This window comes from Ipomoea nil, unplaced genomic scaffold, assembly GCF_001879475.1.
Source record: "Ipomoea nil cultivar Tokyo-kokei standard unplaced genomic scaffold, Asagao_1.1 scaffold2279, whole genome shotgun sequence".
Lineage (NCBI taxonomy): Eukaryota > Viridiplantae > Streptophyta > Magnoliopsida > Solanales > Convolvulaceae > Ipomoea > Ipomoea nil.
The window spans coordinates 1,578,594-1,689,387 of record NW_017618707.1 but is presented as its reverse complement, the minus strand read 5'-3'; the positions used below and the strand labels follow the sequence as shown (position 1 = coordinate 1,689,387).

At 35.0% G+C, this 110,794-nt stretch overlaps 11 protein-coding genes across 13 annotated transcripts; 4 read left to right on the top strand and 7 right to left on the bottom strand.

The window, feature by feature from the left end:
- Positions 1 to 5,790: 5,790 nt before the first annotated feature.
- LOC109150630 (protein DETOXIFICATION 18-like) lies at positions 5,791 to 19,324 on the top strand. The gene is made up of 8 exons (XM_019298607.1): positions 5,791 to 5,948; positions 12,475 to 12,732; positions 14,212 to 14,756; positions 14,885 to 14,971; positions 17,746 to 17,802; positions 17,990 to 18,228; positions 18,311 to 18,429; positions 19,095 to 19,324. Exons 2-8 carry the CDS (start codon positions 12,475 to 12,477, stop codon positions 19,230 to 19,232), a joined length of 1,443 nt encoding a protein of 480 aa, XP_019154152.1. The 5' UTR covers positions 5,791 to 5,948; the 3' UTR covers positions 19,233 to 19,324.
- On the top strand, positions 5,869 to 9,410 carry LOC109150629 (protein DETOXIFICATION 19-like). Its single transcript, XM_019298605.1, has 7 exons — positions 5,869 to 6,219; positions 7,529 to 8,073; positions 8,202 to 8,288; positions 8,365 to 8,421; positions 8,523 to 8,761; positions 8,849 to 8,967; positions 9,073 to 9,410. The coding sequence occupies exons 1-7, from the start codon at positions 5,953 to 5,955 to the stop codon at positions 9,208 to 9,210; spliced, it is 1,452 nt and encodes a 483-aa protein (XP_019154150.1). The 5' UTR covers positions 5,869 to 5,952; the 3' UTR covers positions 9,211 to 9,410.
- A 9,304-nt stretch (positions 19,325 to 28,628) lies between the features above and the next one.
- LOC109150408 lies at positions 28,629 to 29,222 on the bottom strand. Its single transcript, XM_019298318.1, has one exon. The coding sequence runs from the start codon at positions 29,220 to 29,222 to the stop codon at positions 28,629 to 28,631; it is 594 nt and encodes a 197-aa protein (XP_019153863.1).
- Positions 29,223 to 30,158: 936 nt separating this feature from the next.
- LOC109150407 (early nodulin-like protein 2) lies at positions 30,159 to 31,511 on the top strand. The gene is made up of 2 exons (XM_019298317.1): positions 30,159 to 30,339; positions 30,775 to 31,511. Exons 1-2 carry the CDS (start codon positions 30,159 to 30,161, stop codon positions 31,509 to 31,511), a joined length of 918 nt encoding a protein of 305 aa, XP_019153862.1.
- Positions 31,512 to 33,168: 1,657 nt separating this feature from the next.
- LOC109150342 lies at positions 33,169 to 37,940 on the bottom strand. Its single transcript, XM_019298241.1, has 12 exons — positions 37,651 to 37,940; positions 37,402 to 37,466; positions 37,200 to 37,298; positions 36,736 to 36,868; positions 36,563 to 36,622; positions 36,411 to 36,470; positions 35,774 to 35,896; positions 34,481 to 34,552; positions 34,272 to 34,409; positions 33,919 to 34,074; positions 33,527 to 33,631; positions 33,169 to 33,398 (listed from the first exon to the last, which is right to left on the bottom strand). The coding sequence occupies exons 1-12, from the start codon at positions 37,873 to 37,875 to the stop codon at positions 33,375 to 33,377; spliced, it is 1,260 nt and encodes a 419-aa protein (XP_019153786.1). The 5' UTR covers positions 37,876 to 37,940; the 3' UTR covers positions 33,169 to 33,374.
- Positions 37,941 to 47,211: 9,271 nt separating this feature from the next.
- On the bottom strand, positions 47,212 to 48,087 carry LOC109150363 (VQ motif-containing protein 4-like). The gene has a single exon (XM_019298269.1). It carries the CDS (start codon positions 47,960 to 47,962, stop codon positions 47,333 to 47,335), a length of 630 nt encoding a protein of 209 aa, XP_019153814.1. The 5' UTR covers positions 47,963 to 48,087; the 3' UTR covers positions 47,212 to 47,332.
- Positions 48,088 to 52,436: 4,349 nt separating this feature from the next.
- On the bottom strand, positions 52,437 to 57,110 carry LOC109150360 (dynamin-related protein 5A). The gene is made up of 8 exons (XM_019298266.1): positions 56,655 to 57,110; positions 56,031 to 56,222; positions 55,713 to 55,919; positions 54,966 to 55,394; positions 54,472 to 54,699; positions 54,188 to 54,383; positions 53,161 to 53,851; positions 52,437 to 52,915 (listed from the first exon to the last, which is right to left on the bottom strand). The coding sequence occupies exons 1-8, from the start codon at positions 57,018 to 57,020 to the stop codon at positions 52,729 to 52,731; spliced, it is 2,496 nt and encodes an 831-aa protein (XP_019153811.1). The 5' UTR covers positions 57,021 to 57,110; the 3' UTR covers positions 52,437 to 52,728.
- Positions 57,111 to 61,623: 4,513 nt separating this feature from the next.
- Positions 61,624 to 64,536, bottom strand: LOC109150406. The gene is made up of 2 exons (XM_019298316.1): positions 62,154 to 64,536; positions 61,624 to 61,646 (listed from the first exon to the last, which is right to left on the bottom strand). The coding sequence occupies exons 1-2, from the start codon at positions 64,534 to 64,536 to the stop codon at positions 61,624 to 61,626; spliced, it is 2,406 nt and encodes an 801-aa protein (XP_019153861.1).
- Positions 64,537 to 74,942: 10,406 nt separating this feature from the next.
- Positions 74,943 to 75,515, top strand: LOC109150554 (protein GRIM REAPER). The gene has a single exon (XM_019298491.1). The coding sequence runs from the start codon at positions 74,988 to 74,990 to the stop codon at positions 75,459 to 75,461; it is 474 nt and encodes a 157-aa protein (XP_019154036.1). The 5' UTR covers positions 74,943 to 74,987; the 3' UTR covers positions 75,462 to 75,515.
- Positions 75,516 to 77,248: 1,733 nt separating this feature from the next.
- On the bottom strand, positions 77,249 to 81,497 carry LOC109150553 (putative RNA-binding protein YlmH). The gene is made up of 10 exons (XM_019298490.1): positions 81,260 to 81,497; positions 80,086 to 80,195; positions 79,801 to 79,932; positions 79,658 to 79,731; positions 79,455 to 79,560; positions 78,809 to 78,877; positions 78,316 to 78,380; positions 78,073 to 78,171; positions 77,689 to 77,788; positions 77,249 to 77,540 (listed from the first exon to the last, which is right to left on the bottom strand). The coding sequence occupies exons 1-10, from the start codon at positions 81,414 to 81,416 to the stop codon at positions 77,478 to 77,480; spliced, it is 975 nt and encodes a 324-aa protein (XP_019154035.1). The 5' UTR covers positions 81,417 to 81,497; the 3' UTR covers positions 77,249 to 77,477.
- Positions 81,498 to 82,980: 1,483 nt separating this feature from the next.
- On the bottom strand, positions 82,981 to 88,202 carry LOC109150552 (proton pump-interactor 1-like). Of its 3 annotated transcripts, none has more exons than XM_019298486.1 (8): positions 88,020 to 88,202; positions 86,658 to 87,062; positions 85,594 to 85,788; positions 85,315 to 85,494; positions 85,018 to 85,212; positions 84,417 to 84,515; positions 83,788 to 84,336; positions 82,981 to 83,697 (listed from the first exon to the last, which is right to left on the bottom strand). In XM_019298486.1, exons 2-8 carry the CDS (start codon positions 87,009 to 87,011, stop codon positions 83,371 to 83,373), a joined length of 1,899 nt encoding a protein of 632 aa, XP_019154031.1. In that variant the 5' UTR covers positions 87,012 to 87,062; positions 88,020 to 88,202; the 3' UTR covers positions 82,981 to 83,370. The 3 variants fall into 3 exon arrangements, with proteins under 3 accessions (XP_019154031.1, XP_019154034.1, XP_019154033.1); XM_019298489.1 differs by having other exon boundaries at positions 88,014 to 88,167; XM_019298488.1 differs by having other exon boundaries at positions 86,658 to 87,065; positions 88,020 to 88,167.
- Positions 88,203 to 110,794: the final 22,592 nt, after the last annotated feature.

Genomic DNA, 110,794 nt, shown 5'->3' with positions numbered 1-110,794 from the left:
TCCAATCGTAATGCTATGGACCCGTGTCCAACATGCATTGTGGACACGGATAACGGTGCCGTTTGTGGCACCGTTATCTTCCATTTTTTTTAATTTCAGACCACTTCGTTATAGGAGTATATGTTCATAATTTTATCACTATATGTTCATAATTGTAAATTCATAATGTCAGAGCTATGTGTTCATAATTTCATAACTGTACATTCATACTTCCATAACTGTACATTCATAATTCCGTAACGGTACATTCATAATTCAGTAACTGTAAATTCATAATTTTCGAATCTCTATGTTCACAATTTTAGAGCTTTATGTTCATAATTTTATCACTATATGTTCATATTGTAAGTTCATAATGTCATAGCTCTGTGTTCATAATTCCATAACTGTACATTCATAATTCCATAACTGTACATTCATAATTCCCTAATTGTACATTCATAATTTCATAACTGTACATTCATAATTTGCAAAGCTCTATGTTCACAATTTTAAAGCTCTATGTTCATAATTTTATCACTATATGTTCATAATTATAAGTTCATAATGTCAGAGCTCTGTGTTCATAATTCCATAACTTACATTCACAATTTCATAACTGTACATTCATAATTCCATAACTGTACATTCATAATGCCACAAACGAATGACGCCGTTAACGGCGAGACAAAATTAATTTTTTTTTAAACTGAAATGTCGCGTTTTTCCTGAAAATGACGTCGTTTTGGACTCGTGTCTACAATGAATTGTGGACACAAGTCCACAGCATAATTTGTGCATCCCTATCTAATATTGGACAAAAGGGCCTTCCTAAACTCTATTTTTCCCATCTCAAATGAGTACACTTTCATAATCAATTTCTCATTCATCCATTATACATTTTGTATACAATATATCAAATTAAAACTCTCACTAAGGATAACTCGAATCCATATTGATACAACTAAAATCAAAAGTGAACCTCACTTAAAATTACACATCAAAATCACCAATATAATGTACTTTATATCCCATTTTAGCTATAAAAAAAATAAAAATAAAAAAATTCAACAATATAATTTACCACATGAATGAAAGTTGAGTTTTTTACACTGAAAAATGACACAATAGTGTGCAACGGACAATCCTGCATAAGATAGTTAGGTGTTACCCTTTGAATCCTTCCTCGTAAAGATATATTTATATTTACTTTATCGACTATCTGGTAGAACGCAATGTCTTTGGACTATACTGTTATTAAGATAAATATGATACGTCTTATGTAGGAACCTCTAAACTTTTGTTTAGTTGTCATGGGTGTGCTCGTTTTGACTATGGAACACTTGCCCTTGTTTTGTAAAAGTTTCTAAGGAATTGAACTCTTATATATGATTCTCCTTTGAACCAGTATCTTGCATATTCTACTCATGTCAACTAACCTTTCAGAACCATTAAAGCATTCATACATGCTAATATTGTGCATGGGTCACTATTTCAACGAGTTGTTAGGAGTTCGAGACCCCCACAGTGACTCTACTTCGTCCTATAATTTTGTTGCCCCATTTGAACCTAGGTTCTAACTAGGTCAGATATTCACTATAGAATTTTTATTCTAAGGTTATAGTCTCATTCCTCGTGACAACTTCTCTACAAATTAAATTTTCTACTTAACCCTTTGGTTAACAGATCCAATATAGTATACTTTGACTTCATGTAGCCAAGCAAGATTTACCGACAAAAAATGGCGTGCAGTGACTGGTGGTGGCGATGGGGTCAGCGGTGGCTGAGCATGGTAGTAGAGGTGGCGTCGTCGGTGTTGGCTGAAAGTGGCAGTGGCAGTGGTGTCAGCGTGTGGAGAGGAGAGGAGTGTGGCTTGGCGTTGCAATCTATATAGATCTAGATTTGTACAAATTGACTTTTGGTATAGCAAATATTTGGTAATAATAAAGGTTAAGGGTTCGAATCCTTTGGCATCAACATAGTTTTACATTTTTTTTGACTCATTTCCCTATGGTTTCAAAACACAGTAACGTTTTTAATAGATTTTTTAATATTTAATACACACATATATATACATTATTTTTATATTAATAGTGAGATGTGTAATTTATAATTTTTTTAATTAATTTTTGGTCATTTTTATTATTATATCTTGATATGTAAAAGAAAATACGAATTTTGGTGATTATATATATTAATTTAAGGTAATTTTGTGTGCTTGTGCATGTTAATGACTTCCGATTTTTTTTTTTTTATTTTATTTTGAAATTTGGTGATTTTAAGATGGGTTATTGTGATTAAATATTAACGTGTGAATACCTATGTGGCAAGAATTATTATTATTATTATTATTAGGAATAAGGGTCAAATAGGCCATCCAACTGCACACAATAATTCAATTAGGCCACTGAACTTAAAAAAACCAACAATTGGGTCCCTAAACTAACCAATTTCAAACAAAATTTTCAATTTGAAGGTTTCCAACAGGTCATCCTTCCAAATAAATTATTTTTTTAAAAAATAAAATTTTAAAATTAATTATTAAAAAAAAAAACAGGACGAAGAAACTCTTCGTCTCGGGCCATGGAGACGAAGAAACTGGCCGGAGACGGTTTTTTTTTTTAAATTAAAAAATAATTATGTTTTAAAATTTATTTTTTAAAAAATAATTAATTTGAGAGGATGACATGTTGGAAACCTTGAAATTGGAATAATTGTTTGAAATTGGTTAGTTTAGGGACCTAATTGTTGGTTTTTTCAGTTCAGTGGCCTAATTGCATTATCGTGTGCAGTTCAATGGCCTATTTGACCCTTATTCCTTATTATTATTTTGAATTTTGGCATTTTAAATGTTAAATTATGAATTTTAATAATCTTTTTTCTGAAATATGTATTTTGATGAAATAAGTATTTAGATTATTTAGATATGGTAAGTTTTTAATTATTCTCAAACTATCGAGGCCATGTTTAGATTTTGAGCCGTGCAAGATGAGCGACAACATACGGGGCCTCAATTAATTTTTAGATGATCCAATATTTATATTTGACCTAGGTCCTTAAGAAATTAAAAAAAAAAAAATCTACAATCAATCCTAAAACTCAACAGTTTTTTTTTTTCAAATTACTTCTCTCTCCTAATAATTAGGGGCAAATTATGCTTTGCATCCGTGTGCACCATGCATGGTGCACACGGATGCAAAAACGACGTCGTTTTAACTAAAAACGCGTGTCCCACTTAAAAAAAAAATCAATTTTGATTCCCAACAACATAATTTCCACACTGTCGCCGCCAAGGTTCAAACCTTGATTTCTTACCCCAAATACTGTCCACTAAACCATTGAACTAATCCCATGCGGGTATAATTATGCAATTCTAGATGTATAGTTATGAAGTTATAGATGTGTAGTTATGCATGTAATTCTAGATTTATACTTATGAAGTTATAGATGTGTAGTTATGCATGCAATTCTGGATTTATACTTATGAAGTTATTGATGTATAGTTATGCAACTCTGGATGTACAGTTATGAAGTTATAGATGTGTAGTTATGCATGCAATTCTGGATTTATACTTAAGAAGTTATAGATGTATAGTTATGCATGCAATTCTGGATTTATACTTATGAAGTTATGGATGTATAGTTATGCAATTCTGGATGTATAGTTATGAAGTTATGGATGTGTAGTTATGCAATTCTGGATATATAGTTATGAAGTTATGATTTTTTTTTTAAGTCGACGTCAAAACGATGTCGTTTTTGCATCCGTGTGCACAATTCATGGTGCACACAAATGCATAGCATAACGCTCCATAATTAGGAATTACTTATACTTTTAGTAGGACATCATTTATTTATAAGAATGAGGTCACAAACATCCAAAACCGGCCTTAATCGAGACAGCACACTCACACTCAATTTTGAACTACCTCGGTGGGCCATAGTTCCATTTTGGGTTGAATGTTTGTGGGGATAAATTTTTTTGGCCATAACCCTTAAATGAGGCAAATTATAGGTGCATGATCAACAGGGTCGTTCCAATAAAAATTGGGATTCTGTGTAATATTTTGATTTGGACCTCCTTTTTTAACTAATTTTTATATATAAATAATAGTTGTTCAAAAAATTGTGTTAAAAATTTAAAATATAAATATTGTATAAAAAATACATCTAACATTTCATTTAAAAAGTGACATACGTTGTGCACACTTAGATGCAAAATCATCCACCAAACTTTTGATATCAACTTCTTCCAATTGTAAAATGTCATTTTCAATAGAGATTAAAGCTAATCCATTGTTACAATGGGAGCGTTATGCCCTGGACCCGTGTCCACCATATGCATGGTGGACACGCTATATATTCATAATTTTTATACTGTAAATTCATAATTTTTATACTATAGATTCATAAAATTTATAATGTAGATTCATAATTTCTATAATGCACATTCATAATTTCTGTAATGTAGATTCATAATTTCTATACTGCACATTCATAATTTCTGTACTGTAGATTCATAATTTTTATACTGTAGATTCATAATTTTTATACTGTAGATTCATAAAATTTATAATGTAGATTTATAATTTCTATACTGCACATTCATAATTTTTGTACTGTAGATTCATAATTTGATAACTATGTGTTCATAATTTGATAATTATACAGTTAAGAAATGATGAATCTACATTACATAAATTATGAATCTATAGTACAGAAATTATGAATGTGCAGTATAGAAATTATGAATCTACATTATAAATTTTATGAATCTACAATTTAAAAATTATGAATCTACAGTATAGAAATTATGAATGTACAGTATATAAATTATGAATGTACAGCGTGTCCACCATGCACATGGTGGACACAGGTCCATAGCATAATTTGCTGATACGGTGTATGTTTTTTTTTTTTTTTTTTTTTTTTTTTTTAAAGAAAGGTTTATGAGCTTTGGGCTTTTTTTGAAGAAAGGTTTATGAGCTTTAAGTTTTTTTTTGAAGAAAGGTTTATGAGCTTTGGGCTTTATTTGTAGTCTTTCGCATTGAAGCGTAAACTGCCTATATATACTATGTTTTTTTTTTTAATTAAGGGGCCCCCAAAATTTGGGGGCTTGTGCGCCGGCGCTTGCCCAAGGACGGCCCTGATGATCAATCATGCACCGCGCGTCAGACACTGCAATGTGTATAAACCGACACTGTCAAAACGACGTCGTTTTATTTAATGAAAAGAAACAGAATCTTCGCAAAAAATAACTCTGTTCTTCAGTTTCATTTTGTATACACTGCAGTTTCAGTTCAACACAACTACAGTTTCATTTCAATATAACTACAGTTTCATTCAGTATTTATACACTCAAATATGTGAAAATATTATTTAATTTTATTTTATATACACTATAATTTCATTAAAACACAACTACATGATCATTTCAATATAATTACAGCTTTATTGTACAATATAATATGTAAAATGTTATTCAGTTTCATTTTATATATACTATAATTTCATTTCACCACAACTACAATATCATTTTGATATAACTGTAGTTTCATTTGATAATACTGTAGTGTCTGACGCGTGGTGCATGATTGATCATACACCATGATATAACAACCCCTTAAATGATTGAAGTATCTAGTTCTAACAGAATAACAGCACAATAACCTCATTGTCCCTGCATTAATGGCACCTTACCTGTCTCGACCAATTGAGGGTATTGTAATCTGACGGCAACATGACATAAAATGTCACTTTTTTGTTTTTAATTTCTTTATTTTATTTTAATTTTTTAAAACTGAGCTAACTTGCAAGCTAGCATTTTGTTTTCGTATACAACAAAAGCTGCCTTTGTCAGTCAAATCATATTTTTTGTTTTGTTTTTTTGTTAATATTATTACTTTATTATATTATCATTCTTAAAAGTGGGTGAGAGTTCAAAATTTAGAAACGAGAGAGAGAGAGAGAGATATGGAGAGTTCATCATCGGCGTCAGAAGTTAGAAGTCCTCTTCTAGTGTTAGAGACGTCAAGTAGAGAGAGATGGTGGAAAAGGGCAATGGATTTGGAAGAAGCGAAGCATCAGATACTGTTCGCCTTACCAATGATTCTCACCAACGCCTCTTTCTATTTCATCCCTCTCGTCTCCGTCATGTTTTCCGGCCACCTCGGAGACCTTCCCCTCGCCGCCTCTAACCTCGCCAATTCTTGGGCCTTCGTCACCGGCCTCTCTTTCATGGTACGTACAATTCAATACTCTCATCTCATATATAACATATATATATTCCTTCTATCTTGGGATTCAAGCTAGATTAAAGATTCCGTGTTCCATTTGTGTTCCTTTTTCTTTATTTTTATTCTTTTTTGAAAAAAAAAAATTGTTTTCAGTTATTGGTAGGAGATAACTTGGGAAAAGAAGATAGGATTTTGATGATCATATATATTACGTATTTACGTTGGACTCTCTGATCTTTTTTTTTTATTATTATTTTAAGTTACTGGCTCTATTACATTTTAGTATCTGTTCATATACTTTCTCAATCTACTGAAACATAAAGAATCAATAACACCTCCACTTAAGCTTGAACTCATAATCTTCAAAATGAAAGTCCAACCCGGGTACCATTAGACCATATAGTCCTGGTTGGACTCTCTGATCTGATCTCACTAATTATTCATTAACAGGGACATCTCATAAGTGATAACATTATTTTATTGGTGGTCAGAGTTGAAATTGTTGGAAAATAAAAATAAAAAATAAAAGTATACTTACTATTTTTTTCAAGGTACCTAATATTTTACGGAGTACCTAATATTACTTTTATATATAGCTAAATCCATTAAATTACAATTTAATCACTTACTATTTATAATAGGCATCATTTTTACTTATAATACCAATAAGCTTTTAAATTTTACCTGAAAAGTTAATTAGCCCCTAAATTTTTAAAAATTACAATTGCACCATTTAACATGTTATATTGAGGTAATGAAGTCTAAAAATCGTTACAGGTCATTAAGGTTCTGATATCAATTTTATCATCTCCGATGATTGCCATCTACCAGATCGAGAAGGCGACCACTTGGTCGCTCTGCCAGAGAAGGCGACCGGCAACGACAACCGTTGCCAATCGCCTGATTGTCGCCGGAGATGGATAAAATTGATGTCAGAATCCTAATGACCTATAATAGTATGTCATTTATCAATTTTTGGACTTCGTTCCCTCAATATAACATGTTAAATGGTGTAATTGCATTTTTTAATAGCTTATGAGACTAATTGACTTTTCAGGTAAAGTTTAGGGCTTATTTGATCATTTTTTTAAAAGTATATTATTGTTATTATTTGCAAGTATAAAATACAATATATTTAATTAATTATATCATACCATGGTGTCTTTTATTGTAGAATATAAAAATGATGAATGGTTTATTATATTTTTATTGAAATTTAAACCATCTAAATTATCATGTCTACTTTAGTTCTTTTTGCTAAAACTAATGGGGTTGAAAAAACATGTTTGTTGATGACAATGATGGTAATATAGATTGGCCTAAGTGGTGCACTTGAGACACTATGCGGACAAGGATATGGCGCCAAGTTGTACAAGATGATGGGGATATACCTCCAGACATCATGCATCATAACGTTTGTTTTCTGCGTAATTGTTGCTATTATTTGGTACTTTTCTGATTCCATTTTGATTTTACTCCACCAACAACCTCAAATAGCACACATGGCTGGCCAGTACCTTAAGCTTCTAATACCGGGATTGTTCGCCTACGGTTTTGTGCAAAACTTGCTTAGATTTTTACAAACGCAAACGCTCGTTTTACCATTGGTCGTGTGTTCAGTGGTGCCGTTACTAATCCACATCGCCATCACATATGTTCTGGTTCGGTTAACAAGTTTAGGTTTCAAAGGGGCACCAATTGCTGCTTCCATTTCTTTGTGGATTGCGTTCCTTATGTTAAGCGCCTACGTAATGTTTTCGGAGAAATTCAAGTATACTTGGACGGGATTTTCATTCGAGTCATTTAATCATATCTATAAAACCTTGAAGTTGGCCCTACCCTCTGCTGCTATGGTGTGGTAAGTATATATATATATATCTCTCTCTAATTAATTATCATTACAATTATTTTGAGTATAAATAAATTGACTTAGGATCGGATGTTTGATGTCTGATAATGTTTCAATTTCTATCCCTCTTTGAACAGCTTGGAATATTGCGCTTTCGAGATTCTTGTGTTGTTGGCAGGCACTATGCCAAATTCGGAAATAACAACTTCACTTGTTGCCATGTGGTAAGCATAAGAAAACAAATAGCATAAGAAATAAGAATATATGCTCCTAAAAAATTAACATTTTAATTTTCATCAGTGTGAATACTGAAGCCATAGCCTACATGATCGCATATGGTCTTAGCGCAGCTGCCAGGTATATATTATATGTATTTCAATTCTCACAAATCTCTCATCCATTTTCACTTTTCTTTAATTTCTCGTTTCAATTTAATCAAAATTAATATATGGCCGCAGCACCAGAGTCTCCAACGAGTTAGGAGCCGGAAATCCTAACCAAGCCAAGCATTCCATGTTTGTTGCTCTCAGCTTGTGCATTCTTTTGGCTATTGCAACCGCCCTCTCTCTCATTTTCGGTCACGATGCGTGGGCCAGTCTCTTTAGCAATAGCTCGGTTGTAATATCAAATTTCGGTTCAATGACGTACCTTCTTGTTGCATCCATTATATTCGATTTTGTCCAAGGAATCTTATCAGGTAAAATATGATATTTTTGAATGAAACCTTGTCGTTTACTAAATGATTTGATGTTTTTTTTTTTTTTGGGCAAATTTTGTGTAACAGGGGTGGCTAGGGGGTGCGGTTGGCAGCACTTGGCTATGTGCATAAACTTGGCAACATTTTATTTCATTGGAATGCCAATTGCTGCACTCTTTGCTTTCAAGTTCAAACTCTATGTCAAGGTAAGTGGTAACTATCATATATATAGATCCAGTTTAATTAGTTATCACAAGATTTTGTATTGAATGTGAAAAATTTATATATTTTATTGTGGCACATATATATAGGGGTTGTGGATTGGATTGATCTGTGGTCTGGTTTGTCAATCTTGCGGTTTGTTGTTGCTCTCCATCTTCACCAACTGGAACAGACTGCTACTCTCAACTACCAACAATAATAAAAAACCATTATTATTATCAGCTTAGCTTCTTCAATTCATACCTAATATTACTCTATTTGTTTTAATTTGGAGAATTATTCCAAGTAGGTATGTAGTTTAATGCATCATTGTCTATCGGAATAAGTAGGTTGAGAGCGTTACTATATAGTAAGCTATACTTTAATTTTTATTTTAATGATTCCTGATGATAAGATCAGAGCATCCTCATCAGCGGTTCTTGGTGTATGTGGTTTTGAGGAGCCCAGCCATGTTAAAGTGGAGAGAGAAGAACCTTGATCTTTGATGAAGGACCAAGGTTTTTGTCAGCTTTGTGGGTCTTACAAAGAATGAAGACAAGGAAGTTTGCCTCGCATGAGGCGCAACTCTCATACTCATGCATTAAAATCTTTTTTTTTTTCTAGATTTTGATTGTTTTCTCATACTCATGCATTAAAATCTTTTTTTTTTCTAGATTTTGATTGTTTTTTCCTTCTTTTTCCTTCTATCTCATCTTTTCTTTTCTAATCATACCGGTTAAAACTCCTCAAAAACTACAACTGTTGGTGATGATCAAGGACTAGTAAAACATCAATCACATGACCAACCTAGGCCATTTGAGTTATTCAAGTCGAGTTGTTTTAAAATACTCTTTTAATAAAGTATTTTTTAGATGCATGGTTCTAGAGCAAAGACCAAAAGATGAGAATGCAATTTCTCTATTTTTAGATTTTTTTCCTAATATTTAATTAATACATAAAATTTTTATTAATTTTGCGATGAAGTAGACTGGTTCAACTAATAAAAAAATAATGATTTTTATAAAAAAAAATAATAATAAAAGCATCTAAATTCAATTCATGCAAGATTTGGTTTTCATAATTTACAACACATATAATTAACATGTATTGTATTGATTATTGTCACGTTCATATTTTTTTAGAATTTATATATTATGCAAAAGGAGAAAGGTTTAACTAACTGATTGGTTAATGTTCTATTATATTATACTTGTGAGTATAGTTAAACTTTAATTAGGTGAAACCATCGACGGGTCGGGTCAATATAAAAATATACTCCGTAATAATTATGTTGGAAATTGTAATACGTACTAATTAATCATCATGTATAAATTGTCAATTACTTATAAAGTATACTTATCTTGAAATGTTGTATACACCTTCGTATAATCCTTGTCTAAGAATGTGTTCTTCAAGTTGTCTGCAGAATTTCAAAACCATTCATCAATATATAAGAATATGTTAATAAATGTATAAATCGATTAAAAAAACACTATTGATACTAAGATTGGTAATAGTATTTCATTGATAAATATACCCAAATAAAAAAAAAATAAACGATAATTGGATTTTCGTGAGGATTGCTATGTGCGATTGGCTTATCCCGTGGCACGGGTGGTTGTGTTGATTGAATGTTGGATTACAAGTCAAAAGGAATGCACTAGTGCGTAGCCATTCAGGACTTATACGCCTCCCTTAACGGAATGTGGCACGCTAGTGCTCTTATTCTCTATGGGGAATTTTCACAAACATCTTGCCTACATTTCTTCCCGGGTCTTGTCCTCTCGGATCTAGGCAGGGAATGTAGAAAAGTCAAGAGGCCTTCTTAGATTTAGCAATCTCTTGGCTAAATCTAGGGATCCAAATCATCCAAGGAGTTGGGCCCCACTCCAAAGAAGCTACCATAGATCATGATCATCCTCCACAACAAGACGTTCATAATCTCAATCAAACAATCATCACAATATAGCAAATCAATACAAGCCAATCATCACATAGTCAATCTACACTACCATCCTAATCTCTAGAATTTTAGCCACTCATGATCAAGCTCAACAATCTAAACATTTGCAAGATAAACATCCAAATAAAGCAATAAAATAGATTGGATAAAGTGTTTACCCAATATTGCAAGCTAGATTGTCAAACCAACGGATTAGAAGTGAAGATCTTGAAAGGGAATGCTTCAATCTCCTCTTCTTCCTTACAAAATGTACTGTGCTAAAATCTAGTGAGAGAAAGTGTAAAAATCTAATCTAGATATGAAAATTATAGAAAACCTCTCTCTAAAATGTGTATCTTTTCTCTAAAAATGGTAGAACCCCTTCCTTTAAATCATTTGGCCTCCTAATTACGCCGTGACGCCGGCGTAAATGGGATTTTAATCCCTTTTGCGCACGCGTTGCATCCGGCTCCATTAGTTTAGGATTACACCTCCTTCACTCTGTGAGCCTCTGCGTAATTTGAAAATAACTCTTCTTCCGCGCTTGCTTTGCCTTGTCCTTCTTATGCCACCATCATGCCGTGAGCTAGCCGGGCTTAAATGGGAAATAATTCCCCTTTTTCTCCTCCTCCCATGCGCGGTTGTGGCGTGTTTGGTCCTTGGATGTGCTCCTTTCTTAGCTTTGATATTTTTAACATCTTTTGTCACTTTTCCATCCAAAAATACCTAAAAACATTAAAAATATAATTCGGAAGGTATTTCCATGTTAAATCATGTTTCTAGAATAAATTACTCTCAAACATAAGATTTTAAGGTTAAAACACACACAAAACTCCTTTAAAATGCTATTAAAAACTAACATCTTTTGAGGCTTATCACCTACACCGGGCTTCCTTAAGTTAAATACTGATGCAGCTGTTCTCCCCTCTCAGCGCCGCATAGGACTAGGTTCGGTTCTTAGGGACGAAGACGGGTAGATGGTTGCAGCAGCATGCATACCGGGATCAAAGAAGCTGAAGCTTTGGCAATCCAGGAAGCTCTTAGTTGGGTTAAGAATCACGGCCTTAATCACATCAAAGTGGAATCAGATGCGCTACAGATTATTCAAAGCTTGAAGCAGAATTTTGAAGATTCCTCTTGTGATCTTGTTCTTATGGATGTTAAAGATTTGCGACTTTCAATTCTTCATGTAGTTATCTCTCATGTTAGTCGCACTGCGAATAGAGTTGCTCATAGTTTATCTAGGGAAACTTGTTCTACTATGTCTGTGCGTCAGGAGTGGACCTTTTTCCCTCCTTCTTTTATCATCAATGACTTGTACTACATTTGAATTAATGAAATTTATGGTTTTCAAAAAAAAAAAAACCGCACAAGAACCTCATTGTCGATCAATGCATTAATGGCACCTTACCTGTCTCAACCACAACTGAGGGTACTGTAATCTGAGGGCAACATGCCATGTCAGTTTATGTTTAAAAACTGAGCTAACTTGCAAGCTAGCATTTTATTTTTGCATACAACAAAGGCTGCATTTCTCAGTCAAATCAGATTTTTTGAAACGAGAGAGAGAATGGAGAGTTCAGCATCAGAAGTTAGAAGTCCTCTAGTGTTAGAGTCGTCAAGTAGAGAAAGATGGTGGAAAAGGGCAATGGATTTGGAAGAAGCGAAGCATCAGATACTGTTCGCCTTACCAATGATTCTCACCAACGCCTCTTTCGAATTCATCCTTCTCGTCTCCGTCATGTTTTCCGGCCACCTCGGAGACCTTCCGCTCGCCGCCTCTAACCTCGCCAATTCTTGGGCCTTCGTCACCGGCCTCTCTTTTATGGTACGTACAATTCAATACTCTCATCTCATATATAACATATGTTCGTTCTATCTTGGGATTCAAGCTAGATTAAAGATTCCCTGTTCCATTTGTGTTCCATATTTTTTTTGTTCGGTTGGTAGGAGACAACTTGGGAAAAGAAGATATGGTCAAATAGGGCTCCTAAATTTTTACACCAAAACTTCAAAGCCAATTAGACACCTCAACTTTAAAATACTGTAATTAAACTCTCAAACATGTTATTTTTGGTCAAATAAGTTAAATTTATCGGTAACTAACCGGTTACCTGTGTACCGTTCACTATATTTTTTACCGTTGACCAGAGAAATCTTACCGAAAAACATTACCATCGACCAAATGATCGTCTTCTCCGGGGAAGGCAACTAGTAAAGGGTCGCCTTCGCCGAAGAAGGCAACCTGAAGGGGCAAGGCCATCTCCGAATTTTCGTCGGATATGACGCCTGAACTGAAATGATATGCAATAAATAATAACAGGTCATTTATCAGTTTTTGGACTTCATTGTCTCAATTTAACATGTTAACTTTTTAAAAGTTTAGAGACCTAATTGACTTTTCAGGTAAAATTTATAAACTTTTATCATCTCCGGTGACGATCGAACCGTTGCCGATCGCTGTCTACCAGATAAGGCGATCAATCGCCTTCTCCGGTGGAAGGCGACCAGTTGGTCGCCTTCATATCTCAGAGAAGGCGACTAGTGGTTGCCTTCCGCCAGAGAAGGCAACCACCTATCCTAGTCGCTCTGCCAGAGAAAGCGGCTAGTTAGTCGCCTTCTCTGGCGGAAGGCAACCAACTGGTCTCCTTCCGCCGGAGAAGGCAACCAACTGGTTGCCTTCTCTGGTAGAAGATGACCAGCGACAGCCGGTCGCCGGAGATGGATAAAATTGATGTCAGAATCCAAATGACCTGTAATAGCTGGTCATTTATCAATTTTTGGACTTAATTGCCTCAATATAACATGTATGCACTTTTTAAAAGTTTAGAGGACTAATTGACTGGTAAAATTTAAGCACTTTAAAGGTCAATAGCGATCCGAGATTGCAAGGCCAATGTAAATATCTATTTTATCCCTGCTTGAAATGTGGAATTTTTTTCCCTGGTGAAAAATTGACGAAAAATTGGCCGAAATGACCATTTTTTGCAACAAAAATAATAATCGTGGATCGAGATTGCAAAGTTTGAAAGTCACGTGTCAATCCTGATAGTGCAACTATAGTTGTGGGACCATAAGTGCAAAAAACTCTTATTGTTATTATTTGCAAGTATATAATAAAATATATTTAATTAATTATATGATACCATGATGTATTTTATTGTATAATATAAAAATGAATGGTTATTCTTATTGAAATTTAAACCATCTAAATTATCGTGTCTACTTTAATTTAGTCGGTCCTTTTTGCTAAAACTAATGGGGTTGATAAAACATGTTTGTTGATGACGATGATGGTATGTAATAGATTGGCCTAAGTGGTGCACTTGAGACACTATGCGGACAAGGACATGGCGCCAAGTTGTACAAGATGATGGGGATATACCTCCAGACATCATGCATCATAACGTTTGTTTTCTGCGTAATTGTTGCTATTATTTGGTACTTTTCTGATTCCATTTTGATTTTACTCCACCAACAACCTCAAATAGCACACATGGCTGGCTTGTACCTCAAGTTTCTAATACCTGGATTGTTCGCCTACGGTTTTGCGCAAAACTTGCTTAGATTTTTACAAACGCAAACACTCGTTTTACCATTGGTCGTTTGTTCAGTGGTGCCGTTACTAATCCACATCGGCATCACATATGTTTTGGTTCGATTAACGAGTTTAGGTTTCAAAGGGGCACCAATTGCTGCTTCCATTTCTTTGTGGATTGCGTTCCTTATGTTAAGCGCCTACGTAATGTTTTCGAAGAAATTCAAGTATACTTGGACGGGATTTTCATTCGAGTCATTTAATCATATCTATAAAACCTTGAAGTTGGCCCTACCCTCTGCTGCTATGGTGTGGTTAGTATATATATCTCTAATTAAGTATCATTACAATTATTTTGAGTATAAATTAACTTAATTAGGATCGGATGTGTGATGTCTGATAATCTTTCAATTTCTATCCCTCTTTGGTCATTGTTGAACAGCTTGGAATATTGCGTTTTTGAGATTCTGGTGTTGTTGGCAGGCATTATGCCAAACTCGGAAATAACAACTTCACTTGTTGCCATGTGGTAAGCATATATGTATTGCTTTGTTATTTAATCTCGAGTAGTGTTTTAGTACATCTACCCTTATTTTAGTTTCTAATAACATCCGTAATAAGTATTCAATTTTGGTATTAACAGGTGAGTTTTTGTCATCTTTTCCCTCCCCATCTCTCAAATTAATAATAAAAAAATATAAATGTCAGCACGCGCTTAGTTCACTGCTGGTTTAATAGATAATATTTGAAAAAAAAAAAAAAAGATCAGACCAAGATTTAAAACTCACCAGCGGTAGTGTACGGATTATGGGATTATGCCATGACATTTGGCCCTACCTGTTGAGCTATTGAGTTACCATGATTTATATCTCCTCTCACATGCTTTGTTGGATCGAGGCGTAGGGACCCTTGAAATTATGAATTCAACCTTTTGGGAGAGAATAAAAGAAAATAAATAGCAGAAGAAATAAAAGAAAACGATCCTCCCTATAATTACCAATTTCTATTAAATATCTACGTTTTTTTTAAAAAAAAAATATTCTCTTTGGTCATAGTATTGATGTGACATGACATTTTTGTTCTCCGTCAACAAAATCGTTTAAATAACGTTAAATACAATAACACTTTCTAATACTAATAATTTGGTTGACCCTATCATGAGTAAATAAGGAATCTACATATCTTCGATAGAGAAGGAATCTACATATCTAATTAAAAAATCGGTTGGCATATTACTGAAATTCGTATGTATTTAATTTACTAGTTTTTCTACTCGCTTTGCGCGAATAGGATAATGCCCAATAATTACTTTTAAATAAGTATTTCAAAGTATATCAATGCAATATTATATAGAAGATGTTCATGCATAGGTAAATAAATGTTGAATTTGTTTATTTAAATTGGTAATTTAAAGTATATAAATGCAAGATAATATATGAGAGATTGATTATATATAACTGTCACAAAAATAAATGTTTGCAACGTTGTAATAACGTTAATCTAAGTACTAAGTCTAAAAGCGATAGTCTAAATAAATACTATTTTTGGTTTAAATGTTTCTAATTCTCTTTTAGGTAGCATTGTTATTGTTTTCAGTACATGTCTTTTTTTTTTCTTTTTTCTTTTTTGTTATTGGTAGTGTGTCATGTGCAATTGGTTTATTGGTAGTATCATAGAGGGATTCATCATGCAATGAAATTATGGTGTATGAAGTTTTAGATTTATCTTGTTGTGTATATGACTGAGATCTTAGTTGTGCTATGAACTCTTTATCTTACAAGCACATGTTGATATTTGATAGTGGTAGTTTTCCTTACATGTTTCATGTGTTGTGAGACATCTAATTCTAAATTAATTAAATATATATATATATATATATATATATATATATATATATATATATTATTTTTTGTTGTAGCTACTAATTTATTTTTTTAATTTTAAGTAATAAGAGCAAAAAGTGGGAAAATTATGATGTGGAACCGTGTCCACCTTGCAAGGTGGACACGGTTCCAAAATTGTTCATAATTATGAATGTATAGTTCAAAAATTATGAACATATAGTTCTATAATTATGAACATAAAGTTGTGAACATAATTATGAACATATAGTTCTGTAATTATGAATATAGAGATTCAATAATTGTGAATATGAAGTTAAAAAATTATGAATATATATCTTAATAATTATGAACATATAGTTCAACAATTATGAACATTGAGTTCTGTAATTGTGAATATAGAGTTCAATAATTATGAATATGAAGTTAAAAAGTTATGAATATATAGCTTTATAATTATGAACATATAGTTCAGTAATTATGAACATAGAACTGTTTCCATATTGCAAGGTGGACACAGTTCCATGGCATAACGATTGAATAAAGTGCCGTACATACTTTTCATCCACAATAATGAAATCATTGATTTTTTTTTTTTAAATTTTCATTCGTTGCTGAGACAAATTGTTTTGAGAGTTTGTCAATGACAATTGCTGTCAATAGATGATGATAATAAATAATTCAAAATATAAGGTTACAATAAATATTGTTATAATAATATAGTAAAAATTAACTTACAAATTTCTTTAGAAGTTTTTGATAAAAGCATAATTGAAATATTAAGTTTTGTTCTCAATAATCAAAAGAAGATTAATTAAACGAGAAAAAAAAAAATCTGAACTTAAATTTATTATTTTTTTAATGAAAGAAAATTAAATGATTATGAAAGTTCCTCATTTATAATCATCGAATGCTATGTATTTAGTCGGGCTAATTATTTGATCAAAGTTTATGTTAAATTTTATATTTTATTTTTAATACATTTTAACATATTCATAGTACATGTTTAATAATTATGCTAACTCTAATTAGAATGAGGTTCGAACCTAAGACCTTTTCTTATAGAAATTAATGAGTAAGTTAAGAATAATAAATAGTTAACGGAATATTCCGTTAATAAAGTTTATACTAACGGAATTTAAGGTTATCTAAGGAAAGAAAATAATATAATAAAGGGTAAATAAGGAAAATCATTAAAAATATTAAAATCAAAATACTATGAACCAATCATTTTAAGAAACAAGTAGTACCGACATTTTTTTTATTCCAGTTATAAGGGCCTAACATTATTGGCTTTTATTATAATTGTAGATTGTAGATAAACGGGTTTTTGAGTGTAAAACCTTGAAAGTCCTAATATTTAAATGGTAATATTTTATCTTATTGCTAAATATGTTGGTATTTTGTTACTTTCCTGTAGTGAATATATGCTCCTAAAAATTAACATTTTAATTTTCATCAGTGTGAATACTGAAGCCATAGCCTACATGATCGCATGTGGTCTTAGCGCAGCTGCCAGGTATGTATGTATTTCAATTCACAAATCTCTAATCCATTTTCACTCTTCTTTTCTCGTTTAAATTTTTGTTAATGTTGCCCGTCAATTGAGAGGCAATATATGTACTGTTTTGAAAATTGAGAGACAACATTTACACCACTAATAATTCAATAATAACATTAATAATTGGCATATTATGTGGCCACAGCACCAGAGTCTCCAACGAATTAGGAGCCGGAAATCCTAACCAAGCTAAGCACGCCATGTTTGTTTCTCTCCAGTTGTGCATTCTTTTGGCTATTGCAACCGCCCTTTCTCTAATTTTCGGTCATGATGTGTGGGTCAGTCTGTTTAGCAATAGTTCGGTTGTAATATCAAATTTCGGTTCAATGACCTACCTTCTTGTTACATCCATCATATTCGATTTTGTCCAAGGAATCTTATCAGGTAAAATATGATATTTTTGAATGAAACTTTATCGTTTACTAAATGATCTGAGGTTTTTTTTTGGGGCAAATTTTGTGAACAGGGGTGGCTAGGGGGTCCGGTTGGCAGCACTTGGCTATGTGCATAAACTTGGCAACATTTTATTTCATTGGAATACCAATTGCTGCACTCTTTGCTTTCAAGTTGAAACTCTATGTCAAGGTAAGTGGTAACTATCATATATATATACTAGCCAATGTGAAGTTTATTTAAAATGTGACTAGATAATATCATTAAGGCGATGCATGCATGATTAAATTGGATGAAAGTGATGGGTTAGAGCCTAGAGGGCTATATATATATATATATATATATATATATATATATATATATATATATATAGTAAGGTTCAAGTGCGGCAATGTCCTTAGGTGCAGCGGTGCAGCGTCACCAAAAGTTCAACAAATATACACCATCAACGTTAAGAAAATGCACCACAGAAACACATATAAATTAGGTACGCATCTCTAAAAACACACCATTAGGTGTGAGTAAAAACACCATACAGTATTCGGAAATACACCATTGGTGCATGTTGTTAACTGTGGGTGTATATATTCTGAAATTTCGCCGCACCGCCATACCTAAGGACATTGTCGCATTTGAACTTTTTCCTATATATATATATATATATATATATATATATATATATATATATATATATATATATATATATATATATATATATATATATATATATATATATATATATATATAATCAACATCTTTTATGTCAAAATTGTGATAGATCCAGTTTAATTAATTATGACAAGATTTTGTATTGAATGTGAAAATTTTATATATTTTATTGTGGCACATATATATAGGGATTGTGGATTGGATTGATCTGTGGTCTGGCTTGTCAATCTTGCGGTTTGTTGTTGCTCTCCATCTTCACAAACTGGAACAGACTGCTACCCTCAACTACCAACAATAATGAAAAACCATTATTATTATCAGCTTAGCTTCTTCAATCATCCTAGCTAATATTACTCTATTTGTTTTGGAGAATTATTCCGACTAGCTAGGTAGTTTAATGCATTCTCTATCGGACCAACCTAGACCAGTTGGGTTATTCAAGTCGAGTTGTTTTAAAATACTCTTTTAATAAAGTATTTTTTGTTAGATGGTTATCGATCAAAGACCAAATATAGAGTTTATAGAACTGAATGAATTATCACTGCAAACTTAGGCAACTATAAATAGTGTACAGAGAAGAGGAAAGATAGAAGGAAGTTACAACAACTAATCTAACATACAGTTATTCAACAGATTGAAGCTAAAATAGAACAAATACATAGATGACTAATGTGAGCCTCATATATATCCTTAATAGAGAATGTATGTCATTTCTCTGTTTTTAGGTTTTTCTTTTTCTTTTTTTGTAATATTTAATTAATACATAAAGTTTTTAAGGAGAAGGTACAAATATGGCATCAATTATTTGAGAAATAACAATTAAGCCACTAAATTTGAAAAAATTCACCGCCGACATGCATCACCGAAACTTTTTTACTCCCCAATGAAATTATAAATTACGAAGAGAACTTTGTCACTTTATTGTTATGATTATATATAGCAGTTACAAATTGCAATGCAAATTCACACTCACACTCACCTTCTTGCTTTCCTCAATTACCGAAATCCTCCATCGTTGGTAACGACTCTCCTGGCCAGATTCTTTAGGGATTAGGGATTTAAAATGTGACTTTTAATTGGATCAAATATTTACATGTATTTCAAGTAGGATAATAAAAAAAAAATTATATAATTACACATGTAATCCAATCGAAACGTGGTGTAATCTGCTAAAAATGTTAATTGTAACATTTTTCTAAGTTCGTAGATTAATTTGCAACTTTTTTGAGTTTAGTGGTTTAATTATTATTTCTCAAATAGTTCGATGACCTATTTGTATCTTTTTCTAAATTTTTTTATTAGTTTTGCGATTAAGTAGACTGATTCAAATAATAAAAATAAAGATTTTAAAAAAATAATAATAAAAGCATCTAAATTCAATTCATGCAAGATTTGGTTTTCATAATTTACAACACAAATAATTAACATGTATTTTATTGATTATTGTCACGTTCAAATGTTTTTTAGAATTTATTATGCAAAAGGAGAAAGGTTTAACTAACTGATTGTGAATATATATAAATTGTGTTTCTAAGCTAAGACAAAACACATAAGGAATTTGTGAATATAATATAGGAGTTTTCAAATCTTAATATGTTAATATTGTGTGATTGTAATATTTGAAATGAACTTGTAAATACTGATGGATATATTGGACTCGAAACGAACCGACCAGGAGAGACGGACCCGAGACGCCTCGGCCCAATCCCTTGGGCGTGGCCGGGTCGGCCCAAAGCGACTCGGCCATGGGCCGAGCTCGGTGCACCCGAGCTCATCACCATGGACCCGGCTGCTGCCGAGCCGGTCCATGGTGGACTCGGCTAGGCCGAGCTCGGCACATGCCCAGCTCGACCATGCCGAGTCGCCCCACTTTGGACCCGGTCCCGGAGGGGACGCGGTCAAAGCGGGCCGATCTAACCACCCCCGGTTTTAGGGGTGCGGTTGGGGGTTGAGCTGATATAAAAGCCTCCATCTTGTCCTAAACAAGGACACAACATGTTCACTATTTTACACCTACTATTGTCCTAATCAAGCCTTGTAATAGCTTATTAGCGATATTTAATACAATATACGGTCCCCGCGACCTACGGTCCCTGCGACCTTGCGATATCCTTGCGTTACATTTATTTATTTCATATTACGTTCTTATCCGGGTTCATTGATTCGGGTCTACCCCGGGTCAATTAAATCCATCATTGGTGCTCCCGTTGAGAGCTGTTGTACCAGCTCAAGCGTGTTCTTTACTCATTGGTCTACCACGACCAGCTACCATGGCAAGATCGAGATCCAACTCTCGCCACACCAACGGTTCCCGCAGCACCCAGCTCGTCGCAACCGGGAACGGCCCTAACAGGGCCCCCAACCTCCAGCCGACCGCCTCCATCAGGTCGGGGGGAGACCTGAGGGGCCAGCTCACCAACCACCGTAGCAGTGGTGCACCGCCCCCCGCTCCGACTCGCGCTCTCCTCCATCAGGTCGGGGGGAGACCTGAGGGGCCAGCTCACCAACCACCGTAGTGGAGGTGCACCAACCACTGTCGTCCCCGCTCCAGCTCGCGCTCTCCTCCAGGAGGGGGTGGTGGTCTTCAAACAAGCCTCCACGGCGCTGACTCGCTCGCGGCGTGCCTACGGGCAAAGGAGCAAGCTGACCTGGGCGACACCCGAGGGGCGCCAGCACCACCTCCACCTCTACCTCTCTCCAGGGGGCGCAGCGGGCCGAGCACCCGGGCACTCAACACTCAAATCGAAGAGGAGGTCAACCCGCCCCGGCCATCGGACACGCGGGGAGGGGGTGACATCCGCCAAGATCGCCATCGAGAGGGCGATAGAGGGAGGTCGACCCATGTTAGGCCCACCTTGGAGAGGCTGGGCAAGTGCGTGTCAGCCCGAGAGAGGTTGGGCCCAAGGCCAACCCCCAACGCACCACAAGCGGAGGAATCATGTTCCCGAATGTCGCCAAGCCATGGCTTTCGAGCCTCACCGCGGGAGGAATTTTTTTCACGTAGGTCGCCAAGCCACGGGCCCCGAGCTCCGCCGCGACGCGAGTAGGCCTCCCGAGATTAGAGGTCGGGAGAAATGAATGGTCGAGCTCCAAGCACCCATCGTGACGAGGTCGAGCAGCTCTGTAAGCGAATGAACGAGCTCTCGGAGGGGATGGTCCGAGCCCTCCTACTTAGCCCCGACGTTTCTCGAGGGGTGCCTACATTTACCCCACCCTTCCCAAGGGGGCGTGATAGGTCAACCACCGGACTTCCCCAAACCCCAGGAGCTCAAATATTGACATATGTTCTTATTAACCCATGGTCGATGTCGTGCACGCCGACCCCGACCTTGGCATTTCCCTAACTGTAGTACAGGGGGGACGCCCTCGATCACTACCTAACGGAAGAACCTGTTATGGGTTGCTTACCCCTTGACAAGGCCGCAGCCAAGCCGGTGGGGAGAACCTACATGGTCTCCCGTGATATACTTTACAAGGGGTCCTCCCATGAAACCCTGCTACATTGCTTGTACCCCAACGAGGCGAGGTCAGTAATAGAGGAGATCCACAAAGGGACCTGCTCGGCCCATCGCGTGGTCCTCTCCAAGGATGTTTCAAGAGGTGGAATATCTCCTCCAACGATGTTTTAAGAGGTGAATCGTCCCCTCCAAAGATATTGCAAGAGGTGGTCCGTCCTCTCCAATGATGTTTCAAGAGGTGGAACGTCTCCTCCAACGATGTTTTAAGAGGTGGAGCGTCCCCTCCAAAGATGTTGCAGAAGGTGGCCTGTCTCCTCCTTTGCAATAAATGGAATAAAACTTCTCGTGTCGAAGTGATTTTCATTCCTTTTTTAAAGAGGGGAGACGAGTATTCACCCGACCTTCCCGAACGCACCCTAAGGGGCACGAGGTCCGACTTCGCGTACCAACCCCGACGGAAGAGCTCGATGGCTTAGTCCAGCAGGGCTCGACCCAAGCAGCTTGCGCATCCTAAGGGGGCACGAGGTCCGACCTTGCGTACCAACCCCGACGGGAGAGTCCAATAGCTTAGTCCGGCAGGACTTGGCTCATGCTGGTAGCGCACCCTAAGGGGCACGAGGTCCGACCTCGCGTACCAACCCCGACGGAAGAACCCGATGGCTTAGTCCGGAAGGACTAGGCTCAAGCGGCTAACGTAACCTAAGGGGGCACGGGGTCCAACCTCGCGTACCAACCCCGACGGAAGAGCTCGGTGGCTTAGTCCAGCAGGACTCGGCCCAAGCGGCTTGCGCACCCTAAGGGGGCACGAGGTCCGACCTCGCGTACCAACCCCGACGGAAGAGCCCGGTGGCTTAGTCCGGCAGGACTAGGCTCAAGCAGCTAACGTACCCTAAGGGGGCACGGGGTCCGACCTCGCGTACCAACCCCGACAGAAGAGCTCGGTGGCTTAGTCCAGCAGGACTAGGCTCAAGCGGCTAACATAAGGCATTGTGTAAAAAAAAAAAGTTCTAGCACCTCGGTAAATCGGTAATACTACCTCCCGGAGGGGAGACATAAAATGTGCCCACCTCTCGATGGGAGACATAAAATGTGTCCACCTCCCGGAGGGGAGACATAAAATGTGCCCACCTCTCGAGGGGAGACATAAAATGTGCCCACCTCCCGAACGGGAGACATAAAATGTGCCCACACCCCTGAGGGGAGACATAAAATGTGCCCACCTCCCGGAGAGGAGACATAAAATATGCCCACCTCCCGGAGGGAAGACATAAAATGTGCCCACCTCCCGAAGGGGAGACATAAAATGTGCCCACCTCCCGGATGTGAGACATAAGATTTGCCCACCTCCCGGAGGGGAGACATGAAATGTGCCCACCTCCGGGAGGGGAGACACAAAATGTGCCCACCTCCGAGGGGAGTGGCATGTTAAGGAAAATACAAAGGGGTGAAACGGAACCCATATGATAAAGAAAGGAGGACGGCAAACAAGCTACAACCAAGTCGCTACAATCAAATCTAATCCTTGAGGATGGGGTCGGCCATGTTGGGGTCGGACCCATGGAGTGCAACTCGTGTTTACTCTCCTTCATTAACGAATATTCGGCCCAACTCACCTCGGCCCAAGGCGCCCAGGTCCATAGCGAGCTCGGCCTAGGACGCCTCGGCACAAAGCTCCTCAGCCTAGGACACCTCGGCTACAATGGGCTCGGTCGTGGTGAGCTCGGCCACGTTACGCATAGAGGTCGGGTCGGGACATTTACTCTCTTTCGTTGTCGACTTCTCCAACGAAGAGAGTGGGGGACTCATGATGGATATATTATGATCGGAGCAAACCGACCCGAAGGAGCGGAGCAAGAAGTTGGAGCGGCCCAAGACGTCTCACCTCGGCCTCAGACGTCTCACCTCAGCTTAAGGCGTCTCACCTCCGTCTCAGACGTCTCACCTCAGCCCAAGACGTCTCACCTCAGCCCAAGACGTCTCACCTCGGTCCAAGGCGCCCAAGTCCATAGCAAGCTCGACCTAGGACTCCTCGGCACAAGGCACCTCGGCCTAGGACACCTCGGCTACAATGGGCTCGGTCGTGGTGAGCTCGGCCACGTTACGCATAGAGGTCGGGTCGGGACATTTACTCTCTTTCGTTGTCGACTTCTCCAACAAAGAGAGTGGGGGACACATGATGGATATATTGGGATCGGAGAAAACCGACCCGGGAAAGCGGAGCAAGGAAGTATGGAATAGACCCGGGGCCTAGTGGTTGGGCCCTGTGCTCGGCCCAAGGTGCCTCGGTCATGGTGAGCTCGGTCACAGGAGGTCGGTTAATTATCAACTTGGGGTGACCGCGTAGGAGTCGGCTCGCAATGTGTCTACTCTCTATCGTTGTCGACTCATCACAACGAAGAGAGTGGGGGACTCGTGATGGATATATTGGACCCGGAACGAACCGACCCGGAGAGACGGACCCGAGACGCCTCGGCCCAATCCCTTGGGCCGTGACCGGGTCGGCCCAAAGCGACTCGGCCATCGGCCGAGCCCGGCCACGGACGAGCTCGGTGCACCCAAGCTTGTCACCATGGACCCGGCTGCTGCCGAGCCGGTCCATGGTGGACTCCGCTAGGCCGAGCTCGGCACATGCCCAGCTCGGCCATGCCGAGTCGCCCCACTTTGGACCCGGTCCCGAAGGGGACGCGGTCAAAGCGGACCGATCTAACCACCCCCGGTTTTAGGGGTGCGGTTGGGGGTTGAGCTGATATAAAAGCCTCCATCTTGTCCTAAACAAGGACACAACATGTTCACTATTTTACACCTACTATTGTCCTGATCAAGCCTTGTAATAGCTTATTAGCGATATTTAATACAATATACGGTCCCCGCGACCTACGGTCCCTGCGACCTTGCGATATCCTTGCGTTACATTTTTTTTTTTTTTGAAAGTCCTTGCGTTACATTTATTTATTCCATATTACGTTCTTATCCGAATTCATTGATTCGGGTTTATCCCGGGTCAATTAAATCCATCAAATACAAAACAAAGTAATAAATTACATATATGTTAATATTGTGTAATTATGAATTTTTTAAAAATAAATTGTAAACATACATTTATCATATAAATTGTGAATATTTGAACCCAAATCTACAAAATAATTTGCGAACATGGGAACCAGGAGTTTTGGGTTAAGAATTGAGAGAATATGACAAGACATTTCGGATTCCGGTCCATGGAAGAAAAGATAATTGAAAAGATCGTCCTAGGTCAGTAGTGTTTTTTTTTTTTTCCTAATACATAAGTTTTTAAATTTAAGTAAGAGTATTCCTAACTTCTAATTTTTGACTTCAAGAGTTACTAGATGATGTAAATTCAAGTCATATTTTTCGTCTCAAAAGTTATTAGATTATATAAATTCAAGTCATATTAGCTTCTAGTTTTTTGTCTCAAGAATTACTAGATGATATAAACTTGAGTTGCATTAACACTCTTTCTCTCAACTTGGAGAGCCCAACTCCAACAATGTTTGAGATAGCGTTCGAACCTCTACCATATCGCTTCGAGTTGTGATATCACGTGATCAATCACTATGCAAGTCCTTAGACTCCTATGTTAATTAATAGTTATACCAATATACCATAGACAAAGAGTACATATAATAACATGAACTCCAGTTATTATCCCTAACCTTTTTTCAATTTACATTATTCCTCTTTATTTTTCTTTTTGTACAAATAAAATTAATGTATAAAAATGCATCATTAAAAACTCTAATTCAGAACTTTTAAATCACTCATATTGATATTTTTCAATATTTTAAGAGAAAATGATCAAATAGACCCTCAAACATTTGCTAAAAAGTCAATTAGCCCTTCAACTTTTTAAAGGTACAATTACACCCATAAACAATGTATTTTGATGCAATGAAGTCCAAATTAGGGATGGCAACGGGGCGGGGCGGGGCGGGGGCGGGGAGTATACTCCCCGTCCCCGTCCCCGAATCCCCAACCCCATCCCCGTCCCCGTCCCCATCCCCGGCGGGAAATTGAAAATAATTCCCATCCCCGTCCCCGCGGGGAATTAGGCGGGGACGGGGATTCCCCATCCCCATTAACTATTAATTAAAATTTTAAATTTTAAAAATAAATCGTAAGTTTTAATATATATATATATATATATATATATATATATATATATCTTATTTTTTTATTATCTATTTAATTATAAAAATTAATCGGGGACGGGGCGGGGCGGGGAGGGGTATCCCCGTCCCCGTCGGGGAATTGTTTACATTCCCCGTCCCCGTCCCCATTTCCCGAAAACTTTCTTTATCCCCGTCCCCGTTGGGGCGGGGATTGGAGATCCCCGCCGGGGACGGGGCAAATTGTCATCCCTAGTCCAAATACGGATAAATGACCTGCTATCATAGGTCATTGAAGATCCGGCGACTTTTTCGACGTGTTTTCAGGAAAAAAAAAAAAAAAAAGTGACCGGCGAACGATCGCCGGTCACGGAGAAGGCAACCCAGATCTGGGTTACCTTCTCCGGCGAGAAGGTGACCACAATGGTCGCCTTATCATCTAGAGAAGGCAACCCAGATCTAGGCTACCTTCAATTTTAAAATAGTCTAAATTCAACAATTGTTTTATTTTTTTTTCAAGTTCTAAATCGTAACAAGAAAACCATACATACTATTTCAATTGGATTGCTATAGTGTCCGGTTTGGTTCAAATCGAACCTTAGTCATCCCTACATATAAACAATAATTTTTTTTTCTCAAAAAAAAATAAATGAAATAATTATTTTAAGAAAAAATATCCATTTAACATCAAAGGAGAAAAACTGACACTTTTAAAATAATTGAGGAGACAAATGTGGATGCATGAATAACATGGGGTGGGTGGTGTGTGGGGGGAGGGGGGAATGCTATAAACCCATAATTCAATGAGAAAAAAAGTGTCATTTTCCCTTCATAAAATCAATAATTCAGGTCCATGAAGTCACTAGTGCATATTTTATGCTTGCAAAATCACTACTGTAAATTTATGTATGTATATAAGGGAGACTAATCAATAGTTGGGGGTTGTGGGGAAAAATGTGGGGTTATCTATATAAATATTAAAAACTTAAAAGTTTTTAATAATTGATAAAATTGACGTAATTTTTTAAAAACTAAAACCCAGTTGCCCTCAATAAGGCTAATGAGTCACTCGCCGAGAGTTAAACTTGTAACTTTATAATTACTAAATATCTCTTAAAATTATACAATAATCATGATTACATGTCAAATACTCAGTTTATGAACATTTAACTTTAAGTTTATTTGCGTACATATTCATAACTTATATAAACGGTGTTTTAGTAACACTATTTTTTTGCGCAACCAAAAATAACATTGGTACTATAAATAGGTATATAACTAGTATTTGCACTCGTGCGATGCACGCCCATATATATAATTAATAGAATATATAGTATTATATAAAAAAAAAAAAATAGCACAACATTTGAAATTTATTAGACATTATTGAATACTTCTTTCTATACGACATTCGCAGTTGTATTTTTAGATCGTACATTTTCTTCACAAATAAGTATTTTTAACATTAGACCGCCCCAATCGCACGCACCCGACCGCTGGAGAGGCACCCGCCATGAACGCTGCCCACGCCCAAGGGGCTGCTGCCGCGCCCACGGAACCTACTACTGTAACAGCTGTGCCTCCAATGCATCCGCCTACTGTTGTGCTAGATCAGAACGAAACAGCTGCACCAACGGCCATACCCCAGGTTGGTCTTACTGCTATACGAAACCAATGCTTCTTCAACGCTGCTTATTCTCATCACACGAACAAGGTAGCTGTAGGGGCAGTCCTCCTCGATAGACAAGGAATGTACATCTCAGCTCTACAGGCACCCATGGTAGACTGCTTCTCCCCTCTTATGGCAGAAGCGTTCGCATGCAAAGAAGTTTTGTCCTGGCTATGGGATCGTGGGGAACGATCTGTCGAGCTCTTAACAGATTGTTTAACACTTCAACAGTATTTATCACTTGCAATTAGTTCGCCTCGCTCATATCTTGGATATGCTATTGATAGCTGCAGAAACCGTATGGTTTCTTTTAACTACTGTTCGCTTCGTTTTATTCCTAGATCAGATAATTACTTAGCTCATACTTTAGCATCTACTGCTTTTCTTCAGTTAGCTACTATGTATTCGGACTCTGGTCCGTCAGACTCTATTGCAGCTTACTTTCAATAAATGTCGTACAGGCTCCTTTCAAAAAAAAGTATTTTTAACATTAGAATCAAATTTACATATATACCGAATCACTTCTGAGATACGTCTTTCCTTCAGCATTATATTATATTCATTCATGTATTCATTGACTGTATCTACCACATCCAAAGTTGGGGCCAAAATTGCACGATCTTTTAGATATTTAAGATCTCTGTTGCCCCTACGAAACCTCGGGAATATGCTATCAACAATTGTAGAAATAGGATCCTCAACACACGTTAGTAAAAAATTTTCAGGAATATTTATCTCACATTCTCCATCCATTGAATCACCAATTGTTCCATCACCTATATTAGCAATCCACTTTGCAACTTCACTATCTGATTGCAAGGCCCTAAGCCTTAGATTCTTTGTTAGCCTAAATACTTTACACCTTCTCCAAAGATAGGATGAATTTATACTTGCTTCCACAATATCTTGTCTCGTTGGAATTACTGGTAGAATCTGTCTGAAATCTCCACCTAACTCCACGATTTTTCCACCAAAAGTCATATCAAAGCTGTTTGGATTTTTAACACGCATTATATCTCTCATAGTTCGGTCCAAAGCTTCAAAGCAGAATTTATGCATCATTGGTGCTTCATCCCAAATTAAATAATAGTGCTTCAAAGTGAATTCTTCAATTAGTAGAAGTCTATTTATTTTACTTAGTAACCGAACATAGTAGCCGGATAATGCACATTGGAAATCCAAAGGTCATGTGAACACAATCAATTCGACACATATAACTAATCACTTAAAAAGACGCAGTATAGTCTAGGCGGAAAGCTGTTTTAAGGAGAAAGTTACTGCTTTATTATAATGATAGATAGATGATAGATGATAGATTGTAATTATAAGTACATAATATGTTAAGTATATAATTATAAAATCAATACGTTAAGTGTACATAATAAAAACTTGATAATTTTTAACCAAATATATTTTAAAATCACATCATAATCATGATTACATGTACAACACTCAATTTATAAAAATTTAGCATGTTTCTTTACCTACAGTAATCACATATTTTGAATTTAGAACAATAATTACTTAACATGATACATTTAACAGAGTATGTATCCATACTTAATTATGTACCTATTGCAAATGTGAATGACGTTATTTTGAACCAGAAATAATTACAATGCAAAGTGAACCTGATCCACGGTATAATTTACCTTAAACCTTAATGAAGAATTGAAGATTCAACAATATATATAATTCGAAATTTTAAAATTTTATTTTTAATCTTCCAACAGTAACCTCCATATTTTTCAGTTTCTATTATAACCTTTGGCTTCGGTTTCCATTTCTTCCTCTTTATTGTTTCCCTCCCTCTGTCCCTCAATTTCTTGTACATTTCACTCTCCCCATTAATTACAGTAATTTTTTTTTCCTTTCATTATTTCTTTTCCCAAGTTAATTTAAACAAAAAAATATATATTTTTATCGTATTTTATTTGTTAATAAAAAATAAAATACATTTATATACCCCTTCTCATTCCTGATAGCGTAGAAATAATTATGGCTCTACAAAAAATACATTATTTCTCAACAGTTGTGGTTTTCTTTGCATCTTTGTTCTTTCCTTCCTACGACGCTTCGGAGTTCGACGTCGGTGGCAACGACGGCTGGGTTTTAAACCCTTCTGAAAGTTATAGCCATTGGGCTGCCCGTATAAGATTTCAAGTTAACGACACTCTATGTAAGTTTGTTTTTCTTTGAGTAATGTTTTTCGGGGAATCCTATGAAGTTTTCTTGCATGTTTCTTTGTTGAATATAAAAGCAATATGATATTTATAGACATTTTATAACTTTCTTTTATTTGTCAACTCGATTTAATGTTGTTTTCAATCATATTTGTAAATTTAATGGTAGAAAATAAGATTTGTGGAGTAATGTTTAAAAAAAAAAAAAAAAAGCAAAATTATTCCAACTTTTTTAGTTTTCAATTATGTTTATGATTTGAATGTGAAATTACTACTTATTCTTTATTTTTTTTAATAAAATATATGAATATTATTTGTTAAATTAATACAAAAAGATAGAATTGAAGCAGTATTTGTTTCGAAAATCAAATTTAATTTTCAAAACTGTGAAAAGAAGTAGTCGTTAAAAATAGGTTTATTTGTTTGAATAGTGTTTAGGTACGAGAAAGGATGCGAATCGGTGTTGGAGGTTGGCGAGGAAGATTATGAAAAATGTAACGGCGAAAATCCGATGAAGAAAATGGACGATGGATATTCTGTTTTGGAGTTGGATAGATCTGGACCGTTCTATTTCATTTCTGGAATTCAAGAAAACTGTGAAAATGGACAAAAAATTGTTGTTGTTGTTCTTGCTCCCAAACACCATAATGCTCCTCCTCTTGATCCGCCGCCGCCGAAAGGCTGTTCCTCAACGGCTTCGCCGCCCGGCGTGGGGGGCGTGGCTCCCTGGGCTAGTCCTCAGAATGGGTCTTCGGTGACTTCACCATCTAGCCACCGTCCCAGCGCCGCTCCGCCTAAAGGGCCTTCGGGTTCTCCGCCTGGAGACGCTCCGACAGTTGCTCCTGCAGTGCCGCCGGCATTTAATGCACCAGCGAAGCCTCCGGCGGCGGCGGGGACTCCCGAACCACCTTCGCCAAAGCCATCTTCTTCACCGGCTTATTCTGATACTCCTTTACCAACGACGCCAGTGTCGCCGACGAAATCTCCTCCGGCGGGAGAGGGTTGTAACGGTTCGAGTATCCGAAGCGATCCGGCGAATGTTAATAACTCGCCGGCGGGTTCACCTCCACAGCCAACGTCAGCGGCAATCCATCTTTCAGCCATATTGGTTCCAACCTTCATACTTACTATGTGTTTTGCATTTGGAGAATTTATTATTTTTTGTTAAATTTATATATTAGGTTTTCATTAGGTTTTTTACTTTCAAAAAAAAATATATTAGGTTTTTAAGTATTCGGGTATTAGATTTTATTTTTTCTATGTATTCCGGTTTTTTTTTTTTTTTTTTGGAACAAGGAGGGATGTATTCCGGTTCTTTAATTTATTGTAATCTTTCAGTTCATCATTAATAAATTAATAAATAATTAAATATCTTTATAACTTTTGGCAGATAATTTTGTCAAGCTAGCTAAGGTATGGGCATCTTCAATAGCAATGGATTTTTGGTGATTTTTTAAATGCTATAGGAGAGAGATGATGAAAAAAAAAAAAAAAAAAAAAAAAGAGAGAAGAAAAAGAAAAAGCAAAAAAAAAATGAAATCTGCCCAAAAAAATAAAAATAAAAAACTGTAAAAGTTGTGCTTTACGCGCCTACTGGGTGCGATAATTGCGCCTGACGCGCAAAGGTGCGCTGCATGCCTGCATTATTACTTTACTCACCAATTGAGGGCCCACAAAAATCCATGTATGGCAGGAGAAAAATACCATTCAAAATCCAACCCCCACATTTGTTAAAAACTCAACATCTCATTTTTACTGATCCAAAATCCTTGTAAAAGTATCTATTGGGGATGCCCTAAAGATTTGAATATATGATTATATTTGGGAAAATGTAATTTTAATTCTTAAATTATGGTTGAATAGAGATTTTAGTCTCCAGTTTTTTAGCTTCAACCATACAATTACTAAAGTCTATTCCTTCAGCCAACCAAACATCATAATACAATTCATATTCTATTCCTTACATATTCCATTCCATGTGAAATAGCATGCTGTAATTTTATTCAAGTATACCAGGGACTGCAATTGTAACATAAGGATTAAATGCACTTTTTTTAGAATTAATTTTATTTTTTGTCCTAGATTTATAGGTCACACTTCACTTTTAGTTCTTTTTTATTAGAACATCCACCTTTGGTCCTAGTATTATTGTGACATAATAATTTTTTGTGTCCTCTGTCAACAAAATTGTTAAAATGTCATTATGCAATGACATTTCGATTTTTTTTTTATTATATACAATGACCCGCTATTTTTTACTTTTTATTTTTGAAAAAAAAAAATCCCTATTTGAAGATCAAACGCCCTTTTATTTAAGAACATTTAAACAATTTTGTTATAAATGACCAAAAATGTCAATACCACAATAATACAGTACCAAAAGAGATGCTCTAAACAAAAAATAAAAAAACAAAAAAGAACTAAATCTAAGACAAAAAATGAAATTAACTCTTTTTTTAATAACGATGAAAATTCGCATGTGCACTTTTTTTTTTTTCTGTTTTTACATTTCAAAAATATTTTTAAAGAAGTTCATAGAGTTAATTTTTGAAAATGAATCTTTATGACGTCAAACTAATTTAAACATCAAAATTAGATTATTAAAAAAAAAAAAAAAAAAAAAAAAACTTAGTAAAACAATTCTTTTAAAGTTAACAATGACTTTGATAAGAAAATAACACATTTAGTCTGCTCAATTGTTATATGTTGTGAAATCTGTTTGGACCTTTGTGACATGTATCCAAATTCCAATTCCATTTTTCTCTGAAATATAATTTTTTTGAAATTCTTCTAGAATAAAATTAAAATTAAAATTCAAGGCTGCATTTAAATTCAAAGTTTTCTTATATACCATTCTTAAATACTCAAAATTTCATACAACAGTAAAATATCAAGCAAGCTTTTTAAGAAGAAATGCTCAAATTGATGTAACATTTTTCTTCTAATTAAGTTACAGAAAAGGGGATAATAATATACTAACAGAGAAGCCTCATAGATGATAGAACCCAGGAAGAATTGTTTGTTTCACCACTTAAAAGAACCACCATCGTTTTTTCTGCACCAAATTAAACCATTTACTTACCAATGATAAATCATAAACCATTTTACACAGAATAATCTTACTTAGATGGAATAAAGGGGAGAAAAGGAAATGAGTTTTCATGAGTAAGCAAAGAATTGCACCTTTCGGGTCACATTTTGTCGGCTTAGCACGATAGGCGTAGAGAGGACACCATTGTCAATTTTCTGAATGTATGGTTGCACCTTCTCCTCCAGCATTTTGTTTAGCTGAATTTCATTAAATGTTAGGGTTACTATCATGAAAACTTTATCAACGACAAATGATGACGTCAGATAAAAGGCAGATCAAGCCAATAGACATGTAATACCACTAAATCTCCATATATTTAGCAAAAACAACAGTTTGGTTCTAGATTACCCATAGAAAAGGAAAAAGGAAATATTAATGTTGAACCTTCATGACTAGTTAAAGTTGTACAGAGCAAGCAATTCCACATCACCCAAACAAAGAATGATGCACATTTATTTCCAGCGCAAAGAATTTTGTTACTGACCTTTTCTTCCCGCCAATTTGCTTCCCACTGAGCATCCAGCATCTTCTCTGCAATTTCCCTTTGAGCATTAAGAAGTACCGTCATTTCATAGAGTGTTTTTGGATCTTTGAGATCCTCTTCACTCCAAGAAGATGCATTAAGTGGAAGGTTCAACTCCTGTAGATGGTTTCATAATGAAATGAACAATTGAAAATAAAGCCAACAGTTATTCATTCAGGTCATATATCAGTCTAAACTGAGACAAGCTCATTATGAATTACAGCAACAAATTTGTTTTCCATAAGTTTAAGTAATTTAATCTTGTGAGCTTAGTAAAAATAACATTTTAAATTAAATAAAGCTAATAGACTTACTCCCCAATTTTGAGGCCGTGGTGGAGGGTGAAGTTTCATTACTTCAGATTCTAAAGTCTTCTTGGCCCTGTAATAAGGAATATTTTTCACAATAACAGGATCATCCCTAGCACGGGCAGGATCGATTGAGATCAAGGCCTGTAGAAATTTTTTTTCAATAAAAATTTGTTTCAACCATTTATAGAATGTATCACAATAAATCACCGTACTTCTTGCAAATACTCCCATCCAGGCTTTCGCTTGGCAACCTCATCTCTTAGTTGATCATATCGCATAGATTCCTAAAGAATTAAAAATAGAAACATCACGAGTTAGTTACCAATGACTTCACAAATTCACAACATGTTAGATATTCTAAAAAGATTCAATATGGAGAAATGCATCTTGCACAGGATAAAGTGAAGATTCTGCATCTCAATTTGTAAATTACCATTAGTTTATTTGATGTTTCAATTGTCTTAAATGCTAATTTACTAGAAAAAGAATTTGAAACTTTGTGCAAGGATGTAATTAATATAACAAGTGGACCGTATTCCCATATATCTATTATTGGATTTCTTTCTATAAAATTGAAAGGATAGGAAGCTGAAAATTAATCATAATATAATGAATGGCAACACATACATGAAGTTGGACTTAGTTAAGTACATTGAAAGATTAATTACACAAACTGATTAAAACTCAATTAAAAACACTCAAGAAAACAGTTCAAGAATGCAGCATAAGCATATAGCCCAACATAAACCTGTTTTCTTCTATTGCTTTCATGGATTGAGTTTCTATATCTTATGTGTACGTGTATGTGTGTGAGAATTCTTGCTCTACTGAACACTATAGATTACTATAAGCTAAAATAGATTTGTAAACATAAAAATACACAACCAGAGTTGCATGTAGGTTCAACATGCGCATAATTGCATGTAGATTCAGTGTTTTATTTTAAATTCAAACATAAATAGGACACTTTTCCAGAGTCGCAGTCCTGGCACACTCAAAAACCAGTGATCAAAGGAACAGAAGAATCTTAGTAAATTAGTAATGAAATTTTGGATGCCAAAAATAGGATGTGAATTTTCAAAATCTTGTCCTATAAGATTAACAAGTTATACATTAGCTGATATAACAGCCAACTAAATATTCAGTGCTTGTTGAGTCAAATTTTTATCAATCAGTTATTTCTCAGAAGGTGTAGCCGTGTGGGTTTACCAAACAAAATGTCTGTGAGCAAATGAACATACATATTTGAGAAGTCGATAATGTAATCTATTTAATTGTTAAGATTAATATTCATTCACTTTCTTTCCTTCTCTTATGTTTGGAAAGCAGAAAAAGACGTTGGTTTAAGAAAGAGCTTGGAGTGATGGACGCTTTGAGCCTTTGACCCTTGGTAAATGAAAATCAAGACAAGCTAATTTTCTTGCTAAATAGCTAAAAATGGGCTACATAGAATAGAAATTCACACTAGGGTTTGCAATGAAATACAGATGTAAACAGAAGTGAACCTTGTATTGCCACCAAATCTTCCTCTTGACATCATCATCATATTCAAATCCTCCCACAACTTGAGGCAAGGTAATCAACCAAAATTCGGCAATGCTGGGGTTTTTCATACTGTCCACTATATGCTGCAATCAAAAGCAGGATTCAGAACTATGAAATCTTAAGGAAATTCTGAACATTAATACAGAAAAATCGAGCAATGCTACATGATCTTGGGTTCTTCAAGGTCAAAACACACTTTAGCTCTCATCTTCTGACTTTCAATTTCTTGCAAATACATAAAGTGGGAAACGATTTCATATCCTAAACCAGGAAAAGAATAATTTACACTGCAATTCACCCTCTCCAATGGCTAAAGCTAGAAATAAAACTGCAATTTACATACTACAAGAACCAGTACAAAGTGCATGCCTTATTACACTTGAACATGTAGGACTTTTTTAAAATAACAATTCAAATGAAGAATGATAAAGTATCATCATTAACAATATTCATCCTTTGCATGTTTGATGTATTCTAGTGCAAGTTAATGTTTGCCTTCTATCCATATTAATGATGTGTAGTCATATAACAGACAAAGAAGTTCAAATTATTGTTAACAATTGACATAGAAGTAAAAATGGATAAGATAACACTAGCCTCATATGGGTAGTCCATCTTTCTCATTATGTTATAAGGTATCCATGGAGGCTCCATTATCTGTGGTAAGAGAATACAAACATGAGAAATAAAAAACATAAACTGATGAAGTTTTAAATTTACCCTGAAATTAATCTTGCGATTGAACTCACATTATCTATAGATATCTTTATTGGTAACTTGTCTTTGCATTCTGGGCACATCATAGAACCCTACAGAATAAGTGATCAAGTAAACATTAAATGAAATTACAATTTGGGAGCAATGGAGCATAGGAAAATATTTCACAGAACTTTTTGAAATATAAAAGTATAATAGTTCTCACAGTTCCATCGCAGTTTGGACAATCTTTATATGGCAATGGCAAATGAAGGTCCACCACTGAAGGAAAGTGCACTAACTCAGCTCGATTATCTGCTATGGCATCTGCAATGGATTCAGCTGTTGGCTTCTCTCCCCTGCAGATAGATTTTTGAAATATAAGAAACACTCTGGCTTGTTTGTTTCTTCCCTTGAGTTTGGGGAGGAAAAAAAGTGGTGTAACAATCAAGTAGGCCATCAAATTAGAGTAAAAGTGTTGCAAGGGAATAAAGCCGTTTTGAACTTATAGAGTTTACAACGTGCATATCTACTTGAATGAAGAGGAAGGGTCACAGCTCAGAATACTTGTAATAAATCCGTAAAGGACTATGGAACTGATGAACATAAAAAGATCAGTATTTTTCTCAGGATGGGAGTTCTGACTACATCTTATTACATCAAAAGATTATTGCATCAGTGGGAACCTACCTTCTCAGGCGGTAATCTTTCACCTGGTATTGCACCATCCCTGACCCCTTGCACATTGTGCACTGTAAAGCCTTCCACCCATTGCAGGTCCTACAGTCACTGCAGCTCAAAAGCAGGTTTCAACAATATCCTGTTATTATTACCTTCATGTAAACTGAACATATTTAAGTTATATTAAGCCCAGCCACGACTACTTAACTACCTTGTACAAACCAACTTCTTCCCCAGCTCCAGCGCAATATCATACGTTCCAATGGTAGCTATTGCCTACACTCCAATTCAAGCAATATACGTGAACAAGAACCCCAATTCAATAAAAACTAAGCACACAGACCCCGAACTGACAAATGGACGAACACATGGTGGCCCATTCCGCCAAAAGCAAAGGCCAATAAAACCAGCGTCAAAAGACTAAAATTTTTCCAAGGAATCAATCAGGTTGGAGACTTACGAAGACTGTGCAATAGGAGAGCTTAGAAATGAGCTCGGGGACGCCAAAGCCGCGTTGGGCGGAGCCAGCAATGTCGAAGGGGAGCGTGAAGGGGGTCAAGACCACCTTTACTGGGAACTCGAGAATGTCCCTAATTTGGTGGCCATAGCGCTTAGTGAAGAGGGTGTAATGAAGGTCAGCGAATTTCTTCACCTCCCTCAGCATACGCTGCGTGCTTTGCGACATTGGAGCCGGTTGAAAGCGGCAGAGTTGCAGATAGAGAGAACAGATAGATAAAGCGCAGATACAAGAGATATATTTACTTGAGCATTTAAATTTTTCTCATAAATTAAAAATTAACATTTTTTTTTTATTTTTATCCCTATAATTCATTATTTTTCTAATTTTATAATTTGCACAAAATTACAACACCTTCCCAACCGGTTTGGTGGAAAAGAATTAGAATTTGATTCTCACCTAATTTTGAAGACGAACAAATTTCTTTGTTTGATTGAAAAAATTGTAAATTCTTTATTTTCACGAAATTAGAATTTCATGTATTTCTTAGTATTATAATTTATATCAAATTGCATGGTTAAGTAAATTTTAAGAGTTATTAAATATCTTATAGTGATACAAATTTATATTTAAAGTGAACGATAAATCTAAAAAATGTGAGCACATTCCCAATAACAAATGAATTGCATTATAATTTTGACATAAATTTAATTATCATTTAATAATAATAATAATATAAGCATTCGGTATTTATACTACTTATTCTCTTTTCATTCCCATAGATACCAAACACTGGAATTGAAAATTTCAATAATTATATTTTTGCAAGCTAAAAACGGGAATTTGCTAAGCACCTTGTACTCAGATGTCATGTAGTGACTCTCTCATATGGGAGCTCATGATATTGAGCCTCAATGGAGGCATTGTTGAGTCTTTGTGCTTCAACAGACTGAGAAAGTATAAATGAACAGATACTACAATATAATAGAGTCAGTAGTACTCAAAAAAAAATTTAAAAATAAATAAATAAATAAACAGGAATTTAAATTCTCACTTTATTCACAACTACTATTCATCACTCATAAGCATCAACTTTGAGTGAGACATTTTCCTCCCTCAATAGTCGGATATCATCACTAGCCGCCTCTTGCAGCGTCCATATGTACGTCTCCAAGGCTTTGAGACGCACTGCCAGGTGCCTAACTTCCGTGTCAAGGTCACCCGCAATCAAACTGGTCCCCTCCGCATGCCTTGAGGTTTCTAACTCGTCACGAGGATCAACACTACGTCCGCCAGCAGCGTTCGTGAAGTCATCGTCGTCCTCGCCACGCTTGCTCATCATCTTGTACCGGCTTGAGCCCAACCAGGCTTTGATACCAACTGTAATGAGTCGAATTCTCAAAACCAACTGGTTAACTCGCACCCACTCGGCCTACCTCCAAACCCGAAGGTAGTCAACTTTTCACCCACGCCAAATCCCGTGTTTATAACACTTTATTAAGTAAACCAGCAAAGAAAACACGGGCTTTTACGGACTAACTCGCCCAACCTTGTATATTCAAAATCGGGATGTACACAAGATCCTCACAACACTCTAAAACCAAGAGCTTTACAGCTAAAAACCTGACCAACACTTAACTCGTAGCCTTTGCTCTCTACTACACAACCTAGCTACAAAGTAAGGCGGTTACAAGCCAACCGCTTAGCTTTATGAGAGCCAATAACACGCTGCCACACCGCTAAGGTCTGGAACCAACTCACATGCTTCGCAGATGCTTGGAACTTCCCAACGACCGTCCCTTCAAATTTAAGAAGGGTACGGTTTTGTTGGAAAAATTCAAAGAGGAATATGGAGAATTGAATTAGTAGTCAATCTGCGTAACTTGCGCTCCATTTAGAGAAGTCCATCTGATCGCTTCTTCACGTGGCTTAGGCCATCGACTTTGGCGTTAATCTGTGGACATCTCTCCCTTCATCTTTGTGTGGCTGAGATGGAGGAACTACTTACTATATAAGTTGCTCCTACCGTCACTATCAAAACACACCTGAATTTGAGTTATTTATTCTATTCCTCTTCTCTCTTCCTTCGCCTAAGCAATAGTGAGGTTCACATACATGATTGCTAGTGCCAGCTATTCGTAGTAGGTCTGTGTAGCCTGTCGAAAGCGTGCTAGGATTCTAACTGCACCGTTACCGGGCAAATAACGCTTTTAAGATAGTGTTATTATAACACGGCACAGATTTCCTTTCAACCATACACCCGTAGCGTCCGTGCTTCTTAAAAGGCTTCCAGATCGCGCGTTGACGTTGCGACTATTTTCCAACAGTTAAAAGCGTTAGTGTGCAACAGTCAATCTTTAGCGTTATGGCACCTTATGTCATACCCGATCTATCAAAGATCACTGCGCTTGATGGGAAAAATTACAGTAGGTGGGCTCAAAGAATGCATATCCTCTTTGAACAATTAAAGTTGGTTTACGTGCTATATTCAGTTGCACCTGAACCTACTCCAACAGTGTTCTCTCCTTTTGGTGCTACAAAAGCTAACCATGAACCTGATTACACTCCAGGTGAAGAATTGAGAGAAAGCAGTCCCGAAATAGATTACATTCCGGGTCGAGAACCGGGTGTAACTTTGATGCAGTTCAGAAATGACAATGTGGCAGCCAGAGGATACCTTCTGTCACAAATGAATGACGATTTGTTCGACATCTATGTCAAACATGACTCGGCAAAAGTCATTTGGGAATCACTATCAGAAAATTACGGTGCCAATGAAACTGAAAATCAAAGTGTCAGAACCGTCTACAACAAAAGGAGTAGAAAAGTCAAGAAGTTCAAAGTAAGATGTTTTGCGTGCGGAAAGCAAGGACACCCGAGCATACCAGTGCTACCATCGCAAGGGCAAAACTAGCAAAAGTCAATCTGATAGAGCAAGATGAGTATTGAGTCTCTTTAAATAAGTAGTTATTTTGAGTAACTATAGTTGCTCTAGCTCTAAGGACTCGCATGAAGTATGTTTTTCTTAGTACTAAATACTAGTTGGGTTGCCTAGGTTTGATTACTTAGCAGTACTTATTTCTTTAGTAAATTGAATACTGATGACATTGATTGAAATGATTTGTGCATAGATATTGCTCAAATATTTTACTAAAATAATATAAGAGCATATATCAAAGGCTTCAATTGCAATTTAATGAGAACATAGAAACGTCATCATTCTTGAACACTCTGTTGAGGAAGATGGTTTTTAAGTAAACTTCGATTTCACCACTCGACCTGGGAGTGCTTAAGAAGTAGGGTGTTGATCATGCAGGCTAGTTAGAGCGTCACTTGATCTCCACCTGAAATGAGGTTGACTTTCATGTTAAACAATCAAAACCTTGCAATAGAAATTGTTGAAGTACTGCAATAGTAATATTGATCTGCATCATATGAATGCCTTATATGAGTCTCAATCTCCTCAAGTGAAGAAAAAGTTATGCAGGTGGTGAGTTTGAGTGTCAAAATTATACTTGTTGATGAATTCACCTTGTTGAGAGATATTTTCTAATAAATGTTAGTCTGAACATATTATTTGCATATGAGATTAATATCTTGTAAGAATATGATGTGAAATTTGTGATTATGTTATTCGACTTGAAGTAGCATGTGGACAACATTATCTCTATGGCTTACTAACAATGAGCATTTGTTTATATATTATTTAAATTCTTGGTTGAGTCATATTGAAATACCTATAATTCCTATTTAAAGAGTAATTATGATGAGTTGAGATAACCAAGTTTGTTGAAATATATTCAACTGTTGAGTATGTATTAGGTAAAGTGCGGAGCTACTATAATACTCCACAGAGGAAATTAGCAAAACTCAATCTACAAAGGAGCTAATATTACGACACCAAAGATCAATCTGGGTAAGAGATCAAATACCTTTGAGAAAAATATTTGTACAATACTACAATTCTTCATTTTCTCAACATAATGAAGGAGTTAGAGAAAAGGCAAATGAAAAATCAAAGAAGAAGAAGAAGTCTATATATATACAATACTAAAACTCTTCATTTTCTCAACATAATGAAGGATCGAGTTAGAGAAAGGGCAAATGAAAAGTCTAAATATAGTGGCCATCAATATATATATATATTTATAACAACTTAAAAGTTTTTCCAACTCAAATGGGTACAATTTTATAATAAATTTTTCATTCTTCAATTATTCATTTTGGGCATATAATATATCAAATTCATACTCTCAACTAGGAGAATATAAATCCTCCTTGACCCGGCTCAATTGGAAGTGAATCCTCACTGAAAAGTATGCTATAAAATAATCACTTCAAAAATTTAAATGTCAATTTAAGTAATTTTTTCAAACAATGACGTCTTATCATTTTATTGGATATATTTTTATATTTAATTACTCCGTATTATTAGAAGTGACCAAGGTTCGATTCGAACCGAACCGTGCACTGTACTAACCGACCGGAATCAATAAGGTTCTAGTTAAGGTTCTCAAAATACAGGACCCCGACTCCGATTCCAAAAAAAAAAAAAAATTATATAAAGCATAGCATACTGCCGCACTGCGGGACAGGTGACCGGCGCAAAGGCCAAATTTTGGCCGGCTTGGCCTTTGGCCTTTGCGCCAAGAGTAGTAACATACAAAAAAAAATAAAAAAATAAAAAAAATAGTCTGGTTACGATTCTAACCGAAACCGCCCAAATAAGGTTTCGGTTCCGACTATCTTGGAACCGCAAACTGACGATTCTGAACCGAAACCGAATCTTGGGCACCCCTGCGTATTATATAGATTCTTTGTGATTTAGGAAAGGGTCCATTTGTAAGTAATCCATGGAAATAACTAAATTTTCTTTGTAATCAATGCCGCTTATATAATGATTTTAGTAGGAATTAAAAATAAAAAAAATAATTAAAAAAATCAAAATAAAATAAACTAAAGATGTGCTAACATGCATCAATATGCAACATTAACCTAGGGGACTAAATTTCTAAATGACATATATTGACTAAGATATTTCATTCAAAATTGCTTTGATATGGAATATTGATCTCAGAGATCTTATATTTCAAATAAAAAAATAAAAAAATCAAATATTATCAGTTGACAAAATCTTTATCTCCGTAAGCATCCATTCTTAAGCTTTAATTTAAAGTAGTAGAAACTTTCTCTACTTGTAATAATTTATATATCTTTCCCTTTTTCATTTGTATGTAAAAATTCTTAGGACATTTGTGCTGGCATATATGCCATTGATGGTGTTAGCTAGCTAGTGTAGCATATGAACAAGAACCTGAATTTGATTCCACCTAACAATACCTAGCACTAAAGCAGCATTCACGCAAAATGCTCGCACAGATTTAGTTTAATGGTTCAGTAGGTATTTAGGAGAAAAGACCATGGTTCGAATCTTGGCGGTGAAAATGTAGGATTATGTTCAAAGTGGGCAGATCCTTTGTGCGCACCATTCTTTGATCTTGTCTACTGAACCATTGAGCCATTGTGTGTACCAGCATTTAGTTCTGTCTATTAAGTCAGCGTGATTACATCATTTTAAATGTTCTGTCTGGTTAGGGTGCGGGGCCTACACAAATAATGTTTATTTTATATATATTCCTTGTACGCACAACATAAATAATGAATGATCCATGTCTCTCGGCTCACAACTACAATAATATTATATATACGTTTGATGACATTGATGTAATAGCGATAGATTTCCTAAATCTTTCAATCCCACTATATTTCCCCTCTTTTCCGCCCTTAGCTTGAATATAAGCACATGTATAATTAAATGTTTAAAAATATTTTTTTTTATTGGTACATTAATTAACTTTCTTTAAAAAATTAAATAATACTCCGTAATAATACTCATATACACGTGACGCGATAATTATCATGACAAAGAAAATGATATAAGGTTAATTATTTGATGATAAGACACTTTAAATTTTTTTTTTTTTATAGTTATATGCATATATTGAGATTAATTTTGAAATATTTTATTAAGGTAAATGTAAAGAAATTATACAATACTAATTGCAACAATGCATGGATGATAGTAAGGGGGTGTATTCTATTGAATTTTTATGGACTTTTAAAAACTTTAAAAGTCGAGTAGGGGTGAAAATAGGTAAATCATATATATATATATATACACACTAGTTTTTTACGCGCATTGCGCGATTGGGATAATGCCCAATGTTTTTTTTTTAAAAAATAAGTACTTTAAAGTATGTCAAGGTAAGATTATATTGGAATTGTTCATTCATAGATAATTGATTATTAAATTTGCGTATTTAAATAGACAATTTTAATTTTACAAATGCAAGATAATATAGTCAAAATTGATTATAATTGTCAATAAAATAATTGTATTGGTATAGTTGAAACTAAATACGGGACATAATGGGATAACAAATAAAAATTAGGGCATAAAATATTAAATATATACTAATATTGAAGAGCTAACTTCTGATTGCCAAACAATGACATTGCGAGATAGTTTCTCACTTCAATTTGTTGTGTGATTTGAATACTCTTTTTGTCAATAAATCTCCCAAGTAGTTAATATGATTAGCTTAATTATATATATATATATATATATATATATATATATATATATATATATATATATATTTTAAAACAATCATCATCATCATCATCATCATTATTATTATAATATTATACCATTAGGTCATTTTACTAACCGTTGATATAATTCGCTGGTCAAATTCACAAATATAATCCACTAACGCTAACAACTAACTACTGATTGTCAAACAAGGACATTGCGAGGTAGTTCTCACTTTAATTTGTTGTGTAATTTGAATACTCTCTTTGTCAACAAATCCCTCAAATAGTCAATATGATTGACTTTATTAATTATATTTTTTAATTTTTTCATGGTATTAATAAAATACTTGGTAAATAAATATATAGCATTATTTTTTATTATAACTTTGATATTTAATTAAAAAATAGTGCACAAAAAAGATAATAGACAATGTAGTGAATATAATCAATTGATGAATTTGAATGTAAAGAATTTTTACATTGGAGAAATATAAAGACAATATAACTAATAAAGTTATTTCTCTTAATTAATTTATTGATAATGAATAATTTTTTTAGTAAAGACATTGTAGGGACAATGTAGCGAATATAATCAATTGATGAATTTGAATGTAAAGAATTTTTACATTGGAGAAAAATAAATACAATATAACTAATGAAATTATTTCTCTTATTTAATTTATTGATAATGAATATTTTTTTTTGAATAAAGACATTGTAGACACATAATTCTAAATTAAATAAATGCATATGTATTATTTTTTGTTGTAGCTACTAAATTATTATTTAATTTAATAAGAGTAAAAATAGAGTACTAATTATGCCAACTTTGATTGAGATGGGGTTCGAACCTAAGACCTTTCTTATTGAAATCAATGAGTAAGTTAACGGTGAACTAACAGAAATTAACGAAAAAGATAATATTTAACGGAAAAGTTAACGGATAATCATATTCATTAAGGATAAATTAGGAATCTTAAGGAAAAATTAAAATTTGAGCCATTCATTTGATTAAAAAACTTGACCGTCATTTTTTCTACCCATTATAGGCCTAACTCTCTTGGGCTCTTATATATATATATATATATATATATATATATATATATATATATATATATATATATATATATATATATATATATATATATATATATATATATATATAGAGAGAGAGAGAGAGAGAGAGAGAGAGAGAGAGAGAGAGAGAGAGGTTGCATTCAAATACAAACTCCCTTGAAATACAACTTGAGCTCGTGCACACATTAACATACTTACATGCACACATTTTGTATTTTAAAGGGAGTTTGTATTTTATATATATATATATATATATATATATATATATATATATATATATATATATATATATATATATATAAAATCAAATCTTAAAATTTAAATCCTTAATTTTTAATTTTTACACTTTATCATCTTTCCCTGTTTCTTTTTTAGCGGAGTAGCAGACTCATCCTTGCATATTGCATAGTAGTAGTAGTGGAGGTGGCAGAGTGAGACATGTGATTGATCAACATTTGATCTCGAGTTTTTATCTTAATTTAAAAAAAAAAAATCAATTGAGGTTGACGATGCTTGTTGTTGTCACTACTTACACATTTGTTGTGGCTTACGACTGCAACTGTTCATCTATTATTATTATTATTATTATTATTATTATTATTATTATTATTATTATTATGATGTTTAATTTTTTTTTTTCAAATATGTAACCCTTATAACGTGTATATCTTAAATAGACTCAAAGCCTATTTAAAGTCTACAATAATGCATCTTTAGTTATCTACATATTAAATATGCTATAGGCCTTTAAAAGGGCTTTAGGACAGGCCAAGTCTATTGTAGGCTCAAGCTTAAGACTAAAAACAGTCTAAATACAGGCTTAGACTTCAAATTCTCATAACAGGCTCATGCCTAATTTTTCAAAGCTCAGTATGCTCAAGCCTATTTTCATCCCTATATATTTGCTTAAAGCCGAAAGCTGAAAGCCAAAATCAGAGAGCCTATGGTATAAGGCCTAAAGCTGAAAGCCTAAAGTCGAAAGCCTAAAGTTGTAAACCGAAAGTAGAAAGTTGAAAGCCTAATGCCAAAAATTGAAAGTCAAAAGTCGAAAGCTGACCAGTTACAAGTAATTTAGACTGGTTTATCTCATTGTGGTCTTTTAGCGGTTAAGATCACAAGATACACTACACACTCTCGAGTAGGGCGTGCGAGTTTTCCCAATAAGGTAATTTTGTAATTTGACAAAAGTGAATGAATGAGTTTAATTTTTTGAAATTACAAAAATGTCATGGATTTTTACGATTTTTTTAATGCTATTTTATTATCCGACATGAAAGTTAGTCCCTAATTTATTTATTTATTTATTTATTTTACGATAAGTATTGGCCATGAAAAGTCATTCCTATAAAATGTAGAGATGAAAATTTAGAAAGGTAATGATGATTGCGTAAGTTGGGATTAGGTTTAACACTTCAGTTGGATTGGTATGTTTGGTCGGAAATAAGATATTGTACGTGGTCATTTATGAAATTAAAAAGTGATTTTTGTGTACGATGTTAAATAGTAAAGTGAAGTTGGTAAATGTTGACCAAATTTGGGAGTCGGATTAAAATTGTTTGAAATTATATTCCATAAAAAAATTAAAAATTAACTATTTTATAAACTTATAATAATGTTGAAATCATGTACATCGTATACATATTATATTGAATGATGAATTATTCTCACCTATTTTGTCTTTCTCTTTATTTTATATTACTATGTGTGTTGCATTTTTCGTAATGAGACGTATGAATTTACAACGTTACTAACATAACTGCAATAATTTAAAATTTTAAATAAAATTACCTACTAAGCAAAATATATGAATTTTTTTTAATTAATAGACATTTTTCTATTAAGAACCCATGAAAAGGAATTTAGAAGGAAAAAAAAAAATGAGTGAGAAAATGAAGCAAATGATCAAAAGAAAGAGATATTACTTTGTTGAAATCAAATTACAGAATTAAACAACTCTTTTAGCCTAGTTTCTTCCCATAGATGAGAAGGGCATTGTAGTAATTAACTATCCTCAAGAAGAAGAAGAAGAAGTGTCGGAAACTCGGGGCGAAGTGACCGGAAAAAGAGGGAGGAGCTGCGGCGGCGGCTGAGAGTCTCTAGGAGTATCGGTCCTCGGAGATGGATGAAAGTAAAACTTCTTCTCAGCAATCGCTTTCTCCTCCTCAGACGAAGACGACTTGTCGAACGGGTCTGCGGTCAACGGCGTGACGGGGCTGAGAACGAGCGCCGGAAAATCAAGAATGCTCGGAGACAGAACCTCCGGCTTCAAGAACGACCCGGAATTCAAAGGGCTTATAATTAGGCCATTCTTGAGGCTGTTCCTTCTCTCGTAGAGCTTGAACCCCTGTTTCTTGGGAGGGGTCTTGTTCGGGGGTATGGGGAATCCCTTGGCGGCGGCGGCGGAGGAGGAGGATGGGTTTTTAGCGGCGTCCGAGGAACCAGTGAGCATCTGGACAACCTGCTTGAACGATGAAGTGTCTGCTTGAACAAAGGTTGTTGGGTAAGGGTTATTAGCTACTTCAGATCTTGGGGTTAGTGGTGGGGAAGTACCACTGCCATTGTTGCTGTTTGGTGAGTTTATGGTAGAATCTTGAAGAGGTTTTGAGATGATTCCCATTGAAATTTTAGTTTCTTTCTTCATCTTTTTCCTCTCTCTCTCTCTCTATGTATCCAAAATTTTGATTTGGAGAGAAAAGAATGGGAAGGATATGATATGATTTGATGAAGAAAGAAAAGAGATATGAATGAGTGAAAAACAAGGCATATGAAAAGCATGGGGATTTCAGCTTGCTTGCTACTTTTGCTACTTTTGCCACTCCATCTACCCTTTGACTTCTTAGTGTTCTATTATTATTTTAAGGGAAAATGGCACTTTTTCCCCCTGTGTTATATGCTTATAGCACTTTTTCTCCCTGAGTTATTCATGCATTCACATTTGCCCCCTCAATTATTATAGAAGTGGCGGTTTTCCCCCCTGATAATATTAAACGGACATTTCCACCCTTAAAACAAATATTTTATTTATTTCTCTTCTTCACCAAATTATTGCTTATACGTAGGGATGACCACGGTTCGGTTCGAACTGAACCAAACACTATAGCAATCAAATTAAAAAATTTCGATTATGATTCATAACATAACCCAATATTTGGGTTTCCGTTTATTAAAATCGTGAACTGGAAAAAATGGATCCTGAACCGTGAACCGGAGGTTCAAATCGGAACAACTACTAGCAATAGCTTAAATTATAATTATAATATTTGCAAATAGTGTATGTTTTTTTCCGCATTTATATTGACTCTCACATATATGTATATATAATCGCGATTTGAGTTTTATTTTGAACCGTCGGTTCAAGATTTTGGATCCAATTTGAACGGTTGGTTCAAACTTTCTTTTAAAATTTTATTTTTTTATTTTTAAAATATTCTAAATTTAACACTTAATGTATTTTATTTTTTCAAATTGTGGTTATAATTTGTTGGAGAAGAAAAATAAATGAAATATTTATTTTAAGGGTAAATATGTCCATTTAATATATCAGGGGGAAAAACTGCCACTTAAATAATTTAGGGAGAAAAAGTGCTATAAGTATATAACAAAGGGGAAAAAAGTGCCATTTTCCCTTATTTTAATTCATTAATTTATTTGTCTCATTTTATGTTTGATTCTTATTTTTAATTTATTTTTTTTATTATATAAAGTTTATATATTTAAAAATTATATTAAAAATACTATTAAACATACAAAATGAAATTTAAGACTAATTTAAAATACAAAAAAAAAAAAAAAACAATGAAGAAATATTTGGTTTAATCAATAAAGAATAAACAGCTAAAATAAGATAAAGGAGTACAATTTTTGCATCAACTGTTTACAAAATTTTTATCAAATACGGAGTAGTTCCAAATAAAAAAAATGAATATCAAAATAAATAAATAAGTTTGAAGAACCAAATATTTTACCAAATGTTAAAGTAGAATATTGGTATTAAGTTATTAATTGATTTAAAAAGGTTATTAAACAGTGTAATATCTCTCTACCAATCAAATTCGAGTAATGAGGTGAGTGACTGCTTTTGAGTTTGTTTGGTTTGGAATAAGTGAATTGGATAGAATGCATGTGAGCCAAGCCAACTCGCTAGTCGCTCACTCTCTATTGAGTCATGGTTTAAATCGCTCGATGATAACGAGCTCAATTAGGCTTGTATACTATTATTCAATAGAGTTTTACTACATGCACTTCCTAATCTTATTTTCTAAATTTTATTTCCTGTGACGGATTTTGATTAGTTATTTTTTCATGTGGGTCCCAATACAAGTGTCTATCAAAGTTTTGTGTGTGGGAGTACAAGTTGAGAGAAAAATGGGAGTACAAATTGGGAGTAAAAAATTGGAGTACATGTAGCATTTTCCTATCCAATATAATTAGATTATTTATATCTAATATGTGTATGAAATATAAGATTGCGATTATTCATTATTGTATAGCACTAGCGTTGGCACAATATAAGAGTTAAAGAATGTCATTTCTCATAAGGGGATATGTAATATAATTCTATTCAGGGATGAATTGTTATATGAGGCTAGTTTAGGAGCATCCCAAGCTATTGTTGAAGTATCATGGCAAGTCATGGATTGGTAGTAGCCAATGTAAGGAGGAGGATAGGAAATGGGGAGACCACTAATATTTGGAACACACCCTGACTTCCGAGGCCGAACTTGTTTGTTGTTACCTTTATGCCATTGGCTCATATGTAAGTAGTTCTGAAATAGTGGATAAACTGCTAATTATACAGAGGCCAACTGGAGACAAAATCGAACTCGATTTTGATTCTTCTGTAAGGTCTTTTGGGATGAGGTATTCTATTTTTCACTTTTACCATTTATAGCATTGCACGTTGAACTTACTAAATCCTTTCAAAAAATTTCAAAGAATTGAGCTTGACACACACGCTTTACACACATTTACAAGGTGAAATGAACAATACCACACACCTCATTCAAATGTACAACCCCACGGGTTGGTGCTTGTGGGTGCTCAGGTGGCTAGTCTGCTACAGATGGATAAGAACGGGGTAGGACTAGGACTTGTTGGAGGATTTATTGGATGGGAGTGATGCAGAGTTGATCAGGAAGGTTCCAGTGAGTCCAGGCTTTGGGGATACTTGCTTCTGACCGGGTGACTTGCGGGGGGAATATTCAGTTAAGTTGGGTTACCGCAAACTCGCAGAGGGCCACATTGTTGTTGCTCCCACGTGGTTCAAACGATGGAGTGTGCTTTGGGGTTTAAATGTGCCATAGAATGTTAAGATTTTCCCGTGGAAATGTATGTGTGGGATCTTGTTGACTACGGTGGCGTTACGGGCGAGGCATGTGGATGTTGAGCTCAAGTGCCCGGTGTGCAAGCTTGGCACGGAAACTCTAAACCATGTATTTCTCTAGTGTGTTGTGGTGTGCCAGGTATGGGTGTTAGGTAGAGTGGCGGGTTGTTTTGCGACAAGGGGTTCGTTTGAGAAGGTTATGGAGGGTTGTTTTGGGATGGAGCCTAGGGGGGTGTTGTGCAAGATGGCAATCCTAATGTGGGGTGTGGGGTTGAGGAATTGGGTCGTTTAGAATGGAGTCGTGTCTTCCACGGTGGAGGTGGTGAATACGACAGCGAGGGTGCTGCCCGACTAGCAGGGTAACGGGCAAATGAGTGGAGCGGTTGTAGGATCGCGGGTGCATCAGGAGGGGGGGGTCCGAGTGGTGCGTAGTTTGCTCTGCTACGTTGTTGGTCCGTGGTTGGCAAGGGGTGATGCGGCGTGGGTTGGAGCGGTGTTGTGTGACAAGGATAAGGGGTTTATTGTTGCGGTGAAACGCTCACAGGCTACATGGATGCGTACACATCATAGGCAGGGATTTATCGCTATGGTGAATAGCCCGCTCACGGGCTACATGGACACATACACGGCAAAGGCATTAGCATGCAAGGAGGCCCTTTTATAACTTAAAGATCGGGGTGTGTCGAATGTGTGAGGTCCACTTAGACTGCTTGAATCTCATAGTGCTTTGAAAGGGCATCGTGGTGCTTTTGGCTATATTGGTATCATTGTGAGCCAGTGTCTTAATTTAATTTGTGTTCTGCTTTAGTTATGATTTCCTTCTCTTTTGTTAGGCGTTCTATGAATAGTGTTTCTGATGCTTTGGCCACGAGGGATCCTCCCAAACTAATAACCCTCCATCTTTTGTGGAGAACTTATTACTTGTTCTGGTTTAATGCATTGTTTTGGACTTTTGGTTGGTTGGTTTTAAAAAAAAAAAAAAAAAAGTATGATTATTATTAGTATCACAACCAAGACAATCTTATATAAGTTTATGCCCACTTAAAAAATTATACATGTTCAAAAACCATAAAATTCCAAGGTAAAACCATACTCTCACATCCCTAGTTAATTGTACATTCTGTTCAAACAAGTATTGAGGTGAGGAGTTAAATAACAAGAGTAAATACCAGCGGAGGTCCTCTGACTTTGGTGACACTGCCACTTTTAGTCCTCAACTTTTAAATCAACTACTCTTAGTCCTCTTACTTTTTGTTTCTAGCCATCTATGGTCCTTCCGTTAAACTTGACCATCTAATGTCGTTTTCTTAAGGATAATTCAGTCCTTTCATAATTAATAAATTAATTATTATGTTTGTCGAGTCATACCGAGATATCCCGACGTCGTTTTGGCACAACTTTCGTACCAGTTTTTGTACGTCATTTTGATTCACGAGCTAGTTTTGTACACGTTCATAGTTGGCAAACCATTGTTTGACTATTCTGATGAGAAAATTAAACATAATAATCAATAAATTAATTATGAAAGAACTGAATTATCTTTTAGAAAATGGCATTAGATGGTCAAGTTTAACGAAATGACCATAGATAGCTAGAAACAAAAAATAAGAGGACTAAAAGTGGTTGATTTAAAAGTTGAGGACTAAAAGTGACAGTGCCACCAAAGTCGGAGGACCTCCGCCGGTATTTACTCTAAATAACAACATGATGGTTTCATTAACTAAGACACACGAATGGGCATAGAGGCTTTTCATATTGGGAGATTAAAAAGAAAAGAATCAATCACCATTGCTTTAACCCAGAATGGAAGAATATTAAACATTATTTTAGGTCAGCTAGAATCATGAGAATGGAAAAACCCGAAAATCTAATGCAGATGAATCTTGGTGTGCAGCAACAAGCCAACAAGACTAGGAAAATTATCAGATCGTTATAGCATGAGGGCATTTGAACAACCTGAAAAGAATCAACTCACAGTGTCACAAGATGTTGCTGGCAATGGCATAATGGTTTCACAAGAAGTGAAGCCCGGAAGTGGATCAACCATCAGAGCAATCCAGGCCATATGAAGGATCGGATCTCTATCAAAGTCCTCTAGCCACACTTTTGAACTCGTTCAAGCAACTATGTAGCATCTTTTGTCGCTTATGAAGGGATTGGCGTTCATTCTGAAGGATATCGATTGATCCAGGGGAAACAAACATGTCCATGAATTTCTCATCATTGACAGCAAACAAATCCAATCCAAGTGCCACGAAGAGCCTCTCCCGACTGCACAGTTAGAGAAATACTTCATTCGTTTAATAGTTAGCTGACAACATAAATTAGAACATTGACTGCAATGGCAATGTCTGTATTAAGATGGCATAATGTCCAGGTATATTCTGGTGCAAAAAATTCCTTTGCAGCCCATTTTGTTAAAGATATGCACCAAAAGATTTGAAGCCACCCCGAGTTCATAGAATTTATGCAGACTCTTAGAGATGATCAAATAGTGGAGGAATTTAGAAACCTACCAAGGAGTAAGAAAGCCAGAGTTCAAAGTAGATGACACACTTTGCTCAACCAGAACGTCACGCATTCTGGCAAAATGTTTTGCAGCTAGTGAACAGATCTCTGCATAAGGTGAGGCTGATCTTGAATTAGTATCCCCACTTCCAAACAAGAGGCTTACATTTTGGCCCCTCAAATTATCAGGATTTTTGTTACTGCCAATCAGCCTAGAATGCCGTTTTCTTGCTCCAACATCAACGCAATTCACAAGTTCTTTTTTTACTCCATAGTTGGCATCGCAAGGTTGATCAGGAGATGGAGTCTCTGGTACAGTCATTTGACATTCACGAAGCGCATCTCTGGCCTCCCCAATTTTTCCAGGTGTTGTTTCCTGCCCATTCTTTTCAGGAGGCATATTTTCTTGGTCTTGTGGTATGACTTCACTGCGCAATGAAGGCCCGCCATCCGAAAGTTCAAGACAAAATGAACCAGCTGAGGCTTGATTCAAGTTGTATATAGTGTTTGAACCAGCTCCAAAAGTACCCAAGAAGTCCTCATAGCAGACCTGAGAATATGGACTAGTAACTGAATCAAGATGGTGCCTAAGAAGCTGTTTGCACTGTCTGGAGAGATCTTTTATGAAGCGGTTGTAAGACTGCCTTAGAGAGGCAAGGAAACCAACATATCCATCAACATCCCCATCTCTATGTCCATCTGCAGATCAGAGTGACCCACAAAAATAAGGAGAGTTCTTTTTTAAGAAGAAGAAAGAGTTTAAGAATGCTAAGCAAAAGGAAAGTGATATTTGTCAGAGTTCATATGCTCCTTTCACAACACTATCAACCACCAATAAGTACCACAGTGCTTTCTTTAACTGATACTTTTCACATTATCATTGAAGTTAACAGAGAAATGCATATAAATACTTCAACAGCAAACAGGTGAAAATTTATTTTAATGATGAATGTGCTCCTTTACCAGTGCATTTAATGCAGACAGCACAATTAGACTGAAGAAAAGATGGATTGTTGTTACTGGAAAAATACTTACAATGTGAATCACATCGTCGATTTCTTTCAATGGCAAGTTCAAAGAGGTTTCCTAAAACAAATGATATGCGATCACATGCTGTATCAAGAAGAGGAGAAAGCCAAGAGCGTGCGGCAGCTCTTGCAATCTCTGCAGCTGCATCTGTAACCCCTCTACTCCCACCTCGACCAGCATGAGCAAGTAAAATATTTGCTACCTGTAATCAAAATTCTTTAAAATTGCATTCTAAAGTTCCAACTTGAGGATTGCTTATTCAGAATTATAAAATTTAAAAAAAGAGATACCTTCTCCCTTGAAATGGTGGGGCAAGCAATTGAATATGTAGCACACCGAAATTCATGCATCACTCTCTCAAAAGCTGCACCTCCATAAAGGCGAAGTGTTGCATTTGGAGGTCTAATAACTGCCGAAACACCAGGCCAACTACCAATACCACTCTCTGACCGTTCCTCTTCAGTTGTTCTTCCCCATTGCTCAGGAGCAGGGTCAGCTGCTCCTTCGATAAGTGCACCCTTCAAAAACAACAAAAACAATCTCAGTACTTGGGGTACAAATAATGTGAATACATTTGTTCATAAGTTCAACACTTAAATACAATGTTACAAGCAGCAGATTCCAAAGGTATCAGGAATTATATTTTATATTTAGATGTTGGGAATAAAACTGAACACATGATTACATAAAGAAACAACATGTAGCATCAAATGCTTCATAACAAACAGTAGATGAAGATATTAGGGATTTAATTAAATGATTGGATGATGTCGATAAGACTGACCACATGATTACATAAAGCAGCAGCATGCAGCAAGGAGGATCTTCGAAGATGTGCAACATCCGAAGTTGCCTGTATTTTGCTGTCCATTCTGGCTAAATCAGCAGTTACTTCACTGCACCGCTGTTCAAGCAGGGCCAATGTTGCTGGAGTAGCTTCCTTGTATCTTCTCTGGAGCTCAGTTTCTAAATAATCTCTGAGAGAACCAAATCCAATGTAGGACCTGTATTTCTCTTCATCAAAACCCCCCTTAACAGAATCACGCAGATATCGTAATATTTCTCCATCAACTTGAGAGATTTGCCTACGGAATTCATCATTTGACACTGCACTTCGATCCTTAGGTAGGGCCACAAAATATGGACGAGTATTTTCTCCAAGGTACCCACTTGCACTCAAATAGCGATCAACTTCCCACCGGTCACTAAACTCCTACACATTAATTTAGTCACAGTCATTTCCAACTGAAGACTCATTTGAGATTAAAATTATCACAAGGTTGTTGAAGGAGAATGTGATCATGGCATTCACACTCACATGTTTTTATTTGATAATTTATCCTTATACAAGTAATATTTTTCAACAAACAACCAAAATTTTAACATTAACAGAAAGAACCAGTTGTTATGTTATTGCACTATTAAAGCCAATTTTCTCAATCAGTGGCTAAAGATACACGAATAAGGCTTAATTATTTTTACCAGTGCATTTAATACAAGCAGGTCCTAGAAAGGAAGGTTGTGTAAGTACCTTGAGCCTGTTATCAAATTTTGAGACAACAATGACCGTCCTCCTAAAAGTTGGATCAATTTCACGAAGAACATCCAACCATAGAGAAGAACACCACTCCACACTGCTCTGTTGAAGAAACAAAAGAATACGGTGAGGTGGACTAGCCAGCGACTTCACCATTGATAGGATCTCATCAGGCGTATTATCAGGTTCACCCTTCTTTGCCTGCAATTGCAATATCTTTCTATCATTATTTGCACAACAGAGAACTATTTAACTGCATACAAAATTTTGAACATTTCATCATATGCATGTTCAACAAGCCAGAGAACTTGCCTTTAGAACAAAGCCCGGTGTATCAATGATGGTAAGGTTAGGACAATGTGCATACTCTGCTCTCATGACAATGGGTTTTGAAGACACTGCAGACTTAGTTCTTTTTAATAGAACTTCGGTCCTTGACTTTATGGTATCAGCAATTACAGACGGTGAAATGATGGGACTCCCATAGTCTTCAGAATCCTCCTCCTGTATCAAATACAGACCCCAGAAGTCAATTTCTACCTCAAGAAACATCAAGTAAAATTTAACATCAAAGCAATCCCACATGGCCATATCACTACAAACGCATAACACACTGAGAAAAAAGTCATAGCTAGAGATATATAAAGTAATCTGATTTATGGATCCCTTCCATCCTCACATTCTTTTTAGTAGCTAAAATCCTGAAAGGTTGATACTAGTGACTGCCTTATTATCTGTCATTATGCTATACGATACCCTTTTCTACATTTATTGCACATTTCAATTTCCGCATGCCTCGAACTATATGATTTCAGTAAGAATTGTTAACTATATGCAAGTAGAACGCTTCATATATCCACGCTCAGAATTATTAATTCATGGAATACCTTGTAATAATTTCAAGCGATTAAAATATTCAAAAATCTCAAATTGAACCTGAAAGCGACATCGAGGCTCCAAAGAAGTTGGATCATGGACCATTTGCAGAATAAGAGGGCGTCGGGTGCCCATTTCAACTTCCCGGATATTGAACCGGAATCCTAGTAGGGCTTCGAGGAGAGAGCTCTTGCCATCGGACTGGCCACCAATGGCAACAATCTCCGGAATCGGCAATTTCTCTCCGAAGGCGACCGCAGCTGCCTGCAGCCGATTATAGGCTTCGAATCGATTCCTCATTTCAGAAGCGGAGGGAACTTCGTGGTGGCGGTGGTGGTGTTTCTTAGAATTGGAAGATGTGGCTGGAGGCCTCTCAGATGCGGGTGTCTTGGTTGGTGTAGTTTGGAAGGCATCTGTGTTCGCCATTGCTAAACTGGGAAGCGTGGGATTTTCAATTTTGAATTTGAAAATGGAGTTGGGGGAGCCGTTGAAGAGCTAGAAGGAAAGGGGAGCTTGGAAATTTGAAATAGATCGCGCTTACTATGACGATATACGCAAATTATGCAGGTGACTCGAGTCCAAAACGACGTCCTTTTTTTAAAAAATGTGTCATTTTATTCGTTTGTGCCATTATGAATCTATATGGAATTATGAATATAAGTTATAAAATTATGAACATAAAGCTCTGACATTATGAACTTACAATTATGAACATATAGTGATAAAATTATGAACATAGAGCTCTAAAATTGTGAACATCGAGTTTTGAAAATTATGATTTTACAGTTATTGCATTATGAATGTACAGTTACGAAATTATGAATGTACAGTTATGAAATTATGAACACAGAGCTCTGACATTGTGAACTTACAATATGAACATATAGTGATAAAATTATGAACATAGAGCTCTAAAATTGTGAACATAGAGCTTCGAAAATTATGAATGTACAGTTACGAAATTATGAATGTACAGTTATGGAAGTATGAATGTACAGTTATGAAATTATGAACATAGAGCTCTGACATTATGAACTTACAATTATGAACATATAGTAATAAAATTATGAACATATACTCCTATAACGAAGCAATCTGAAATTAAAAAAAAAAAAAAAAAAAAAAAAAAAAAAAAAAAAAAAAAAAACATTGCCTAACGGCACTGTTACCCGTGTCCAGCATGCATGCTAGACACGGGTCCATAACGATTGGACGATATATATTTGGGTTTGCAATTATTGGGCCGCCCTTTCAACATTAACAATCATATCATATGGCCCAAAAAAAGAAGAAAGTCTAGTAATGGCCCATATATAGCCCAAGCAATCGTGTGGATCATATTTTGTATATTGTAAAATAATGTACATTCAATACAAAAATAATGTACAAAATGTATAAAAATAGTGTACATTGTATTCAAGAGATGTACATTATTTTTGTGCTGAGTTATAATGTACATTCAGTACAAAAACAATGTACATTCAGTACAAAAACAATGTACATTTAGTATATTAAAAATGTACTTTTTGTTATGGTTCACATAACACTGTGTGAACCATGGTCCACATAATAATTTGCCTAGTCCAAGCCATTGCTATATCATAGACCAGAGTTCATATTGCATTGTCGACTCTGGTTCAAAAATTATGTGTATACAATTAATTTATTATGTGTTTCAATTAATAAGTATTGTGTCTATAAATAGATTGAAGACATATAATTTGTTAATTACAGACACATAATATGTTAATTACATGCACATAATATGTTAATTGTGTATTATGTGTATGTAGTTAACATATTACGTGTCTTCAATTTATTTACAGTTTGTTAACTATATGCACATAATAATTTGATATTAGAACCAACCCATGACCTATTGCATGTGGTCAACTCTGATACCATGTTAAAGTAAAGAAACCGATAATAACCAACCACTAAGTCACTAACATACCACTGCTAATTGAAGAATGTGTTTCATATCAATTAAAAGCCTTTTATGATATTTGGTATAGAGGTAGCTTTGATACCAAATTAAATGATGTTATATATCTCAATTAAAAGTTTAAGTTGATAGTTAAAGTGCACATATATGTTTATATATGATATGCTCAACAAAATGGAGCTAACCATGGGTCCATGTTGATGACCAAATCATCGATGCCACCACGCTTAGCTCGAAGTTGACATTGTCGATCTCGTCCTCAATGCCAACCACACACCTCGAAATGAAGTTGAGTATGTCCATGCAGATGACGTTGCCCTATCGATGAAATTGTTCCGGCGGAAATATATATATATTCTGGAAAGAGTTAATACCCAAAATCGTCCTCGATTATAGTGATTTTTTTCAATTTCGTCCGAAACGACTTTGGTGACCTAATATCGTCCCAGATTTTTGTGTTTCGCTCAATTTAGTCCCAAACTTTTGTGTTTTTGCTCAATTTAGTCCCTCATTTGTTATTATGTCCATTTGGTGTTAAATAAATAGACAATTCAGTAATTTTAATATTGGCATCTCTTTACTCATAGACATGTGAACTGCGAAATCCTTTTTTTTTTTTACGAATTACTCCCAGAATTACTCCTAAAACTGCGAATATAAAATTTGATTTGCAGGTCCGGGAGTAATTCTGGGTGTAATTCGTACAAGAAAGAGAAATTTTGCATTTCACAAGTTGAAAGTACAGAGAGATCAATATTGACATTACTGAATTGTCCCTTTATTTAACACTAATTTGACGGAATAACAAATGGAGGACTAAATTGAGCGAAACACAAAAGTCTGGGACGATATTAGGTCACCAAAGTCGTTTAGGACGAAATTGAGAAAAACCACTATAGTCGAGGACGATTTTGGGTATTAACTCATTCTAGAAATGCCTAGTGCCAACTAAAGGTCAACTCTAGAAATGCCTAGTGCCAACTAAAGGTCAACTCTAATTAAAGACTTACCTCTTTTTTTTTTTTTGAGTTAATACCCAAAATCGTCCTCGACTATAGTGATTTTTCTCAATTTCGTCCTAAACGACTTTGGTGACCTAATATCGTCCCAGACTTTTGTGTTTCGCTCAATTTAGTCCTCCATTTGTTATTCCGTCAAATTAGTGTTAAATAAAGGGACAATTCAGTAATGTCAATATTGATCTCTCTTTACTTTCAACTTGTGAAGTGCGAAATTCCTCTTTCTTGTACGAATTACACTCAGAATTACTCCCGGACCTGCAAATCAAATTTTATATTCACAGTTTTAGGAGTAATTATGGGAGTAATTCGTAAAAAAAAAAAAATGATTTCGCAGTTCACATGTCTATGAGTAAAGAGATGCCAATATTAAAATTACTGAATTGTCTATTTATTTAACAACAAATGGACAGAATAACAAATGAGGGACTAAACTGAGCAAAAACACAAAAGTATGGGACTAAATTGAGTGAAACACAAAAGTCTGGGACGATATTAGGTCACCAAAGTCTATTAGGACGAAATTGAGAAAAACCACTATAGTCGAGGACGATTTTGGGTATTAACTCATTTTTTTATTACAAAGGAAGGGGATACCCATACACTATCTACGCCTACACCGAGGCTCAAACCTACCTAAGACATCCCACATAAGGGGCCAATCGAATACCAGTGGACCACAAGCCACTAGGTAGACTTACCTCTTTATTGAGTTGCTCTTTACTTTACTTTTTTAAATAATAATAATAAATGGTTATTATTCGTTGGAAAACTTTATTTAAAGAAAAAAGCATTTGTATTCAACTACATTTCTAATTTATAAAATATGAGATTATTCAAAATTTAATGTTGAGTGATCGTAGTTTTTTGGTAATCTTAGAGTGAATATGTATGTTGTGATGGGCAAGTAGATGTGGCTATGGCTGATAGTTAGTGGTGTGTAAAATAATTAATTATATTAGTGGTTGTTTTTACGATTTTTGGATCGTTATTGATTGACGAACATAACTGGTTGGATGATGGAATAAAATATAAATAAATTGAGGAAAAAATAAATTGGACATAATATTTTTAACATGGAAACAGAAAGGTAAAATTTATGAAACTTTTAGAACACTGTCAAACCAAATTCGCTATCTTTGTAGTAATTTTGTACATATATGTATGTTTTTTTGCATGAAATTTTGGGAATAAGAGAAGCTTCTCATGTCTATTGATTGAGCTGGTGGAGAGACATAGAGGAGCGATGAAAAGGATTCTTCTAGTTTGATCATTTTCGTTTTTTATTATAGCCTTTTATAGTGAAAAAGTAGTACTGCATATGGTAATTGGGATGTTAGGCTCTGTTTTAGACACTATTTTGAAAGTTAGTCCTTTTTATAGTGTTCTTATATCCAATTTTGATGTGGTTAGTAGAGCATGCGTCTAAGGTATTTTGTTTAAATATTTTGCAAAGGTTAAGTCTAACTTATTGATTGTTAATCATGGCCTTGTCATATATAGCAAAACAATGCCCGCATGGGTAGCTCAATTGGTCATAGAGGTGAAATTTTGGAAGAATGATCAGGGATTGAGTCTCATCAGCAGCAGTGTGAGAGCAACCTCTCAAAGTGAGGGGATTTTTTGTGTGTAGTGAGCACCGGTCTAGCCTCTGTGGTTCATGTTTAGTTGAGTCACCATGATTTACATCCTCTCAAATGCTCTGACGGGCCCTTAGGGTTGGGGTTTAACCTTTTGGCAGAATATATAGCAAAACAAAGATATTTTGAATGTTAATGAAGCAAAACTTTATAGAATTGTTTTGGCTAAAGTGTCATCCCGCACTCGCACCATGAACCTTCCTGATTATTCATGTCACACCCTGACCTTTCAAAACGTGTATTTCGATCCACAAAACATTAATTTTTTTTTTTACTTAAAATTGTTTATAGATTTATCAGTTTACCTGATGACATGACGCGGATTTCCTGCTGATTTGGAGTCTATGAAGAGACCATGGCCAGCTTCTCTAGACGAAGAGGCCAACCATGACTTCTCCGTCAGAATGTTTTCCTACTACTCGTATTTACAACATTGTTCTAAGATCATCTGAAATTGGAAAAGCATGGGAGGCAGGCCAATAGGTTGTTTATTCCCCCACTATGCCATTCCCCACCTTCGCATATGCGTAGGTGTGGACTCCAACTACCATAGTTCGAGTCTTGATTCAAAACATGAACTTTGTTGACATAACATTGATGGCATAGAAAGATGTATGATGAAGTGCATGATATGACAATGAAAACGTAGAAATAATAATAATAATAATAATAATAATAATAATAATAATAATTATTATTATTATTATTATTATTATTATTATTATTATTATTATTATTATTATTATTATTATTATTATTATTATTATTAGCATTTGGTTTATTAATAAGTCAATTTTTTTTTTTTTTGAAAATTATATGGTGCTATATTAAAAATAGGCCGAAATAATATCTTGTGAGAGTAAATCCCAATACATAGCAACAGGTTGCTGATAAGCCGTAGTAGCTAAAGCATGAGCTAAATAATTATCTAATCTAGGAATTAAATGAAACGAACAAGACTGAAATAAAGATGCAGGCAGCCTGCAGTTGTCAATGGCATAGCCTAGGTATGTACGCAACGCAACGGTTGGTGTGGTAAGATAGCGATGTAGCATTAGACAATCCGTGTATATCTCGACAATTTGTTCTCCCCGATCCTTCAACCATGATAATGCCTCGGCCATAAGCGGCGAGGTACAATTCCGGAGTGGTCCGGCATGAGCCGAAACATAAGCTCCATTCGTGTCTACTAGAACAGCTCCACCCGCAGCTTGGCCTGTCTCTGGCAAGAATCCCGCATCGACATAACAAATTCTCTTGGGCGACCCATCGTGCTGCTCGACAATGTGCGGCTCGGCGTGGTTCAGTTCGGCATTTTCCTGCGCCAAAGGCGGCTCGGTCGGCAGTGGGGCAGCACGGGCTACAGGTGGTGGATGCGCCCGGGTCCACGACTCCTTGGCTGCAGCGGCGATCCTGAGTATGGTGATCGGTCGTGGTAACTTTGCTTCCCAAACCGCCATATTCCTTGCTCTCCATATATTGTAAAGAATTGCTGCTGCATATAATATTCCATCAGAGTCTAGAATATTTAAAAGCTCACCAAACCAAACATGAAAAATATTTGTGTCAATGTTGGGAATTGTAAGGTTGGATTGTTCCCAAGTGTTCTTAGCAAAATCACACAACACTAAGGCATGCATTGTGTGTTCTTGTAATATTCCACACATGGCACAATGTGGATCCACATCCACTCTCTTTATAAGTAGGTTGGTTGTGGTAGGCAAAATATCACTAATGGCTCTCCAGATGAACATTTTCCATTTTGGGGGGATTTTGAGCTTCCAAAAATTCAACCATTCTGCAAATGTCCCATTATTATTTTGATGATTTCCAACAATTCGCCTGTATCCATTCTTAACAGAGTACATTCCTCTCAGGTCTCCATGCCAGTACCAAGTGTCATCATAACCCGGGGATACAGGTATTTTCATAATATTCTCCACATCATTGGGTTGGAACAAATCTGTTAAAATTGAGGGATCCCATGTGCCCGTTTGTTGATCAATCAAACCTGCCACTCTGGCTTCCTGCAGCTGTGCTGACATTTCTGTTTGTACCATAGGGTCATGATCATCTTGTAACCAGGGGTGAGCCCATATGAGTGTAGACTCGCCATTACCAATTCTGCGCCTTACCCCACTGCAAACTATACTTTTTGCTGCCATAATACTTCGCCAACAGAAACTGGGATTATTTCCTATCTGTGCATCAAAAAAAGATCCTTTAGGAAAATATCGGGCTTTATACACACGAGCCACTATAGATTCAGGTTTAGTCAACATCCGCCATGCCTGTTTCCCCAGCATTGCTAGATTAAACGCACGTAAGTCTTTAAAACCTAATCCTCCATACTTCTTTGGGATACACAACTTATCCCAAGCCTTCCAATGTATTCGCTTGTCAGTTCCAGAATCCCACCAATATCGATTCATAGTTCTCTCTATTGCCGTACACACAGATATATGCAGCAAAAAAACACTCATCGAAAACGTAGGCATAGATTGTGCTACTGTTTTCAACCGTATTTCCTTACCTGCCTGAGTCAGCAGCCTCTTATTCCATGATCCAATCCTTTGGCGGATTTTGTCCTCAATATATGCAAAAACTGCTTTCTTGTGCCTTCCAACAAAAGAGGGGAGTCCCAAATATTTACCAAAATTCGGGGCCTGTGTCACTCCCAGAATCTCAGCCACATTTTCCCTATCAGTCATACTTGTGTTCTTACTATAACATATACTTGACTTATGATAGTTTACTGCCTGCCCTGACAGATCCTCATACACAGATAGGCATTTTTTGATTTCACTTGCTTCCTCCACATTAGCTTTAAAGAATAAGAGGCTGTCATCTGCAAAGAATAAGTGTGAAATTGGGGGAGCACCTCTGGCTACCCTGCATCCATGTAATGACCCCACAGTATGTGCCTGCTGTAATAATAGGGATAGACCTTCTGCGCAAATAATGAATAGATATGGGGACAAAGGATCCCCTTGCCTCAAACCACGTGTTGGCACAATAGGATCACATCTTGAGCCATTTACCAGAATATTGTAAGAAACTGAGGTTACACACTTCATAATTAATTCCACCCAACCACCATGAAACCCCATAGCCAGCATCATCTTTCTAAGGAAAGACCATTCCACACGATCATATGTCTTTGCCATATCCAGCTTAAGAGCACTCCATCCCCCCACTCTACACTGCTTCCTATTCAAAAAATGCCCTACCTCCGCAGCCAGTAGGATATTATCCGTTATCAATCTATCTGGGATGAAAGCACTTTGTGACTCAGAGATTATTTCTTCCATCAATGGTTTCATTCTGTTAGATACCATTTTTGCCAAGATTCTGTAAATCACATTACTGAGAGCTATAGGGAGCAGGTCACTCACTAATTCAGGGGTGTTCTTCTTAGGGATCAAAACAATATCAGTATCAGTCAACCCAGGTGGGAAATCACATGATTCAACACAATTCACAATAAAACTCGCCACATCCCCCCAACCACATCCCAAAACTGCTGATAAAAACCTGGATTCATTCCATCCGGGCCTGGTGCCTTATCTGGGAACATTGCAAATAGTGCATCCTTAACCTCCTCCAACTCAAAGGGTCGTAACAACGACTCGTTCTGTGCCTGAGTGACACGCGGATTTACCCCCTCAAAGAAATCCTCCCCAGATCCCGGTGCTCCAGAGGAGAAAATATGGTTATAATATTGCAAGATAACATTTTTTCATAGGCTCCCCCTCCACCCACTCCCCATCATCATTCATTAGTCTAGAAATAGTATTAATAAGTCAATTAGTTTACTTTATACATAATATACCCTCACACGACTATCAAATGCAAGATGTTTATTAGTGGCGCACTCGGAAAATAAACATATGTTTTTTTGAGTACTGACAAATAAACATATGTTAGTTTTAAGGGTCGCTAGCTTTTAGTACATTAACCTATTTTGAAACTAAATTATTGTTAAACTTTATTTATCAAAATCCCCTCAACACTACATATTATTTTATTCACAATGTTCAAATCTAAAACTTTGCTCACAATAGTACAACATTTTATTGTTAAACTTTATTTATCCAAAAACTTTGTGGCCAGGCACATAAATGTGGCTCTCCCAAACGGGAGGTCACAGTGGAGGCATTAACTCTGATTTTTGTGCAAATACTACATGTTAGCTTGACTACAAAATAGGGAAAAAAATGGCATTTACAAAACCAATAATCAATCAACATACATGTTAGATACTACATGTTAGCTTGACTACAAAATAGAAAAAAAAATGACATTTACAAAACCAATAATCAATCAACATACATGTTAGATTGTTAGAGAATATAAAATAAGGAGAATGGTAAAATAAGCATTTAAACTATTTAAAAAATAATTATACCATCGAATTACCAAAAAGAAACTTCATATTAACCTTTGAACTGTTTTTTTTTTTTTTTTTTTTGGGGGGGGGGGGGGGGGGGGGGGGGGGATACCTTTGAACTATTTTTAAAAATGCAATTAGCATCTTTTTCTATTTAAATTACTATTATTATTGCATGCTATGTTGATATGACTTTCACATGTAATTTTCTTTGTATACATGGATGCCTTTGTTGACACTTAAATTTTGATAAATATTGATTATTTATTAATATAAATATATTTGAATATATTTATGGATAATATTGATATTATCTAATTTGTTAATTTAGATAATATCAAAAGAGTTTGAGTTTATCAAAACTCTTCTATCCTACAACGGAGGTTTCATTTCTATGTAGTCACAAAAAAATCCTAGGAAAAATCATGTAAACATCTAAAAATATATATTATTCAGAGATTACAATAAAAATGTGATCCTGAAAGTAAAAGCCCCTCCTCCTCCATATGTTGATACATGTTGATCCAAACCTCTATTGAAGATCAAGCCGTTTGAACCCGGAGGCCCTTCAAGAAGAACAAGCCCTTCTTTGAAGATTAAACCACTTGAAACCCGGAGACCCTTCAATGGTGGAGTGCTCAAGACATCAATTGGAGAATCAGAGGACCATTCAGAGACTTGTACCCACACCGCATTGATTGATACTTGACATGTAACCGGAATTTTGAGTTCAATATATATTATTCAATTTTCTTTGTTCACAAATTGGCACGCCCAGTGGGACAGCTCTGCCTCTCATCTCTTCATAGGCACTTACAACCGATATGGGAGCAAACCCCGTATGAAATTTGAAATGGAGGAAACTAAATGATACTCCTTGGCACGAGTTTAAACGGCGTCATATTCATGCTCCTTGGCACGAGTTTAAACGGCCTCATATTCATGCTCCTTGGCACGAGTAAAAACGGCCCCATATCTTTCAAGGCTCCTTAGCACGAGTTGAAACGACCTTATATCTTTAAGTTGTAGTGTCGAGACTTCCTTGCACTACATACTTTCAAGTGGTATATGCTATCAAGTGGTGTACAAGCAAGTCTCGAGGGGGCATTTGTAGACACTTAAATTTTGATAAATATTGATTATTTATTAATATAAATATATTTGAATATATTTATGGATAATATTGATATTATATAATTTGTTAATTTAGATAATATCAAAAGAGTTTGAGTTTATCAAAACTCTTCTATCCTACAACTATAAATAGGAGGTTTCATTTCTATGTAATCACAAAAAAAAATCCTAGGAAAAATCATGTAAATATCTATAAATATATACTATTCAGAGATTACAATAAAAATGTGATCCTGAAAGTAAAAGTCCCTCCTCCTCCATATGTTGATACATGTTGATCCAAACCTCTATTGAAGATCAAGCCGTTTGAACCCGGAGGCCCTTCAAGAAGAACAAGCTATATATACAAGCCCTTCTTTGAAAATTAAGCCACTTGAAACCTGGAGGCCCTTCAATGGTGGAGTGTTCAAGACATCAATTGGAGAATCAGAGGACCATTCAGAGACTTGTACCCACACCGCATTGATTGATACTTGACATGTAACCGGAATTTTGAATTCAATATATATTATTCAATTTTCTTTGTTCACAGCCACGTTGAAGCCATCTCAATATAACTTGTATTTCTCTTTAATTTTATTTACACAAAAAATATTTTAAAAAATTAAAATAGCCTGCGTGACATTCATGTATTTAAAAAAAAAAATACACATAATATAAAATTCTTGTTAACATAATTATAACAAGTAATTTGTAAGTAAAATGAATTATAATTTCACTTTTAAAAAATTAAAATTTTGATGGTTAACATAAGTTGGAATAAGTTTAAAATTGATCACTGAACGTAACTTGAAAATGCAATTAGGCCACTGAACGAAAAAAAAAATGTAATTAGGCCACTGGACATTTCTAATGTATGCAATTTCACCTGATAACAGGTTACTATCAATTTTAACCGGTTACCTGCTTACGTGGTTTGCATTTTTAATAATTTTTAATAAATTTTTAAAAAAATGACAGGCGACCCCCCTCTTCTTGAGGGATTTAATTTTTTTTTTTAATTTTTTAAATTTATTATTAAAAATTATTAAAAATGCCAACTCAACTTTCACGTAAGCAGGTAACCTTTTAAAATTGATTGTAACCTGCTATCCGGTAAAATTGCATACATTTGGAGTGTTCAGTGACCTAATTATACATCCAGAATTGCATAACTATACATCCATAACTTCAAAACTATAAAATCTAGAATTGCATAACTACACCATGCATAATTACATATCCATAATTTAATAACTATAAATCCAGAATTGCATACCTATACATCCATAATTTCATAACTAAAATTTCAGAATGAATGAACTAAAAAATAAAAAATAAAAAATAACATAATGTTGTTGCTGGGAATCGAAAGTGATTTTTTTTTTAAAGTAGGACGCGTGTTTTAATACAAAACGATGTCGTTTTTGCATCTTTATGCACCATGCACAGCATAATTTGCTCCAATCCGGCCTGACAGAACATATGAGGGAAGATGTAAATCACGATGACTCAATGGCTCAGCAGGTAGAGTCAAATCTCAAATGTCGATGCATACAAAGAATTTACGACTTTGAACATAATCTTTACACTGTCGCCATCGAAGTTTAAATATTGATCTCTTCTCTTAAATATCATCTATTGAACCATTGAACTAAGCTCGTGCGGACTAAAAATATGCCAAAAGTTGACTGAGTGATTGGGAGGGGTGTGAATGTGGCCTGGCGGGGAAGGGAAGAGTCGGCCGACGGCATGTGAATAACTGTGATGGAGGGGAAGTCAACCACATGGCCAATATTTCTAGTCATCAAAATGGACGGCCACGATTGCATTGACAACACTACAGCTTTTCAGCTATGATCTAGCATGAGACGGCGTGTAGCAATCACGGTATGCAATCATAATGCCCGCCGGGATACCGGATCCTTCCCACGTGTAACGTGTTGACTCAGCAACTCACTTCGCGGTCAAGCAATTTTTAATTAATTAATTAATTAATTTCTTTCTTCCTAATTACTCCATTACATTTTTTAATTTTTGAACTTTGACCCCAAAAACTTTTTTCCCCGCGCACTGTTTTCTTTCCTTCTTTTATTTTTATTTATTTTTTCTTTAAATTGACAGCCATGTTATAGCTGTTGTCTTCGTAGATCGTAAAATTTCCCGCATTTTTATAAATATATTTCACTCGTGTGATTGTGTTAGATGTTGGTGAGAATAAGATTCAATTATTTTTTAACGAAAAAATTCACAATTTTTTTAAATCTACAAAAAGGGGGACACGCAATAAATTTAAATACTAGCTAGGGACTAACGAAAATGCTAGCTACGAAAAAATTCACAATTACTAACGAAAACTTACATTAGATAAATGATCTTAGTGAATAAAGAAATATGATGAGGTAAATCAGTCTACATCCATTGGTGATCGAACTTGAAACCTTGTACTCCGTAGTTACTAAAAATATATAGCATGACCAACTTGATTGAGTAAAACATATCAATTTACATTTTAATTCATTCGGACAACCACTTTTCAGCATTTAACATATTCAAATGTAATTTTCTTTTTAAATTCTTATCAAACATATTTATACTGTCTCTGTAATCACTTATTCTGATATCTCCTTTCTAAAATAGAAAGAGTAAAAATATTTTGATCATATCAAATAGTTGAAAAAAAAACAAAAAACAAAAACAAAAACAAAACAAAAAAATGTATGTGGTAAAATTGCACCCCTATTACTGTTTTTTTTTTTTAAATACTACTGACTCTATTACAATGTAGTATATGTTCATAGTTACTTTCTCAATCTAATGAAATACACTGAGACTCAAACCCACAACCTATCATATAACTATATAAGAGAGTAACTTAGTGTCATTGGACCACAAGACCCTTGGCACAAACAATTATTAAAACTTCAAAACTATAAATAGAAGAGAGAGAAGGAAAGAAAATATAATACAAGGTGCTTGATAAGTAGAATTTTTTTTTTATTCTTCTCAGGACGATATCCTATCACTGACCTCATGTATGAGCTCTCATTGGCCAGCAACTTTTCAAACTTTCTAAATCTCAAAATGTACTCCCGGTGACTTTTTCTAATAATTGTCTTTTTTTTGAAAGCACTCATAATTGTCTTAATTGCAAACAAATAACTATACCTTATATAAGAACATCTCCGGTTCTAATTACATTTATGTTAGAATTTTTTTTAAAAAAAAAAAAAAAAAAAAAAAAAAAAAAGAGTGGTCATCAATTGGCGACACTCTTCAACATGCCCAATGGGAACGTGTAGTACACGTGCCCACTGAACGTTGTTGGTGCGTGTGTAACTATTTTTTATTTCATTTTGTGGGGTCCATCTTTTAAATAAAAAAATTCACCTTTCTTGCAACATTTTTTTTTCATTCTCTCTGTCTTTTCTCTTTCTTCCACCTCAAGTCACAAATTCTGAAAAAAAAAAAAAAAAAAGAAAAAAAAAATCACAATTGGGGATGCCCTTAACTTCGTGGCATTGTATTCTTCTCCTAGTAAGTGATGGTGAAAACGAACTCTGAAGCGGTTCATGTCATCAAGGGTGAAGGCGATTCTCATCCACAAGTTGATACTTCGATTGTGGATTGCAAAAATATCATGAGGTAAATCCAGAATTGCGAGATCAACTATACTCTTTGGGAAGGAAACCAATGTACTAACTACCTTGCAAACTTGGGTCAAGACTCAAGAGAGTGGTTGGGGACCTTACACTTGTTATATAGTGGACCATGATCGTCGAATGAAACTGTAGTAGAATTAAAATAATACGTTGGTGTGTTACTATAATGAAACTAGTGTGTGTGGAAAAATGAAAGTAAAAAACAGAACACAATATTGTCAAATGAAACTGTAGTATAATTAAAATGATACTTTAGTATTGCTATAATGAAAGTAGTGTGCGTGGAAAATGAAACTAAAATCAAGAGCCATACAATAACATATATTGTCAAATGACATGAAGTGCAATTAAAATAATACTTCAACATTACTATAATTAAACTAGTATGTGTGGAAAATGAAACAAAAAAAGAGCTCAACCAATAATGTATATTATCAAATGAAACTATAATAGAAAAAAATAATACTTTAGTATTGCTATAATGAAACTAGTGTGGAGGGAAAATTAAACTAAAAAACATAGTAATATTGTCAAATAAAACTGAAATGTACTCCCCTGTCCCATTTTATCTGTCCTACTTACTATTTATTGATCAAACCAAATATTTCTTACTTGTTTAGTTTCTTTAGTATTTTTTTTTACTTATTTTTAAATTTGATTTTGTGTGTTTAATAGTACTTTTAGTGTAGTTTCTAAATATATAAATTTAGTATACAAATACTAAACTTAATATTATGAAAAATTGAATTAAAAATAACTTCAGTCAAGTTTCATTAATCGAACCAGATACATAAAATGGGACATAGGGAGTAATGATACATATTTTATGATCCATGCTGCTACATAGACCATGGTCCACAGTAAAATTTGTCAGGACCTTAATCCTGGAGAACCCCCCAGAAGGCGTTAACAACATTTTGGAAAGGGACGCGAGGTCCATTGCTACAAGAAGAATTTACTAACATGGGGCCACCGAGGCCCCATTTGGCGTACCAAAAAAAAAAAAGTTACAAAAAACATTTAATGAATACAAGATATATACAATTGACCCTTAATTGGGCCGGTGCAAATGATGATTAATTTGGATATGATACGAGCTTAAATGTGTCTCCTATTTATAGTTAGGGTCTACTCAAGACATCTCATGGTCTAACAAAAAAAAAAAAAAAAAAAAAAAAAAAAAAAAGGAGAATTCTCTTTTTTATTTTTTTGGGGAGAAGAAAAAAGATAATTTTTTTAGGGACATTGACAAGTAATACTCACTTTATCTTATTTTGTTTGTTTAGTTCATTTTACTTTCTCAACCTAATAAAGCACAAAAAGTCAATAACGCATTCACTAAGACTCAAACCCACGACCTCTTATATAGGAGTCCAACCTTGGTGCCATTCAATTTTGTGTACTCCCTCTATCCCATTTTGTCTGTCCTGTTTACTATTCATTGGTCAATTCAACTCTTTCTTCATTGCTTATTTATTTTTAAATTTGATTTTTTTATGTTTAATAGTACTTTTAATGTAGTTTCTAAATATATAAATTTTATATACTAAAAATAAATTTAATATTATGAAAAAATGAAGTAAAAATAGCTTCAGTCAAGCCTCGTTAAACGAACCAGACAAACAAAATGAGACGGAGGGAGTACTATTTAATTAAGTATTAATATATATGGTAGGATATATCCCGACCGGCATGCCACGTCTTTTCTTGTTGTTTGTGCAGGTTTGCAGGTCAGATATTCCTAAAGGCACCCGGTCGAACCCGATCGGCATGTCTCCCGACCGATGTCTTCGACACCCGATGGATGGCCCTTGAACGAGAGATCCGAGAAGAAGCACGTGGCAACGTTACGCGTTGACAGGCAGGGCTCGCGGGGTGAAGACACGTGACTGCTACGTGGGTTACATGCCGGCCGGCCGAAATTGTGTCTCTGGCCTAGCGGCTACAGTGTGGAGGACTTTTGGAACGATCGATAGGCTATTTACAGAGCAGCCTGACCGCAGTCAGTCGGCCATCGGAATAGCCATTTTAAATTGTATTAGGTCCTTTACCCGATAAATAAAGTCTTTACTTGCTTTTGACTTGATCGTGTTGGCTTCTTTGACCGCATTACGTGGAATTTACACTATCATTTTGGCGCCGTCCGTGGGGACCCGTGCACGAAAGCTAACGTCTGACGAGCACCGGTTCTATCTGTCATAATGTATCCGTTTATGTATCACACACTAGGCGATGATCATGCAGATGCAGCGAGCTCATCCGATCACCAGTCCACTCAGTATCAAGGTCAGACCGTTGACCTAAACCTCAATCTATCACCGCCTCACCCGGCGTCACAGTACCCGGTCGCCCAGCAACCGGTTAACTACATCCAACCGGGGTATCCACCTCCCGGCCAGCAGTTTCCTTTCCCCGGGCAGTATCCGTACCCGGTCCCACCTCCACAATATGGGTACTGGCCCGATCAGCCGATGTATTACACACCCCCGACCGGCTATCCCCAGTATATGCCTGTGCACAGGGCTCCAGCCTCCACTCCTCCGATTTACCCGACTATCCCGACTGAGCTGGAGCTTCAGCCCACTTCCCGGGCTAGGCGCTCGGCTCGTTCGAGGTTGGGGTCGCAGGGTGCCGAGGCCATGGAGGTACCACGGCAGGCCCAACAGGTACAACCGGAAATGCAAGCCCAAGCGGAGGACCCCGAAGTAGAAGCCAACCGAGCAGTAGCATTCGAGTGGCTCCGACCAACCATGCGGCAGCGATTGAGACCGCAGGACCCGAGCAGGCGCTCAGTAGATTTACCGATGAGAGAGGCCAGCCAGGAGGGTTCGTCTGGGCACAGTGGCTCAAAATCACACCGAAAACGACGCGCTCGGGAGCCATCCCAAACGGTCGAACTTCAGGAGACCTGAGGACTGCTCAACGACCTCCAAGCAGAGTTCACTCGGTTTTGGAACGAGCACGCTGTAAGGCCCCCGGTCGATCTGTCAGCCTCTTTACTGAGGACACCCTTCACGGCGGAGATTATGGCCCAGCCTTACCCGCTCGACTTGCGCATCCCTAGTAACAAAGAATATGATGGGAGAACGAACCATGAGGTCCACGTGAACACTTACTACGGCAGCATGATGATGATGGGCGTGTCTGACGCCGTGATGTGTAGGGCTTTCTACTCCACGCTATCCGGTCGGGCGGCGGAGTGGTTTCGCACATTGCAGCCGAGTTCCATCTCTGATTTTGCCACTTTGGCAATGAAGTTTATGCGGAAGTTTGTCACTTCCAAGATCGTGAGAAAACCCTACATGTACTTGGAGAAGGCCAAGCAACTGGAGGGGGAGAGCTTGTCCGAATTTTTGGTCAAGTGGAAAGCCGCGGTCGGGGAGGTTGAATTGATGGATGATCTTACTGCCATCCATATGCTCCACATTTCCCTCCGGGCTGGTTATTTATACCAGGACTTCATCCTCCATCCCCCAACCACATATGAAGAGGCCCTCCGAAGGGTGACCTCCTGCGATCTCTTGACGGCGTTCGCTTCTCCGGCGTTAGCGTAATTCGTCACCCTTCGGCGGCTACAGTGTGGAGGACTTTTGGAACGATCGATAGGCTATTTACAGAGCAGCCCGACCGCAGTCAGTCGGCCTCCGGAATAGCCATTTTAGATTGTATTAGGTCCTTTACCCGATCAATAAAGTCTTTACTTGCTTTTGACTTGATCGAGTTGGCTTCTTTGATCGCATTACGTGGAATTTACACTATCAATATAAAATTTATATATTTAAAAATTAAATTAAAAGTATTATTAAACACAAAGAAATGAATTTAAAAATGATTAAAAAATTAAAGAGAATAAGCTATATATATATATATATATATATATATATATATATATATATATATATATGACTAATAAATAGTAAATAAGACATGTGAAGTATTATATTTACTATTACTTTTTATTCTTTGTTAATGTGTTGATCTAGGGAATAAAAACAAATGAATCATGATTCTTTTTCCTTTCATTAATCAAATTATGACATATAGTGAGAATATACTTTACAAATATTAAATTTTTTTGGATGAATAGAGAAACTCACAGTCACTATCTGAAGGTGTGGATTGATGATGTAAACTTGCTAAGATTATTGTCTATATCTATATTTAATTAAGAAAACCAATAGTATTGCTGACCAATTTAAATCAAGAAGGCCAATAGACTACTTCTATTGAGAATCCAAATTGAAACTTACTCCGTAATATTTATAAGTCAATTGACCAACTTAGTTGAGTTGTCTCGACATTATTTTCTTTTTGTTAATGTGGCAAATTGGCAATTTGCATATATAGGTAGAGAATCTAGACCTTGGCGAAACGTCATGATTTGTGCTAAACAGATTACAGATCTATTAAGCAAGTATTAAAGCAGTGGATTGTCATTAATTCATTGCAAATCACAAGGAAAAAAATAAATTATTATTTTTGCTAAATCCTCCATTCCCAACCTTAAATTCTGGAATTCTTTATTTGTAAGTGCCAAAATCTGCGACTTAATAAATTGGCGTACGTAACACCTCCCTTGCCCATCACTCTCGTGAACAAAAATCTCAAACTTGTTCAACACAGAATGGCCGCCTTACTCAAACTCCTCCTCCCCATTCTCTCCCTCGCTCTCTCCTTCCTCCTCCTCTCCACGCATTCCGCCACCGCCGCAGCCGCCGCCTCTTTTCTCGCCGACGACGACGAAGCCGAAGAGTACATCCTCGACGCGCCGTTCTCCGGGGCGCCCAGGCTGAGGAGTAGGTTCTTAGCGAGCGTAATAAAGAAGGGGAAGAGGTGCGACGCCGTGAGCAACAACGTGTGCAACGGCGTGTCGGCGAACAACGGCACCAGCCTCCTCTACTGCTGCAAGAAGCACTGCCGGAACGTGCTGGGCGACGTCAACAACTGCGGCGCCTGCGGCCGGAAATGCGGCTTCGGACAGCGCTGCTGCGGCGGCGCTTGCACCGACGTCGTTTATAACCCTTTGAATTGTGGGAAATGCACCAAGGCTTGCTTGCCTGGGGTTCCATGCAATTATGGATCTTGTGGCTATGCATAATTAAATTAAAAGAATTATATTATTTCACTTATAATACATTATTTGTAGTCTCCATCTTTTGCACTCACAATCACATATTATAGTATTTGAAATTTTGAGGGTGGTCCATGGTAAAAGATCTTATTCTTTGAGAAAAGGTATAATGTTTCGTAACGATACCATAAAATATTTCTGGAGTACTATATATATATCTCACTAGAGAACATTGATTTTTATATAATTTCATATATGAATATTTAAAAATAAATAAAATGTAGTGCATGAATGACTTGTTCATTGTGCTTAGGAAGAGATCAGATGTTTTTTGTACGTAGCTAGGGTTCAAGAGTGTTAAGTTTCCACTACGTAATGCACAGATATGTAGTAGGAATACGTACAGTTCAAGTATTAATAAATTACACTTTTTGCCTCTAATTCTGTTTTTTTTTTCTTGTTTCTACTGGAAAATGTTATTTTTTCCATCTTTAATGGGCAAAAGTAAGTTATTGTTGTGTCCAATAAAGTGTTCAAGCTTCTGAAGGAAAAACTTCGTCCCTACATACTCAAATCCTTTGATCTCTCATTTACTTTCTCTAGCCGCCATCAAACAAAAATATATGATAAAAGTTGAGCAAAATTTTCTATTAGAGATGCTCTAAGTGAATGTGTGGAGCGAATCGGGGCCGCAAAACACGATTAACTGATTACATCGCACTTTCCTACAATTATACAACTCAGTGCACGCCAATGTACATACATATCAATAAAAAAAAAACACAGGGTAATTGTTACAAATTACAATTTTCTTCTTGTATTTGCAATTGTCAACAATTTGGGCATCCACAATACTTCTCCACCTTATTTTCCCAATTTGTGTGTCCAACTCTCTTCCGCATCATCATATAATCTCCTATCTTATTTTCTTTCCAATCATTCTCCTCTTTTCTCCATTTTTCGTAGGTCTTACTTCTCCACGCTCCTACACACCATATATTATTTTATTCATTTTTCTATAATTAATAATTTCAAATTTATAATTATAATTTCGATTTGAAATAAAAATAAATTTAAATATAAAATAAAATAATTTTTGAATTATAAAATACAATTTTATAAACTAATCAAAATATAATTTCATAAATTAAAATTCGCATTCAAAATCGTTACGTAACAAATTACATTAAAAAAAGAGTACAATATTTTAAATACAAAATATACCATCATCAATTCAATTAATCAATTAAAACATTAAAACCTGAGGTTGTCCCCACCCGACTTCTGTGTGTCTTTTGTGACGCATGTCGCCCACACGCTACGCGCCCTTGGAAATAACCTCCGGAGATGACAGCTTCTCCGGAAGTTGTCTCTCTCTCCCCTTCTTTCTCCCCTCATTTTAACCCATTAGTTATACCCTTAGAATCTCTCAAAAAATTTCCACAATATCCATCTTCTCTATTCAACTACCAGTTCAGAAATCATATTTATGGTCAAGCCACCCACATATAGGGTGGTATTCACATATTACACAGTTTCCCATTTCTTGTATCTTGGATCACTCTTTTTCTTGGGGCAATGGTGGTGACCTCAACTCCTCAAGATTGCTATACATTGCACATTTATTGCACTTATTGATTCACTAATGGATTTCCATCAAATTCTTCTGTTGGTAAATCTAATTTTTTATTTTTCTGCATCAGCATAATCACAAATTAACAAGTATTATTATAGATAAACTTGTGTACCATAAGCTGGAAACAGAAAGCAGGCAGTGACTATTTGCATTTCAGGAAAAGTACAAATTAAAATTAGAACAATAACAGAATGTTTTTTGTTTTTATTAATGTATCATTGATCACAGTCACAGAGGAGGGTAACAAAGAGTCAAAGAGAGTAACAAGTATATATAAAATCAAATTGATCTTCATCTTCAACATATGTTCATCCCATGATTCAAATAAACCAATGTATTCAGTAACCTGTGCAACTTTTCAGGTGTAAAAACTATTAATGTCACATGGTGTGCTATAACTTCACGAGTCATATGTATCGGATCAGCTCAACTGCGAACTTCCCCTTCCTAGTTGAATTTATTTCCCCTATCTGAACAAAACACAAATTATTAGATTTAATTGCTTATGAGAAGTTGGTAACTTGTAGCTCTGGTTTAATGATTCAGAGAAGATGCTCTATCTTAATTTTATTTCCTCCTTAATGAGTTACCAAAAGCATGAATTAATAGCTAATTTACCTTTAGCCTTCCTTTTCCGCTAACAGATATCAAGTCTCCAGTCTTGACGGTAGTATTGCTTTTTGTGACAGTGGTCCAATTGATGCGCACATCTCCGTTACTAAAACAAAATGTGAAGAACCTTCATTGAAATAATGCGTTGAAATTTGGAACGAAATAATGTTTGTCTTATGGCCAATCTACAAAGGTAAGAATCTAAGCCTCCCCGGTATCCCCCTCCTCCCCCAGTGACACTTCCTCGCAATTCTTCTCTTTTCTTATCCTTTGTTTTGTTGCCTCGTATCCCACCATTTTCTACACCCTCTCATATTTGTTTGCTTCTCCCGAAATCATTTGAAGTGTTTGACCATTGGCTTAGGGAAATTAAAATGGAAGTAAATATACCTAACGAGCCCTGCCATCTTGGTTCGTGAAAGTTTGAACCCTGCACTTGCTATTGCATCAAGTCTCAATGATGCTTCTACCGTCTTTAGCAACTTCGTCCTGAGAAGAGTAAAGATCTGTTACAATTCTACCAATTGCTCCCCCTCCACAAAAAATGACCAAGCAATTTTTAAACATCAAGAAAACAAAATCGAAGAAACTAATGGTAATACAAAAAGCATGGTAGTCCAATGATATAGCAACCTTGGCGGTTCATATTCAAGCGCGAGCAATGGAATCTTTTTACAGGAAACAGTAACGTTTCCAACCTGTAAAGCAGGAAAAAACAGCTTATTAATGGAAGTGAATTGTTGGATTTGAATTTGCAAAAAGACACTAACGTTTTGGAGAATTCCTACTCTTGATTTACATACTAAAAGCAAAAAGTTAGATGACTACAGTCTGTAGCACCTCTGGTAAATTGTAATAAACAGATATAAAATTTCAAGCGATAAAGTTGAAACATGTATAAGGATTTTATTCTTCTCATTCTATTTTTCTCTTTCCACCAGAGATCAAGGGCGCTAAACAATATATAAAAATAAAAGATACTGCAACAACTTCAGGTGCATGCAATCCACAAGAAAAGATGAAAAGCCTATGAGAATAATTTAAAATGCTAGTACTTATTGGCTCTAAATGTAATATAAATAAGTAGACAAGATGATAGTGTGGATGATCTATCTGGAGATACTACCTTGTCCAATGTCGATGTGAGGAAGTCAGCTAGTTCAGGAACAACAAGAACTTGTCCTCCCTTTTCCCCCTAAAATTGCACGTAAACGGTCTGGAAACAATTAGATATCAGAAGAGTACAAAGATAACTTCTACTAAATATGCACTGAATACATGAGGGAAACATCACAAACACACAAATGCTTAAATTTGCTAAGTTGGCAAAATGCAAAAGCAAGTTGTAAATCTTTGTGGGGGAGAACTCCGGGATAACCCGGGTTCGATTCCCACAAGTGACGATTCCCTTTGGGCCAGCTCCTGTGCCTCCCGGAGCGAATGGGGATCAGTCGGGTGCACCTGGACCGTTAAACGGACAGAGAAAGACCCGGACCACCTCGTGGTTTACACCAAAAAAAAAAAAGTTGTAAATCTTTATGCAGGTTGAGGCTGAGGCACAGGGTCCTTTTTGCATGAAACTCGACAAGTTACTGAATTTATGACTTAAAAGCTTTAAGTAACAGAAACCTCATCTGGGAAACTTTTCTTTTCCCTTTTTCGTTCAGTTAAAAAAACCACGTCCATTAGTCAACAACCAGAGGTTATCAAGGTGGTTTACTTAATTACTTTAATCAAACTCCCAAAGTCCTCTGAATATGGTTTAAGAATACCTGCAAGATAATATCTCCCAACTTATTTCTGGAAATCCCTGTACCAAGGATGGCTCCAAGGAAATCACCATGAGAACAGGGCTGAAAGGAGAAGTTCCCTGAAATACTGAAATGCGAGACCATTTCTCAAAAACATGAAAGCACCAAGTAATTCAATTTGAGATGCAAGTAAACGATGGATTGGTGACTAGAGTCTGATCTACCTTAGGGCAGAAACAATATCTGGATCAGTTGTCAACACCTCCGGATGTCCAACTGAGAGTCTGCAACGTTCAGCCTAGGATATTAAAGGTTACTAAAAGTTCAGATCCAAAAGCAATTTTTGGCAGGCAAAATAAAATCTAACCTCTGGGTACCCTCCCTGAGCAACTGTTTTAACATTGGCTAACTTTTCTAACGCTAACATTGACTCCTTTAGTACAAGTGGTGTAAGAAAATCAGTATGCAAAACTTCTCTCCTTGATGATGCTCGCTCTGCCTGTGATGAATATAAGATATCCCTATTAAGAACGTGTACTGAATAGTGTAATTCTTTTTGAGCAGGAAGAAAAGGAAAAATATAAAACTAAAAGACAATTCTACAAATAAATATGCATAACTAATATGTGAAACCTGCAATATAACAACATACCATTTCAATGATACGCTTGACATCTTCAATCGTATCCTTGTCTGATACTCCTTTGATTAAAACATCAACATCACCCTTTATGGCCTGTGCTGCACTGCATATTCCAGAAGCTGCTTAAACAACCATGCAGGTAATTAGCTGTCACAGTAATACATTATCACCAAGGATATAATTACTCTTTGAGAGTATAGATATAGGAACTTTGCAAATGTTAATTACTTGAATCATGCAAGCCATAACAAAGCTACACAGAACGCAATATGCAGCCTATTATAGTCTCTCTCTCATTATGGATCGTCATATCTTAATACAAATCCCCACTAGATAATCTTATTTTTTTGTTTGAGCACAAGCCTTCAGGGATACACACATTTTTAACCTATGGACCCATTTTCTATCATTTCTTCCATTGGTTATGCTTAAGATTTTTGTTAGGAATTTAGATCAAATCAGAATAAATAAAGATGAAAGTTTTTCCAAACTCTCTTTGAACACATAAGGTATCACTCTTGTACTCGTAAGCCTGTCATCTTGATGGTTCTCTAAATTTACTTGCCATGTTGCCCAAAGAGTAAACTAACCCGAACCTAGGTTCCAATATTCTTTTTACCAAATCCATTTCTTGCCTAATTTCTAGGTGCGGGTCAGGTACTGTGACCCAACAGATTTCTCTGGATCATCTACAAACACAATACTTTGGTGCAACAAGAGTACAATATGTGCTACAATGGGGCCAAATAGCGACATCAAACAACTAAAACTTATGAGATTGTTCTTGATTTCCTTCCTGAGGAACTGAAGCACATGGAAGTCTTTGAAACTAAAACAAATACTAATCTTGAAACCAAGCAGATACAAAAAGGAGATAATTAAAAACAAACAAACAAAAGAACAAATAGGGTCATAACTACACCAAAACTGAATCTTTATTTATCAGTAGTACGTCTAATGGTTATATAAACCCCAAGATACAAGCACTGTTGTCACAAAACATTAAAATGTTCAGTAATACAGTTACAAAGCTGAATATAACTGCCTCATTGTGCAATTCCATACTGCAGTTATCATATTTCTAACCAAAAGTTTAGTTAAATAGGGCCGTATTTAAAATACCCAAAAAGAAAAAAAGAGAAAAACCCCAAATAATTGTGGAGAGAAATAGCATACGACGAACCTGAAGGAGTGAGAGGTGGTCGGAGAAAAAGCTTAGAGTTGTAGGAGAAGGCGTTGGTTATGTGAATGGGAATTGAGCGAGGAGGAAGTATAAAGGACTTAACGGCTCTGCTCAGAAAAGATTGTGCGGCGGCCGTGGGTGGTATGCGCATGAGCATCCCTGCTATGTCTCCTTCAGATAACGCTAACCTGCTTCTCTTCGCTGTGGATTGTGGAATGCCAACTTGCTTTTACACTTGGCTTCGTAAAATCACATTTATCTTTCCAAATGCCATTTTTAATCTTTTCATTTTTTCGAAAAGGAGTTAATTCCTTTTTTACACCGTAATTGTAATTCTTTTACAATGTAATTTATTGGTACGCCTGATAGGAAATACTCTTAGGGGCGTTTGGTTCGGGTCATCTTAGATTACCTAGGTAATCTAGGTCCGGTAATGTTATATTACTTTGTTTGGTTCAAGTTATGGGATTACCAGGTAATGTTATATTACCTGAAAGCTGATGGCGGTAATGTTTCAAGGTAATGTGATTACCCCCATTTTTTTAGGTAATCTTAGATTACCTTGAATTATTCCAACTTTGCCCTTATTAACTAATCCTTATATAATAATAATAATAATAATAATAATAATAATAATAATAATAATAATAATAAGAGTTAATGTCATTTTTGGTCCTAGACTTATTAGGGTGTCGACAGTTTTCATCCTCCATAATAAAAATTGCCAATTTGTAGCCACGCTTATTGGTCGTTGGACACTTTTAGTCCTCCGTCAAGGAAGCCGTCTGTTGACCGTGAAATAGAAGGGCAAAGATGTCTTTTTTATGCCTAACTCTTGCACCCAGAACATTCCACCCCTTTCGCAGCCTCTGCCTCCCCCTACTCAAGCCTTCTCCGACCGGCGCCCTCATCGACAACCGGCCTTCCACGGCCATCAACCACTATATATTACTGAGGACATTATTGTAAATTGATTCATATAACCTAAAATTATAACCCTGAACCAAACAAGGTAATATTATATTACACCATCCAAACCAAACACATAAGGTAATCTTACATTCCCAAAATCTCACATTACATTCCAGGAGGTAATCCTATTACCTGGGGTAATCCAAGATTCCGTGAACCAAACGCCCCCTTAGGGTACACGTATCCCTCTCAGACTGCATACTTGATTGATATTCGGTGATTTTGGTCATATCACCAAGGGAGATGATTCCTGATCTGGACCAATCATAAATCCGACCCTGTCGACTTAAAATGTAATAACCAAGCTAATTAACGAGTGTGGTGACATTTCGGTCTCCAAGGAGTCAAGGACTGATCCCGACCATATTAGGTCGAGATGATCTTCCCGAGCTAGATCACTAGACACAGAACTTCGCATAGATTTACCCCGTCTTAGTGGGTGGTCAGAGATTCAAGTCCACGTGGCTGATTGGGCATCGTTCCCGAGTGCACCAACTACATGCGCCCCTCCTCTATGAATTCCAATTCAACATAGTATTGAAAAGTGAAAACTATAGCCACTATTTGGAAAATGAAGCTCTTTGTTGAAATTGAAATGATTTACAATAATAATTTACATTTTAACTTTCAAAATTCACAAAGCTAGTATTTTTATATAAATATACTCCTTAATAAAATGCGATCAACTTATCAATTAAAAAAATTAAATTCATAAATAGCATCATCAAAATAGAAGACCAAATCCAAAATTAACTATTTGTATAAAGTCTGGTAAGCTCTTAATGATTTATTTCAATTACAATAAGCATTACGCAGATAAACATAGCTTCTTCTCCTCTGAGTAAAATGTCAAAAACAATAATCCGAAGAACATTAATAAAGGTGTCAAAATTCAAAGCTAAAACAACCAAATGAAATGAGTATAGCTCGCTCTTGGTCTCTGAGTAAAATGTTCAAACAAACATTAAAGACAGCCTGATCTATGACCAAAATTATGGAGTCTAGCAACCAACCATCCCTAGCATAGGATGCAAAGAACAAGTAAACTCGCGCACTACTAAACGCAGAAATCCCGACACCCCATCTCACCACAAACACAAGTCGTCTTTTCCTCTTTCCGGTGACATTGAAGAAGACTTCTAGGCGTAAAACTTGTAATAACCTACCGCTAGGAGTAGCAGGATTGCCACAGCAGCAGCGGGACCGGCCCATATCCAATAGTTTGTGCTTTTCTTGCGCTTGAGTATGACTTTGTGGATGTCGGAGGATCCTTTTGGGCGTGGTCTCTGCCTGACCGTGCCCACTTTCCGGTCCTTGGTAGTTGGCTTCGTTGGCTCATCGACCGCCTCGACGTTCTCCTCGGGCTTCTCTGGTTCAGCGTCCTCGCTAGTTTTCTCAGATGGGTCGTCGGTGGGTTCCTCGGTGGCAGCAGCTCCAGCCTTCTTTTTGGCTTTCCTCTCTCGGTCCTGTCAAAAGTATTCACACCGGGAATCAGATCAAAGGTGAGTTAAGAGTTGAAAATAAGAAAACAGAACATCGTTCGAAAGGGTAATTTCCTTGAGCTTCTTTTCGGCTTCCTTCTGAGCTTTTAGTGCTGCTTTGGTAGCCGCTTTCTCCGCCAACTTCTTCTTCCGCTCTATTGCCTGCTTATTTTTAGCAATCTCTTCCTCTCTTCTCATCTGCTTCAACGTTTCTTCGTCAACTTCGACCCTCTTAGGAGTAGAATCTTTCGGCAGAGTTGTTACCCCCGGGATTTCCTCATCGTCATCAAGGTCGTTTACCTCCAAGGAACTCTTCGAGGGTTTCTTCTTCCCGTCTTTCTGCTGCTGCTTGCTATTCTTGTCTTTCTGAGCTTTCGAGGCCAGGGAAGCATCAGGTTGCGGAGGAGGAACAGAATCTTCCTTCGACGCTTTCTGAGTTGGTTTCGCCACCACTTCGGGTGCAGGCACGTTGGGAGTCTCGGGCAATACCAGCGGCTTCTCATCAGGGTTTCTCATCCTACCGTCCTTACTCAACTGCCTCATATCAAGCGATTGTAAAATTCTCTTCTCATAGTCATCCCTGAATGACTTGTTGCTGCTCCATTGGGCCACAAATTTATCGACCTAAACAAAATTGACGTGTCACTTAAATTGTAGAAATACCGAAACACGTAAAACTAAAGAAGAAAAGCGATCAAACAAACCTCGGTTGCAGAAAGTTCTCTTAGGGCAGCAACATCCTTCTTATCAGCAAGTTGTCTGGCTTCAAGGTTGAGTTTACGAGACTGGAAGAAAGAAGAATTCTGGGAAAATGTGGAAGATATTAGTAATGAAGATTGTTGAAGTGCATAAACTGAAATCCCACATTGGTAAGATTACGTTACATTGAATGGAACACTAGGAATTTTACACAGTAAAAATAACAGAATAACATTGCCAAACTCCCAACTGTAAATTTTATATTTTACTTCACATTTTTTTCATATTCCAAATGAAATAGTCGAATAATTAAATGGTACTAAGAAAGAATAATGAACGGGGAACACAAGGAAACTCAAGAACATGAAATTCAAAAGTAGTCAAGGTTATCATTCTAAAAATACACAACCCCCCACCCCAACAATATGGTTCAAGAAAAATCTCACACGCAATTTAGCCACATATAGCCATTGTTACTGCGAAATTCTGTGGCACCGAGTAGGCGAGTAGGAAATCAATTAGATATTAAAAATCAAAATCAAAATAGTGCATAAAGCCACACATATTTAATAGTTTTTTTCTAAACAACGAAAAAGAAGAGTATACCCCTTCTTCACGTTGTTTTCTGAATTCCTGAATGCTTTGAAAAGTTTTGTCCCGTTGCTGAGTTAGAGCAGTCAATTCCTCCTCCAATGTGCCGATCTCTTTCTTCATAGCATCAAGCTCATCATCAATTTCCTTAAGTTTGGCACTAAGAGCTTGTTGCTCCTTTCGGACACCATCCAGGTCGACGCCTATAAGCTACAATGACATTCAATAATAATAAACGGTTACCAAATACAGAAAACAAGCAAACATAAAACTTTCCCTGCACCGAAAAGTTACATGTAAGCATCGTCTTACCTTGACCTGGCTTTGAATGGACTCTTTTTCGCCCAATGATTCCTGAATCTTTGCCCGCTCAGCAGCATGAGCAATAACTTTATCCCTCGTTCCTTCAAATTGTTTAATTTCTCTAAGAATTTGCTTCTCTTCATTCAGAGTAATGCTTTCATGTTGAATACGATATTGCAGACTTTTAATCTAAATTTAAAGAAGACATTAATCTTAGAACACCTCAAAACCATTGAGAATGAAGGGATAAATTCAAAGAATCAAAAATCAGAGAGCATTGGAGCTTACGTAATCATTGAGCTCTGCTTCAGAAGAAAAAATAACAGAACGTTGGTCTCGACCACCAGCGTTATTGCCGCGCAACTTGCCTAAAGCTTGCTGCAAAGGTTCCATCACTTTCCTTTTCTCATCCATCTGTGACCTGAACTGCTGTCTTTCAGCACTTAGAGACTTCCTTTCGTTAATTAGCTCTGAGCGAGCTGCCTGCAAATATCATCAACAATAAAATTCCTACAAGGTAAGATATTTTACTTTTTGAAAAATCGGTGTTGTTACCTTTTATTAGTCAATGCCATAACACGATGATCATAAAAACACGACAGAAATGATAGCAATAACACGACACAAATGGTCCCAATCAAGGTTATCAAGGCGGACTTTCTAGGCGAGATGTCACCGACTGCCTAGTCGACTAGTCGACCGCATAGGCGATGACTAGGCGTCTAGGCGATGAGTATTAAATAAATAAAAAGTATATATATATTGAAAATATCTTGTCTTGGGCAGCCTTTTTGCTAGCCTATTTACTTCAAGTAGATGAATAGTTTTTCCTAGAATAGTGAGAAGTCTAGTATTTATTGTATATTGAAAATATCTTGTCTTGGGTAGCCTTTTCACAACCCTATTTACTTCAAGTTATCTTGAGAAGATGAATAGTTTTTCATAGGGTGGTGTGAAGTCTAGTATTTATTGATAACATGCCAGAGTGAGGTAGTGGGCTTTGCTCGGAACAGGAGGACGACGACGCCGGAGCTTGAACCGCGCCGCCATCAGAGCCACCACGTGCCGCCGCTGTGCCGCTGCTCCGACACCACGCGCCGGCACGTGAGGCAGATTCCGGCGTCTTCTCCGGCTGGAAATTACACCGATCAACTCGCGTGTGTAGGTTCTGCCCATGTATGTTTTGTGGAGTTTTGGGTTGTATGCTGCACTTAGGCTAGGCGAGCACATTATGCGTTCGGTCTTGACCGACCGGACGCCTAGGCGACGCCTTGATAACACTGAATTCCCAATAACACAACACCAAAGAAGATCGTACTAATGCAACAAAAAAAAGATCATACTACACTCACCCTTTTTGCTCTCAAGTTATCAATCATCACGCTTCGTGCTTGGTTCTTCTTGTGTAATTCCTTTTCAGCCTGTTCCAATTTGGCCTTCAGCTTCTGATCCTCAAATGTCCGATATTTAACCAAATAGAATGAATGAATCTGCTGAGGTGCAGGCCAATCCTCAACCACTGCATCCTTTGGAAGGTTGATTGCAGGGGCTTTTTTCACATCCTCCTTGATTGGCTCCTCAGCCCCATGGGAACCAAATTTTATGGGCTCATTAGGAACAGTACCATTTTCCTTCAAAGAACCACCATTCTCACTTCCAGTTTCAACCGATACATGAGCCAACTTAGATTCCACATCTACACCCATGATTTCAATGAAAGCAAAATACAGACTGCCTTAGGGTGTCGTCTTCAATCTCTGCTGTGCAAAAACACACATAACACAAAAAAAAAAAAAATACGAGAAAGGCAAGTTAATAAAAAGAACGCAATGAAAAGTAATGAACAAAAAAATAGAATTTCAGCCTGAATTCTTCAGCTCAGCAGAGACTTTATACAACCAATTTAAATTCCAAGTTTAGTCTGCCACACTAGAAAAACTGATTCACAACCACAGTTCACAATGGACCAGAAAACATACAATAATCAGACAATTTGTTGAGTCAAAGTTGTTTAAAGTCTAAAGACAAATATACAAAACATTTACAAAATCAGATAAGCACCCTGGTTGAGATTCAAGCATGTAGACTCCAAGAGACCACTCAAACCAAACCAAAAAGAAACATGTACTTCCAGATTACAAACATACCGAATATTTAACCTCAACAAAATGGAAAGATTCCACAAAACCTTAATCATAGAAAACAATAGTATACGCACAAAGCATATCCACAAAAAGAAACATGCATTAACTATACACGCATATATCTGCAACAAATAAAACACCCAAAAATAGGTAATCCGTGTTCCAGTTCAGAGAGATTCAATAAACAACAAATACAATTTTAAAGCTCAAATGGATAAAAGATCAAATCGTTAAAAACGAATCACCAACTAAAACCGTAAAAAGATCAACTTTTTAGCCCCAACAATTCTGAATTCAACAACCCCTTAAAAGAATCTCTTAATCTAATGCATTTTGTCAATGAATACATCAATAAAACGATTGATTGGGACCTCGAAGGATTAAGATCGATACAGATCCAAGAGAAAAACGAGGAAGTTGCATTCGAGAAACACCCAGACGAAAAAAATATGAAGTTTGAGGAAACGGAATTGGGAAAAACAATAGCAAAAAACTCTTGAATAGAGAAAAATTACAGAAAAAAGAAAAAACAGTAACGAAGAGACAAATTTCAGAGAGACTCACACTCACCGTTGAGTTCCCCTTAGAGAAGAAACGTCTGAAACTCTGAAAACAGAGAAACACAAAGAGAGATAGATAGAGTCAGACCCCAACAGATCTCTCTGTTTTTGAAGAACTTAACACCTCTGTATATTTTAGTGCTATAAAGAGATCCAAAGGAGAGAGAGAGAGAGAGAGAGAGAGAGAGAGAGAGAGAGAGAGAGAGAGAGAGAGAGAGAGAGAGAGAGATTTTTTTTCTTTCCTTTTTTTTTTTTTTCTTTTATTGTTTTGTTCCCATAAGGTCTTGTAGTAAAAATTAATAAAATTGTTTTTTATTGGTGGACAGTTGGCAATATTTCGCATAAATTCTTATATTAATTAATTACGAGTAATATAGTTCGATTTTTTACTATAAATTAAACATTTAAAATTTAAAATATTACATAAATTCTTTTATTTAATTTTTACATAAAAATTTTATTAAGGCTTTCGAGTGTTATTTGTGCTAATAAAAATTTATCACCAAAGATTTACCTTACTTCATTTGATTTGGTCTTGTTGAACTAGACCAATTTATATTATTAATATATTTAAAATAAAATTTGTTAATTTTACTAACGTGTTTGTAAAATTCTATTTCAATATATATATAGTAATACCAAATTTATTATTATTATTATTATTATTATTATTATTATTATTATTATTATTATATTACTCCGTATTATTTATAATTGATTATCCGAGTCAAACCCAAACTCGGTTTGACAGAGTTTATTTAGGAACTTATAGCTTATTTTAAGCGACTAATAAGCTATAAGTTCTGTTTGGTAATGTTCCCAAATAAGCTCGTAGATTAAAATAATAGCTTATTTTGGAATGCTACCTATCAAAATAAGCTAATAGCTCCCAAACTTTTTTTCCTTCTTTGTTCTTATTACTTTAAAGAAATGGCATCATTTACCATTCCCAATTAAAATCCTTTTATGTTCTCCTTTATCCGCAACTTTTACTGCAATTATTATTATTATTATTATTATTATTATATGAAGGAGATTTGCAACAATATTGCTACTTCATTATGTGATGCTAGATCATGATTATGTTAATAATTTTATTTCAAAATGTTAATTTTTTTTAAGACAACATGTTAAATTTTAATATGTAAACAAACTAATTTAAATTTTATGAAGATGTCCTTTTTTGTCTTTTTTACATTTATCAGTTTATCAAAAAGTTAATTTTACCAAACACTTTCAAGTATAACAGCTCTTCAGTTTTAAGCTACTAACTTATAGCTTTTCAGCTTTCAGTTAGGTTTCCCAAACATAGCAACAGATAGAGCAAATTTTTATTCAAAAATTTACTAAAAAAATCAACATTTTGGTCCTCAATTTTTTCTTAATTGTCAATGTAATCCATAATTTTTAATTTCAAACAATTTGATCCTTGAATTGTTTAAAATTTCATCGATTAAACTCTTTTAGGGACCAAATTAACAAAATTTTAAAAATATTAAAATTACCATTTTGGTCATTGAAAGGGTTTAATTGACAAAATTTTAAATAATTCGATTATCAAATTGATTAAAATTAAAAATTATGGACTACATTAACAGTTGAAAAATAATTAAGAGACCAAAATGGTGATTAACTCTTTACTAAATGCAACATTGTTCATATAACAAAATTATAACACTTAAAACAAATTATATTAACTAATGTAAATTTTAGCCCAAAACTTTAGATGAGAGTGACATTAATACATTATCCTCCATAAAATACAAAAACTAATCAACAACATGAGATAGAGAAATTTTGTATCAAGTGTAACTTTTTTATAATAATAATAAAATATAAATAATTAGCCCTATAGTTGGGCTTCATTTTCCTCATAAAATTTTATACTAATTCATTTGATGGTGTGTTGTTATCTCTCATTGATTTCAAGAAAAAGATTTGTAATTTAATTACTGCATTAATTATTTTATTAACTAATGCAAAATTAACTGACGCTCACTTACTCCCAAAAAATTTAAAAAATAAAAAATAAAAACTAACGCTCACTTAATACAAATAAAGATTTTTCATGCTAAAAGTGATTATAATTGAGAAAAATAACCTTTTTTGGTGATATCTTGTAAAAAGGTTGAATAAAGAAAAAAATAAAAAACAGATTAACTTGCTTCAATTTTTTTTTTTTTTTACATAAAATGTTAGCTTAAATAATATCATTTAATCTGAATAATTAATGTAGTATAATTGATTTATTTATAGATAGTAAATGAATATGAAAATTTGAACCATTTGGTGATTTAATATATTTGCTTCTTTGGCTTTCAAAAAAAAAAAAAAGAATATGAAAATTACAGCACTTGATTTGATCATATATAATAATAAAATCAAGTTTTGGTACAATAAAGTTAAAAGGGGAAATGGTGGCCACTAATTATGCCTAGATTGTATATTTAATCAATAAATTATTGCTATATACAAATTTATCCCTTTAATTATATTGAAAGTGGTTGTTTCAATCCATTACTTATAAATTTTGTTAAAATTAAAAATTTATTTTGATTTGTCAAATTATTAAAGGACAAATTGGTCATTTTGTAAAATTTTTCTAAATATAACAAAATAAGTTTTTTACATTGATAATTTTAGTTGAATGTTGGGTTTGTTGTAACGTTTTTTTTTTTTTTTTTTTTTGAAAGTTACTGGCTCTATTACATTGTAGTATCTGTTCATATACTTTCTCAACCTATTGAAACACAAGGAACCAATAACGCCTCCACTGAGGCTCGAAAATTACACGAAAATTAATATATATATATATATATATATATATTACACGAAAATTATGATTTATATAATATATATATATATATATATATATATATATATATATATATATATATATATATATATATATATATATGGTGTTTGTATATTTATTGAATAATAGCTTATATAGTATGTCCTATACCTAACCGAATGTCTAATAAAAGAGCTCCCAACTCCTACTATAATTTTTAAATGTCCCTAACACTTCATTTATAGCATGGGAAAATACTAGGGATGACAATTCAACCCGCCCTCAACGGGAAAAACTGGATCCCGTCCCGAGAGCGGGTTCGGGGATTTATTTCGGGGAATGGGGGAATTTCCGAATCCCCGCCGGGGAGGGACGGGGATGGGGAAGACATTCCCCGCCCCGTCCCCGATCCCCGAATTTCCGTTTAATTATATAATATATAATATGTATACTATTAATAATAAAATTTTAAAAGTAAAATACTATTATATTTAGCATGTTGTTACTAGTATTCTACATCATATTTGGTTGTTTTTCCACTGTTTAAACTGCCCTATTTTTTTTACGGTTAAAACTATCCAACTTAAACAGTAATCTATCCCATTTTTTTCATTGCAGTATGCGTATCTGTTATTATATTTTGCATGTTGTTAATAGCATATTGTAACATAATAATATGTTGATAAAATTATATAATGTGGTTTGTTGATTAATTTTATATTGAGTTAATCAACGATTTGGTCCCTCAATTATTGTCAAACTGTGAATGTAGTCCTCTAATTCCTTAATCATCGATTTAGTCCTCGAAAATAATTGTTTTTAGTTGATTTAGTCCCTCTGACCGTAGTCGTCAACCAGCCGGCGAGAACTCCGATTAACCATGGGTATTTTGGTCTTTCAACCCTCTTCTTACCTGACCAACCTCCGATTAACCAGCCGGTGGCCTTGTCTTACTTGCAGAGATTGGGGCTGGAACAAGAAATGGCGTATTCTATGTTCAAAACTCAATCAGATCGCCGATTTCAAAATTCAACCCGCGATGACTCGAAGAAAGCGGCTCCCGGGAACTGATTTTCGGCGCGTTGAAAGACAAGGCGTCTCTGATCAAGGCCTCGTTCATGACAAATCGCGCCGTTTCATCAGTCCGCGTCGCAGTCATACCCGCCACCACCCACGCCTCTGCATCTCCCAATACGCGGTGGTCGGTGAAGGGATTGCGCAAGCACACGATGATGCTCTCAACCCTGTCAATTCCTCTTCTCAGTCAATTGTTCTAAACAATGCCCTTTAAATTGGAAAGATTGGTCATCAACCTTCCCCCTATCATCCGCCACATAGTAATAGATTAGCCGGCCACCGTGCAATGAAGCGAACGATTCACTCGGCGATCTGGTCAAAGACGACGACGAAAGACGAAAATCGGTTAAATCATCGTCGTCGTTGTCCTCCGATCGCAAGACCTTCTTAGGCGAGTCAGGCAGAGTCTCAACGCAATCAACTCTTTAGGCGTATCACATTGTCAATCCTTCTATGAATTCCACTGTCCATTTCGCCGCTCCTTGGATTCTTCAATGTCGTTGATTTTGGTCAAATTTGAACTCCACGGCGATTGGGATTTTTGTCGATTTGGGACTCCACAGTTTGGCTATGCTTTCTCAGGTAAGAAGAGGGCTGAACGAAGAAAAAGACCAAAATACCCATGGTTAATCGGAGTTCTCGCCGACTGGTTGACGGGCTACGATCGGAGGGACTAAATCAACTAAAAACAATTATTTTCGGGGACTAAATCGATGATTAAGGAATTAGAGGACTACATTCACAGTTTGGCAATAATTGAGGGACCAAATCGTTGATTAACTCTTTTATATTTAATTAATTATTTTGGATTTGGACTTTGTTTAAGGATTTGTTTAAAAATATGAATTTTTGATAAAATATTAGTATATTTTTCATAGGTATAAATCAAAAAACGGGGCAGGGATTCCCCGTCCCCGAAAAATCCCCGCCTGGACGGGGATGGGGAATAATTCTCCATCCCCGCCGGGGAATGGGGAGATGTTTCGGGGACGGGGACAGGACCTCATTCCCCGCCCCGCCCCGTTGCCATCCCTAGAAAATACTCTATTTTTGTCCCAATATATAAAATATAATTTTAGTCTTTTGAACATTAAAACATATATTATTATTGATCTTTTATTTATGCGATGACAATTTTAATTTCCTACAAACATAAACTATTAAGGTCGATCAACTTTGTATTACATATGTAGAGTTTATTAGTCAATATAAAAATAAAGTTATATTTTTTGTAATTCTAACTATTAAAGTTTATGTTGTTATACTAAAATATCAAAACTATGTAAATTTTCACGTTTCTCAAAAAAAGGCTATTCTAAAACCATCACATGTCACATCATGAAAAACTATAAAGTTAGGGCTGGGATTCAGCCTTTTGGAAAACACTAATTCACATTAGAAATTATTTGAAAATTCACATTGGATTATTTGCGCAATATGCGTGTGGTAACTAGTATTAAAATATATTTGGTTTTTTTTTTTTTTTGAATGCTACTAGTTCTATTACATTGTAGTATCTGTTCATATACTTTCTCAACATATTGAAACACAAAGAGCCAATAACGCATTTCTCAACCTATTGAAACACAAAGAGCCAATAACACCTCTCCTGAGGCTCGAACTCACAACCTTCCAAATGAAAGTCCAACCCAGGTACCATTAGACCACATAGTATCTAATTAAGTAAATTATGTTGGTAAGTAATGTATTAAGGTAAGTACAATTAGATACTTTCATTTAGTATTTAATACTTAAACAACAAAATGTTTAATAGTGTAAGGGTATTTTTGGTATGAGAAATTAAAGTACAATAATTATAACATGATGTACAACTTCACAAAGCATAACAAATATGAACATAATTCAAGAATATAACTTACACTACCTTGTATTATAAGTTAGTTATTTAGGGAAAAAGGGGCAAGTTACTTATTAGATAAATTTGTGGTAAATTAGTCAATTGATTGCCATTTGGCAACAAATAAATATAAATGAGCATAACATTTATTGCAAATCATGTTTTTTTTTAGTACTATTGACTCTATTACAATGTAATATATGTTCATATATACTTTCTCAACCTACTGAAGCACAAAGAGTCAATAAATGTAATACTTGCATATTTATTGCAAACCATGTTATTTAAAGTATAATCTTCTAAATTTTCTTGTTAAAGTTATTTCATAATGTTCATTCGGTGTGCGTCATTCTTGTATTCCACTATTTTTTCATTTAATTGATGTGTACTTTTTTTTTATAATATATTTCGGCTATTTGTTTGTGGGCTGATCAATTAATTCACAAGTGGTTAGCAAATATATATTTAAAAAGTGGAAAAATCATTTTTACTTGAAATGAAATTGAAGCCAAAGTGTCTAAAAAATGATAGTTTCCTTTTTCCCCATATGTATAATGATTAATTTCTTTCAAAAATATCATCACCTAATGTTATGTGTTATCACATCAACATTTGTAGAACTTTTTGAGAAGTGGAAGAGAGGGGGGGGGGGGGGGGGGGGTGAGAGTAAATTTGGTATTTTTATAAAGACCTTGGTGGTTTATGTTGATGATGTGCTTGTGATGGGTAGTGATCATAATCTAGTGAATATGTTACTATCTAAACTGTCTACAACTTTTAAGATTAGGGATCTTGGTGAACTTAATTTTTTCTTGGTATTGAGACTGTTAAGTAGGATGGTGATTTGTTGATATCTCAATAGAGGTATATGACTAATATTCTTAAACGTGTTGGTATATCAGACTGCAAACACATTGCCACCCTTATTCCTATTTCAAAATCTACACCTCCCTGACTTGTAGGATGATCCTACTCAGTACATGAGCTTAGTTGGGGGCACTGCAGTATCTGACTATCACACGTCCGGATTTGTCATTTGCTGTAAATCAGCTTTGTCAGCACATGCATGCACCCACAATATCACATTGCGCTCAACTGAAGCGTGTACTGAGGAATGTCAAGGGCACTATTGTTGGAAAAATAGCATAAAATGACATTTTAAATAGATATTTTGTGGTACAATTATCAGTGGGGTTCACTTTCGATTTGGGTCGGGTCAAAATGGATTCGGGTTCTTCGTAATGAGACAAAGAGATTGATATATTGTACGCTCAAAACGAATAATGAGTGAATGAGATATTGATTCTCAAAGTAGACCCATTTGAATTGGGAAAACGAAGGGAAAAAGTGAAATTTTTGTCCCACATTGGTTTTGGAAGTGGATTTGCCATGTTATTTAGACAAGAGCTCTTTTAAGGTTTATTGAATTGTATAGCATAGAGGTTTTCTCTCGTGCGCAGGGGGTATGCAAATCAAATCCTAAACTATGACCGAAAAGGTTTTATCCTGGGAAACCTAGGCTACAACGTTCTTAGCACTTGTGGGAGATAGCAAATAAGGTTTTAAGGAAAAGAATAATTCGTTTAACTCGTGCTAATCTCTAACCGAATCATCCACCCTTTCCTTTTTGGGGTATACCAATAAGAAACTACCCAATAATTACTTATGGTCTGCGTATACGTAAATCTATAACAAATGATCTCCATGTTTTCTCTAATTCTGATTGGGCTGGTTGTCCTTAAAATTGCAAGTCAACTAGTGGTTATGCTGTTTTTCTTGGGTTCAATCTGGTTTCTTGGGTTTGTAAGAAACAATGGATTGTGGCTAGATCTTCTACAGAGGATGAGTATTAAGCTCTAACAGATGTATGTGCTGAGGTAATCTATATTATTTTGTTGCAGCGTGAGAATGGTATTACTAATATTCCTGTGTCTAAACTGTTGTGTGATAATTTAGGTGCTACATATATGTGTCAAAATCCCATCTTTCATGCTCACACCAAACATGTGGAGATTGATTATCATTTTGTTAGAGACAGAGTCACTCATAGTGATATACAAGTCAACTTTATTTCTACCAAAGATCAGCTTGTAGATATATTTACTAAAACACATCCTGGTCATAGATTTTCTTTTATGAGAGACAAGCTACAGGCCACTAGTCTGTCATGTGATCAATGGGAGTATTAGGACTCTATGTGTTTAGTCAGATTAGGTATGTGTATCCTAGTTTTGTTGTAACTCTTGTAATGTACGGAGCATTTATTATGTTGTATTATGTGACTCTGTGATTAATCCAGAATATTTAGTTCTCATCGTTTTTGTCAGATATGTGGATCCCACTAAATCAATCAAAATTATCCACGGTGCGTGTTCGAAGCTCCACGCGCCCAGCGTGCGCATTATTTCATTTATTTTTTTTTCTTCTTTCGATTTTCTCTCTCATGTTATCTCTCTTACTCACCTTTGCAAAGTCTCCTTAAAATCCACACCTGTTGAAGAAGCTCTTAGCAAAGTCATTTATAAAAACGTTATAATGTAATGTGTAAAAGTATCACAATCTGAAAATATCTTAAAATTTAAAATTATTTAGTCACTTTCAAAATCAAGTTTGCAAATAACATTGTAAACAGATTAGGCTCATTAAAACAATATCAAATCTTCCATTCTCAAAATTGCCAAAACAGACAACAATAAAAGTGAAATTTGTGATTAGAGATCCGCGGTTAATATTGCAAAATATGGCACTTTACAAAAAAGTAACAACAACCTTAAAATGGCATCTTATCTGTTACTAATATATATATCATCTCAATAAATAGAAATTCTTTTTTCCACTATATTTTTATTTTGCACGTTTTTGCACGATAAAGGAAAATGGCTATATCTGCACAAAAAGTGACGTTACACCGGTGGGGTCATGTGGAAGTCAGAGAAACAATGCGTGGCTGAGTGGCGTGGCGTAGCTTGGCTTGGCTTGGCTCGGCTTCGTCTTTTTCGGCAGTTAGTTATGGGGTTTGCGGAAACACGTGTTGGGGCCGTTTGTTTTTGACTTTTCTTCTCAGGCTCGGCACGCGTCACTCCGATGATTACAAGAAACCAATCTCGACATCTGGAATGTACTATTATGTCCCTATATCTCACCTGGAGAAGGCTATGTTGTCGTTACATTTTGGGAAATTTGGCGGATTTAACAAGGCATGGATGCAATGGGAAAAAAAAATTAAAAAAATCTCAGACGAGTTTAGCTCACTGATTCAGTAAGTAGTATTTGGAAGAATAAATCAACGTTCGAACCTTGACAATGACAATGTAAGAATATTATATCTAAAGTGGACAGATTCCTTATATGTACCTGCATTTAACTCTATCTGCTGAGTCATTAAATCACGGTTATTTATATTCTTCTAAATACTCTGTCGGACTAAGGTATGAGAGATCCTCGGAGATTCAGCGGAAAAAAAAAAAAACAATGAAAAGATGAAAGAAAAGGTAACGTATTCAATCATTTGAATTTGTCATGAATATTGAAATTCCATTTTTGCCCCCACCCCTGTTGGTGACATGCTGGGAATGTCAAATGGCTTCACCACTACCCAATACTTTTCTCATCTCTATCTTAGCACAAATTTATATATATCGTATTAAAATTGTTTTAAGAAAATAATAATATTTAAATTATTTGCAAATAATAAAATTCACTAATTATATTAAATATAAGATAATAATAAAAATTAAATGTAATAGTTTAGGTAGGTAAAAATAATACAAGTATATTCGTTGTGGACTTGTGGCGAGAATAGAAAAACAATAATGAGTGAGTATGTAAATAGCTGAAAATATAGGTAGATAAATAAATGAGTCAAATTGATATAAGTAAAATTGTTTTAGAGAATAAAGGTAAATCTCTTGTATATTAATTTTTTTATAAATAATTTCTTATAATTTTATAGTTGGTACACTTTGACTTGCTTAAATAACTTGTACCCTAATCTAATTCTTTCTTTTAGATACATGGGAGGGGGGACCCCAACATCACTCATAATAAATTTAAATCATTTTAAAAACACTTAATTTTTTCTTTCTTTCTTTCATTTAATCCATTTTTTTTCATTTTTCTCCAATTATCACTAACCATATGAAATTTAAACTAATATCAATAAGCCCAGCCTACTATCTCTAGTATCGGCCCATGAAGCCCAACCACTGAGGAAGCGAATTCAACAATCATTTTGCAATAGTGGTATTTTGGGCTCTTGATTTGATAGAAAGGTGTGGGCCGAATGAGCCCACTATTTATTATAACTTTCTAAAATTTTGTTTTTATTAAAAATTTGGAGAACATATTCATGTTCAACTATTTTTAAGCTATAAAATATAAATTTATTTGTGCTGGTGCACACAAGGGATTTGCCCAATCGTTATGATGTAAGCACGTGCCCACCTTGCATGGTGCGCACGAATCTATATCCATAATTTCTATATTGTATATTCATAATTTCTAGACTCTCGGTGAGCTAAAATTTATACTTTAGATTCATAATTTTTAAAATCGTAGGATCCGATCCATAATTTAAATATAGTAGATCCATAATTTCATTTGTGAAAACATAGTTCAATAATTGGAATCTAAAGTATAAATTTTAGCTCACCGAGATTCTAGAAATTATGGATGTAGATTCGTGTGCACCATGTGCATGGTGGACACATGCTTATAGCATAATTTGACGAATTTACCCACTTTAAACATAATCACCACATTGTAGCCGCAGAGGTTCAAACGTTGATCTCTTTTCCCAAATACTGATTATTGAACCCGTTGAACTAAACCTGTCCAACCTAATTCATTTGATTTCTAAGTTGATTGATGGTTGAGTACTTGAGGTTGGCTGCCAAACTTATTAAATGCAGCATGAGTGGGTTTGCAAATTGCAATACTATTGACTTGGTTTGTTTTTGTGGTGTTTTATATTCTTATTAAGATTACTTAGTTGGAGATTTGGCAGTGGTTAGCATTCATGACTGCCTAGAAGCATAATGTTGACTGGAAAATTATATCAACAACTCAAATACATAAAAAATAATACTATAAGTTTACAAAAACAAAACAAATTGATTGATTATCATTTAAATATATGACTCTCCTATGAGATCGTTCACGTATTTTAATATGTGAGACAAGTTGGGGGTAATTGTCTACGAGCAGCGCATTTGATGACAACATGGAAAAAGGGCTCTAAGGGGGCGTTAGGGAAAAGTGCCAAAGGAAGAATGAAAGTGGGCTTGCCTCGCGACCACAGTTGTGATATGAACCCTAACGTGTACTAACTACACAACAAAAGCTATCTGATGAGTGTAAGTTTAACTCAAACCTTATATATTAATCCAGATTCTTATCAGTAACCGATGTGGGATGCATTATCCCTACCCCTTATGACTGCATGCCCTAGTGCAAGCTTCAAGTGTTGCATCGATCGACAATATGCAAATACACCTCTACTCACTACCTCGATCTAGTCAACAATATGCAATGCTGCCTCGTTCGAAGCATTGAAAGGGCATGTACTCCCATTGCTTCTTATTAGTAATCTATGTGGGAGCGAGTTGGATTAGCGTGCACCCAACTTACTAATGCGGCTCTAATGTCAATTGTACTGATATGAACCCATACCTTAATTACATAACAAACACTAATCCATGAGTGTATGTTAGACCCAAATCTTATATATTATCCCAAATTCTTATTAATAACCCATGTGAGACACATTAGGTTGGTGGGGGCTTGTCCATTCTAGACATCACTACCAACATTGAATCCTCCATCTTGCTTTCTCCACCCGCTAGTTTATCATTGGTCGTAGGCTAGTCTGGCTTCAGTGGCTTGTAGGTTGACAACTTCCAACTAGTTTTCTAGTGGGTCAATTGACCCGGCCCGTTGGTTGGGCCAGACCCCTTGGACATGTATTAATTTTTTATTTTATATTATTTATTTAGTTTGTAGCTCATTTACAATATTTTAAAGATTTAGGCTACTAATAAATTAAAAATTATTTTTCACACTTATTTCCTAATATAAACCCAATTTTATGGTGGGCATGATCTATTTAAAATTTCTTATATTTACCCAGTTTTAGGGGTGTGCAAACTTCGGATAATTTTCGGTTAACCGACCGAACCGACAAAGTTCGGTTAACCGTTTTCGAACCGAACTTTTTCGGTTCGGTTAATGGTTAAAGGAATTTTAAAATTTCGGTTAACGGTTAATTCGGTTCGAAAGGTCGGTTAACCGAATTAACCGAACGGTTAACCGAAGTTTTTAATATATATATAAAAATAATAATATAAATATAAATACTAATTTGAAATTATGGATGTTTGGAGTTTATAATTCATGTTATTTATATTTTGTTATGAATGTATTATGATATGTATTTTATTTTAATGCGATTTATTATTTTAAGTGTTATTTTTAGAATTTTAAATTTTAGCTTTAAAAAGTTCGGTTAATCGGTTAACCGACCGATTAACCGAAAAAAATTTCGGTTCGGTGAATTCGGTAGAGCAAACTTCGGTTCGGTTAACGGTTAAAGGAAAAAAAAACTTCGGTTAATTCGGTTCGGTTAAAACGGTTCGGTTAACCGAACGGTTAACCGATTGAACACCCCTACCCAGCTTTATTGTATTTCACTTTTATAATTACCTAGTCTCGTTTAAAACGGAAGTAATGGATAATAATTAGTTAATTACTTAGACTAATGAAATTAATTTTTAAATAATCTAATTTACATCATGTTTAAATTTGAAAGAGACTTACATATATTATTTTTGATTTGTACGGTATACAAGAAAAACACATGCGAAGGTCATTGAGAGTTACTTGTTAACATGGCTTAGGTATAATTGATTGTGACGAATATACGATTCTCAAGTGATGAACAAATTAATATTATCACTTCTAGTCTTTTAACAAAATGAAAGAGACTTGCATATACCATCTTCGTGTGATTTGTACGATATATTATTATTATTATTATTTTTTATGGTAGATGATGCAACTTTAGTTATATAGATAGATTAAAATAAATGCCAAAGTTAAAAGTTAATGACATCCTAACATGGCTTAGGCATGGTTGATTGTGAACATTTAACTTATAGTACTTAATGAAGTTATTCAAATAAACAAATGAAGTCCAAGAATGTGTAGTACAAGCAGAAATATAATTAAGCAGTACGGCAAAAATGTGCAATAGCTCGCAATATGGCAAATTGGCAATTGAAAAACAAGTTCTTAATGTAGAATATAATGCACGTACGGGCAACTTTAGCCCCCTGAATTGGTTTTAAAAAAAGTGAGACTTAAATCTCACATTACCTAATAAAGTTTTAACATTATCATTATCATAAATTAAATAATGACATATAAAATTTAAGGATAAATCTATATGCACAAAAATCATTTTTTGACGTGGGAATAAAACTCTTTTTATTCATTGGTTATAATAAATTGGTTGACCCCATCTCACGTTAAAAAGGAATCTAGTTATTAATCAAACACGAATCATATGTTGTCACATCAAATAATGAATGATTTTGGTAATGTATTTGATCCTTATACCTTAATCCATAATTTAAACACCGAGGACATTAATTATTGAAGTTATGTGATATAATTTGAATCAACTTGAGATATTTTCAACCTTGTTATATTCAGTTAACACGTCCAAATTAAAGTTCTTTGCTGTATATTAATTAGTTATGGATAAAGGTAAATGGATCAAAAATTTTCATTAAAATCTTTTGTCATATAATGAAACAATAAAACTCTCTTTTATCTATTGGTTACTATAAATTAGTTTATCCAAGTATTAAAAAGATTTTTTTTAGTATTAATTACTAACTTTGTTACAATGCAATATCTGTTCATAACAATTTTCTTAACCTACTAATACCTCCACTGAGAGGTGGACGTACCCACAATCTTCTATATGTGAGTGCAATTTTGTGCCACTAGACCATAAAGTCCTTGGCAAAAGAAAATCTATTTATATTGCCACATAATTTGGTGATTTTTTTAAAATTCGATTATCCATTAGTTATTTAGTTTCAAGGACTTTATGTGGTCCTTGAGTTAGTTTATATAAGTTAAGTGTTGATGGGCAGTTGTACTGTACTTTACAATACATTTATTTAATTGTTCAAATGATGAAACCAGGAAAAAAAAAAAAAAAAAAAAAAAAAAAAAACTCCGCATAATTTTAGGCTAGAAATAAATGTAAATTTGAATAAATATAAGCACTACAATAACCATGGTTGCAAAAATCGCGCCTAGGCGCCCGGCCGCCGCCGCAAGGAAGGCCGGAATCGGCCTCCTCCGCTGGCGGGCGGCTAGGCGGTCGCCTAGCCAGCTGAACCAGTGTTGTTTTGTATTTTTTTTGTTGTTTTGTTTTTTTGTTTTGTTTTTTTGTTTTTTTTTGTTTTTGTTTTTTTTTTTTTTTGCGTTGTAAAGTGGGAAAAGTTCGGGAAAGCATAACTTTTGACTCAGTTGTCTGTTTTGGACAAATTTTTTTCAAATCGCGTATTTTTTTGAGATCTATCCACCGCAAACAGCCGAAGGTGGTTTGGTCCACTAATTTCTCAAAAAATGCTTATTTTTCTCTTAATTTTAGTTTTTTTTTATGTATTTAGATGGTTTAAACAATCTTTTGAACACTTTTACAACTACTTACGTAAATAGTTTGTAAGAAATAACTATGAAAACCTTATGTTTTATTACTAAATTTTGAAAACTTAATTTTTAATTTTATTTTTAATTAAAAAATAAAAAATAAAAAAATAAAAAAAAATCGACGACTAGGCGCCTAACGTTTTTTGCAACATTAACAATTAACCAACAACTATTAAGGGTAAATTAAACTTTTAAAATGAAAATACAATAATTTGATATCAATAAACTATTTAAAATGTCTTTTTCATTTTCAACTTATTGATATCAATAAGTTCAACCAAAAAATTATTTACCAAACACTTGTATTAACTATTCGACTAGTAAAATAAGTAAAATTGATCTAATAAGCCAAATTTTAGTTGATAATCGATTTTCTAAAAACACATATATTAATATATAGGAGTTAGTTTAGGTAATAGATTTAAAAAAAAAATTGTAAATATAATTTTTATGAGAATTGTAAAAATTGTAAATATATACGTCAGTGGTGACGAATGCGTATTGGTTGTGAAAGAAAAACGGATCCAATTAATGAGATGCAACCACTTGTGAATGTCCGCACCTAAAGCCGGACTTCTAAGTCAACACATAAAACGTGTCATGCATTACGTAGAGGTGGGCCCCCCTTAATTCAACGTCACCTTCGCTACGCTCTCCCGTCTCCATCGCAAATCCAACACTCTTCAATTCATCAATATTTATCCATTTTCCTAATTATTTTGGACTCATTTTAAGATATTTGGGACCATCATTATATAATTTATTTTTTAAAAATAATTATGTATTAAATTTTTAGGGGATACAAATTTTCATTATTTAACGTGATAATATAAATAGATTTCTCAAACACCTTGTGTTTAGATGACATGTAATGACCTTTTTCATATGAGGGGTTATGAGATCGAGTCTCAGTGGAGGTGTTGTTGACTTTTAATGCTTTAATATGTTGAGAAAGTATGTTTGAGTGTTTTTTTAACCTCTGTGTGGTTGGTTAAGTCAATATTAGTTTGGTTCGTCGCGTGATTTAAATGACATGACTGAAGGTGGCAATGTGAGAGTTCGAATCCATTGAAAACATATATAGGAAAATGGTCCAATGAAACTCGAAGGTCTGGATTGGATCACTTGTGGATACATAAAGACTATGATCTAATTGTGCGGTTCGCGATTTACCTTTCCAGTGACTCTAGGAACGGGGTTCAGTGAGTTTAAGATTAGTCCGACAAAACTAAAATCACATAAATTTTTAAAAATATATTAATTTTAAGTTTTCATATAGAGAAAATCTTTGAATAATTTTGGACATTGTCCTGGGAATCCGGGGATGGACTAATTTTGAGTTTAAGGTTTATACACAATTAAACAATGGGATTGAGATGTACGATGAAAATATTTTTCTTAGCCGGCATTCCATGATATAATGTCCTATCCACTTAAATTATGTATTTATGTTTTTGAATGTTACTAGCTCTATTACAATGTAATATTTGTTCATAATATACTTTCTCAACCTACTGAAACACAAAGAACTAATAACGCCTCCACCGAGGCTCGAACTCATAACCTTCCAAATGAAAGTTCAACCCGGATATGTATTTATGTTTAGTACAACTAATTAATAAGCTATTTCTGACTTATTTTTAGCTGATATAAGCTTGCTGAATATAATGAATTTTAAATGTTTAGTAATCAATCATTGGTTTTTGGAATAAGGTTCAAATTGGCCACTGAACGTAACCTGAAAATGCAATTAGGCCACTCAACGAAAAAAAGTGCAATTAGGCCATTGAATACACTAACAACGTGCAATTAGGCCACTGAACTCTCCAAACGTATGCAATTTCACCGGATAGCAGATTACCATCAATTTTAGCAGGTTACCTGCTTACGTGGCAGTTTAGTTGGCATTTTTAATAATTTTTAATAATTAATTTTAATAATAAATTTTATAAAAAATTGGAAAAAATTAAATAAAAATAAAATAAAGTCGTTGTTATTTTTTTAAAAAAAAATTTTAATAAAAATTTATTATTAAAATTTATTAAAAATTAATTAAAATTTATTAAAAATGCCAACTCAGCTGCCATGTAAGCAGATAACCTGCTAAAATTGAGGGTAACCTGCTATTAGGTGAAATTGCACATTTTTGGAGTGTTCAGTGGCCTAATTGCACTTTTTTTTCGTTCAGTGGCCTAATTGCATTTTCAAGTTACGTTCAGTGGCCAATTTGAACCTTATTCCTTTGTTTTTAAATATAAAATGATTAAAAGGGTATGTTTATATTTTGTAGTAATTTAAAAGTATATCTTAATATATTTTACATTTTATTTATGAAATTTAATAACATAATCATGAAAATAGGAATAAAATAAAGTGAGAAAATTATCTAAGAAAGAGTAAACTGTATTATCAAGTCACATTTTAAATCTTATGTGGTTCACGGAATAGGTCTGAGATGAAACATGTCTCTTTCGATTCGTTATTTGTTAATACATTTCTTAGAAATATAGTTCATGGGAATGAGCTATTTCTCTTATAAGGGGAATAACGATTTCATGGCCCCTCTGTAATTAGACTATTCCTGAGTCTAAATATGCTATTTTTTATTTTATCGCAATTAAACATAAAATTGTTTACCCGTTTTTTCCCATATCGCATAACTCCTCTAGCACTAGTATGATACTTGCATGTCTTTTAGGTTCAAACTCTTCAACCTTTACAATGTATTTTCCTAAACTTGTGTGTATATATACATTATATACTCACACACACTAATATTTTATATGCACGATGCGCAAAAAATATATGCTCAATATTAATATTTAATGTTAAAATTTTAGTTATATTATTATTTTTTAATAATAGTGCGTGTGTGCGTGTTTATATATATATATATATATATATATATATATATATATATATATATATATATATATATATATAAGTACACATATTGCAATACTGTCGATGTAATGACGTACGAAACAAATCAAAGTCAATCATTGAAATAATTATTGAGGAAAAAAACTCCCAGAATAACTATACATATATATATATATATATATATATATATATATATATATATATATAATACAAGCATAATAAATAGAATGAGGGAATCTCATATTTCAATCCTTTCCGTTACAAACATGAGTCTATTGTATTATGATTTAATTTGATCGAAAGGTCTGGCCTCTGTGGTTCATGTTCAGTTGAGTTATCATGATTTACATTCTCCCAGATGCTGGCAAATTATATTGTGCACCGCGCATCAAAACGACGTCGTTTTATTTAATGAAAAGAAACGGAATTTGTTTCGCGTCGTTCCACACCGTTCCGCAAAAAAATAATTATGTTTTTCAGTTTCATTTTGTATAAACTGCAGTTTCAGTTCAACACAACTACAGTTTTATTTCGATATAATTACAGTTTCATTCAATATTTATACACTCAAATATGTGAAAATGTTATTTAATTTTATTTTATATACACTATAGTTTCATTAAAACACAACTACATGATCATTTCAATATAATTACAGTTTCATTGTACAATATACACTCAAATATGTGAAATGTTATTCAGTTTCATTTTATATATACTGCAGTTTCATTTTACCACAACTACATTATCATTTTGATATAACTGCAGTTTCATTTAATAATATAAAAATAATACGTGAGACAGTGTCGATTTAAATACACTGTAGTGTCACTCCGTTAACACTAACTGCGCGTCGTTTCTTTACTTAAAGAAACAGCGCCGTTTTGATGCGCGGTGCATAATCGATTATGCATTGTGATCCACGATATAACATTACCAGAATCCTAGGGTTGGGTTTCAACCTTTTGGAAGATTGATTGAGTAAAGTGGATTTATGGGTTGATTATCATCCCGAAGGTTCTCTCAAAGAAAGCCTTAATTGACTGGATATCTACCGCGTTCCTGGGGTTGCACTTTCCGCTAAGGTATTTAAGTCAAAGTCAATGGGGACGGAGTCATCCATCTCCGTAATTAAAGAAGCTGCACCATATTATACGGAAAGTGATCAATGTTTAAGCCACTAACAATGGGGACAAATCATCATTAACTTTCTATATGCAAAAGATTAAACCCCATTTCTTCAGCCAACTTGAGATTTATATATGGATCTTCTTTCTCTGTCAAAATTCTTTATTATTGTGAAGTTTATTAATCAAAATTATTATTTTTTTTTCTCTGTCAAAATTCTTTATTATTGTGAAGTTTATTAATCAATTTTTTTTTTCTAATTTAGGTATTACTATTATTTGTTAGTATTTAGTAACTTATATATTTTCAATAAACTCTGTTAAATTATAAATAAAACATACTGACGCTTGTATATAGATATATCCAGGCGCGAATCCAGAGGAGGCGATGGGGTAGTTCATAGTTGTCTTCCCCACCCCCACCGTCACCCCCTTATGTATATATAGACATATATTACATGTTTGATAGAAATAGATAATAAATTACGGAGTATTTTCTTTTTTTCTTTGGGTGCAAGATAATAAATCTATCTATTTATATATAATAAACTAATTTACTATACTAATAAGAACCCAAGAGAATTAGACCTATAATGGGTAAAAAAAAAATGGCGGTTAAATTTTTTAATCAAATGAATGGGATCAGATTTTAATTTTTTTCTTACGATTTTCTAATATATCTCTAATGAATATGATTGAAGTGAGAACTACCTCACAATGTCCTTGTTTGACAATTAGCATTTAGCGGTTAGCGTTAGCGGATTATATTAGTCAATTTGACCAGCGAATTATATCAACGGTTGGTAAAAAGATATTTGAAAAAAATTAGGTGTTTAGATTAACATGTAAAATGACCTAAGGGTATAATAATAATAATAATAATAATAATAATAATAATAATAATAATAATAATAATAATAATAATAATAATAATTGTTTTTTTTTAAAATATATAATTAAGCCATAGTAACTACTTAGGGGATTTATTGACAAAAAGAGTATTCATATCACACAACAAATTGAAGTGAGAAACTATTTCGCAATGTCCTTGTTTGGAATTCAGCGGTTAGCTCTTCAATATTAGTATATATATAATATTTTATGCCCTAATTTTTATTTGCTCTCCCTTATGTCTCGTAATTGGTTTCAACCATACCTATACAATTATAATCAATTTTGACTATATTATCTTGCATTTGTAAACTTAGAATTGCCTATTTAAATACGCAAATTTAACATTCAATTATCTATGCATGAACAATTCCAATATAATTTTACCTTGATATACTTTAAAGTACTTATTAAAAAAAAAAACATTGGGCATTATCTCAATCGCGCAATGCGCGTAAAAAACTAGTATATAAACTAATAAGAGCCAACGAAAACTAAAAAATGTCCGTCCAATTATTTAATGAAATAATTTTTTTTTTATTTTCCTACTTTACTCTCAATTATATTATTTTATTCTCTTAAACGCCCTAGCATTCTGTTAGTATAAACTTTAGTAACGAAATCCCCTTAACTATTTATTATTCTTTAACTTACTTATTGATTTATATAAGAAAGGTCTTAGGCTCGAACCTCATTACAATCAAAGTTGGCATAATTGTTGAATATATAGTTATATACTACAAATATGTTAGAGTGTATTTACAAAAATAATATAAAATTAACATTAACTTTAATCAAATAATTAGCTCGACTAAATAAATATCATTCAAAGTTGAGCATCAAAGATTACAAATAAAAAATCTTGAAAAACATTTTCTTGGATTAAAAAAAAAATTATGTCAAGTTTTCTTTTTCATTTTTTTCATTTAATTAATCTTCTTTTGATTATTTAGAAGACACAATATTTCAATTATGCTTTTGCATTATTGAGAATGATTTAGGTCAATATGGTATTGATATTTTTTGCCGGTATTTTTATAATGGTATAATTATACATTACTTTACAAATATTGTACTATTATTTTTTACCAGATAAAATTGTTTTTGCATCATTGTCAAACATGCGTGACCTAACTATAAAATTGTTGACCATAAATATAAGTACACTTGATTGGACTCTAAATGGTAGGACCATTGTCTAAAGAATTTACAATGTTGACACCCAAGTGGCTCCAATTGAACAAGTTTACACATCATTCTCAGAATTTTATCAATGAATGAGAACTTCTAAAGAAATTTGTAATTTAATTTTACAAAACACACACAAACACGCATACACAAAATCAAGTACTACACTTCCAAAAATATGAACTTCAAAATGAACATGTACAAAATGGATGTGGAAATTGTTGATGAAATTGGATACATTGCGGTATTAGTAGTCGGACTACATGCAGAGTCATTGTTATTACTATCAAGTAAACAAGTTATGAAGCTATAACAAAAGGTACTACTCATGAACCTTATCCAAATATAATAAATATTAAAATTTTGTTCAATACTTCACACGAGAATCTACGACACACGTCTCACAACACATGAAACATGTATGGAAAAAAATACCACTGCCAAATATCAACAGGCGCTTGCAAGATCAAGAGTTTATAGTACAACTAAGATCATAGTCATATACACAACAAGGCAATTTCACAGCTTCCTACACCATAATCTCATTGCATGACGCTGCGCTATATGCTACCATCAGTAATCCAATTGCACATGACACATTACCAATAAAAAAAGAAGATGACAAATACTGAAGATGAAGATAATGACAATGTTATCCAAAAGAGAATTAAGAAGACTTTTGAGAAATTCAAACCAAAAGTAGTATTAATTTAGACTATTGGTTTTTGACTAAGTATTTTTACAAAGTTGCAAACATTTATTTTAGTGACAATTATAAACAATCTCTCGTATATTATCTTGCATTCATATACTTTGAATTACTGATTTAAATAAACAAATTCAACATTTAAGTACCTATGCATGAACATCTCCTATATAATTTTGTATTGATATACTTTAAAATACTTATTTAAAAATAAACATGGGGCATTATCTTATTCACGCAATGTGTGTGAAAAAAACTAGTTATATTATGTACAAAGGTTATTAAAGGTTGAGATAATTTAATTGATGGTAAGTATCATGTTATCTAAAAAGTTTACGGGGCATTTGATTGGATGAAGAGAATTATATTGGAAAGAAATTTCAATTTCAGGGAGAGAAATAATGTGTGAATAAAGTAAACGTTTAAATTGACACTATAGTTACTTTCAAAAAAAAAATAAAAAAATTGACACTTATATTTCAATACAAATTTTCATATTAACCGATCTGACTCGTCTCGCGATTAACGATTGCATACAAGTGACTCAATCTCAAAAAATGGAAATCACATTATTCACCTCACAAAAGTTATGTTCCACTTACAAATTACTTTACTATATTACTTTTGAACAAAGTTGCCATTTGGCACTAAAAGCGTTAATATTAATGATTGGATGCGCATACACAAGTTAACATATATAAACAATATTTTTTTTTTTAAAAAAAAAAAACGAAAAGTAATTAAGGTGGTCCATAAGAATCACCAATATCTGTAAGGTGCACCCAAGAATCACCAAAATCTGCATTCAGCTGCCACGTACCCTAAAATTATTACGTCTGCTCTAATATAAATGTTATTTATTCTCCCCAACAATATTTGACGATTGTATTACAAGTGGGGAGATGGAGTCTATTATTAGGAAAAAATCAAAATCAAAAATAGATATTTTAAAAAATTGCCTATTGTTAGAAAAGAAGAAACCATTGTAATGAATTAAAGATACATCATGTTTGGTATGTACTGTTACGATACGTAAATTAGTGCGTGTCAATTTTTTAATTCAAAGTAAAATCAATTAATTTATGAACCGTTAAAAAATATAAAGATTTTTTAATGTAATAAATTTCTTTATTTATGGTTTTTTTTTGGAAAGGAAACTGCATAGTAGATTAAATGTCGAGTTAATACCCAAAATCGTCCTCGACTATAGTGGTTTTTTTCAATTTCGTCCTAAACGACTTTGGTGACCTAATATCGTCCCAGACTTTTGTGTTTCGCTCAATTTAGTCTTCCATTTGTTATTCCGTCAAATTGGTGTTAAATTAAGGGACAATTCAGTAATGTCAATATTGATGTATCTTTACTTTCAACTTGTGAAGTGCGAAATTCCTCTTTCTTGTACGAATTACACCCAGAATTACTCCCGGACTTGCAAATCAAATTTTATATTCGCAGTTTTAGGAGTAATTCTGGGAGTAATTTGTAAAAAAAAAAAAGATTTCGCAGTTCACATGTCTATGAGTAAAGAGATGTCAAT

What these genes read in the sequence shown, in the direction of transcription:
- LOC109150363 (XM_019298269.1), bottom strand. Translation starts at nt 47,962, where the DNA reads ATGAAGAAAGAAACTAAAATTTCAATGGGAATCATCTCAAAACCTCTT.
- LOC109150630 (XM_019298607.1), top strand. Translation starts at nt 12,475, where the DNA reads ATGGAGAGTTCAGCATCAGAAGTTAGAAGTCCTCTAGTGTTAGAGTCG. An exon ending in CCCTCTGCTGCTATGGTGTG is followed by an intron (nt 14,757 to 14,884) that starts GTTAGTATATAT and finishes ATTGTTGAACAG; the next exon opens with CTTGGAATATTGCGTTTTTG. An exon ending in GGTCTTAGCGCAGCTGCCAG is followed by an intron (nt 17,803 to 17,989) that starts GTATGTATGTAT and finishes ATGTGGCCACAG; the next exon opens with CACCAGAGTCTCCAACGAAT.
- LOC109150406 (XM_019298316.1), bottom strand. Translation starts at nt 64,536, where the DNA reads ATGGTATCTAACAGAATGAAACCATTGATGGAAGAAATAATCTCTGAG. An exon ending in TGCATCTTTATTTCAGTCTT is followed by an intron (nt 61,647 to 62,153) that starts GTTCGTTTCATT and finishes TTCCAATTTCAG; the next exon opens with ATGATCTTAGAACAATGTTG.
- LOC109150554 (XM_019298491.1), top strand. Translation starts at nt 74,988, where the DNA reads ATGGCCGCCTTACTCAAACTCCTCCTCCCCATTCTCTCCCTCGCTCTC.
- LOC109150552 (XM_019298486.1), bottom strand. Translation starts at nt 87,011, where the DNA reads ATGGGTGTAGATGTGGAATCTAAGTTGGCTCATGTATCGGTTGAAACT. An exon ending in GAAAACAACGTGAAGAAGGG is followed by an intron (nt 84,516 to 85,017) that starts GTATACTCTTCT and finishes ACATTTTCCCAG; the next exon opens with AATTCTTCTTTCTTCCAGTC. An exon ending in AAGCCGAAAAGAAGCTCAAG is followed by an intron (nt 83,698 to 83,787) that starts GAAATTACCCTT and finishes TACTTTTGACAG; the next exon opens with GACCGAGAGAGGAAAGCCAA.
- LOC109150360 (XM_019298266.1), bottom strand. Translation starts at nt 57,020, where the DNA reads ATGGCGAACACAGATGCCTTCCAAACTACACCAACCAAGACACCCGCA. An exon ending in AGCCTCGATGTCGCTTTCAG is followed by an intron (nt 56,223 to 56,654) that starts GTTCAATTTGAG and finishes TATTTGATACAG; the next exon opens with GAGGAGGATTCTGAAGACTA. An exon ending in TCGACGATGTGATTCACATT is followed by an intron (nt 53,852 to 54,187) that starts GTAAGTATTTTT and finishes TCTGATCTGCAG; the next exon opens with ATGGACATAGAGATGGGGAT.
- LOC109150407 (XM_019298317.1), top strand. Translation starts at nt 30,159, where the DNA reads ATGGCTCTACAAAAAATACATTATTTCTCAACAGTTGTGGTTTTCTTT. An exon ending in TCAAGTTAACGACACTCTAT is followed by an intron (nt 30,340 to 30,774) that starts GTAAGTTTGTTT and finishes TTGTTTGAATAG; the next exon opens with TGTTTAGGTACGAGAAAGGA.
- LOC109150408 (XM_019298318.1), bottom strand. Translation starts at nt 29,222, where the DNA reads ATGATGCATAAATTCTGCTTTGAAGCTTTGGACCGAACTATGAGAGAT.
- LOC109150629 (XM_019298605.1), top strand. Translation starts at nt 5,953, where the DNA reads ATGGAGAGTTCATCATCGGCGTCAGAAGTTAGAAGTCCTCTTCTAGTG. An exon ending in TCACCGGCCTCTCTTTCATG is followed by an intron (nt 6,220 to 7,528) that starts GTACGTACAATT and finishes ATGGTAATATAG; the next exon opens with ATTGGCCTAAGTGGTGCACT. An exon ending in CCCTCTGCTGCTATGGTGTG is followed by an intron (nt 8,074 to 8,201) that starts GTAAGTATATAT and finishes CTCTTTGAACAG; the next exon opens with CTTGGAATATTGCGCTTTCG.
- LOC109150553 (XM_019298490.1), bottom strand. Translation starts at nt 81,416, where the DNA reads ATGCTCATGCGCATACCACCCACGGCCGCCGCACAATCTTTTCTGAGC. An exon ending in TCAAGCGTATCATTGAAATG is followed by an intron (nt 79,933 to 80,085) that starts GTATGTTGTTAT and finishes TATTCATCACAG; the next exon opens with GCAGAGCGAGCATCATCAAG. An exon ending in CTCAGGGAGGGTACCCAGAG is followed by an intron (nt 79,732 to 79,800) that starts GTTAGATTTTAT and finishes TTAATATCCTAG; the next exon opens with GCTGAACGTTGCAGACTCTC.
- LOC109150342 (XM_019298241.1), bottom strand. Translation starts at nt 37,875, where the DNA reads ATGTCGCAAAGCACGCAGCGTATGCTGAGGGAGGTGAAGAAATTCGCT. An exon ending in AAGAAGTTGGTTTGTACAAG is followed by an intron (nt 37,299 to 37,401) that starts GTAGTTAAGTAG and finishes TTTGAGCTGCAG; the next exon opens with TGACTGTAGGACCTGCAATG. An exon ending in AGATTTGGTGGCAATACAAG is followed by an intron (nt 34,553 to 35,773) that starts GTTCACTTCTGT and finishes TTAATTCTTTAG; the next exon opens with GAATCTATGCGATATGATCA.